Below are 144,179 nucleotides of genomic sequence, written 5' to 3'. Positions count from 1 at the left end.
GGGATCCAAAACATAATAAAAAATCTTAATAATAAAAAGGATATGGCTGCTTGCAGAAACATTTAAAAAGTATACAAACTGTGTTGCAATCAATTGCTCAAGAAGAATCTCTTCCTATCTTGTATATATTCTAGTGTCATTTAATATGAGTTGGTGTAGCAGTGATCCAGGAGATTGCTGGTTCAAATCTCATCTCAGCCATAAATTTAATAGGTAGCAAGCTACTCTGCTGTAGCTTCCCATCTGTATGGCTATTGAAGGGACTGCTGTGTGCCTTAAGCATTAAAAGTGCTATAGAAAGCCAGTGTGATGTGGTAATTATAAGTGTTAGACTAGTATCTAGGAGATCCAGACTCAAATCCCTACTTGTGGGATCTACGTTTTTGGATGATCTTGGACTAGTTACATACTCTCAGTCTAACCTACCGCACAAGGTTGTAGCGAGAACAAAATGAAGGAGAATGATGCAAGCCATTTTGGGTCTTCAGTTGGGATAAAGACAGGATGTAAATGAATTAAACAAATATTAAAATGCTAGGTATTATCACTAGTTCAATTAAACAATCATAAACATATTAGCTATCTATATTTACATTGTGATTGCTTTGATTCTCCTCAGGTGTATTCTCCTTACATGTATTTTAAATGCAACTAGCTTATCTTCATGTCTGATGTACTGTATAGATGTGGCATACATGACCACCCAAAAGGAATTATCTTGTACTATTAAATTATGTCAACCAAAATTTTGGTGGCTATTCTAACACACTACCTTTATATTTGTACTCTGGTTAAAAAAAAAGTGTATAAAAGCTCAGTCAAGATAGAGTAAGACTGACATGAAAGATCACTGAGAGCCTGGCAAGCTGCTGCCAGTCAGAACAGACAATCCTGATTTTGATAGACCTGACAGTATAGAATTGGGCTCCCCAATGTTTTTGAGCCTGTGGATGCCCTTAAACTTTTGAGATGGTGTGGTGCAAAATGGCTGCTATTGGAGGTGGGGCCAAAAATAATACCTCCTTACTTGCTTTACAAGAGAATCAGAAAAAGGGAATAAAAAGAAGGAAAGCCTAAATGGGGAAGTGAACCACACTTGACTAAGGAAAGTCCCAGATGCTCACCAGTTCTCCTGGTCCTTCAGTGGCTACAGCTGTTTTTGTGGTCATGGAAAACACTTCCATTTGAATGAGGGCAGCCAGTAGCAAGCTCTGCCTTACAACCGCCTCACCCACATTCTGAAAAGGTTGGAGAGCATCAGGAGTACTGTCAGGTGCCATGGGGTACCACATTGAGGAATCCTGGATAGAGTTTCCTCCCAACATTCAGAGAGGACAGGCAATAAAGGGGTGAATACAAACTGTACTCAATTGCCCTCAGCTTTCGAGCAAATTAGCTGCTCCATTTTCCTCTTGACTCTCCTCTCAATAGAAGGTCTTCATATTCTCTGTAAAGGGGAGCCTTTTGACACACACCTCTATTTATTTCTGATTTCAGAAATAGAATGATAGATAGATGAATCTAGTCTAATGTATGAGATGCAAGGAGGAATGAGGGTAACTTTCTATCCCTTTCCTTTTTTGTAGCCTATGTACATAAGAAATTGAATATGGCATAATCACTCTCTGTTCCTCATAATAAACCTGTGAGTTAAGTTAGACAGAAAGCAAAAACTGTCCAGAGAACATTAAGGTTCTTTCAAAGATTTTAAGGGATGCTTTCTCAGCACAAGTTCAGTACTGTAATACTGAGCATTAGTTCTTACATCAGCAAACCAAAGTCTATCGGCAATCTAGTTGACCACCGTGTGTGGTTGGAGAGCTATACTCAGCACAGAAGCTCTCAAGTTTCACAAACATATATATTTTAGATCACGCTACATAGCAACAATCAAGTGAAAGATATTAAAAATTTGCTGTAAGGATTGAAAAATATTATGACAGAACATTTAAGCCGATTTATCTGAGTAAGTAAAAATGAAACATAACCACACTCCGGATGATTCACAGCAAAACTGAAGTCGTAAAAGACTCTTCATTTAGCAGCTCTAATTCCTTTTTAGATACACTTTTGGGCCCTGACTTTTACGGTTTTTAGAAACCAGGTTTCTAGTGCTTATGCTTCTCTGAGAAGAGTTCCTAGACAATTGTAGACAGGAAGAAATCTTGTTATCCTTTGGGGGAAATGCCAAACCATGTTCCTTAAATGAAAAGAAACTGCAGCACAATCATTTGCATTAAACCTATCAGTTCATGTCTGAGTCTGGGAGTCTGTATATAAATTGTTTAAAAAAAATAACTTTTAAAGGTTGAAAGGGTTCCATGGAGATTTGCTTAGAAATGTGTGTGTGTGTGTGAGAGAGAGAAAGTGCATGTGTGTGTATACATAAAGAAGCAAGTCTCTGTAGCCACATTAAAAACTTTTTAAAGGTTTGTTTTTCACAGAACTTCATTAGTGAAATAGAAAAGTCTATTTTAGCCAACAGAGAATTGCTTACGTTGACAAATTGCAAGACATAATTCATATGAATATTAGGGCAATAGGCATTTGAAATGTGATTCAAGGTGACCAATTCAGATGGGAGCTAGATTCCAGCAGACTACGTTTTGCAAACTCAAGGAGTCTGGGACATTGCTTCCACTTAAGTCTATCCTGAAAGTTCTTCAGCTTTCATTTTTTAATAAAAAATAGTGGAGCAGAAATATTTTCATCCCATACACTTCATGCAAATAATTATTTTGTATTAAAGCATCATTGTTTCAAATAGTTTTAAACAATTTATCATCATTACCCACCTCCTTGTGAGGTCAAATCTGCACCAATTTTTTTCTTTTTGAAGGGACACTTATAAAAAGCCGCATAAACTGTTTTCATTTTTGCTCACTGCATAATACACTCATTCTCATTTATTTGTATATAGGGAGTTAATAAGGTAAACTAGTCAAAGTGCTGCCCCAGTTTAAGGACTTATGGGCCCTGTAGCAGCAGAACCAGTTTAAGGGTTTGCAGGGCCTTAGCAGAGCACAACCAGCATATATTTAGGGGCCATGAGGCATTTGAAGGAGAAAAATGGTGGAGGAAGTTTGCATATACAAATGTTCCCATATTTAAATTCTCTAAAAAAATTTAAATATATTTATTGGAAAAGGTCAAATATGCTTCTGTCATAAGCCTATCAACTCTGCTTCCTGCATCTGATGTCATTCATATATATATATATATATATATATATATATATATATATATATATATATATATATATATATATATATATACACACACACACACACACACACACACACACATGCAAATTGTAATACTGCCATTTCAAGTCCGTAACTGAGATAACATAGGCACACTTTTTCAGTGGGAATCTGTACACCGCCCGTGGCGCCACGGGCGCCACGGACTAAATAAAGCAGTAAGCCCTCCTGGGGCGGGATGTGTCCGGGATGAGGAAGGGTCCGGATTGGACCCTTCCTCATGACAGACAATCAGAGGGACCAATCGGCAGGCGCAAAGCGCCTGCCGATTGGTCCCTCTGATTCCCAGCAACTGCGAGCCGCGCGCAGCGCAGCTCGCAGTTGCTCCCAGCCTGATGCGGCGAGAGGCGCGAAGCGCCTCTCGCTGCGCCAGCCCGCCGCATGAGGAAGCCCCTGCCAGTTGCTCCCGGCCTGACACGGCAAGAGGCGCGAAGCGCCTCTCACCGCGTCAGGCCGCTGCCACAGAAATAAAGGAAACCCCTGCCAGTTAACAAAGGAAATAAAATAAAAATAAAATAAAATACAGGAAGCCCCTGCCAGTGGCTCCCGCCCTGACGCCGCGAGAGGCGCTTTGCGCCTCTCGCCGCGTCAGGCTGTCGCCCGAGGGAACCCCCAGCAGTCGCGCGGAGCGCGGCTGCTGGGGATTCCCTGCCCGGCGGCCTGACGCGGCGAGAGGCGCAAAGCGCCTCTCGCCGCATTAGGCCGCTCCCACAGAAATAAAGGAAGCCCCTGCCAGTTTACAAAGGAAATAAAATAAAATAAAGGAAGCCCCTGCCAGTGGCTCCCGCCCTGACACGTCAGGCTGTCGCCCGAGGGAACCCCCAGCAGTCGTGCGGAGCGCGGCTGCTGGGGGGTTCCCTGCCCGGCGGCCTGACGCGTCAGGCCGCTGCCACAGAAATAAAGGAAGCCCCTGCCAGTTAACAAAGGAAATAAAATCAAAATAAAATAAAATAAAGAAAGCCCCTGCAAGAAATAAACAACCCAGCTGACCAACCCAGCTGACCTGCACCGGAAACAGCGCCAACGCCATCGACGCCGGTGCCATGATTCGGGCCACCGGAAGAGCCTCCATTACTCGAGGAAGCGGCGCCGCCATCGCCGGCGCCGCCCGCCCAGCGAACGGCCGTGGCCGGCCCGCGATTGGCGGAGGGACCTTTGCCGCGACGCCGAGGACTCGCTCTGCCGCGGCATTAACTCGCCTCCCAGCGCCACGCCCCGCCGAGAAGGAGCCACGACGACGAGCAGCTTTCAAGAACCGTGAAGCTGCCGCTGACGAGCCGCCGCAACCGAGCGCGCCGAGGAGCCCAACCCACTGAGGAGCCGCCGAGGAGCCGCCGCCCGCCTCCTTTTTAAGGTCGCCTTCCGTCCCTCGCTCTGGCCCCCACCTCCTAGCGCCCATTGTATCCTTTATACAATTGGCTTATTTTACTAGTTATAGCATAATTTATGAAGCTAATACAAAAGAAATCTAAACAATGCAAACTATTCATTAAACATACTTAAAGGTAAAAGGTAAAGGTATCCCCTTTGCAAGCACCGGGTCATGTGTGACCATTGGGGTGACACCCTCTACCGTTTTCTTGGCAGACTCAATACGGGGTGGTTTGCCAGTGCCTTCCCCAGTCATTATCGTTTACCCCCCAGCAAGCTGGGTACTCATTTTACCGACCTCGGAAAGATGGAAGGCCTCATGGGCAGAGCTTTCAGACTGCATGTCTGCTGTAAACATACTTACATTTCTGTTTATGCATCTTCTTAACAATGTACATTTCCAGATGCGACATAGAAAGACACAAATCCACACAATCTTTTCATTTTATATAGCACAACAGCATAGCAATTGACATGTATCCTTTACCATCAAATAGTTTAGGAATATTCAGCTAACAAATTACGGGTTTTGGTCATTTAGCTTTTGGTATTGAAATGCCCAAATAACATGGTGTACATCTTGTCACATTTGCTGTAAAGAAAGGTTGAAGAGCTTTAGACTTTTCAATGTAGGAAGAAGGTGACGTGGGTCTTGACAGAAGTCTAGAAAATTATACAAGGAGTGGGGAAAAGTTTTTCCTCCCTTTTCAATAATACTAGCACTGTAACTATAAATGAAACTATTGTCCTCAATGCCCTGTTTGCTAGCCCTCCCGGGTGACTGGTTGCATGAATCAGAATATGTTGGACTGGATGGGCTGCTAGTCTGATCCTGCAAGGTACATCTTATATTTTTATATTTATACCAGCTTAATCTGCTACTGCTACCATAAACGTTGTATTCCCACCTGCCTGTCCTGCAGGCAGATAAGAGCCAGCTAAACTCATAACTACTAGCAAGTATCATGACTGGGAAGTCAGAAGCCACAGAATCCTTGAGATAATATATAGTGATTGAGTAAAACATCAGCTGAAACCACTACTACTATTTCTTCTATTTCTTCTATTGATTATTATTATTATTATTATTATTATTATTATTATTATTATTATTATTATTATTATTATTATTATTATTATTATTATTATTATTATTATTATTATTATATTTGTTTCCCGCCACTCCCTTACGGCTCGTGGTGGATTACAGTATCCTAAGTCCCCATTAAAAACCCATTAAAAGACAAAAACATTAAACATTAACATTACCAACATGGCGGAGATTGGCAACTCAACTTCCCCCCCTCCCACTACTGGTGGGTGGAGAGGAGGTCCTGATGATGTTCATTTCAGGTCTCAAATCCCAGGTCTCAAATACCGGGGGGGGGGGCATAGATCTATGTTATCAGCCTTGGCCTCAACCATAAACCTGACAGAAGAGCTCCGTTTTGCAGGCCCTGCAGAACGTTGAAAGATCCCACAGGGCCCGCAGCTCTCCTGGGAGCTCATTCCACCAGGTCGGGGCCAGGACCGAAAAGGCCCTCGCCCTGGTCGAGGCCAGGTGTGCTTCCCTAGGGCCGGGAACAACCAGCAGATTTTCACCTGCAGAGCGCAAAGCCCTGCGGGGGGGGGGCATAGGGCGATAGGCAGTCCCTCAGGTATGTGGGTCCCAACTCGTGTAAAGCCTTGAAGGTTAAAACCAAAACCTTGAACCGGATCTGGGCAGCAATTGGCAACCAATGCAGCTGCCTCAGCACTGGCTGGATGTGGGCCCTCCAAGGTGTGCCAGTGAGGACCCTAGCAGCTGCGTTTTGTACTAGCTGGAGCTTCCAGATCAAGGACAAGGGAAGGCCCGCATAGAGCGAGTTACAGAAATCTATTCTGGAGGTGACCGTTGCATGGATCACTGTAGCTAAGTGTTCAGGGGACAGGTAGGGCGCTAGTAGTCGGGCCTGGCAAAAGTGGAAAAAATTTTGACCTGCATCTCCAAAGTCAGGGAGGTATCAATGGTCACACCCAAGTTCCTGGCCTGGGACGTGATGGTAAGTTGCATCCCTGCCAGGGTGAGTAAGTGCGCTTCCTGGTCCTGCCCCCTACGTCCCAGCCACAGGACCTCCGTCTTGGAGGGGTTGAGTTTCAGGCGACTTTGCTTGAACCATTCCATCACCGCTTCCAAACATCTGGCAAATGGTTCCGGGGGGGAGTCCAGGTGGCCGTCCATGAGGAGATAGAGCTGGGTGTCATCAGCGTACTGTCATCAGCATACTCCGTACCAGCTGGGCCAGAGGGCGCATGAAGATGTTAAACAATGTGGGGGAGAGGACCGCACCCTGAGGGACCCCGCTTGATACGTGCAAGACTCCATCCAAGTGCCAAGCATAGTCATGAATGCCCCCCTCCAAGTAATGCATATACAAACAAACAATGGGAAAACATGGCCTCTCTCCTATTTCTCCTACTAACAACTAAAAACATCATCAGGCAATTGGTTCGCAGTGTGATACACTGGTCTGGTTGGTAGAAAACTTTTCCATGTTAATCCTTCTCCTCCTCCCAAATCCCTAATCTTTATATTTAACCAAAGAGTATAGAAGACTGCATACATGGGATCTGTTTTTAAACTGAGCTCTCAAAACAATAATTTAAAATAAGTGACAATTGCCTGACCCCTAACTGTACCTCAAGTCTGTGACTAAAGATATCTGCCTCAGATTACCTTACAATCGGGCCTTCTGATTTGTCTATCTCACTTAATTCATTGAACCTCTTCTCCCTGTTTCTCCCTTGGTGGTGTGGGCTGATTCTGCCTACCCACTGTGATATTCTGAGAACAGGCAGATAATGACAGATCAGCAAGAATGGATGAAAGACTGCTTCTCCCTCCCCCTTGAGCCAGAGTTTCTAGCTCCTGAAATTGTCATTAGATGATTTACCCCATCTATGAATGCCTGAGTAGAGTGCCCAGAAACAGTATTTAATTAGTGTTTCAATTATCTTTTAAATATTTGCACATCAAGTTCAATAAAGAGCAGACAGCTGAGTTTTGAGACAAGTAGCTATGGCATCAGCGATTTCCCAAGGGACGGCTTATTTGAAGGTTAACAATTCAAGCAAAAGCAGTTAATCAGCGTAAATACTTTTAGCTGGAGACATCCACACTGTGAACAAATGCTGGGTTCCTTTGATCTTAATGAACTAAGATGTATTTCACACATCACAGCAGCTGGCTGGTCCTACATTGCAGCATTTGCCAAAGAGTCATGTGACTGTATCAGCATGCTGCTTAAACAGTACATTTGCTAGATGGACGCATTTCAGCAACACTAGGCTAAGAGACTGCTGTCTCTGGTCTTAACACCATCAGGGATCATATCTGCAAAAGAACAAGCTATGTCAGCCATCCATTTAGGACTTGGTGCCATTGACTGCTTGGGTATCAGATCCCCTAAGCACAATGATATCTGAAGAAGTATACATATGCCCAGATGCCCAGAATCAAACTTTGTTGGTCTTAAGAAAAAGAAGAGTTGGTTCTTATATGCCACTTTTTTCTACCCAAAGGAGTATCTAAGCAGCTTAAAGTCACCTTCCCTTTCCTTTCCCCACAACAGACACCCTGTGACGTGGGTGAGGCCGAGAAAGCCTTGATATTCCTGCTTGGTCAGAACAGCTTTATCAGTGCTGTGGCGAACCCAAGGTCAACCAGCTGGCTGCATGTGGGGGAGTGCGGCTCACCAGATTAGAAGTCAGTGCTCCTAACCACTACACCAAGCTGGCTCTCTTAATGATGCCACTGAATTGAAACTTTTATTCTTCTACTTCAGACCAACACAACTACACGCCTGAATTTATCTCAATAAGAGTTACTGGTATGTGGATCTGAAAGAAACTGATAAATGGAGAGTCTGTACTACAAACATCTATTGGCTTTCTAACAGATAATACTTATGAATTTTTGAAAAAAATCTAGAGAACTAAACCATGCCAATATTCCTGTCTTTCCTGATATGTCCATGTGGAAACTTTACTCAGCACAGAAGACCTTCTAGTTATCCCAAACCCGAGTCTGTTCTTTAAATAAAAATGTTATAAACATACAAAACATTGCATGTAGTACATTCTAGCTATGTGAATGGTGAGATGAAACAAATGAAAAAAGCTACACACTACATCTCCATGAAATTCACTTATGGTCTTAACTGTGTCTCTTAGGCTGACTAGGCATTCAAGGAGGCTGTCCATTAGAATGGGCCACATTGTCTTCGATCCTGCTTTGTATATACATTCCCTGAGATTTCCACTGTAAATTGCCCTTGTAGTGGGAGCTAATTACACTTGGATGCGTCTATGATAAGGTCCCAAAGCACCTTTGCTTTTAGTTCGATCATAGAGCTTGAGAGCAGAGCAAGGGCTTTAGAATGTTCCCTGAAATTAAGGCAGGGCATTGACAATTCACTTATCAAGCACTGGCGTGTGAGTCATGAAAAGGATGCTGTATTTGAGCACTGCCATATAAAAGTCCTGACCAACTTTGTGAGCAGCAGTGATTTTCCCTCTCAAAAGAGAGCTCTCAAGGTTTGTGGAGAGCCTTGAGACCAGCTACCATCTCCTCATACCACTCCTCCAGCCAATAGGCAACACTCAGAGGAACCAAGGCAAGGGTGTTATGGCCTCTTCTTGAATCTCAGACATTGTTTAGCCATCTTCTATCTATGGCACAGTGAAATCCTGCTGCTGACTCTGCAGTTGCACTCTATTGCATAGAGGAGGAGCAGGCCTAGCAATGAAGCCTGCATCAGTCCTCCTAGGGTAGTTTGTGCTGCATAAGGGGAAAGACTGGTAAATCCACACAACTGCAGCTCACATAAAGCAGAATTGAGACCACACTCTGAAATGTCAGCTGCCTTCATTATAGTCTTCTAAATACTTGGAGACAGTAGCTATCCAGGTTGAAAGCTTCACCTGTGATGAAGTAATCAACAGAGGGCCAGGGGGAAGACATGTTCCGATTTAACTTTCTATCAGGACCGTCCACATACACTCCAGATATAGCTCCATCACTACATGAAATGTGAGCCTCTGGTAACCTAGCTATGCCTTCTGTCAGAACTGGGAGCTTAACAGGAAGATATAAATCCTCCTTCAGAGCAGCATTTCTCAAATTGTGGGTTGTGCCTTTGACAGGAGTCTCTGCAGAACCGGTGTGCCTGTGGCTCATCCTGTGGAGGCAGATAAAGAGATCAACCCCAAGGAAAAATACTATTTTAAAAACTTGTGCCCTTCTGGGATGTAGTAGGTGTTTGGGAAAAGCAAGCACAATGATCTCATAGGGTAAGGTAGTTTGAAGTAACTGCATGAACCACTCTGTTAAATATCACCTATTATGATAAATAAACATACATAATGCTAAAGACAGGCTGATGTTATGCATATGACTTTGAAGTTGCAGCCCCCGCTTCCAGATCTGACAGCATGGGCTGCTGGCTTTAAGATGGCTGCATGGATTAAGCTACCAAGGTGTGCTTGATTAGGCAGTGGGGGAGCAAATTGTCTAGGTGTTCAGGGCATACATTTAATTCAAGGCTATTTTGGTTCAGACATGTTCTTGTAATAGGGCATTAAAAAGAAAATAGTTGGCCTTGACATCAAACAATGAGCAGTCATCAGTTGTTATCTTGCAAATTGTTGCACTTGCTTCAATGTCTCAAAGAGCCACCTATATTCAAGTTTTGATAATATGTCAATGTGTCTGAAAATACTTTAGGAAATGGATGATCTGTCAACCTGTCATCAATGTGGTGAGTGAACCTGGCATTCAACAGAGGCTGAATCTCAGTCCTTTGGGAGATTCCCAAAGAAATTTTCCTACAATTTTTGGATAGTCACATGTCTGTCAGGCATGTCATGTATATAGGTAGAAGCGGTATTATTTGTATTGCTGAAATCACATTTCAGGTATTCATTTCCCTATTGATGTTTAGTATAAAACAAAGGCCTCAATTAGAGTTTCAGTTCTCTTAAACTCATATCAACATCTCATTGATAGGCCAAAAGATGGATAACTTCAAGATATATGTGATCAGCTGCTTTTATTCTTTCACAGAAAACAGAGCCAAAGTTTGATTATGCGTGCAGCATATTTCTTTATTGTGCAAGGGCTTATCTGCTGCTTTGAAGGTGTCACCAAAAGACAGATCTTCCTAAGCTCCTTGCACCCCAATTACCATTGCTTTGTTCCTGCTTCACCTCCTATTGAAATTCTAAGCATTCGCAGAGTCTTGCAGAGATTAACTGTAATGTAGACCAAGGCAAGCAATGCTACATAGTGATAAAGTGAAAATAGTCCTTTTCCATGAATAAATGCTACCTAAAGTAAGTTACATTAGAAACGCTGATTTGAGCCTGGGAGCTAGTTACTGGATGCCCATAAGGACATACCTCTTTCCTGTCTCCTTTCTCCTAAGATGCCCTATGGCTCTTAGCCTGGGGTTGTGGCTTAGGCCCAAGTGTTTCACACCATGGCTGGAAAGAAGCTCCACCTGTGAGGGAAGGAGGGAGGAAAGGAGAGAGAGGTATTATGCCTAGAACCCAGGAAGAACACTGACCTGGACTGCATTAATGGCTCTCCTGGGGATGGTGGAATGAAGAGTAGAAATCAAGCTGGTTTTTAACCCCTTTTGTCTACCCTAAGGAGTATGTGCATGAGGGATTTCTTAGTTGTTCTGGTGGCATCTTTTACATGGGGCAGGAGGTTTGCTAAATATACTATTTCAGAGCAGATGGGAGCTGATCGATATGGAGTTTTCAAGAATGGCTGTTGATACCTAAGAGCACTCACTGCTAATCTAACTTCTGTTCCATCCCAAAATATGGTGATGCAAAGGACCATATTTCCTCTGTCTCTTCGTTAATATTTCTTCAATATAATGCAATACCAGATTGGTAAGGAACAAAATTTGCACTTTGTCTGGGTTGTTCTTTGTGGTGAAAAAATGATTTGGCTTGTGTAAACAAAATTTGTCACGAGAAAAAATAATCTGGTGTGTTTGTCTGTAATTGGTTATATGCAATCCTTTACTAGCCCCGCGCTGGAAGGCAGGGAGAAGGTGACTATTATCCATGAGTCTTTTTCCCCTTTGCAGACTCCCAGTGCAAACCTATTGACTGCTGCTTGTGTTGGGTTCCACATAGAGACTAGGCATTCTGCTTGTTAACTGCTCCCTAGTTCCCTGGTAGGAACCCTATCTGAGCAGGTGAAAGTGATGGTTCTGGGGAAACTCATGCCAAAGGCATCTTGCTTGAGCTGACTCAGGATTTTGTAGCTCCTTTGGCCGCCATGAACTTCTGTCATATTGTAAAAAGCACAACACCCAGGCATGCAAAAGATTATACCTTGGACTAGAATCATAGAATAATAGAGTTGGAAGAGACCTCCTGGGTCATCTAGTCCAACCCTCCCCCCGCACAATGCAGGATACTCACAACCCAGCCTCTGTTTAAAAATTTTCAAAGGTAGAGAACCCACCACCTCCCGAGGAAGCCTGTTCCACTGAGAAACTGCTCTAACTGTCAGGAACTTCTTCTGGATGTTTAGATGGAATTTCTTTTGCATTAATTTCATCCCATTGGATCTGGTCCATCCTTCTGGGGTAAGAGAGAACAACTCTGCTCCATCCTCTATATCAGGGGTAGTCAACCTGTGGTCCTCTAGATGTCCATGGACTACAATTCCCATGAGCCCCTGCCAGCGTTTCCTAGCAGGGGCTCATGGGAATTGTAGTCCATGGACATCTGGAGGACTACAGGTTGACTACCCCTGCTCTATATGGTACCCTTTTAAATGCTTAAAGATGGCTATCAGATGCCCTCTCAGTCATCTCCTCTCCGGGCTAAACAGACCAAGCTCCCCCAACATTTCCTCATACATCTTGGTCTCCAAGCCCCTGACCATCTTTGTTGCCCCTCCTCTGGACACGCCTCAGTTTGTCTACATCCCTCTTCAACTGGGGTGCCCAAAACTGAACACAGTACTCCAAGTGAAGCCAGAGCAGAGCATAGTAAAGTGGTAAAGCAGAGCAGAGTAAAGTTTTTTTTTGCACTGAACATTTGGCGAAGGCCTGGTTGGGAGACTGAGTTTCAACCTGTGTCATGACCTGACCCATGTTTATTTAAGGCAAGCACTCTGATGGGAGCAGAAGTATTTTAAATGGTCCACCTTTGGAGTCTTAAGGAACGTCAATAGTATTGAGACTGCGGTAGGAGCTTGCATGGTGAACCTTGTGGAAGCTTTAGACAAGGTTGTTCATTGCTCACCACTCTCTTCTTGAGACAAAAACCCAGCTCCTTGGCTTACTACAGAGGTGAGACAGACAGACAGACAGACAGACAGGAGGCTCTGGAATGGCATGGAGGGAAAAGTTGAGTGAATCCAGCAGAACTCTATAAAGTGATGGTGACAACAGCAAAGAAAGTTTACTTCTCTTCTGCCATCGCAGCAATTAGTTGGCAACCAACTCAGTTGTTTAAATTATTTTCCTACTATCTGACTCCTAAACCTTTATGAAGGATTACAGCCCTGGACAGCTCCATCCAAATTTGGAGGGCGCAGAGATGGAGATGAAAAAATGTATGAACTGAATGGACATGTTTGCTGAATTACTAATGGCCCCAAAGAAGTGACATGACCACTAGAGCAGGCCCCCCAACTTTTTGAGGCTGCAGGTGTTTGGGGGATTCTGGCACAGGGTGATGGGCACAACCCAAAATGGATGCTCCAGGAGGTGGAGCCAACCATGAAATATCAGGGAGTGAGGTTCTGCATAACTGCAGTAATAGTTCTGTGACATTTCAGGCAGAAGTCCTGCTGAATGGGATGCCTTTTCAAATAAACACAGTGTTTAAAAATATTCCCTTGCATATATTTACATTTCCTTTCATCATGCAGTAAAGATCCTGTAGCAGCAGCTACAGCTGGGGTGATGATTTTTAAATCTGCATGGCTGATCAGCTCTCCAGTGTCCAGCCAGAACCCCTGCTAGGCAAAAGCCCCTCCTGCCCCCATTGATTTTGTAAAAATACTTTGGGGGCACCAGGAAAGGTGATGGCATAGACCCCGCTGCAAAACCTAAGCGAAACTTCTATACACGTGCCAAATTTCGAATACTGAATCGTACTCTCAATGCTTTTGACATGTCATTGAAATGTACCTCCTAGAGAAAGGTAATCTCCCTGCTGCCACATTCCAATGCGTCTATGTTCTCTGTTGCTGAAGCATTGCAAGATGACATTTGTAATGCAGGAGTATTTATTAACCTATTTCCAACAACATGCAAAAATGGTGGGTTTTATTTTAATGCATCAGATTAATGAAGCGGCACATTTGAATTTCTAACCCCAAATTAGCATAACCTATTGAGAAGGCAGGGAGCTGAACAGAAGAGAAAATATGCCAACATCATGTCAGGAATGGAACCATGATGGATTCAGAATTGATAGATTTCTGGTTGACTAAATCTGAGGCTGTTTTTAAAGCAACACAATTAACTTCAGTCTTTTCCTTGGCAGGAAAAAAAATGATGGAGTGGAGCAGCAGGAACAGGGCAAATAAGTTTTCAGCATGGTCACACCCTGAAAAACCTCAATTAGCTCAATCTCGATTAGCTCAATCTACTTCTTGATGGATCTCAGCAAAACACAAAGGATGATGCTTGTGCCTTCTCTAGCTCTTTTCTTGGTTAGTTCGACTCCGTGGCCTTTAGGTTTGCTTGTGCAAGTTGGTCAGTACATGAACTTTTCTAAGCAGCAACTCACTACCCTGTAACCCTTTCCCATTGCTCCCCCACCCAGCAAAGTGGGACAAATGCAATGTCTATGCATTCTATGGTAACTTGAAAGCTCATACCACTGTGCCTGGATGACTCTCCTACCAACTGTGCAGAAAAAGCACCAAAGAAGTTACCGCAGTGTAAATCATAGGATGATGGCACCATTTAGTCTGTCCCCCTTGCCACTGTTAGACCAGTTTTTGTTCAAGAGTATTCAATAAGTATCAATGTTTTTCTTTGCAACTTGAACTTTAATGATCAAATTGGTAGATCAAATTGGAGGCCCATTTTGAAGTTCTCTTTCCTAATCACCTCACTCTGCATATTCATCTGTATCATATTTATATTTTATAATCTTTATACAATTAACATTGTGTGTTCATGTTTCATATTTCAAATGGAAAAGGACAGAGGCATAAAGTGAGAGAATAAAACAAGAAGTCCAGTGATACTTTAAATACTATGTACATTTATGCCAGCAATAGAGGCAAAGGCCGTTGTACCCAAGAATACAACAGGTGCTAGGAAGCAAACCTGCATTGTGGCCTTCCTGGGGGCTGGCTACATGGCAAAAGCACCTGCCCTCCCTTGGACTCTTGAGGCCCCGCCTCCAAAACTCAAGAAACATTCCTGATCCAGTGGTCACCAACTTCTAGCTGCAGCCTGAAAATCTCCTGGAATTGGAGTATAGAGATCAGCCCCCAGGGAAAAATGGCTGTTTTGGAGCAGGGACTAAAACAACAATTTATCTCCAGGCTCCTGGAGAAGAAAGGGCTTGCTTGGGAGGAGGATGCGGGATGGGAGAGGTTGGGATCTGGGGATTTGCTGGAATTGAAGATCATTTCCAGCCAACAGAGGTCAGTCCTCCTGGAGAAAAGCCCTGGCTTTCGATCAGATGAAGGTGCAGGGATGCCAGGCTTCTGGTAGGAAACAAAGAGAAATACTGAGTGGCAATAATCAGTAAACCATATATTTTCCAAAAAGGTGATTCACTACCTGATTGGCGCTCTCTGGGGGTGTGCCACCAATAGAGACAGGGCAATTGTCCAATGAGGGCCAATCAACTCCAATTGCACTCTGCCAATAAGGGCCAGTCAGTTCAAATTGCATGCAGATGACTCACTCTCTACCTGATTGCCTCCCCTGGAAATATTTCCACAATAGAGGCAAAGCCCATTGTACTCTGGAATACAATGGGTGCTAGGATGCAAACCTGCACTGTGGCCTTACTGGAGGCTGGCTACATGGTAAAAGTTTCTGCCAATTCTTAGACTCTTGAGGCCCTCCCTCCGAATCCCCTGGGATCATTCCTGATCCAGGGGTCACCAACTTCTAGCTGTGTCCTGGAAATCTCCTAGAATTGGAATCCAGGGGAAAACAGCTGTTGTGGAGGGGGGAACTCTGTGGCAGAGAGGTTGCAAGTTGAGAGAGATTGGGACCTGGGGATTTGCTGGAATTGCTGGTTATTTCCAGGCAACAGAGATTAGGCCTGCTGGAGAAAAGCCCTGGCTTTGGATCCCATGGAGGTATAGGGATGCCAGAGAAACAAAGAGAAATGCTGGGTGGCAGTAAGTGCTAGTAACAATAAACATCAAATAATTCATAAACTTGTCAGTTTCTTCCTTTAATGAAAATATTTAACTGATAGCAAAATTTGCTTGAAGAACTGAATACCTTTCAGTCAGTAAGTTCTTCAATTCAGTTCAGCTGAATATAAGAGTAAATAAAAAAAACAGTTGTATGTTACAATCAAACTTGAAAACATAGGTTGGCAAAGAACCTATAAAGGGTTTCCCAATTACTTCTCTATGTCAATTTTTCTCAACTTTTTTTGCCCTTGCAAAACCCCTGAAATATTCAGGCTTTGAGAAACCTCATAAGTGAGATCTCTAGGTCCCAGCTGGAGGCTAGCATTCCTGCCACTGGTCAGGAGGGACCTGGAGAACCCCCAGAATGAAGTTCCTCTCAAGACTGCAGACATCAATTCCCCTGGAAGAAAGGGCTAGTTGGGATGGGGATGGGGGTTGTGTGGCACTCTTTTCTATACACACAGAGAGAGAGAGAGAGAGAGAGAGAGAGAGACTAAGGGCATTTCTGCACATGGGTAAAATAGCATCACACCAGCTGAATGGCGTAAGGCTAAATAAAATCGCACCTCCCGGCTCCGCCTCACATTTCCTTCTGTCTCGCTCTTCTCTGCCGCTATTTTGCACTTCTTCCCCTCTACAAGTGCTACTGGCAATGGCGAAAGAGAGTGATGTGATTTACATGGCACTCACTTCCGCCTGTCACTCAAGCTAGGCAGCCAGTCCCATTTCTCCATGCTTTGAAGGGCCCCTGCAATGCTGCTTATTTAAAAAAAAAAAGAATTCATTCGTTCTCCATTGAAATGCCTATGCATCTAATCATAGATGCATAGTGCTTCTTTATTGCCACTGTTTATGGAATGATGAGGCTTGCTTCTTTTAAAAATAAATCTTGTTCCTGATTGAGGGGAGGGAGCTTAGAGAGGCGTACTTTGTGCTACAACTTTGGGGATAATTTTTTTTACCTCCAGGCAGTTCACTTGAAGAAAAAAAAAACCCTCAGTTCTGCTGCTGCCTCTTCCGTCACATGCACACACATTCTGCAGCGTTCCCTTGCTGTGGGTGGCAAGGGAATCTGCCTGGGGGCTTTCCTCGCTGGCTGGCTGTCTCTTGCTGTGTGCTTGCAGCTCATCACCCTGCTTCTCGACGGAGGGAGGGAGGGAGGGGAGAGCGCCCAGCTCCCCCATGTGATCCAACGGAAAGGCTTCTTCAAAGGAGAGACGTTTGGGGAAAATTCTTACTGCCGTCACCTGCACACTTGTACAGTGTAAGAGGGGGGCAGGAGCAGGGGCAGGACAAGGCAGGCGCCTTGCACATTTGAGCCTCCATATCTCTCTTTGGCTGATGGCCAGCTGGCTGCTTTCCATTAGGTAGCACTACAAATGTTGGTGAATTCACTTTTTGGGATTCACCAACTAGCGCTTTAAAATGGAGGAAGTAGCTGGCCAGATGCTTCCCAGATGCTGGATGTTGGTGACGTCATGTGGAGGAGCCAAAATATAATGACTTCTTAAGCATTACACTATATTTAGAGAGTGTAATGGGGGGGGGGAGAGAGAGAGAGAGAACACAAGACAAAGGTATTCCTTTCTTCTGAAATAATACCTGAGTGTCCCATTTTGGATGGCTCAGAGAAGCCATTGGCCAGAAGGCCCAAATTTAAAGGAAAAGAATCCCATAACGTTCAATGAGCAAGAAAAAAAGAACACCATCCTCCTGTAACAGCGGGGAGGGGCAGCCTCTGTGAACCTTCTGGAGGTGTCTTTTGTGTTCTCTCTCTCTTTGTCTCTGTGTAGGTATGTGAGTATGTGTAGAGGGGAGTGCTATGCAGCCTCCCCCCCATCCCCATCCCAAGCAGCTCTTTCCTCCAGGGGAATTGATCTCGGCAGTCTGGAGAGGAGCTTTCATTCTGGCCGGGTCCCATTCTCCAGGTCCCTCCAGGTCACAGCTGGATTATAGTGACCCCAGAGGAAATTTCCCCTCTTCTCCTTTCTCTCTCTCCACCCTCCTGCAAATGGACTGCATGCTGATCCAGTGCTACTGTGCTGTCACTTGCCTTTGAGTGTTTAAATTAGCATTTTATCGCTAGTTTCATACCTCTAAATAAAAATAATAAAACTGCTGAAAACGAGGCTAACAGTTGGCCTTGTACAGAAAGGCAAAAAATGAGCACACAGAAACAATCCTTGGTTTTGGTGTTGAATTGAACAGAAATCTATCTAGGGGGTTGCCAATATAAAGCTCATTGCAGTAGCCAGGAGTTTCAGGTTTTGTGACTTTGATTCATACAGTATGTGGAGGGGGATAGAGCAGTCAAGATGTGCCATCGCCCTGAAATTGTAAAGTCACTAAAATGAGATGGCTCTAAAATGAAATGGCAGATTGGATGTTCAGTTTCTCCATCAAGAGGATTTAAGAAGGCCAATTTTTCTTTTAATTAACAGAAGCTTTAAATTAAGCAAATCAGGATGAGGCAATTCTTAAAATATATGTGGAATTAGATAACCTGATAATGTAAATTTGGCTTTAGGCTTTTCTTTTTTGTTTGACCAGCTTCAAGCATAGCACCACCAGTCTCTGAGCACTTGCTGAAAATTTCCTTCTGCTGCTAGGTCTTACCTGATAAAACACCAATGCGTTAAAAAAAACAAAACCCTACACTGACTAGTTTACAGTGTGTTTCTAAGTTCTAACTGGTAGATTCTAGAGCAGGCTCTCCCCTGTATTAGCCATATCTCTATATTTTTTAAAAAATTGCTTTGTAAGCAGAAGATCTTATGCTCAGTCCCAGCAGGAGGCTGATATCACCTTATAGCACTTTTTACAAGAAATAAATTAATATAGTTGGTATCTGTGGGATGGGAAGCTGTTTGTTCCCTTTTCACTCTGGTATCCAGATGGAGGTTGAAAGGCCCCTCGATGACATCCTATACTTGATGTTATTGAAAGCCAGCATATATAGGGAGACTGATATCACCTTATAGGAGGCTGATATCACCTTATAGCACTTTTTACAAGAAATAAATTAATATAGTTGGTATCTGTGGGATGGGAAGCTGTTCGTTCCCTTTTCACTCTGGTATCCAGATGGAGGTTGAAAGGCCCCTGGATGACATCCTATACTTGATGTTATTGAAAGCCAGCATATATAGGGAGACCCGGGTTCAAATCTTTTTCTACAACATTGGGTGCCTAAATGGCTCCATATCTTTGGCCCATCAATAACCTTAGAACTTGCTGCTGCTAGCCAGGAAATACATTACATTACCAAACTCAGTATGTTGTATGTGCAGAGTGCCAACAAATTGCAGCCAATTTATAGTGACCCCATAGGGTTTTTAAGGTATTGCCTTCATCTCCATAGCAACCCTGGAATTCTTTGGTGGTCATCTCAATACTAATGAGGGACGATTCAATTTAGCTTCTGAAATCTAAGAAGAATACCATAACCTGGGCTTTACAGGTAAGTTTTCTCCTATAGGCAAATGCAGAAAGAAGATACTTTCCCTTTGCATAAGAAAAGCATGAACCAATAAGATCCATACCTTCAGGGAACAAGTTAACATGTCTCAGCTTCATCATTTTCCTTCAAAAACTAATCTTGATTCCATTTATATTTTAAATGCTGTGCATTTGACATATATCAGCCACTAAGCTGGTCTGAAAGGATAGAATGCACTTCAAAGGGAAACATGAAAACAACTTTTCTAAAGGAAAGATATCAAAGCCTGCATTGGAGATACAAAGATTTCATTTTGTCTGATGCACAGGGTGAAAACCTCTGCTCTATTTTTTTAAGTTTTTTCTGTTGAAATCTTTTCTGCATTAGGAATATATTTGCAAGAATAGTTTTATCTAAAGACTAAAACTTTGAGTCCAAAAGTTGTATCCAAATCCAAAGAATCCCTCATGAAAGGAAGAAGTCTTGAGAGCAATGGCCCCTTTGGATCCAGCATGTCAGCCACAGGAACAGAGCTAGTGAACCGGGGGGAGGAAGGATATTTAATGCTGCAGCTTCAGTATACAATTTACTGCTGAAATGATGGTGAACAGCCAAGTCTGGATGCATCGTGATCTACTTGACAATGGATCTGGTCAGCTCCACAATCCGAGTAATTGCAAATCCTCTCCTGCTGTCCAGTGCTTAGCACTTTAGGGAGAGGAGGCTGGGCTCTGCTCCAGATTGTTGCTTCTGTGTTTCTTTGCTGGTGAAATGAATTGCAAGTGGATATGGGGATTGTAGAGTATTTAGGGCTCTGTGCCCTCCTACGGGAGCTGTATCAGCAGGGAGAGTGTGGCCTTGCATGTGTACATTTCTCTGACTACAAAGAGGCTAGACACAGTTTGAACTTTTGTTAGACATGCACCATGCCTTGCATAGTTATCTCTAAACAAAGAGAGGGAGACACATTTAACATGTTAACAACTCAATAGAAAAAGAAGGTAATTATTAGGCATTAAAGAGCCATAACATCTTTTCAGAACAAGTCAGCTAGTCTCCGTCCAGGCAAATTTAGCATTCTGCTAGCTTGTTGCTGTTGCTTTTAAGCTACAATGACTTTTGTTTAGATCTTGAAGGTCACAGCTTCAAAGCATTGAGCTACAATCACAGTAAGACACAGGCTTAAGCAACACAAATATTGAAAGGGCAAATATGGGGGTGCGGGGAGTTGGGGCTCTCCTGTGTCTTATTATATCCTTTGTAGCACTGCAGTCGAACTCTTTGAACAGGAGACACTAGAGAAATCCAGCATGCTTCTATAACACTTAATGAGCCGTGACACACTTAAGGTATCAATACTTATCATCTCCAGGCAACACTTGGGCTGGAATCCAAAGGGCTTCTTGCATATCTGAAGGCAAAGCTTTATGGGTCTGAAGGCTCCATCTGCACCCAAATGCCACTATCCATCTCATTGCAGAAGGTACCTTACTCTTCAGGAGCCATTGGTCAGGGAAGGAGGCTATTTTGGATTCAAATCTTTGGTTAACATAAGAACAGCTCTTCTGGATCAGACCAGTGGTACATCTAAGCCAGCATCCTGTCTTACAGATTGGCCCACCAGTTCTTCTAGAGGTCCAGCAATAAAGTGTAGAGCAGTGATTCTCAACCTTGGGGCCATTACCTAAATTGGGGTCACCTGGCCCCTTCCTCAGAGACACCAGGTTGGTGGCTGGTGTGGCAGTGGCAGGTGACTGCAGCGAGTGGAGTTGGGTGGTGGCGGCAGGCGGGCGGGCAGAGGCGAGCAGACAGCAGGCAGTGCAGCTGCAGCAGCTGCTTGCCGAGAGAGGGTCTCTGTGCAGCAGGGATCAGGGCATAAGTAGGCGGCAGCGGTGGAGCGATTCACAGAGGGATCTGTGGCAGCGCTGGGGGGCTGGGGCGGCACGGGGTTGCTGAGGCTGCTCTCAAAGCGCACCAGCAGGTTCTGTTTCTTGATGGTGAGCATACCCAAGAAAGAAGAGCTGCAGGGATTTCTGCTGGTGCCCACCCGCCTTCTGAGGGCCTGACAAGGGTGCTTTGCTTCCCCCCCCCCAGCCTCCACATCACCTTGAAAATTGTTGTGTGCACGTGTGCGCATGCCACCCCTTCTGTTGGCGGTTGAGATCCGCTGGTGTAGAGGCCAAGGCCTTCCTCTGATGTTACCAACTGGAACTGAGATTCAGAGGTTGACAGCCTGTGAATGTGAAAGTTTCCTTTAGTTACCATGACTAATAGCGACTAGTAGACCTCTCCTCCATGAATCTATCTAATCTCTTTTTAAAGCTGCCCATTCCCGTGGCCATCACTACATCCTCTGGCAGTGAATTCCATATTTTAATCATGTACTATATAAAGAAGCATTTTCTTTTGGCTGTCCTGAATTTACTCTCCATCACTTTTATCAGATGCCCTTGAGTTCTAGTATTTTGTGGGAGGGGAAAAAGTTATCTGTCAATTGTAAGCTGCTTTGAGACTCCTTCAGGTAGTGAAAAGCGGGGTATAAAAACCAACTCTTCTTCCTTTTGGCACCATTTTTTTGTCTATGCATTGCGACCCCTAATCTGTGCCTGTCTAGCTGGCCTGAACATGGATTCCACAGCATGTCTGAGAATTCTGCCTTTGAGATTCTGGCCTTTAACTTTCTGTCTAGTAACCTACATTTTTCCTTCAGTCCATATGATTACTGGTTCTAATATGCACCATGGCTGCTAACTCCTCTCCAGTGCTATCTAGCTATCTAGCTACTGATTGCTGTCTTTATTAAGTAATAACAATAGTATGGCTAGCCAGAGATCAATCCACAGATAATAGAAGTTGTCAGAAATTGGCAGATGGCACTTCTCTGTTGTCACTCGGGGATTATGAGAAATAGTCTCTCTCCCAAGTAAGAAATATTTGGTTGAGAAGACATGACATAACTAGTAGAATCCCAGATATAGATCAGAATTTGACTTTGTTGGGAATGATATCAGCTCTTGAATTTATTTCATCTTCAAATTCTCCCCCTCTCGTAAGTGTACTCTCACACAAAATTCACACATACCACGTACAGACCCACACACTCTTCAGAATCTTATCTATAGCTTAACATTTCGATAACACTTTCGTCGCTGAACCCACTAACAACACATGATCCAATCTGTATATAGTAATTGTGCAGTAACATCTTTAAACATTTTGAACAGGTGGAATATTCATAAATAGTATGATTATACAAACACAAGAAGTGTCAAATGAAGCCCCTCTTTATTTCTGCTCAGTCAATGCCTGTCTTAGTCACAATATTTAACTCCATAGCAAAGATTTAAATTTTCTGATGTTCCTTGAAGATTCATATAAAAGATACAAGGAATAAGTCATCCTTTATTTTGCAAAGGTGCATGAACAACTTCAGTCATCTTGCAGAACTTTACATCTTCTGCCAGAATCTCATAGGTACCTCTCCGATGGTTGTTCACACATTTCAGTGAATTCAGTTGATACAGCTTGATCTCTGAAGACCACATCAGGTAGGGGATTTCTCCTCTTTATGTATTCTTCAATATGCAAGATTTCTATGGAAACTGATAGGATTTGGCACAGAGGCTTACATGGGTTGAAATAAATCCTCTCAAATTCTGCGGCTAGTATTCCGTATTCTATGTGTATATAGGGCTCTCCAAACTCTTCAACACATTTACCTCACAGCTTTAAAGAAGGTCATTTAGAGGACTCAAAATCTTTCAATAGGATGAACAGTTTATAGAGTCACATATTCAAGGGCAGCTTTGCAGTTATAATATCATGTGTGACCATTATGCATATCTGAGCACGCTCAGGCATGACGTGTGGTTCCATTTTCATTGTTTCTGTAACTACAGCCAGTGATGTCGATCTGAGGCAGGTACCAGATGACCTACTGGGACTGATAGACAATTAATGTTTTTTATTCCACCCCATCCATATCACTGATCTGCCTTCACAAAATTGAGTATTTTTCAGACAAAGAAGCTTGTTTATTTAAGCAGTGACTACCAAGAGACCACTCTCCATAGTTTTAAAGGCCTGTCTGTATATCAGAACAGCTACTTGATTGTGACAAACTATCTATTGTCTGTATTTATACAAAGTTACCTCGTTCTTGTTGCCTATTCACCTTCTAAGTCATAAACCTGATACCTAACTGACCATTTCCCCTCAAAAGTGAAATAAAGCAATTTGTTCATGTTAAATTACCATCAACCTCTACTGTGCGATTATCAGACAAAGACAAAAGAAGGATTTTTTCAATCTTTCAGTTCCCTAGGCTGGATTTCTATATATATATTTCAACAACTGGATGGGACAGACAGAGGAACAAAGAAGAAAGAAAAGAACTGTTTCTTTTATATTCTGCTTTTCACTACCAGGGATCTCAAAGTGGCTTACAATCACGTTCCGTTTCCTCTCCCCACAACATACACCCTGTGAGGTAGGTGAGGCTGAGAGCCCTGATATTACTGCTCAGTCAGAACAGTTCTATCAGGGCTGTGATGTGCTCAAGGTCACCCAGCTGGCTACATGAGGAGGAGTGAGGAATCAAACATGGCTCAACAGATTAGAAGCTGCTGCTCTTAACCACTGCACCAAGCTGGGGGTGTTCAGTCACAAAAAAAATAAATAAAGGGAAGTGGAGCATCACCTTAGAGTGCTTGGGGAGCCTATAAAATACTATGTTAGGAAAGAAATCCATACAAATTATCATTATCTGTCATAAACCTTATGATATAAAGTAACAGGATGGGAGATATTGAAGATGTTTGATTTGCATCCTCACTAAAATTGTGTCATATTTTCCACATCAAGAAATGCTTCTACATAAAATAGCACGACTTTTAATCATGTAGCATATGATGTAAATCAGAGAGTTATTTGCATATCCTGTAGTCTCAATAACAAGTAGTTGCTCAATATTCTTCACATTTCTCGAAGGCATGCAAAAATGTTGTACCTGCTGCATATCATACCTGTTGCAATTACTGGACATTGTCACTTATAAGGAGTACAAACTTGTCACAGACTCATGATTTAACATGATTAAAAGTCTGTTATAAAGACTGTTAAAAAAAAACAGGCAAAAATGCAATCTTCCTATGGCAAACCACGAAATAGTGAAACCAAAGCATGCAACAATACATACATAAAATATTTTTCTGTGAGTTTTTACAAATGAACGTTTAATTATCTTTGCAATCATCATACTTGGGCATCAAAGTAATTTAGTATCAAATGTTTTTTATCTCTCTTTGCATTATCTCTTTCAAGGTTATTCTGCGATCCCAACCTTATTTCTGGACCACAAAATATTATTTATTTTACTCAATATTCAAAAAGTCTAGACTGTTAAATGATTTTATGATACCCTTTTCTAACCAAGATGGTGACGGAAACACTAATAAGGTGAAGATGTAATATACTATCAATTTCATTCTGATGGAAGAAATAAAGCCGTCTGATTATTGCTTGCAATTCATTTTGATTTCAGCCATCAGTATCAACAGGCATTTTCTACTTCTGCATAATAATAAGGTTTTAAAGTACTTTGGAAAGGCATGCAAGCTGAAAATCAGTGCATTCAAATCCACATTATGGATTTAGATACTGTGTTAATTACCTGGCATATATATAGTGGAACTATTCATGGTGCTGACAGGTAATCTGCAAGAAAACATGTTACAAAAAACTGAAAATCTGTATATATAGCAAAGAAGATACATATCTTCCAATCTAGCATTGATTTAATGTGCTACAAATGAACTAAATTCTTAGTACACCATACCACTAACTTCCTCAGTTTGTGTTCAGACACAGTTAGAGGTTACATAATTAGCAGCAATAGATTATTAGTGTGGGAATCAGAAGGCATGTTACACTGATCAAGCTACTGAAGGCTTTCTTCTAGTTTTAGGCAAAATAAATTGCATGGCACTAATTCAAGAGCAGCACATTCAACTACTGAGCAAGTAGGAGCTTAGAGGTCTCAGTCTTGAGGCTCAACTTGTGTCATATCTAATTCCATGATCAACATATATATATTTTTAACTTAAGGCAATTTGATGTTGAGGGCAAAGGGACTAGTTGGACTAACCTTCCAACACTGGACTGTAGGAAAACCTCATGGTCATAGTTGCCCTTTCTTCAAAAAGTCCTCTTGGGTTGGCAGCAAGAATTGACTGGTGATGCTTTCAGGGTGCTAAGGTTGCCTCAGGGTGCAACAGTTGCAACACTTTATGCAAAAAAATGTTATTGATTGGTTCACCTGCACTCAAACATAAATTATGCAGTCACAAAGACTACCATGAATGACATTTGTAAATTCACATTTTAAAGGGAGTCATGACTGAAGAACTCAAATTTGAATTCTTCAGATCTGCTGGCATTTATCAGGCCAGCTCTTAGACATCAAGTCTCACACTTCTTGGCATAATTTGAAGTTACTTATCTGCATCTTCTTCTCTCCTCTCACAGACAGCTTTACTCAGTCCTTTCTAGAAATATATGATGACCACTGACAGATGACTACTTCTGTAGAACTTTGGTTCTACCACATTGTGTCTTTTGCAGCTTCAGTGTGTCCTGCCTGAAAACCAGATTCTCCGGGGGTTTATGCATGCATATTGAAGCTGCAGAATATGTGCATTGCCCTCTTCAGACAAAATAGAGGCCATGTGTACTGAGATGATTACAAGCAGAATGCTCTTTTCATTTGTGCAACAGGAGCACCAGAGAAGTAACAAGAAGCAAGTTATAAATTTACAATATATTAGTGACAGTGAACTGGAAAAAGTTGGCAACAAATCTCTCAGATCAGTCATAATCCACTAATTAGTACCATTCTGAGATCAGAAGAAGAAGCCTTCAAGGCAATAATGCCTTTGTGCAATTCTGAACACTTTCCCCCCTCCTTATAGCTGGGGAGTTTGAACGGAAATGGTGCATCGAAGCTGCAGGCTTCAAAGACTAACTATGCATTAATTACAGTGAATGAAAACATCTTAAGAAATTATACCAATTTATTGACCACATTATGTAGGAAAAAGAGAGATGCAGATAAGACTTTTAATTTTGGGTCAGTGTTGGAGGGGAGATGATTCCCATAGCATCAAAATCCTGCATAGCAGTTTTGATGCGCTCAAGTTCTTTCTTTCTTTCTTTCTTTCTTTCTTTCTTTCTTTCTTTCTTTCTTTCTTTCTTTCTTTCTTTCTTTCTTTCTTTCTTTCTTTCTTTCTTTCTTTCTTTCTAAAGAAGAATATCTTAATAAGCACTGAAACAGAAACTTATATTCTACATGGGAAATCACCACCAAGGGCATCTTTGTAAAATGGGGATAACTGATTGTACAACATCAAGACTTACAACTGAATAATCTATTAGCATGACCAAAAGTAATAAAACAAAATGACTCTCATCATTTTAAATATATAAAGAGTACGTTGCAGGATTAGACTAGAGGTCTAGTCACCCTGTTTAATTTTGGGGTGGCAAATAAGCAGGGTATAGGGCTAAAGTCTTCCTATGAAGTTGTCTTCTGACAGTAGTATTCTGAGGTTTACTGCCTCTCAAGTTGCGAGTCTCAACATGGAGGTGAACATATGAAGCTTTCTCACACTAAATCAGTGAATCTGGATTTTCTGGACCAGAAGTGCTCAGTACTCTTCCCTTAAGGTAAAGGTAAAGGTATCCCCTGTGCAAGCACCGAGTCATGTCTGACCCTTGGGGTGACGCCCTCTAGCGTTTTCATGGCAGAATCAATACGGGGTGGTTTGCCAGTGCCTTCCCCAGTCATTACCGTTTACCCCCCAGCAAGCAAGCTGGGTACTCATTTTACCGACCTCGGAAGGATGGAAGGCTGAGTCAACCTTGAGCCGGCTGCTGGGATTGAACTCCCAGCCTCATGGGCAAAGCTTTCAGGCGGCTGCCTTACCACTCTGAGCCACAAGAGGCTCTTGTCCACAAGAGGCTCTTGTCCTCTTCCCTTACAAGGATCCAATTGGAAGCAAGGATGCCACTGCCTGAAAACCAGGGGAATCAAAGAAGTACAGAAGCATGTTCTGCATTCCCTCTCTGTAACTTGTCTGGATGAGAATGCTAGACCACTCCATTGGCAGAAACCAATCAGTAAGAATCATAGAATCATAGAGTTGGAAGGGGCCATACAGGCCATCTAGTCCAACCCCCTGCTCAACGCAGGATCAGCCCTAAGCATCCTAAAGCATCCAAGAAAAGTGTGTATCCAACCTTTGCTTGAAGACTGCCAGTGAAGCATGTCGTTTCCCTCAAAAACAAGCAGAATCAAGGAAAAACATGGCAGACACATGTGCATGCTGCTTCGGACTTGGTAAGCACCCAAATTCTAAAATAACATGGACATTTTTTGAGGGAGAATTTTGTTTCACTAAGAATTCTGAATTCCTAATATTGTTAGAAGAAAGTGTCGTAATGACCCAAATCACCTTAGGAATTTCCATTTTATACACTTCTAGAAATTATAGCCTCCAAAAGATTCCATTTACTCATAGAATCATAGAGTTGGAAGAGGTCATACAAGCCATCTAGTCCAGCCCCCTGCTCAATGCAATATCTGGCTAAAGCATCCAGGAATCTGTTCAGCTATTGCTTGAAGACTGTCAGTGAGGAGGAGCTCATCGTCTCCTTAGACAGTGGATTCAAATGCTGAACTACTCTGACTGAAATTTTTTTCATACCTAGCCAATATCGTTCTCCATGTAGTTTAAACCCATTACTGTGAAGCTTATCCTCAGCTGCCAACAGGAACCTTTCCCTGCCCTCCTGTAAGTGACAATCTATCAGATACTTAAAGACAGCAATCATGTCCCCTATCAACCTCCTCTTCTCCAGGCTGAACATCCCCAAGTCCCTCATCCTTTCCTTATAGGGCTTGGTCCCCAGGCTCTGGATCATTTCTGTCACTCTCCTCTGAATTCTCTCAATGTTGTCCACATCCTTTTTGAAGTGAGGCCTCCAGAACTGGCCAATGTGGTATACAGTGGGACTATGACATCTTGTGATTTTGATGTGATACCTCTGTGGATACACCCCAAGAATTCATTTGCCTTCTTTACTGCTGCATCACATTGTCTGCTCATATTTAGCGTACAGTCCACAAGTACTCCAAGACCATGTTCACATACACTAGTATCCAGAAGTGTATTTCCCATCTACTATGCATGCTTCTCATTTTTTTGACCCAGATGTAAAACTCTATATTTCTCCTTACTGAATTGCATCTTGTTCTGATTTGTCTACTTTTCCAGAGTGTTCCAATCTCATTGGACTCCATCTGTATCTTCTGAGGTGTTTGCTACTCCTCCCCATATGGTGTCATCCACAATATTAATGAGGAGTCCCTCTACCCCTTCATCCAGATCACTGATAAAAATCTTGAAAATTACTGGGCCTAGTACTGAGACCTGTGGCATTCTGCTGCTCACCTCTGTCCACTCTGATGAAATACCATTGACAACTACTTGGTTGATGTCATTTACTTGGATTTGATGTCATTTACTTGGATTTTAGTAAAGCTTTTGACAAGGTTCCCCATGATGTTCTGATGGATAAGTTGAAGGACTGCAATCTGGATTTTCAGATCGTTAGGTGGATAGGAAATTGGTTAGAGAACCGCACTCAAAGAGTTGTTGTCAATGGTGTTTCATCAGACTGGAGAGAGGTGAGTAGCGGGGTACCTCAGGGTTCGGTGCTCGGCCCGGTACTTTTTAACATATTTATTAATGATCTAGATGAGGGGGTGGAGGGACTACTCATCAAGTTTGCAGATGACACCAAATTGGGAGGACTGGCAAATACTCCGGAAGATAGAGACAGAGTTCAACGAGATCTGAACACAATGGAAAAATGGGCAAATGAGAACAAGATGCAATTTAATAAAGATAAGTGTAAAGTTCTGCATCTGGGTCAGAAAAATGAAAAGCATGCCTACTGGATGGAGGATACGCTTCTAGGTAGCACTGTGTGTGAACGAGACCTTGGGATACTTGTGGATTGTAAACTAAACATGAGCAGGCAGTGTGATGCAGCGGTAAAAAAGGCAAATGCCATTTTGGGCTGTATCAACAGAGGCATCACATCAAAATCACAAGATGTCATAGTCCCATTGTATACGGCACTGGTCAGACCACACCTGGAGTACTGTGTGCAGTTCTGGAGGCCTCACTTCAAGAAGGACATCGATAAAATTGAAAGGGTACAGAGGAGAGTGACGAAGATGATCTGGGGCCAAGGGACCAAGCCCTATGAAGATAGGTTGAGGGACTTGGGAATGTTCAGCCTGGAGAAAAGGAGGTTGAGAGGGGACATGATAGCCCTCTTTAAGTATTTGAAAGGTTGTCACTTGGAGGAGGGCAGGATGCTGTTTCTGCTGGCTGCAGAGGAAAGGACACGCAGTAATGGGTTTAAACTTCAAGTACAACGATATAGGCTAGATATCAGGAAAAAGTTTTTCACAGTCAGAGTAGTTCAGCAGTGGAATAGGCTGCCTAAGGAGGTGGTGAGCGCCCCCTCACTGGAAGTCTTCAAGCAAAGGTTGGATACACACTTTTCTTGGATGCTTTAGGATGCTTAGGGCTAATCCTGCGTTGAGCAGGGGGTTGGACTAGATGGCCTGTATGGCCCCTTCCAACTCTATGATTCTATGATTCTATGATTCTATAACTACTTTTTGGATGCGGTTTTCCAGCCAGTTCCCTATCCATCAATCCATCTGAAAATCCAGTCCACAGTCCTCCAGTTTACCTATCAGAACATCATGGGGAACCTTGTCAAAAACCTTACTGAAATTTAAGTAAACAACATCCATGAGTTTCCACAATCTAATAAGTCTGTTACTTGATCAAAGAAGGAAACCACATTGGTCTGGCAGGACCAACCTTTCAACTATTCCTTTCAACTTTTGACCTGTTCCTTTCACCTTTCTTAGTCAGCAGAGCTTTTAGAAAAAGAACTGCCACTAGGCAATACAGTCTGCTGAATTAAACAGCACAATAACAATAAAAGGTTACTTTGTCTTAAATAAGATACCTGATTTTAGATGGCATAATCACATAATTTCAAAGTTCAAAACCAGAGGCCTAAACATTCTTCTACGATTCAGCATACTCCATGTCTCTGTCCTATAAATCACCAAAACAGCTGCCTTGTTCCTTGATCTCTAGCACTTTGGCCCTCTAGCATCCAATCAGGACCCACATTCACAGGAACTCTCTCAAACAGGAGTAGTCAACCTGTGGTCCTCCAGATGTCCATGGACTACAATTCCCATGAGCCCCTGCCAGCGTTTGCCCTGCTCTAGAAATTGCATCATCACTCCTGCTCCTCTCCCCACCTTATGGACATCAGGTCTTCAGAAAAACCTGTCACATTCTTGGCTCCAGCCTTGAAAGAGATATGAGCCTGTGGACACAATGGATTAATTGTGGACACCTGCAAAATTGGAATAGGTCCACCATTTAGGAGGAAACAAGGTGCCTTGCCTCACAGCATGCATTTGTTCTTTGAAAAATGCTATGAAGGCACTTTTATTTGCCAGCTCTCCTCAGAATTAAATAGAGATGCTGTACTGAAGAAAAGAGGAGCAGGCAGTACAGCAATGGAGTGACAGCTAATAGCTAAGCCATAGTGATGATACACAGAAAGGCTAGTAGTACAACGTAATACTAAGACAATCTATAGCACAAGAAGTTAATTGCTTGACACTTTATACCCTGCAAAACAATTGCTAAATCAAGGCAGTTGGCAGGATGAATTTAGAAAAAGAAGAGTAAAACTGTTGAGATCCAGCCCAATCATTTACTTGGCATGTCTTTTCTCCTCACAAAAGCAAAGATGACAGGACAAATCCAGGGCACCAAGTTAAGTGGATTCTATTGTGATTGTCTAAAATTAATAACAAACAGAATGGCAATTGACTCCTGGATCTCAAGCGTTAGTTTACACATGAAAGTGAATTCCACAGACAGGTTGACCACAGAAGAAAGAGGAGATGAGATAATTTATTCAGCCCAGTCCTGAGGCTGGATAATGGGGTAACCATTTTGGTCCTTTAATGACATGATGCATTTTAGTTGACACATCCCTGTCTCTCTCAATCAAAGGCTCACCCTGCTTCTTCTGTGAACTAATTGCAGACCACTGTTCTTTCTTGCAGGTTACATAAGTTGCCCATTTCAATTCTTACTCTTCAAGAATGTCCTCGACAGGAGTTGCATAAGATTTAAAACAGCCTTCTATTGTCTGAACGTTATATGGATGCTTTCACAGGAATCAGCACAAGATCAAGCCCCTTTATTTTCTATTCATGTAATGAGAATGTTGTGAGAAACCATTTCTTTGGCACAGGGCATAAACACATTCCGTCCAGATTGGCTCCCTGCACTAAAACACAACTGCAGCTTTTACACACTCTTGTGAGCCAGTGCTTAAGACGAGGCAGAGAAACCAGAGGGGCAGGATGAAAGCAAAAAGCAAACAGCAGAGCTGAGATTTTATAAGCTGAGATTTGAACCCAGAGCTTTTTCATGCAAAGATGAAAACACAGTTGTTGTTTTTTTAATCATAACTTGTGGTTGCTAGATCCTCTTACTCAGGGCCACTAAAGGCACATGGAGGGCCACAAAGGCACTTCTTCACACTGCCTTGGTCAGAAAAGGTACATGTTTTCTCATATGTTGCTGATGTCCACATAGAATTCATCCAAGTGTGCCTCTCCTCTGCGGGACCTACACAGGTATCCTCCATCCAAATTGGGCCATTGAAGTATTCCTTCTGAGGCCTGCCACTCCTGATTCCTCCAGATCTAGTGGGAATGGGGAGCAATGGAAATAGACTCCAGTCCAAGGTATTTTAAACCTTTAGACCCACAAGTTACTTTAAAACTTTTAAAACAATATGGATGAACCTTAATGCATGGCTGTAATGCTGCTTTCTGACCATTTCCAGTTTCATTCAAGGCGAGGGCTTTTGTTAGCTAGAATGCAATACCTGAGGGCACATTAACTGTCATGCACTAATTTGGCCAGGAGCTCAGCAAATGAGACTCCAGTCTGCTCATCATCAGGTCTGCAATAGCTGGGACTATCTCAGTATCAGCTTCGCACTTGGAGCCTACGCAATTTGTCATCTTTCACAGTGTGTCATGAAATTATCTTTTATGTTAGACATTTTAGGCAGGCACAAAGGACGGTTTCAAATAATGACGTCATTCTCCTTCAACATCCTCTACCAACATTGAACTATGCAAAACAGTAAAATGGAAAAGAATCTCAAATGATGGATTTGGGTTTTGTGAAGCAAGATGACCCTGGACTAGATACCAGCATGCCCAGATGACTGTGGGGAAAATCTCTTCAGGCCCTACCCAGAATAACTAGGGGACTCTATCTTGACATCAGTAGGATAAGAGTAGGAAAGGGAGGGCAAGTAGCTACAGCATGGAGTTTACCTATCCTGCTGCTTTCTACTATGTCACAGTTAACATTGTTCAAATTTAGGACAAAATACATTCTCCCTCTTCCCCCTGGTTCAAAAGTTCTGTTCCAGATTTTCAGACTATAAGTTTTAATAATGGCTGCTCAAATGAGTAGTGTGTGCAACAGTACTAGGAACTGAAGAGGAATACTAGCTGAGGAATCTGGAAAATCATTCCCTCCTCCTCATTCATGCAGAGTTATGGCTGCTGGGCCTAAGGGCCCACAGTGACCACCTCTGGTTCTTCTGTAGGTGAGAATTGTTAAAGAATGGTCTCCCAGCTGAGAGGAAAGGGTCTGCTTCTCTCTGACAGGCAGCTGTGAGGAGGTGGAAGCCCCTAGCAACATTTCTCTACCCATCTCTTTGGGGATATGAGGTATGGTAGCGAAGCTGAATCAGCTATACCAGATTAGGCCATTTTTCTTGGCCAGAGAAAATTTGCCTGATGCCTGATTAAAGAAAAGTGCAAAAGCAGTTCTTGCCCCCATTCTGCACATGTTGGATAATGTGCGCATTAGAAGCAGATTTTCTTGGGCCCATTTCACACACAATGTTTAATGCACTTCCAATGTACTTTAGAAGTAGATGCAGGAAAAGTGCATTGTCCTACATGTGCAGAATGAGCCCTGTTTTACACGGGAAAATCCATTATTCAATGTGTCTGGAAAGGTGAGGAGGTATAGAGGCTTCCATGAACTTGCCTGAATTTGGCACATTTCGACAGAGACAAATTTCAGAGAGATTCTTGTGAACTTGAATCCTTGTGCATTTGCAATTTGCTTTACATCTTCCAGGTTCATTTTTTTTTACCTCAGTAATCTTGGGAGGTATGTGACTCAGTCCATTTTTACAGACAGGAATCTAAGGCTCCAAATTCAACTCTCAAATCAACTGAACCAAAGAAGTTGTCTTGAACACACAGTATCTTAAATTTCCCCAAGACAAGCAAAAGAGGTATGTCTCTAAAATGAACTGGAGCAGATGGGGCTGGCAAGACTGATAATCCCCCTTGGTGGAAATTAAACAACAGAGGCCAACAGCTGTCTAATAAGGATGCAGGGCAATAAACAGGATTAACTTGTGTCTTTTATTGCCTTAACATCTTTCCTTACTTCCTAGAAGAGTGGCATATATTTAAATTAAACTTGGTGGGAAATAGTTATTAACTTCTCTGGCTTTATGTACAGAAAGAGTCTTTCGTAAGGTACACTAATAAATTCAGTCTGATTTCTTGTACATTCTTCAACAAATCTTTGGTGTTCTTCTACAGTTTTTCTACAGCTTCCCTCTTCCTAAGCCATCATGCCTAAGAAGCAGGAACCTCTGACCCCAGTTCTTCAGAACAAATGCTAAAAGAGATCTTTTATTTTTTTTAAGTCTCAAAAGAAAGGGGGGGATGTGTTTTCTTGTTGCTGTGGTCTTCTAACTTTGATTCCAGCCAGTAATATCTGCATTAAAATTTTAAGGCTAGCTCAAAGTACTTAACAAATTCATTGTACAGTTATACCCTTGGCCCCATAACAATTACTTCATGGATTATATATTTCCCCTTAACAGAGAGACATGTATGTGAAGTGCAGGTTGGGTGATTATTTCATCTGCAGATTCAAGATGCCCACAACAAGGGGAGAGATATGTGTGCGTGTGTGTGTGGGGGGGGGCGGGGAGAGGTGAATACTAGGACTTTGAGTGTGGGCTACCATCCCTAGCTGTGACATCAAGAGAGTGTTCAACATGCAACAGCTAGAAGGAACTGCTTTTGTTCGGCTCGTTGGCTAAAGTTACACAGTAGTCACATATCAAGGCAAGACCATAAGAGTCCTATTTTAGTTATCTGTCACTTTTTTTCACCTAGGTCCCTGAGTGACTGAAATTGTATGAGGAAGATTCCTGTGTCTTCACAATCATTTGAAAAATGCTGGTGGTTATCTCCTTGAGGGTAAAATAAAGTTTGACGTAGTCCCAGATGGGGAAGGGGGACAGTTTGAGCCAATTACCCACAAGCTGAGGAATATCAACTCCATCAGACTCTGCTGAACCTTTGAGTTGGGCTATCAATGCTTATCATGGATTTATACTGTGCAAGTAATAAATAATTGAATGAATGAATGAATGAATGAATGAATGAATGAATGAATGAATGAATGAATGAATGAATGATGTTACTATCTCAGGGAAAGAAAGACTAATCAAGGCAGCTAAATTTCCTTTATGGAACTGAAGGGTACTTGAAGCCTAGAAAAATGGATAGGCATTGTCCAAGGACTGGGAAATTTCCAAGACCGTACATTGAATTCCTTAGGAATATCTCTGTCTCCTTTGATTCTGTACCTGTTATATTTATGGATGCAACCAAATCTTTCTAGGATGAGGAGATTCATGGCCCCTTTTACCTTGCTGAGTGTCACTCGATTCAGATTCACTGGTCTCCCATCAACTTCCTAGAACTTCCATGAGCAATGCAAAGATACAGATAGGTAAAGGTAAAGGTATCCCCTGTGCAAGCACCGAGTCATGTCTGACCCTTGGGGTGACGCCCTCTAGCGTTTTCATGGCAGACTCAATACGGGGTGGTTTGCCAGTGCCTTCCCCAGTCATGACCGTTTACCCCCCAGCAGCAAGCTGGGTACTCAAGCTGGGTACCCAACCTGCACTTCACATACATGTCTCTCTGTTAAGGGGAAATATATAATCCATGAAGTAATTGTTATGGGGCCAAGGGTATAAAGATACAGAACCACCACACAATTTCTTAGCTGACTAGAACACACTCATTTTTTGGGACTTGCAGCCACCTCCTCAGTAATCTCTGCACCCATGAAATCTCTGACAAAAGTTGCTGACATAGCTACTCTTTGCACTGAAGGTTTTACCAACCACTGAAATATGTCATGTAGAATTAGCTCAGATGTCTTCTGCCCAGTTCTTGATTGTATAGTGCCCACTCATATGCCTCTTGTTTTGTTGCCTAATCTGCTTGTGTTTAACTCTTTCCACAAATCATCGACATGGATTTGCCAAAATCAGAGTGACTAATCAGAATGTATTATTTTAGGGTTTTATAATCTGGATAACTTCTAGGCCAGTTTTTTTTGTGTCCTCCTTCTGCCTTATCTGCATATCTTTGATTTCATGGAACCCCTGTAAAATGTCAAACATTGCTGATCAGTTTGCAAACAGTATCGAACACCAACTTGTGCCTTAGAACAAGTTGGGGGGAAAGAGCTGTTGAAAATGAGTCACTCCCAAATAAGGGTTTCAAAACACTTGCTATGGAAACTCTTAATGTTATTTACACAAAGTCTAACCCTCTCCCAGTGCTTTCCATAATGTGATCTGGACGTGCAAGCCCTACATGAGTAAATACTCTGAATGGCTTTGCATAGAATTGCTTATAAGTGTGAAAACCAGATTAAACTTCAGTTCCAATCATTTCAGCTCTGCTTTGACATCCATATGACAAGGATGTGATCAGCAGTTCCCAAACGTTGTATTCAAGCACACTATGAGAAGACCGCTAGAAATCTGCAATAGACAAACACACCCATCCAAATAAAGACTCTTATTAGCCCCATCAACTCACTACTAAATACAGCTGCCTTTTACACATTGGCATGAGTCACTGGTCTGGTTTTGCTTCCCAGGATACAGCTGAAGGGTGCTAATTTGACCGTATCTGTACATGAGTACAGTTGAATAAACAAATCATTTCCAGTCAAGAGATACAGCAGAATTATTTGTTCTCAGGAGGAAGTGCCCACTGCATCTCTGCATGAACCATGCTCTAAACTTGACTCTTTTACATCAGGAGACACAACCAGATTAGTGAATAGAAACAGGGACCTCTTCTGAGGGCAGGCTTATATCTTCTTTTATGCACAACAAAGCAACATTGCCCCTCTTAACATGGGGAAGTGCCAGGAGATTTGGGAGGGAGAGGGACTACCGTGAAATCTACCTTCCCAAGCTCTTTGAGGGAACTGATCTATAAAGTCTGGAGATCAGTTGTAATTCTGGGAAAATTCAAGGCCACACCTGGAGGCTGGCAACCATACAGTGTCACACTTAAATCTGAGTCAAGACAAGGCCAAAGAGTTGAGGGCATGTATGAAAATTAGAGACCTCAGTATTCCCACAGAACAAAAACTGGAACCTTTATTGTTCTGTACATAGCATATCACAGGTAGTTTGAAACTGAGTAGGAATTATTTGCTCTGCTGCATGAATAATTCGAATTCACTTCACGAGGATAGGTTGAGAGTTGGGTATGTGTAGCTTGGAGAAGAGGAGGGCACAGGATGAGGTGATAGCTGTGTTTAATCACATAAAAGGTGGATATGTTGAAGAGAGGGCCAACTGGTTTACTGCAGCTTTACGGACAAGGACTAGGAGCAATGGGTTCAAATTACAGGAAAGGGGGTTCCACTGGATTAGCAAGGTGAGCATTTGTGTGACATAGCAAGCAGAAATTCACCAGCAGTGACAAGGGAAAAGTAGCCAGCATTTCAGATTTCCCTCTTCCTGGCTGATTGTTGGCAGTGGCCATTTCTGCACTATACAGCCTTCACATATTGGTGGCATATACAGCCCCCTCCACCTGATGTCACCAACATCCCAACGCTGTCCAGTACCCGGGCCTCTATAGCAATGGGGCAGTGTTGATTTCTATTAAAATGCAACTGTGTTGTGGCATTACCGCATAGCAATGCTGAAGTACCTTTTAAAAACAATTGGGGGAGGGGAGGGGAGAGAAAGTATCAGTCCATGAGAGAACTGCTGTGCTGTGATTGGTGGCTTACTGTGACTGACAAGCCAAGGAGCGGAGGGAGAAGTTCAGCTTGTTTTCCCTTGCAGCCTCATCAGGAGACAGAAGGGAAAGCGTGGGAGAGGTCTCCCCGTGAGGAGGGCTGCAAACGTGAGATTTATCATCCTGCGTTTGTAATCAGGAAGCGACTCGTGTTTTACCCCTCTGTGCAGAAATGGTCAATGAATTTGGTCTTTATGCAGTAATAAGAAATATACTCACCAAGCCATTTCCAGGGTCTTTTCCTTCCAGAAATCTCTCACACAATCTCTCAAGAGTCAGAGGTTTTATAAACAATAAAGGCTGTTTTCTTGATGAATAGGGGATAACATGGCATTTCAAATGAGGGACTAAAGACTGAGGTAAATAAATAATTAATTTAGCAATGAAGACTGCAAAGAAGTGCAGGTTCGTCAAGATTTATATGACTATGAACAAAGAGCAAGCATGCCATAGCAGACTGAGGGAAAGCGGTAAGAATAGTTCTACCACCATGGGATGTACTGTGAAGCAGGGGCAGTTAGTATTTAATAGTTGCTGTGTTCTACAATGTTAATGGACACCAAAATAACATGCCAGCAATTTAACATGCTGGGCTGCTTGTTAACATTTACAAGGAATTATACAATCATTATGAAGTGGACTATTATGAAGTGGACATTATGAAGTGGGTTCCTTGCTATGACCGCAAGTACATATCAAGTTACCAGGAATTCTTGAAGAAAATTGTTCTGGATAGGGATGATTGCACTGAAATGCTTTAGCCTTTGAAAAGCAGTTTCATCCATCTCCTGGAGGGGGGGGGGGAATGAGCTGCATTTTCTGTTCTCATTAGGGATGAGCATTTGGCTAAACCAAACACAAAAAAACACCTTATTGGTATTTTTGGGGTATTAGTTCAGCTGGATTGGGAGGGGGGATGGCTATTTTTCAGCTTTTCCAAATTTATAGGTTCTTTTTAAAGGAGAGCCGCCAGCAGCTATGCTTCAAATTTTATTGCCTTTACTTAAAAAACAAAGACAAAAACAAAACAACCCCCCCCTCAAAAAACCACCCCCTGCCCCCCAAGATTCAGGTATATCAGAAAATACCAATATACTCAAACCCCAAAAAATACTCATGGGCTTTTTGTTGTTGTTGCACATCCGTACTTGACACACAGGAAGCATAATATCTTTAAAAGAGCTCAAGTATAATAAATGTAAAAGTCAGACTTGCATTCCGAGTATATGCACCTGTAACAGCAATCATAGACTTCTAGAAACATTCAAAGTCGTTTTCAGCCCAAATTCCTCCACTTCTGGCTCAGTGCTCTTTAACCCAATCTAGAGTATTAGGCCATTTAAAGGCCATAAACTGAATCTACTTCAGCTTTTCAACAAGAAAGCTGAACACATGTACATAGAGCAGTGGTCCCCAACTCGCAGGCCGCGGCCCGAAGGCCTTGGTGCCGGGCCTCAGCTCCCTCTTCCCACCCCTCCCCCAAAGCGAGAAGCTTGCCAGGCTGCCGAAGCGGCTGATTGGCTCGCGGCCCGGCAAGCTTCTTGTTTCGGGAGGGGGGGAAGAGAAGCTTGCCGAGCCGCAAGCTAATCGGACGCTTTGGCGGCCGATTTGCTGGCGGCCCGGAGGGGCCGGGAGAGGGAGTCTTCGCATGCGCGTTTGCGCTGGGGCTGCCGCGCGTGCGCGGGGCCCCAGGCCGCCCTCTCCCGCCACTCCGGAGCAGCGGTCCGCGGCAACCGGAAGGTTGCGGACCACTGACATAGAGTACATAGGTCTATTTACCAAGAGTACTGCATGCACACTAGGGAGCATAGTTAGGGTTTGGGATAGTCACTCCCTAGTCTGAGGGACAGTGCAGGAGAAATCAATGCAAGCAGTTAATTACTAGAGGATTAATTACAGCCCATGAATAAGACAGAAGCAAAGAAAAGCAATTAAAGTTACCATGAAACTAAGATCAGATGCAGTTACTCCAGGGGGTAAAACAGTAAGTATGAGAGGGCCCTGTATTTATGTTTATCAGACAATAGACTCAGTTACTGACTACCAAGCAAGCAAGGTCTAAGGGATGCATGCAGCGCAAGTCATCAAGGCAACAAGGAAAACAGAGCTCTTCCCAGCAGGGTACCTCTGGCCATTCTGGTGGAATTAATTTAATCTTAATGCCTGAGTGTTTTAATTGCATACTCTCCTTGTGCAAACAGCTATTGCATGTAATTATAGCCAGGTTAATTATAGTACCAGTCAGTGGGAAGACATACAGAATCACCACATGTTGTGAAGGGAACATTTCACTTGTGCACAGAAAGGTGGGGGACATGTATATTCAACTAAAGAGTGATTGAGGATAAAACATTTTGGATACTTAAACCCCATGCTATCTGCTCATTAACTTGTGAAGAATTCAATGAAAAACAAGAGTATCAAAGGGAACAATCACGGAATCTGAAAACAGCAATCTAGCAATAACTAAGAACAAGGGCATAAAATTGCTGTTTTTGAAAAAAACTTGTGACTGTTGCTGTTCTTATAGCATTTGTTGTGATTTGCCACTTTGCGGGTATGTATATATAAATAAATAACCTAAAGGTTAAAACAAAAATTAAAATGGGCTAAAATTTGGCAGCAGATAACACGTGTCTAGTGGCATCAGGGAGAGAATGCAGCAGGCAGATATGCAGCATATCACATCAATAGTGGCAAGACACTGACACAGAACAGGAACAAATGTACCCTACACATACAGAATATCCAGATTAAACGTGTTAAATTTAGTACTGAGCAGACAGATATTGGGAGGCATTCCAAAGCCAGACTGCCCAAAGTGATGCCCCTGTTTCTTGCTGCTACCCATCTACTTCTAAAGGTAAAGGTATTCCCTGTGCAAGCACCGGGTCATGTCTGACCCTTGGGGTAACGCCCTCTAGAGTTTTCATGGCAGACTCAATACAGGGTGGTTTGCCAGTGACTTCTCTAGTCATTACCGTTTACCCCCCAGCAAGCTGGGTACTCATTTTACCGACCTCGGAAGGTTGGAAGGCTGAGTCAACCTTGAGCCGGCTGCTGGGATTGAACTCCCAGCCTCATGGGCAGAGCTTTCAGACTGCATGTCTGCTGCCTTACCACTCTGCGCCACAAGAGGCTCATTATCTACTTCGCCTGTGTAGAAATACATAGAACAAGAGATACACTGTTGGGAAAATGGATTTTGAAATATTCATCCTTCCCTGATAATGTAAGACTGAGATTGTTTCTTAGTTGTTTATGTCAAAATTGTGTTGTTGATGTAACAAGTTTTTTACTGTCTTTTTACATTCATGAAGCCACAGGCATATTGCTTATGGGTTACTAAACCTTTATAAAACTGAAACCGACACACAGACCTCCAAAGATGTCTTCACACAACAGTGTCCTTTAGGCACCGTGGTCCCAGGCCTAAATGTGGATGTCAGTGCATTTTGAGAGAAGCATCTCCTCTTCCATGTGTAGTAAACCTGGTTATTTACTACACACTGAAATGAATATCAAGAATCAATGTTTCAAAAGCAAGCAAGATATAGTTTGGACTAATTCTGGAGATCATCAAGTGGTCATCCCTTCAAATGACCTCGACAGAGTTTTCACCTGATTTGGTATACAAATTCAGTGCCAATATCAACAATGTCATCAACGTCAAACTTATAACTTTGTTTAAAAACATAAAATATATGCCACATGCCTCAAGTGGAATTCTGAAAGTCTTCCACCCAAAGTTGCATGACTAAAGGGATGGGAAGGAAACTGGACCATGCAGCCAATTTCAGATTCTGTATACTTTCGAAAGACTGTTAGCAATGCTATTCTGGATCTGTGAAATGAACAGTCAACGTTAACCTCAGTCCCCAATTAGTCCAGAGCCATCCAATTTAGCCATGATGATTTTTTAGTAACTGGGATGGAAAATTTTTAATAAACATTTTCCTGGCATCCCCAGTCAAAAGGATCAGGTGAAATGAAAGACCTCTGCCTGAGACCCTGGAAAGTTGCTACCAATCTGAGTGGGCCATACTGACTTTGATGGAACAAGGGTCTGCATCAGTATAAGGCAGCTTCATGTGTATTTGTGTTCCTCTGCAAAAGGAAGACAACCACCACCACCACCATCACTTTGGGCATTCTTTCAGGAGAAACTGTGTAAACAGAGTCAAGTCTGGCAGTCTTCAAGCAAAGGTTGGATGCACACTTTTCTTGGATGCTTTAGGAGGCTTTAGGCTGATCCTGCGTTGAGCAGGGGGTTGGACTAGATGGCCTCTATGGCACTTCCAACTCTATAATTCTATGATTAAAGAATTCTATGATTCTATGAAGTCCAGAAAGTGAGAGCATTTGCTGCATGGTGTAATATATCCAAATTTGATTGCTTATGTAGGCTAGGGGAACAGATTTGTTATATGAACCCTGATTCATTAGGATTCAGTAGGAACCCATAGCAAGAAAAGTATTTTTTTAAAGTTATATTCAAGCAGCTACAAAGGGGTATGATAACCAGGCACTGGGGGGGAAACAACACATGCATTTTAGAGGGAAAAATTCATGTGTCTGAAGGAGAATTATTTAACATCTTTGTGTGTCCTCTTCCCAGTTAATACGGAGCTTTGGGCTTCGGTGTCATCAATACACGGATGATACCCATCTGTCTCCTGATGTATGACTGGCCAAATGCCCCTCCAACCACATTGGTCCAATGTCTGGAGGCAATGAGGGAGCGGCTTCAAGCAAGCTGTGTCAAACTGACCCTTCAAAGATGGAGGTCCTCTGACTGGGTAGGAAGGGACCAGAGCAGAAAGAACACTTAGCCATGCTAGATGGGATGCAGCTCACAACTGCACACTCAGCCAAAAATCTGGAAGTGATTTTTAATGTCTCCTTAACAATAGAGGTTCAAATCACAAGTCACAGCAGGCATTTTTCCAACTTTGCCAAGCTAGGCTACTAGTGCCCTACCTGGCCCCAGAACACCTAGCCACAGTGATCCATGTCATGGTCATCTCCAGACTTGATTATTGTAACTCTTTCTATGCGGGCCTACCCTTGAACCTGCTATGGAAGCTAAAACTAGTGCAAAATGTGGCTGCCCAGGTTCTCATACAGACACTATTGAGAACACATGTAAGACTAGTACTGCAGCAGCTGTATAGGCTTCTGGTTGAATTCCAGATCGATTCAAGGTTTTGATCTTAACCTTTAAGAAAAAGAGTTGGTTTTTATATCACACTTTTTACTACGATGGACTCTCAAACTGGCTTACAATTGCTTTCTTGTTCTCTCCCCACAACAGACACCCTATGAGGTAGGTGAGGCTGATAGAGCTTCTGACAGGACTGCTCAGTCAGAACAGCACTATCAGAACTGTGACGGGCCCAAGGTAACCCAGCTGGCTGCATGTGAAGGAGCGGGGAATTAAACCTGGTTGGCCAGATTAGAAGATACTGCTCTTAACCACTATACCACAGTGGCTCTGGGCCCTGCATATCTGAGGGACTGCCTTTCTGAATACATTCCCCAGAGAGCTCTTTGATCAACCAGTGCCAATAAGCTAAGAATCCCTGGCATCTGGCCTCAACCAGAGCCAGTCCTTTTCAGTCCTGGCTCCTGCCTGCCTGGTGGAATGAGCTCCCAGGAGAGATCGGGGCCCCGTTGGAACTCTCCAATTTCCACAGGGCCTTGAAGATGAAGCTGCTGGGCCTATGGTTGAGCAGAATAATAAAACCACTTCCAAATTTCAGGCCACCATACTTCCCCCTCTGATTCCTCTTAACTCTGGTTGGCTACAAATTATTATAGGTTTCTGGCTGATACATCAGTGATTGTGGCTTTTAAAATTCTTAATTTCATTGGTCTTACTGAGTTTTAGCCTACATTATTAGGTCCTCGCCTAATAATTTGAAATATAACATGATTGGGAAAGTTTGTACGGGATTTCAGTGGCACCACTGAATGCTTTGTTCAGATTCAAGATCGGATGTAAAATATAAGCAGAAAACAAAGTGTAAAAAGATACATAAAATGAAAAAAATATCAAGTTAGTGTTGCTTTGCAGGTGAATATATCGCTTAATAAGAACACATACAACTGATTGGCAAAAATTTGGCCACAGCCTTTAATCAATAATTGAGCATGGCTAGCATGGGAGAGGGTCTGCCCACTGGTGGTCATCCGACCGCCAGTTAGCTCGCTCGCATCCTGCCCCTCACGGGTCCTCCTGGCTATACAGCCTATATAAACCCGGACATAAATGCAGGATGGGAAAATGGGAGGAGGCCTGTGGAGTAACCCTACTGGGCGTCCGCCTCTGTTGGGTCATCCGGCCCCCCGGAAATGTGAGCCTTCAATCAGGCCCACATGCACACGGTCCCTTATGGGGACCCCCAACACTAGGGGAGGCCAGCGCGCAAGCTTGGCCGCCCCGCAATTGACCCTCCCCTTGCTCAAATTCCGCAGACTGTGACAATTAATACATTAACGTAAATAACTTCAAACTCCAAAAACAGGGAGGGAGGGTGGGTTACGCGCTGCCGGGGCCGTCTGAGCGGGAAGAGGCTGAGCAGAGACCAACGGCTCCTTAAAAGGCGCCCGCTCAGCCCCCCGCTCCTCCGCAACTGCGCCTGCGCGCAGTCCCCCCGATGCATGCTGGGGCTTGTAGTTCCCGCCCCCGGCCTATTCTTCTGGCCGCTCTTCTTCCCCGCGGCAGCAATGGCCCCTTCGCTGATTCTCCGGGGCTTCTTGCTTTGCAGGTGAATATATCGCTTAATAAGAACACATACAACTGATTGGCAAAAATTTGGCCACAGCCTTTAATCAATAATTGAGCATGGCTAGCATGGGAGAGGGTCTGCCCACTGGTGGTCATCCGACCGCCAGTTAGCTCGCTCGCATCCTGCCCCTCACGGGTCCTCCTGGCTATACAGCCTATATAAACCCGGACATAAATGCAGGATGGGAAAATGGGAGGAGGCCTGTGGAGTAACCCTACTGGGCGTCCGCCTCTGTTGGGTCATCCGGCCCCCCGGAAATGTGAGCCTTCAATCAGGCCCACATGCACACGGTCCCTTATGGGGACCCCCAACACTAGGGGAGGCCAGCGCGCAAGCTTGGCCGCCCCGCAATTGACCCTCCCCTTGCTCAAATTCCGCCACTAAGCCTGAGAGGCACAATGCCTTAAGGGCTTCCGCCATAGCTCATCCCTGTAGCCAATCCAAAACACCATGACGAATTCCATGGAGCCAAATGTCCATGCCCCACTCGGACAGGTGCACCCCATCACACTTGTAAAGAGCAGCCTGCCGATGTGATATGTCATGGTGTTGCACAACGAAGCCAATCGAACTCTTAATGAATTGAACAATTGCTTTGTCTACACGTCGTCTTGCAAGATCAACCTTATCTGGGTGGACAGCTGCTCGCCAAGTGCGACGTTCCAACAAGGACGACCAACAAATTGTCATCCATGGACAACGCGACCGGACGTCTTCCAGATCCCGAAGGATCATCTGTTTCAGGATACGGCCAGATGTTTCAGGTAAGTCGTTTTCTCCAAGCTGTATCACAAGCAGGTCCGGCATCCCTTCACGCCGCATGGCCTTCCAAAACGTGTCCACGAAGGAACTCCATCGCATTCCTCCTCGGCCTTTCCACACGAATCGAGCCCAACTTCCGAGACCCAAGCAGTCATCCCAGCCTGATGCAGAGGCGTACTGCGCGGCCCAATATACGATGCTGTGCCCGATTATCCATATAACTGGCTTAGGAGGATGCAAATCTGTAAGATAAAATTCAGAGAAGGAGATCCCTCCTAATATACCGCTTATAAGCAGCCGACTTCCACCGCCCCATAGCTTTGATGTCGGCACCGGGAACCCCCACCATTTCAGCTTGGGTAGCAGCCCCAATACGGAATGAGTGAACTCCATATTGTTCCGCCGGGAGCCCTAATCTACCTAGGGCCAGACGCAAGATGGCAGTCAACTGGTAGCGGGAGAGACACGTGCCATCAACATGTAAAAACAAAGGTCCTTGCACAGGTGGGCGAACCGCTAGGTATTTCTTTACTGATACGACAGGGCATGGCCCCTCAGCCGTAGCAGGCAAATATATCGCAGCCCCTTTTCCCAATTGGTCTGTTTTTGAACGCCGCAGACAAATATAAAGGGCTTGATCCGTGACCGTAACATCTTGTAAAGTCAAAGCTCTGTTCCCCGGCTCTGCTTTGGACGCAGATACCACTTCACTGCACCGGAATGCTCCGAAAAATGTTACAGTGAAAGCCGCTGAAAAGAGCAATGACTCAAACTCGCTCTCACAAATAGACGGAAGTTCTTTCAATAAGTCTCTTAATACTTGAAGAGAAATTGGTCTTCTGAAATCCACCCTAGGGGGGGCCGAACGTTTCCACCCTGCAATGGCCCGGCGGGCAGCAAATGATGAAGCTGGGTCCCACCAGTTCTGGGCTTTACAGAAAAATGACAATGCTGCCAATTGAACTTGTAAAGATTTTGGAGCCGCTCCCAGCGACTGTAAGTGAACCAAATAACGAAGCACATATTCCTCCAGCGGTGGGAGGGGGTGGAAGCAACCCCAAGACACTGAAAATTGTATGTATCCCTGCACCGCCCTGGAATATGCTTGTCGAGTAGCAGGTGCCAATGATGCAGTCACCGCTTGCCGGAGGGTTCGCTGCCAAGTGTCCACAGTTCCTCCGGAAACGGATCCGGCGCCAGGTTCGCTGATGGAGCCAGAGCACGAAACCGATGTTCCTGGAACCGAGACAAAGCATCTGCTACCTCGTTGCTCACCCCCGGGACGTGCTTAGCCGCAAAGGTTATGTTATGCTTAAGGCAGGTACACACCAATGCTCGCACTAAGCGCATAACTCGATCCGAGCGGCTGGACTGTCTGTTAATGATGCGGACAACCGCTTGGTTGTCACACCAAAAAAGGACTCTACAATCCTTAAACAGATCACTCCATAACACAACCGCTACCACTATAGGGAACATTTCTAAAAATGTTAAGTCCCGTGCAATACCAGTGTCAATCCAATTTGTTGGCCATCGCCTGGCACACCACCTGTTGTTGTAATAAACCCCGAATCCCAGACTACCCGCAGCATCCGAATGTACTTGCAGGGAGTTCTCGGGGGAAATGGGCGTCTGCCATATTGACACACCATTGAACTGATCCAAGAATTCGACCCAGACCTTCAAATCGTCTTTTATAGCTTGGGTCAAACGAATGTGATGATGGGGTAAACTAATTCCAGACATGGACCTAGCCATACGTGCGCAGAAGGCCCTGCCAGGTGAAATCGCCTTGCAAGCAAAATTGAGATGACCCAATAAGGTCTGCATCTCTTTAAGTGTACATTTTTTCTTGCAAAGCGCCTCCCCCAGCAACTCCTTCAGTCTGCATAGCTTGTCTGGTGGAAGACGAGATAAGCCCGCCTCTGAATCCAAAAGAATACCCAGATACGTCAACCTTACGATTGGCCCCTCCGTTTTTTCCTCTGCTAAAGGAACACCCAGTTCCTTTGCTAGGTCCTTGAAAATCCGTAAGCGTTCTGCACATGCCGGGGAATCAGCAGGGCCCACCAGCAAAAAATCATCAAGGTAGTGCGTGATGTGGGGAGAACCTATTCTATCCTTAGTCACCCATTCAAGAAAGGTACTAAATGTTTCAAAGGCCGCGCATGATATGGAGCAACCCATAGGCATGGCCTTATCCACATACCAGCTACCCTCCACACAACAACCAAGAAGACAGAAATCATCAGGATGCACTGGTAGTAACCGAAATGCAGATTGAATATCACATTTCGCTAACAGTGCTCCTTTTCCACACGCCCTAACTATGGAAATTGCATGGTCCAAAGATGCATACCTAACCGTACACAAGCTTGGATCAATTGCATCGTTCACTGATGACCCTTTGGGGTATGAGAGGTGTTGAATCAGCCGGTATTGCCCTGGCGCCTTTTTCGGCACCACCCCTAAAGGAGACACCCTCAAGTCCGGCAGTGGTGGCTCAGTGAACGGACCCGCCATACGCCCAGCCGCACATTCCTTACCTATCTTAGCAGCAAGGACACCCGGCAATTGGACTGCAGACTTCAGATTCTTACAGGTCGTGGCCACCCTCTGACCAGTAAAAGGAATCCTAAAACCTTCAGAGAATCCTCTGGCCAGATAGTCCGCTGCTTCTCTATTCGGATATAGCGTCAGGAGTGCGAGTAACGCTGGAAGCCGAATGGGGGTTGCCGCCAAGGACCGTAACTCCGGAGGAACTTCAATTGGTGGTATCATCAGGCTTTGATCCCGACCCTCCCCCTTTTTTGGCAGAGGGCCGGCCCCCTCGAAAGGGGTTCTTGCTACCTGTAGACCTGTCACAATCTTTCTTTGTGTGTGACCCACCGCATGCCTCACAGCAATGATCAAAACGACACCTGCGGCGTTGACAATTGCCCCGATTGTATTCCCAACAAGTGCCCCTGAATTCACGTCTGCCCGCCGGCCTGCGTCTATCTGACTCAGCTCTGCGGACATACGGTCCCACCTTAACAATCCAGGCATCGTGATCTTTAAGATCCCACCGTGCCTGGATGTTGCCCGATGCTCGCTCCCTGGCTAGCAGGTCGTATGCTATGGCTGCATCATCACCTGATAGTGACTTTGCCTCCAAAACATGCGCTAAATGGCTAACCAGGTGCCAGCCCCTCTCTGGGTAGGCCCCAACAATCAGGCGCGTGAACTCTGTATAGCCCCTCATCCAATTGGTAAAGGATCTATCAATCTGTGCGGAACCCTTCTTTTTCTTTTTCGGGCCCGTTCTCGGGGAATCACCCTCTGGAGGTACCATGTCAAACACGTCAACATAATAACCGTCCAGAGCTCGCTCACGTATCTTCCTAGTTAAATGGGTGCCTGGGGGGTGTTCGCCTGTGGGATAACCCAATGGGGGTTTCGGTGATGGACCCGTTCCCAGCTTTTCGGCATAGTAGGTGTCAGAAGAATCACGCCTGCTCATCAACCAAATAGGGACACCCGGAACCAACGAACCCTGAAGCCAGTAAGAACCATCCCTCTGGCCCTCAGAAGTTTCATCTTCTGAAGTAGAAGACTCACCCGAAGTACTGGACGTATGTCGAGCCTTAGAGCGTTTCTTCCCCTTCTTCTTTTTGTTCTGATGCGCATCTGCATCATTTCGCTCTGAACCTGCAGCTTGCGCATCCCCAGGACCAGCCAAGGTACCCGCAGCCAAGGTGCCCGCAAGACTCACACCAGTCTGGCCCTGCTGAGAGGGAATGGTGCTTATAGCAACTGTGTTAACCTGATCCACCTGACTCTGCAGGGATGTAATGTTGCTTGCAGCAACTGAATTAACCATACCCTGCTGAGGAATAGCATTACTCTGGCTCTGCTGAAAAGCAGTAGTGCCTATAGTAACTACATTAGCCAGACCCTGCTGAGGGATAACATTACTCGTGGTTAACACAGTAGCCCGATCCTGGTGACCAGGAGTAGAGCCATTGCTGTTTGCACTAACCTGAGCCTGCTGCACCATGGCAGAGCTGCCTGTGTTACTAGCAGCCTGCGCTCGCTGTTGAGTCGCAGCTGGAACCCCAACTGAAGTGCACCTTGCTGGATTCTGACTTGGAGGAATGTGTTGTACCCCAAGAATTGGAGTGTGCCACTGATGGCCCGCTCCCAAACTCGCATATCCCCTTGACATAGCCATGCCCTGGGGTCGCCAGTTATCCCCTGGCATGGCCACTTGACCAAAAGAACCTGAATGTCCTTGGGGTAAAGGATAAGCATTCCCTGTAGTAGGCTGCATTTGCAACCCTGGGACATTGCCCCAAGACTGATAATCAGATAAACGATGAGAATTGTATCCAGCCTGTACCCCTTGTTGGTTAGCTGAATTCGCAGAAGCCATGGGTAACCAATATGAGCTACTGCCCTGACTATGTCCACCAGGTGTCAGGCCCACCGATTGAGGAGGCATCAGACCCACTGATTGATGGGGCAATGGGGCCCCAACTGCACTGGAAGCACACCCAGGTCCGGTGTTACCTCCTCCTTGGGCTACCAGCCCCCAATGTGACAGATCCCTCCTGGCCAGTTGGCCTGAAGGCATAACAGTCTGAGATGGAGACAAATTGGCTGGGGCCTGAGGGTCATGCCACCAAGCCAGCCCTATACCATCCTGACCCTGTGCCCTTACCGCTCCAGGTCCCTGAAGGAACCTGGGGTCGTATCCAGGCATAGGCCGCCTTACAGGTGTGCCCAAAGTTGGACCTGTGCTACCCACTCTTGAGGGCCCCGCCCCTGAAGCAGGTAAGCCACAACCCCCATCCCTAAACAGATGAGGATCCAACCCTTGTAAGAGGGGCAAACCATTCCCACCTCCAGATCCACCCAAGGGTGGATGCATCTCACTTCCCAGTACGGGCTGACCGACAGGCGGCTGAGGAGAAAACTCATTCCCCCCCATCTGCCTGTCTTCGCCCTGTGGGACTGCACTGGCAGCAGCCATTCCGGCTTGCCGCCGAGAAGCGCCACGCGTCCCGTAGGCCGCGCTGAGGCCTGGCGCCACCGAAGGGGCCGCCTCCGCTCCCCCCTCAAGCCTCTGGGCACGAGGCCCTGCCGCCCGTCTGGCTGGATTTCCCCCACTGCGGGATCGTGCCGCCGGCTGTTTTCCCTTCCCCCCGGGCTTTCCCCCCCGGGAATCCTTCGGGCCCATTCCCTCAAAGCACAAGGCCCCGTTAAGGTAAAAGAGGTTTTTTTTTTTTTTTTTTTTTTTTTTTTAGCCGCGGCTGAATCCCGCGCTCTTCCGGATCGTCAAGGGAGGAAGGGGCTCAAACGCTCCTCTTCCGTGGCCTTGAGATCGCCGCCGAACGTCCCCCAACGTCGCGAGGAGAGCAGGCCTCTCCAATCACCCCAGCTGCCTCGCGACGCGCTGCCGGGGCCGTCTGAGCGGGAAGAGGCTGAGCAGAGACCAACGGCTCCTTAAAAGGCGCCCGCTCAGCCCCCCGCTCCTCCGCAACTGCGCCTGCGCGCAGTCCCCCCGATGCATGCTGGGGCTTGTAGTTCCCGCCCCCGGCCTATTCTTCTGGCCGCTCTTCTTCCCCGCGGCAGCAATGGCCCCTTCGCTGATTCTCCGGGGCTTCTTGCTGTAGTGGCAACTGGAGTCTTGGGTGAAGTCACCCCAGAACATCACCTGGGAATAAGATCATTCTCCCCCTAAGAGGTGTTTTGCTTCATTCAAGGTGCCTTTGCTGCCACTTATTTAATACAAAAAGCAATTGTGTGCAACATGCATTTGATATACTGAAAATAAAAGCCCTGATTCCCCCTATGGAAAGGTTAGAGACTATACAATAATGCTTTTATACAGCTAAACTGGAAGGTAAAGGAGCTACTTCATCCATGAGTCACTAGAAAGAGAACATATATTTATTTTGAGTGAGAATGTCAAAATAATTAGGCACACTGAATTCACAAGGATCACAAATAGTCCTTTTTTGTGCTGGATTATCAAACTAAGATTTAAGGGTATATACTCTGTTTACTCTTCAGATTGCATTTCAGGATGTATATCAAAAGTATTATTCAGATGACATTTTGTTCCAGAAACACACTCCACACGATTCAAAATTGAGAGGGCACTACTGACTCACATTCAGCAGAGACATATCTAGGGTGTGGCAGCCAGGGCATGTGCTAAGGATGCCAACCTGATGGGGACGTGAGCCCTGCCTATCGCTCCTGGTGGTGGGATACCCTGGCAAATATGTGGGTGCTACTGTGGATCTGGGGCACAGCACTCCCCTTCGATGGCAAGCCACCCAAGCCAACGCAAACCTTCATGGACTCCCCCCCCCCCCAGATTGATGAAGGACTCACAATTCAAGGCAGCTGGTCCCCCCACTGTCACCAGAGCAGGCACCAACCCTCCTTCATGGCTATGTGCTTGGCACTTGAGATAAGCTGGGTACTGCTACTGGTCTGCTGGAAATAGATAGGCAGATGTAGGAGAGGAGTTAACCCAGGGAGCCACACAAGGAGAACCATGCAGGTCGGCCATGATGAGGGGCTTTGTCGGACCATGGGGAGTGCCCATAGGAAAGGCAGCAGAACATCATGTGAACATTTTACAGTGATTCTGATAAATCAGACCAAGCTACTTAATATGAGCAAATTTTCCCATATAGTAGAGGAACTCACCCTGGTTTGGCCATTTGCCCTAGTTACCTTAATGATGGATGCTTTTTAAAGTGTGGATGTGCTTCTATAAATGCTTCCAGGTAGACCTCCTTACCCTGTGTACATTTCTCCACATGCTGTGCATTTATAGCACACTCAGCTCCTTTTCCTTCTTAAAACTGCAATGCAAGTAAAAGGGTTACACCTGGTATTAACATATGAAGCCGTAGGATGCACACAGAAAAGCCACCGCCAGCAGTTGTAAGTATCCTGCAGCAAATAACCATTTTCTTCTTTCTATCCTCTAATTAGACGAACATCTATCATTTTTCCAAAAAGAGACTAAATTTCCTGCCCTAGCTGCAACTTTTATTTTAAGCTGATTTATTTATTTTATTCTAGTTTATAAAAATAACAGTGAAAGAGTATATTCATATCTACTGATAATCTTGCTTCTCCTTGGTCACTCCCAATCTTTATGTACAAGTCAGTGAGCCAACTCCATTAATAATCAAGCTTGAAGAAAGTCTTGATAGCCTTTCCTACAAAAGCTAATGAAGAAGGTACATGGCAACTGTAAGTTTTAGAGTTGGCCAAGCTTCAGGTGGGGCTTCGAGATCTACTTGAATTTTAACTGATCTACAGAAAAAAATCCTCTGTAGAGAATGGCTGCTTGAGAGAGTGGACTATATTGCATTATAGAATACTGAGGTCTCTCCCCTTCTCAAACTCCATCCCTCTTGAGGCATGCTCCCCCTCTAAATCTCCAGGACATTTCCAACCCAGAGCTGGTAACTGATAGAACTACAAAGTCAGCTTCTGATTGGTAACTCAACTTCCTTGTTGATCAAGCAATCAATTTAGGACAAATAAAAAGATCAGAGTACGGTTAGTAAGTTAATACCTCTCGAGCCATCACCATAAGGTTATTAAGCATCCCACAAAGAAAAGTATATATATACTGTGTGTTTGTGTTTTAACTTAATGTTACCAACCCTGGACACAGAAACCTTTGCAGAGAAAGGTATAGACAATTTGTACCCTAAACATTTGTCTAACCTGAATGCCTACACAGATGCAGTTACTAATAAATAATGCTTTAAATTTTTATTGATAGATTTTACTTGAAGTTAGCTAAAATGCAATATGAGATCCAGGCAAGCAAATAAATAAAACAATCAAAGCTGGGTATGCCATATGAGCATGGGAGTAGAATGGCCCAAGTCTATTCCAACTGGATCATACATTATTTTGAAGTGTAACTTGTCCCCCATTTGTGCTCCTTGCTCTATACAGTAATATAAGATATCTATGCCTTGGATTACTCACTGGGCCTTCTTGCCCTCACTTTGTAACCATTTCTCTCCGCCTTGCCATTCTGCTTGTACTCACAAATGGCTATGCTACAATAAATCTCTTAGCCTTCATGGTGCCATACAGATCTTTATTGTTTTAGCAGCCAGAGACTACCTGGCTATCTCTCTGGAATGTTTCAAACCCACAGCAGTGATCTGGGTTCATCAGTGATTTTCACTGAATCTGGTTTTTTTGGGGGGTGGGAGGGGAAGAAATAATCACTTCTGGAGTATACAAAATGATTATCAATTGAATTTGAAGTGCTTTACTTATTTATCTTAACATTAGATTCTGCAATATTTACTGCTAACATACATCTTAAAATTGCCCAAGAAACTAAACCCAGAAAAAGTTTTCATATACTGATGTGATCAACAGAACTCATACATATGGAAGACAAGTAATAGCAAGCTTGTCATACAGAAGGAAAGTAATGATAAACTAAATCCTTTCTTTATGGTTGGCTAGAAGACACAACGATTTATACAAAAGCAACTACATGCTTTTGGCATGTTCCGTTGCAAGTCCGCCTTCTCAGGAATCCATCTCAACAATTCTGAGATGCGTTCCCAGAATCTTTTTGGTCCATGACATTCTTAATATTTGAATTCTATGCCCAAAGGAGGAAGATACAGCATGGAAAGAGTTCTGTTTTCAAACCATCCAAATGAATAGGAAATATCTAGCTATTTGTGCTTATTTCTTCTAAGTATACATGTGTATAACTTCTTTTAATAAATACTCAATATTGATGGAATAAGAAATGGGCAGAGCTTTGGGGAAAGATTTTGCACCACCCAGTGAAGACTGTCAGTTTATATCATTCAACACTCACGGCAAGTACTCTGGCCAGATGTCACATCACCAACCAAGAACATGGTAAGAATATTGTTGGTACAAGTACCAACTAACAGTAGATACTACAAATGTATTTAAAAGAAAACATATCCATTCCTTCCCAATATTTGAAAACTGAAAATAAAGCTTGCATATGCTTACTTGCTCTTGACCTGGAGTATGGGAAATGGACCCCAAATAGCACTGTTTTGGTGGCTATCCCACTAAAAATGTTAAATATTTTCACTGCATCCCATGGTGACTGGCTTTTTTAAAATAAATGTTATGTGACCACACTCAGCTATTTCTGCTCTGGCTCAATCGTACTTTAAGGGCTTGTTAATGCATGCTAAAATCACCCGATCCATGCAATAAGGGGAGAATTCTTGCATATGTGAACAGGAAAGACCTTTTTGTATTGGAATGTATTTCAGTGGATTCACTTCATACATTCAGCTTTAAGGATACCAATCAGAAATCAAGTGACCTTTAAGTATGTTTATGTGCAAGTTTTAGCAGCAAAGAAAACTGCAGAACCAATGGACTACTTACTACATTTGAGCATTCCATGGACAAAACCCACAAACCTGCCTATGAAACCTACTCTTTTCAGTTCACAGACATCTTTCTTTCTAACAGAAATACAGAACTCAATGCAGAAGGGGTTGGGGAGGGGGGCTTTCAACATTTCTGCTTTCTTGACTCTTGATGCTAACAATTTTGCTCTGGATCAGCTTCATAATCACCCCATGTGAGCCACACGCTTCAGCAGCTTGGAGCCAGGGCTGCAGCAGGAGAGACAGATGGTTACCCAACGTGATCCCTGATTGGATTTGCCGCTGCTGCTGTCTGTTCAGGAAGCAGAAGTGGGCCAATATTGGGTATTCACATGTCACACTGTTCCAAACGCTTAACCTTTTCTTTGGTGAGTAGAATTTTGTTAATTCTTAGTATATGCTTTTACAAGGAAAACAGACTACAAACTTTCTAAAAAGGAAAAGGAAGGCTTCTGTTGATGGAACTTCCTCTGTTAGTTACCTTCTGTTTCCCTGTGTCTCTAGGTATATAAAGAGAAAGAGAGATCCTTGTAAATATCAGTTTTCTTTCACTCACGTATTGTATTTTATTATACACCTAGATTTAAAGCCCATTTGTGAGAACGGGCTTTGAAAGGCCCCTCCCTGCCATGGCCGTCCAGCAGGCACATAGAGGTGGCATTGCCCTTAGGTGCAGCCTTTCTGGGCCCGGTGGGAAGGCCTGCTTTTGGCTCTTGTATTCTGAAGGCTCTGCTCAGTGATTGGCTTGTTCAGTGACATTTGTCAGGTATTACTTATTTTTATTTATTTATGGATTTATATCTCACACCTTCAGTTGAAGGTCACAGGATGGGTTACAATGGTACTATAAAAAGGAACATGATAAAATAACCCAAAATACTTTAAAGCATTTAAAACATAACCCCTCCCTCCCCTCCCCTCTGGACAGCACACAGATACAGATAGTTATTAAGGGCAATTTAGACCAGGGAAATGGCCTAGTCAGACCTGCACACCCCTGACTCCAAAATGCTACTGAATGACATGATCTTAGCACATGCACAAAAGATAATAGATCTACTGCTTTCTTTTCTAGGTTGCCCTATAACTAGGATAGCCTTTCTCAACCCTGCAGATGTTGTTGGTTTTGTCTGGTCTCAACCAAATTGAGAAATCCCTGAAACATTCTTCAGGCTTTGAGAGACCCCAGAAGTGGCATGATTGTGCATAATAAGTTTGAGAAGCATAACTCTGTGCATGTCCACATGAGTCCCCTTCCCTTCCCACCTTTTCCAGGCCCATCATTGACCTTTTTTTTGGGGGGGGGTACAACATTATATATGCTCATATCAACCAATAAATGTTTAACATTCATAAAACTGTAAGGGGATTTCCCCCTTAAATCTAATGAAAATCTCTGCCCCCCCCCCCAGGTTTTCTGCTCGCAAAGAAGGCAGTTTTATTGAAGAATGAAGTCATTCTGATACCAGCTCATTCCCCAACAGGCTGGCATCCTGAAGAGTCACAGAGTTCATTCTTTGTTGGAAAATCCAAACCAAGGAGAACAGGCACCAGGAACTCAAAGGACTGCTTAAATAATGTTCTCAGACATAATTCACTACACCCCCGTTTACAGGACAGTTTGAATTCCTGGGAAGGGCATAAAGGAAAAACAATTCTTCTACAACAGAGATGCCACATTGTGACCATAGAATGGTGGCCTAAAGTTCAGAGGGGTTAAGTAATTGGCATGGGTGAAAGAAAGAACAGAAACATTATAAAATATAGAAAATTAATTTAAAACACAATCTTTCTCATACTCAGTAATCAAAACTATGTGAGGATTTGAGATCCCTGTTCAGCATTTTAATAATAAACTAATTTTTTCTAACAAGACTTGTGCAAATGTGTTAGATCGTAAGCTAAATAAATAGGAGGGGGAAGTAAGTAAATGCATAATTTTATCACACACGATCTGGTAACATTTCCTGACATAGCAAAGTAAACATATCTGACATTTTAGAAGTAGGTTAGTTATCAGAATTTTGCATTTTCGTGCAGCAATTCCATGTAGCCCAAAGACAAACCACAAAGCTAGAAACCCTCTGAAATTAAGGGTACCTCAAATAATCAATACATTTATGATGTATCCTAAATTTGCACAAGAACACTGGAAATGGTCAAATATCAAAAAATTAGACCAAAATTTGCGTCCCTTGGCATCATACCTGATGAACTGTGTATGCACATGAAAGCTTATACCTAGAATGGAACTTTGTTGGTCTTAAAGGAGTCACTGGACTCAAACTTAGTTCTTCTTGCTTCAGGCTAGCCACCTGAATCTATCAAAAACAGTGTTTACATCAGAAACAAATACAGAAGACTTAACTTGTCCATCAGTTAACTCATTTAATATGTTGCAGCTAGAATTATTCTTCACATTTATATACCGCCCTCCCCGAAGGCACAGATCCAAAAGAAAAACACCTTGATGGATTTGGGGGGGGGGGGGGGGTTGGGAAGGGGCAGGGACCCTGCAGATGTTATTGGTTATGCCTGGTCTCAACCAAATGCCTGGCGGAAGACCATTATGTAAGACTGATTCCTCATCTAGCCAGTGGACAAGATTTTAATCAGAATATTATCTAAATACTTTAAACACCATGACCTGGCAGAATCTCTTTCAGTTTAATACTAAAGGCAATACTCTGCCAATATTTTAAATAGTCGGGCTCACTAGTGTAATTGAACTTGTGTTTTGGCAGGCTTATTAGGAATGAAAAAATATGGTTGTTTGACTGTAACCAGGAGGTTGCTATGCCCATTTATTTATACCCCACTGTGGAATTAAAAACTACATACCTAGAGTTCACTAGAAATCTCACAATCAGGCCCTGACAAGATGCAAGCCTGCTTGGTTTCTGAAAGGCTTGTGAATCATGCACTTTCCACCCACAACCTAGAGCCAATCTGGACTGGAACCTGGAGTTTGCTTTATGTTTCTAAATAGCTCATGTCCTTTATGGAATTCCGTTTCCTCTGTGCTGCACATCTAGAATCCTGCACCCTAAGAACCAACAAAATGGGCAGATGAAAATGTGTGTAGAGTAGAATAGGCAAAGGAAAAAAAACACACCACAGCTTAGCTTCTGGACGCATGTATACATAGTACAAAGAGGTGTTCCTTAATTTTTGAAATAAGGCCTAAGGAAAACTTCTATAGCATCCCTTTGTATTTTGGAATTTTATGTTGCTTTAACAACTCTGAAGCAAGCATTCAACAGGTGTAGGTTCTCCCAGTAAATATAAAATAAATAAAATAGTTGAGAAAAAGCTAAACCTGCCAAATCTTGAACATTTATTCTAGAAGCTCAAAAGTTACAATTTGTGGAATACAGGACACTTTATTCATGCTGCATTACATGTTTGAAACTCAACATGTGATTATGTCAGAGGAATCACTGAACTGAAATGAACTGGAGGCCAACTCCTAGCGTGGGGGTTTGAGGGCCATCCTGTCATCTTGCTCCATCATACTGGAATATACCTGCATTCCTTGTGTTTATGGGGTGTGAAAGTGAACTCACATGGATGTATCAGTGAACTGAAAGGTAGGAACAATATCCACTTGTAATCTCGTGTTCTTTGCAATAAATGGTTTGTCAACTGGTTTTAATCTCTGGACAGAGACATCCCCTATGGCCACTGTATGCCTCCTTCAGCTGCATGATATTCTCTTAATCATGGAAGTTAATAAGTGGGTGGCAGCACACTATTTCTAATATTTGGATGGAAGAGAGTGAGTTTCCTGCTCCCTTATGCCTGTTGTACTTTCCTCAACTGCCCTTCCACAGCCAGATTTGAAAAAAACCCCTATATTCTAGGGCCAAGAGCACAAGTAACAATCTAATGCAGCATTCTCCCAGAATGAATAGCTTGTATTTATAAAAAAATAAATCTCTACTCCTGTCCCCTCCATGCCCTATTTGTCCCTAGAATCTACAGCAGTACAGAATATTCTTAGCCTCTTGTAAATCAGACCAAAACAGTCTAAATATTTATACAGTTCCATTTTAATGCTGTAATACAATAGTAACACATTGCAAAATTTAAGGTCACAGTGGGAGATCCATTCATTGCATTATGAATTTAGAGCCAGTGTGGTTAGAGCAGATGCCAAGAATCTGGGAAACTCCGGTGACTAACCCATGCTGCCATGGGTTAGTCACACATGCTCAGTAGAACTTCACAAGGTGGTAATGAGAAGATTATCCTTCTCCATTTTTTCCGTCGCCATGGTGGGTAGGGGATAGGTGTAGGATTTTTCTCTGCCATGTTGGGAATTTTTAAAGTCTTTAAGGGGGGTTTTAATGGGGTTTTTAAGACTATTGTTACCTGCCACAAGCCTGTTTAGGGACTGGCGGGAAATAAATCAAATCATCATCATCATCATGTTGTGGATTCTCATTGGGAAGTACAACAAATACATAAATATTGGACTTCATATAACCCCATCCCCTCACACGCCCAATACATATTTTTAAATAAATGCATACCATACTGTTATGGAATAACTCTTGTTATTTATCTTTGTAGCTCTTTTTGCTCCCTTTCTTACCAGCAAATTAGTCTTACTTGGAATGATATGCCACATTAGCATCCATTTTCCATGGGAAGCATCACAATCTATTTTGAAGCTCCTGGACCAGAATACTGCCATAAAGAATTCCTATTAATGGAACTTGATGGAAATAAAAACATCACTGCCCAAAATTGGGAAAGTTATTTCTGGTTGAATCACCAGGTTGTGTTGAAGTTCCATTTATAGGACTCTTGGTTATTCTTCTTGGAAACTGAATTACAATTTGTGGACTCTTAAATCCTTTCTGTGCAACATACAGCCGTTGATTTACACATTGGACTCACGCATAACATCTGAATTAACAGATGGTGAGAGTTGGGTGCCATTTCACAGTAACATGTATTTCAATTGCATGCCTATAAATGTTTCATGTTGCCTTAAAACAATGTGGATTCTAGATGCTACTCTTTTACATGGCTGAACTTCACAGGCTAACATGTATGTCTATTTGGAAGATTTACTTCATTGTTAAACCTGTAATTGCTTCATTCTCTATGTGTACAATGAACATTGGAAAGTTTGAAATTTAAATGTGCTTGCAACATAGTCCAGAAAGCGGGGAGTAAAGTACGCTGCTTCAATTGCTTATGTTATTTCATTTAGAATGTTGGATCTCAAATTATTCGCAACATTAAAACTAAAAGGAACTCATTTTGGCGTTTGCCTCTGCTTAGCCTTTTAGCTATGTAAATACAGTTATGTGTATGGAAGTGTTCCAAAATCTGATTAGTCATATAGCATCTATTGCAACCTAAGCAAAATGCAAAATCTTGTAGGAGGCTCAGGTGTTTGAAGCACTGTCTTCACAGGGCTATTACTGGTATTGATTCAGGTATCTGAAATGGGAAGTGCAGTGTCTGATGTTGGGACCTCAAAGTCCATTTCTGGCACACCCATTGTGAGTGGGTGGCAGTTCAAAGAGTTAGAATTGATCAGTATGGGTATAAGTATTACGAGTTTAATCTATTTTTATCTGCTGGATGTATTTCAGGTTTCAATTTCTCCAACTCAAGCAACAGGAATTGGTGACTGAGCAGGATAACATTTCTAGTCTAGACAGCCATTCCCACTCGGTAAGACCTTGACTGCTAGTAAAATATTAGCAGTCCTGACTCTTAAGTGATCTACACCAGTGGTCCCCAACGTTTTTATCACCGGGGGCCGGTCAACGCTTGACAATTTTACTGAGGCCCGGGGGGGGGGGTAGTCTTTTGCCGAGGGATGTCGCTGCTACCTGAGCACCTGCTCCACTTGCTTTCCTGCCCACGTCCGTCTTCCCTCTGGGGGGGTGCTGCCAGCAGGAGCCCCAGCCATGGCGGCTGCTGGAGAGCACCAAAGGTGAGCTGGTGGCAGAGTGGCAGGGCAGCCCCCGAGGCAGCAGCCAGGGAGGAGGACGAGGAGCAGCTGCGGTCCAGTACCAACTGATCCATGGACTAGTACCGGTCCCTGGACCAGGGACTGGGGACCCCTGATCTACACAATTTAACAATTTATACAAAGACAAAATCAGTGGTACTAGTTCTTCAGATTGACCAGAACATGTATTCACCAAAAATATTGCCCTTTACTGTGCCATTCAAAATAAACTAATATAATCTGCTTGCATATTGTGCTAAGCAAAATCCTTTCCAATTTGATTGGGAGGGAGCATGAGGGAAATCTATCTGAAGGGGGGGAGCTATTACTTAAATACAACATTTCATCAAAATTGTTAGATACTAAAATAAAAACACCAGGGAACTTCAGTTATGTACTTTCCAAAATTTCTCCAGATTTCATTATCTTGAGGAGTTATGCATATATTAATAACTTAAAAAAAATCAGTTGAATTGTATAGCTATAGCCTGTACATACTGATCATTTGGCCCTAACTTTAGTACCGTGACCTGAGGTTACATGAACTAGATTAGCCAAGCCTCTCTTTTCTCTCTTCAGCAAAGGCATTTAATTTACACATGGAAAATTCATCTATCATAGGCATTTGAGTTCAGGTATCCTGAAGAATAGATCATATAAATCTTTCATCTTTTACAAGTTATACAAAGAAACTCAAGAGCTACTGTTTCCCCCATGGACATAGCTGTTGAGGTCCTCCAACTTGCTCCGCTCTTGCAAACTGATGGGCATGGTTCCTTTATGGAATCAATGCTCCTCACGTTGGTCTTCCTCTTTCCTAGCATTATTTTTTCCAGCAAGTCTTGTCTTCTAATAATGTGACCAAAGTATGATAAATCTTGGTTTGTTCAGGACATTAGTGGTATCATGGGTCCAATATTCCACACTGTGTTCTCTTTTGAGTATGTGTGAATCTACAAATTCTGAAAAATCGACTCACCTAGTGAAGTTGTCCTTCATATTCCCTATATTCATTACAAATTGATCCTCTTTGCTTACATGTGCAACATAAAGCAAAAAGCTTTTCCTGTTTATATGCTATTCAATAATTAGCATAACTGCTTATTTGATCTGAATGAAACCATGTTCACTTGCTGAAACTGACTTGGTTTTCACAAATGTAAATACTGGTAGGGTTTTTAATCACTGTCATTATTCTTCCATTACTCTTCCACTTTTTGGATACTTTGCTTGAAACACGCATAAGGAGCATTGAACAGCTACCTAGACGATTCACTGCTCACTCCTATACCATTGTGAGCACATACACACACACAATTAGAAAGATTAATTTAGAATGTTTGATACACAAACTTACCAGTTATGATCCAGTTGTCACAACCTGTGGGGAGTTCACCCATCACTGTGTAACTCATGTGATGCTCTGAATGAAAGTGAAATTTATAACAAACCCACCTGCAGCTTGACTGATGATTAGGACATTCTCTACCTTATCCCCATTGTATTGACAGAATGGCCTAAAATATGAAGACCATTTCATTCAGTGATTGGGAAAGGAACAATATTTTTATTGACAAGCTAGAGTGATTATGAGCATTTTGCCAATGTCATACTACAACTATTACTATGACAGTATATTGGAAGAGCAACCACTGATGAAGATAAAACAGAAGGTGGGTCACTTAACCTAGGATCCCATTTTGGTTGACTCTTTATGTTTGACCATTTAGACTTTATGTTATAACCTTTTCACTTATAAACATAGAAAAGACTACTGTATCATTGTGCCTCGTGATTTCCTTTTTTCTTCTGAGTCCACATTGAGGAATCCACGGTTCTATACTTGAAGCCAGAGTGTATATACATTACCCTACAGGACTGGTGGTATATATAAAGATCAGAATGCACCTCCAAAATATGGATCTAGTATCTCTATGTCAGCTAATTACTGATGGCTGATGTCACTCCACTTGTAAAGAATAGACTAAAAGATCAGTACCTATGACAAATTGCATTCTCATGGAACTTACTTTTATCAACAAAATATGGTTACAATAGGCAATAAAGTGTAGTTATCTCTTTTAGTACTGAATTGCCAGCAATTCAATACATCAGAACCAATCTCACACAAGCAGTGGGCAATGTTTCAGTTACTACTGACTTAAAAACTGTTGCTATATGATCACAGACAGAACACACAAATATTCTTTTGACTTTATCTTAGCGAGACTGGACAAAAAATCAACACCTATTTCAGTTTTCCAAAGTGCATCATCTTCATCCCTTGAAGAAGAAAACAAAATCTTTTAGACCAACTTAAGTATTAAGCTTAGCTGTGTGTCTGACAGAAAAAGCAGAATGAAAAATAACTCTAGATACAGTTCTAACTTCTGGAAAGCCCCAGAAGGCTCTATTGTGAAAACATTTTAGCATACCAACAGATGTTTGTCATGGTATTAGTAGCTGCATGTGTGGTCCCCTTCAGTATTTCCTAAGGCATGACTGAAATCAAGGCACACTGAAGCACTATCTGGTCTTTGTCAGAATTGTATCTTGTCTTTTATCATATAGTACTAAGCAAGCTCTGACATTTCCCCAGATTGCTGTGAAATCTATGGTCAAACATTAGAATATGCCCCATGCAAATATTTCATGAAGGCAAGCAATGCAATCCCGTAGACTATGCAAATTATAAAACAAAAAACTAGTTCTGTGGAACAGCTTGAGCAAAAACCTGCAAGGAAGAGGATACATGTTTATAAACACCCACTGTGAACACTTCATAGGATGTTAAAGCGATTTTTCACTGTTGTCTTCTTTTGATGATGCAGTCTATATTTCTAATATTTAAATCAAAGGATACCTGTTAAATAGTGTCTTAACTTTACCTCTTTTTCAAAAATGCAAATTCATGCAAGTGTTGAAGAAAAAACATTAAAAGAAGAAAACTATATATGTTTTTTTCCAAAGCTAGGTGATCATCTTTATTTATACTATTTTTACAACATAATTACAAAATGATGCAACAGGACAACCAATGGCCTATCTCAAGCATTAACTAATCTTTACACTTTAGGAAAGAACACTTTCCAAAGGACGATAATCTCAGTTCATATATTAAACTAGGTGACAAAACTTGCTCATTTTGAATACCTAAAACAAGATTTAAGCATTCCAGCAGTACGTTGATGTTCTCAATATTGCAGTTTTCTTCTTATTTAAACATTTTCCTACATATGCTCCACTTTGCATTTGACTCCATAACTGGAATGTCGCACGCAGTATTGTTTACTGAAAGAAACTGCTTCTGGGGTATACATCTATGCATTCATGAAACGAGTCTTAAGAATTGTGTGCATCTTTCCAACAGGATAATGCATGGATAATAACTGAAGCAGAATCTTACCATTACCAAAGATCTGGTATCTAATCAAATTAAAAGTGAATTATGTAACAATAATCAAGTTTAAATGTAAATATATACATCTAAGATTCATTCATTCATTTATAAATCAGGGTATGCTGACAAATTATTTCCCAATGATAACAGCCTTACAGACTTTAGATGTTTTTCACATTGATTATCACAAGGTGAAACAGAGTTCTTGAATACAAATCTGTCACAAAAACTAGAAAGAATCTGGATCAGATTAAAGAAGCAAGTGAACAATGGCCACAAGTTTCATTTAGTGATGGGTATAGCGCATCAGACTCCACTTCCTTTTCCTAAACCTACCTGGGAAATAACACAGAAAGCTTGCTGTAGTGCCTATGTCATGCCTTAGGTGTTGCTGCAAGCATGCTTATCAATATCCAGGACACAAGCTAAGGGGACAAACTTCCCATCATTCCTGTCTTGAACTCTGTTATTTATCTATAAACCAGCACCTAAGGCTTAATGATCCTACCTACATTAGCCTGCTTTCCATTATGGACAGTGATTTTTGGGCATGGAAAGCATGACGAGACATACGGTATCCAATCCCTTTTCTAGATTCTGAGCTATCATTAGTTTTGTTTACATTACAATAATGCAGAATTAATCCTTTTGCCTCTACACACAGAATAACTGAAGGAAAATTATAGTCTTCCATACATATTTTCTTCAGTTTTGTAGGTGACAAAATTAAAATATAAAAATCTACATAATATTTTTTGGATTTTTAAGAACCAATATTACACACCCAAGCTACAAAAATATGAAAATTTAAAATTCCAGAATAACATTAGACATTTAACTACTGCACTTTAAAACTTAAATATTAAATTATTTTGATACTTTACTTTCTGCCCCAAAGTCTCCTTTTTGCCCTACACCGACCTATTTGTCCATATTGTAAGCAAACTGTGTAGGCAAATTTAAATCAAGGTGGGTTATACCTCACTACTGTTTTATACAGGTGGAGTTATTAATGCATCTACTTTCCTATGAAAGCTACATATTAGTACATAATTTCCATTTCAATGTTATTTGCAATTTATTCTTTTATTTACCTTGAGAAAAATATTTGATACTCTTGTCAAAAACCTATTTACATTTCCATAACCCCCACAGAACATTGTAACACAGTGTTGCTCGGTAAAGTAGAAAATCAAATGGAATGTAATCTTGCAGAATAATCCACATTTCTCCCACTAACACCTTTCCCCTTTTATTGACAACATGACAGAACTCCCCATTTATATTTGCAGATCTAAAAATGAAAAGGCATAGTGAGTAAAGGTAAGCTGCACTCCGGAAGACAAAAAAAAAAAAATGTTCAATGCCTTTTGCAAGGCATACAAAAAGGCTGAATGTGGGAGGTCTTTACAATGACAGAATTACACATAATTGGACCAAAAGGATTAATGAAAAATAAAATGTATGGGGAAAATTGAAGCAACTCTCAACCCCATTGGGGCTGCATATTAAACTGTTTCCCACCCTCCTCTACAGAACAGAGTAAAAACAAAAATATGTATTGCTGTTGTCCATTGTTTCTGGTACTGAAAGCTGGTTTTAAAACTCAAAGCAGTGCCCTTTTAAGTTATGCTGTTGTACTTGTGTACCAATGAGTATTCTACCACTTATCTTAAGGAAATGCTTATCAACAAGAGGACATATATTGCGAATTCATTCAATAGGCAGTATGTCAACATTTGTAAATGGAAGCAAAACAGTTACTGAACAGATCATGTAAGGTAAAACCAGCAGGATGCATTCTGATTTGCTCTCTCCATCAGCAACATGAATTGCTATGAAATGCATGTATTATCATCAAGTTGTGGGAACAGAGAACACAAATATCGCTTAGAACTGATGGGATCTGTGACATACTAAGTCACTTCTACCTCTCACTGGTGGCAAAATTAAGTTCCCAGGTTTAGGAGATCCTCATGAATAGAATAGGGCAGTGCAGATCTGCAGTGCACAGGGCAATCAGCAGAAACTGCTTTCCCTCCTCTGCAGTAGGCAAACCAATGATACTTGTAGAAGCAGACATTAGGGCAGATTCAATGATGTTATCCTAGAAGCAAAAGAATGACACAGGACCTCCATTTTCAGGAGTCACATATGCTCATTAAGCCCATATGTTTTAAGGGAAAAAGAATTCACAGGGGCTAGGGAAAGGGATTCTAAACATAGAAAGGGATTCTAAACATAGTACAAATTAATTCACTAGCAGGTATTAGGAAACCTGTGGGTTTAGAAGAGACACTTGTGGCCAACACACTTATAGTTGTAAAATATAACACACACACCCTTTGAGTCTAAACATTCCTGATTTTTGCCACTACCCCTGTCTTCTTCAACTTGTTTCAATAAGAAAAACTGTGAAGTTAAAAACAAACTGATCCTAAAACAAATGGAAATCAACATGGTATATAACTATGATTAAACTATAAGTTGTTACAAGTGATTCACACATAATGTTCCCGAGGATTGATGTAAACTCTTCCATTGTCTGGTTGTTGATGCTTTTGATTGCTCCAGTCTTTGCAATTCACTTGCTTGTAAGCTGGATACATTTGCTGATGGCTGTCTTGAGCCAAGATATTTTCATCACCATAAGTTAATTGTCTGCAGTTTACTAACTTCTATAGGGGAAAATGTGTTACACTTTAATAATCTCTTGTCATAAAACTCAAATTTCAATAAATACACTCAATCATATCCTTGTTGTTGTTAGGTGCGAAGTCGTGTCTGACCCATCATATCCTAAATAACTTTAATTACCCTTTCAGAAATATATTCATTTATTAAAGTATTTATACCTTGTCTTTAACTTGTGGCTCATGGTAGCTTATAATTCTATATTAAAACCATCCAAATACATTAAAAACCATTACCCCACTCACAAATGCTAGCAGGAATAGTTGCAATGTACAGAATGCCTTGCAGAACCCAGTACCACTGAGGAGAGTGTATGCTCAGCAGAAGTCATGTCAGAGCAAAGAATCACAACATAGCTAAGGAATGTGGAGGAGAGGTTTTCAAGTGCTAGCCCCCCCCCCCCAAAAAAAAAAAAGAAGAAAGAAAGAAAAGGGAAGGGAAGGGAAGGGGACACAAAGGAACAGACACATAAAGAAGGCAACCTTTTGAGATTGACAAGACACATTTGAAACTGACAAAAGTAACTTGGGAAGTCCATTAAAAAACCTAAGACAGTCTCCCTAGGAGACTGCAAATCCTGGCTCCCAATTTTACCTGAAATTCCCAAATACTTCTGGTATTTTTGGGATCATATTTGCAATGCAAGTACACCCAAAATAACAATAAGTTATTTTGGATATATTTTTGGCTTGGGTGTATCCAAATGCTCTCTCCTAACTGTTGTCAATTCAATAGCTCACAAATCAGACTTGGGTGTTATGAAGTCACAATATACCTTAAAACACCTGAGCTGGATAAGATTCAGCTGATGCAATATTTGGCAGAGATAAATCCCTTCTTTGCCACCATTTCACATGGTTGGAAATAGGTTCTATGGAATGTTCTGATCATGGAAAAGCCATGTGACAGAATACAAATCCATTCCTATGGACTTTCTGGTTAAACAAAACCAAAGATGGCATAAAAGCACATCAATTTTAAAAGGATGATGCTATAATTATGTGCTACCCTACTAGTTTTGTAAATGCAGTATTACTTGACCTCAATAACTTCACTTCAAGATATGCATTTATTGGACTACAAAAATAGTAAGTTTCTGAATGAAATGAAACTGTACAAGCAAATTTTTAAGGCAGTGGAAAATTTGGTGCATGGAAGCTATTGGTGGTGAAAGTTCTGAAAACCATCCAATGCATTTTCTACTTTACATGGCTTCACATTCCTATAATTCAGTTTTCACAGGGGAGGATCATGAGAGTTAAATCACACTTAAGAACATACTGCTTTTCTGTAATCGGCATTGTTCTACGCCAGTGCAAAGCATGGAACAGTTTACAGCTAAACTCAACCATTTTTTGCTCATCTCAATGACTGGAGTGTAATAGCAAATGCTTGGATGTTCCCTCCTACACAACTATTTTCTAGACCCCATATTAACTCCAGATCAACCCTCACCTTTTATTTTTATTAAGAAATCTGCATCTAGATAATAACTGTCAGATCAAACTAACATCTGGCAACTTAACTGAGAAAATCCCCATTAACATTGGGGTAAAACAGGGGTGCATTTTAGCTCCCCAATTGTTTAATCTATTTTTGAATGATCTCCTGGTTTTCTGTAGTCCATAAGCGGCCATCCACCCATTTTGGGGGAAAGACCAACCCCTTTACTCTTATCTGCTGATGGCACCGTCATCCTGTCCAGATCACATGTAGGTCTCCAATGGTACCTGCATTGCTTTATGGCCTATTGCCACAACAATCATCAATTGGAAATAAAATTCAAGATAACAAAGATCCTAGTTTTTGCTAAAACCCGCTATAAATGTTCATGGAGGACTGATGTGCACAATATTGAACAAGTGTCCCATTTCAAATACCTTGGTCTCAACTTCTCCTTTAACACCAAATGGGCACATCATAGGAAACAGATTGCCAAGATGATGAAAACATCCCTAGCTCTCCTTACCAAATTCTACCACCAAAAGGGGAATAAAAATATTCCAGCTGCATTAAAAATTTATTCTATGAAATTAATCCCGCAAATTTTGTATAGCATTCCAATCTAGATCCTTGACCTTAATGAATTGGAGTCTCTACATTCCATGTTCTTAAGATATTTACTCAAAGTACCCAAAAGTGTTGCTTTGAAAGCTTAGCCGTTGACTTTCAAATATTGGCTGAGAATTCATTTCTCAGCCTACTCTGGTAGCCTGCTATGTGAGCTATTGTGTGATCTGTTCATTTCTAGTTAGTACAATAGAATATTACTTTAGGCTCGATATTGTGTGGCTTATAGATCTAACTGAAAAAGATATTTTCAAAGCAATTTCGCATAGAGGATATCGAAATGCAAACTTTATCTTCTGTCCCATGTAATACCTGTCCCCCCCCCCCCCCAATTTTGGGGTATTTCATCCAACTATAAACTCCTAACAGTTTATCTCTATCAGTTGGATTCTTATTTGGCTAGGAGGGCCTTCGTTCTTGCAAGAGTCAACTCCTTCCTCTCAAACGTGTCCTAGGGAAGATTTTATCAGATTCCGCCTTCAAAAGACTCTGTCTACATGGTTGTAATGTCCCAAACACACTATGACATATTGTTTTGGATTGTTCAATCTTCTCTCCTCAACAAGCTTTAATCCAGTCACATTTGAGGAATTTAAATTCCAAAGTCAATTCTAAATCCCTCATCATCAAATTAATGCTTTCAGAAAAGGATGCCATTACCCTTGCTAGGGTAACTGATGCCCTGAAGCATGTTCCAAATAAATTAATATTTGAAAATGCGGGAACATAGTATTGTCTAATCCATTTTGTTTCCTTGGATTGTGTATGTGTATGCCAATAAAGGTTTTCTGAGTCTGAGCCTAGACCCCACAACAGGTTGTGAGCACCTGCTGTGAGAAATTAGGACTGGCTGCCTGACAGCATAGGTGACCACATAAAAAGCATTAGTTACAGGTAAGCAGTCTTCTTCGTGCAGGCACATCATGGGAAAAGCTTAGCATGCTGCCCTACCTAGAAGTGGGAGATGTCACAAGAAGAGGCCACTCACCACTGTGATGACAAAAGTCTAATCCATGCTGGCTCACACAGGGGACATACTGCTTCACAAAACTGCAGTGCTGCAAGCAAGTCTCCAATCTACAAAGCACCAGCAGGGCTAGAAATCTGTGGGGCTGTCAAGATAGCAATAGACTTAGTGGTGTGTGCTGCAATTGTCATGAGAAATAGCTGATAGGGTAGTGTAACACAGTTTAATGACTCCTGTGATTCAGTGGCAATAATACATTGACATATTGCACATATGGCACAAAAATAGTCTAAGGTCCATCCTAAATAGGAATATTGTGTTGGTAAAGAAAGCCAGGGCACTGCAGACATTAAATGTGTAGAGTTCTTCCCCCTGTTAGTTGACAGATAAAGGAAGTCTAGTGGCAAAACCAGAGCCTGTTTTGAGATGAAATCTGGAAATTTAGGATGTCTAGTTAAGTAATTTTTGTGGGAAAGGTGATGAGGCAGAACCCAACAGAGAGCAGTTTATTGACTTGTCCTGTCAACATCTATGCCTTCCATGAGTAAGCAAAAATCATGGAGTCAAATATCTGAAGGGACCTTTCACTAGTTGCAAAAGATGTTACAGAGCTCCATGAGATTATGAATTGAGAAACTGGAGAGCTGGGTGGGCAGAAGAAACCTTTTAAGAATTGTTTTACCAATGTTGTGTAAAATTCCACCAGCTCAGAGAATGCACCCCATACTTTGATTTCAAAGGAGTTCTCTTCTCAGTTAGGTTGATTTGGGACTAGAGGTTCCAGAACCAGAAGGATTAGTTTATTAATTATACTGGAGAGGACAACACACAAGGCTGTTCATGTATGGTCTGATATGATATCAGAGGTGAGTTGAGCAGTGTTGTTGTGTCTGTTAACATGCATAAGTTTCAACTTCATGTCCCACCTCATGAAAAAAAGAGAATGGCCATCTGTAGGAGGCAGCTTGCCTCCATACCTCAAGCACTTTTTAAAAGGTTATCCAATGGCCCAGCATTAAGTGGCACAGCAGAGAAGCACAACAGACAAGAAGGGAAGAAACTGGAGAAAACAGAAAATGTGAAAAATAGTAGAAATTAAGCTAGACTTTCTTCTGCAATGCTGCCAAAAGAGATCTAAATCGAAAGGGTTAGCTCCACTCCTTTAGGTATGTATGTTGTAGCACCAAGTGTACAGAGCCAATGCAATGAACTCTTGAGCTCAGCTTCAGAACTTGGGTTGGCAGAAGGTCACTTGAGAGTCCAAGCAAATAGAAGCAACTCTCCATCCCTCCCCTAGTGTTGAATCAGAATCACGCAGAGCTGGAAGAGACCACAAAGGGCCATCCAGTCCAGTCCCACACCAGCTGAAATTACTTTCTTATTGTTCCCTTTAAAACTTCTGCAACAGAACATTTCCTATTTCTTTTGTGCAAAGGAAGAGGTGCAAATGCATCCATGCTCAGAATGGGAAAACAGCATCAGCACTACTTCCTATCTGTACACCCCCCCCCCCAATGTTTATAAGCAGTCACTCTTGCTCTGGACAGGAAATGAGCGAGCTATCCACTTTCCCCCTTGCTTCAATGCTGAGTTTTGTCTTTTCCCGTAAAACCAGAAGCAACTGTGTATTTTTCTCTTGCAAGGACATTACAATTTGGTTAGAAGGGTGAGCTTGCTTTCGGAAAACAACGAGGTATAAGAGTTTTCCACCCCAGCAAGGCAGAGGTGCTCTGAATTCTCCACTGAGCTACCGCTCTGTGGCTGTTATCTCTTAAGGTTCCTTGGTGGAAAAAGTAGCTCACAGAAGCATAACATCTGCTCTTCCCAGCTCTAGAAGATTCTGCACGACCCTTTCCATAGCACACAATGAAGCATATTACTTACTTTATGCTGCATGTTTCCAGGATCCTTGTCTCTATATTGATTTTGCATTGAGAGGTGCTCTTTCTGTAGAGGAAAAAGAATGTTACTTCGGAACTATTTTATAAGCTACTGTAAATGAGTGTTGTATTTTTGTCAGAGTGGCTCTTAGAGTATGCAACAGTCAGATTCACCTGGCATTTTCTACAATAAATAAGCAAAATTCACTGATATCCATATTTAATGAATATAATTCAGGGAACTGCTGCCTGTCAGTTCCCCACTCATTTTACATTATTTTCAATTTTAAAAAAATATTTGCAGTGGAAAATACTTGTGGAAACCCACCACAATAAAACATGATCCAGTCCTCAAAGCTAAAAATGTTAACAGTATGGTTGACATTCAAAATCCATATTTACATTTTGACTTTCATATCTGATAATAACTCTGTCAGGCCTCTCTTACATTGAATGTTGCCTATAAAAATGTATACCTTTTCACTAATATGACTTTACACAAAAGCCAGTATGATCCAAAAGAATCACTTGATATACACATAGTTCCACTGGTAAAAGTTTGAATGCATTTATGTTCCACTTTCAGCAGCTAGCACAGTATGTTTTTGAAAACTGGATTACAATTTTCTAATGGCCATTTAAAATTGTGTATAAAAAAAGAAAATAAACAAAAGATACTTCAGTTAAATACTTTTATAAACTCCAAATGAATAATATGATATATGATATATTCTTTCCCTATTGAAACAGCATACAATATGTTCACCACTTAAGCTCCTGGTCTGAGACCTACATTTCCATTTAACACAAACGGTTAAAATACTTCTAGGGATAATGTTTATTAATTTGTTAGGTTTCTAGGCTGCCCCTCTCCAAAATGGTCTTGAAGTAGTTTACAGCAAATTCATAGATAAAAACTCCAAATACAATACAATCACAATAAAAATACATAAAACCCTAAAAATGTAACTGTTTAACTGTTTAAAAGACAAGCCAAGGCCCACAGCAGGTGGACTTTCAGTTTCTGGCCCAACTCATATGGAGAAAATTCTCTCGATCTGTGCTGTTTAGCAGTATTCTACCCCATTGAGTTTCAGTTTGTGCCTATTATCTATTCCCTGATGCAGTCCCAAGAGTAAATGCATGTTTTCAAAAACAAAAATGAGAGTTCAGGCTACATTACTGTAACTCACTGTATGTGGGCCTTCCTTTATCCTTGACCTGGAAATTACAACTGGACCAGAAAGCTGCTGCCTGGGTCTTTATTAGAACCCTGTGAAGAGCCCACATTTGACCTGTTTTCCAGCAGCTGCACTGGCTGAGTCCTAGGTGAGGCTTAAGGTGCTAGTCTTAAATTTTAAGGCCTTATGTGGTCTGGGACCTTCATACCTGAGGGACCGACACCCCATATATGTCCGAGGAGTACTTTGCTCAGCAAATTTAAACGCTGATGGTCCTTGGCCGCAGAGAAATGTACTTGGCCTCAATCAGAGCCAGGTGGGATGAACTGACAGCAGAGACATGGGCCCTTACAGAACCCTCAAAGTTCTCAAGGGCTTGCAAAAGGTGCTCTTCCACTAGATGTCTGGTTGAGGCCAAGGGCTGCACTTTTACCATCTGAATGCATTCCCCTGGCCAGGCTAGGCCCCCACCTAGGCCATACTCCCTCCCTCAGAGCCTGGTTGAAAACTGGAATTCCATCCCAGGCTCATTGGGGAGATTTAAATGATGGAGCTAGTGTTCAGTCTACAAGTTTTAATAGATCAATTTTTAGGATTTTGATGACATTTATTGTATGGAAATTTTATTTGTGAGATTGTTGTAGCCCACAATATCATTTGGAGAGGGGTGGCTTAGAAGTCAAGCAAACAAACAAAGGATTTAATTTCACAAAACTGTTATAATACTTGTAACTGCAATTTGGAATGCAATGGATCTGCAATGGCTAATGTAGTTTGTTTATAAAATTGTTCAAAGTAATTTCTTTTTATGTGCTACTAACCAGACACCATTGAATCATTGTCAGGTCTCTACCTTCTAAGTCAGTGGTCCCCAATCCCCGGTCCGGGGACCAGGACCGGTCCGTAGATAAGTCTGTACCGGGCCGCAGCTCCTCCTCATCCTCTTCCCCAGCTGCTGCCCTGGGGGCTGCCCTGACACTCTGCTACCAGCTCACCTTTGGTGCTCTCCAGCGGCCGCCACTGCTGGGGTTTCCCCTCAGTGTGGCACTGCGCAGCTGCTGCTGGCAGCACCCCCCAGAGGGCAGCGGGAAGTCAAGGGTGCCGGTGGGAAAACAATCAGAGCAGGGGCACAGGCGGCGACGCCCCTTGGCAAAAGACTACCCCCCCGAGACTCGAAAAATTGTCAAGCGTTGACTGGTCCCCGGTGATAAAAAGGTTGGGGACCACTGTTCTAAGTGTTAAGCATATTTTGTCTGAGTCTATTCTGCTTCTTTTGGTATTTTACAACAATGCAAACAAAAGTCATTTGTTTTATAATCACTAAATAAACACTATCACTTCTGTGATTCTGCATGATTACTTCTGAATGGCATACGCAGAACCTGCTTAGACTGCACATTTGCTATTAGATCATGTCCAGAAATTTTAAACAGACATTGCTAGATGAATCAAAGTATTTTCAATTAAGCAGATTTTTCCCATTTGAATGGTACTACTCTGATCAACTTGTTGGTCTATCTTGCATTTATTTTAGATAGACATTATGCTAGATAATTTCTCATTTAATAGGCTAAAAATGGCTATTTAGAACAAGCAAAAAGTTATCCATATCCTACTACTAATGCAACAATTTCTTGAAAAAGTATTTATAGGGATCTTCTTCCAAAGCCTTGGAGACCTAAACATGTCACAGAAAGCATGCAATAGTACTTAGAAAGTGGCCCATGGCTGATAACACCTGATGAAGAGCAGCAGTCATCCTCAGCTATGTAGGCCCATTAGCTGAACAATGTGAAGGCTAATAAAACAGGTTCCCTTAGGCTGCTGTAGTTAGCTCAGTAGTGACACTTCCAGGGATAACCATAGATCATGGCTTGCGGGGTTCTGCAAGGTCCGGTCTGATCCCCATGCTATTTAATTTAATATATCTATATAAAGTCACAGGGAGAGGTCATAAGGAGGTGTGTAATATGCTGTCACCAATAAGCAGAGGTTTCCCAGCTCTACTTTCTTCCCCACCTAATTCTGAGGAAATGATGTTCTAAATGGGCGCCTGACCAGCTGAAATTTAACCTTGACAAGGCAGAGCTGCTCAGGATTATTGGAAAGGCAAACAGGGGCCTGGAATCTTCTCTGTGTTGGATGGTGTTACACTCTTCTTGAAAAGTCAGGTTTGCAACTTGAGAATATTTCTCAACAGTGGTTTCCTCAGAAAAGATGAGACTGCTGTGGCTTGGAATGCTTTCGCCCTGCCTATGTTGTCAGATCAGCTATGTCCATTCCTGGATCAGTCTCATGTAGACACAGTAATCCATGCTTTACATTCTAGAGTGGATTACTGCAATGCAGTCTTACTTGGGACTACCCCTGAAAATATCTGGAGACTGCAGTTATGGCAGAACACTGCAGCTAGACTACTGGTTGGGGCCAAGTACTGGGAGCACATGACCCTGATACTGCAGCAGTTACACTAAATTCCAATACTTCTCCCTGTGGTACATGGGATTCTACAAAACACGAGATTCTGATGCTTTTGTACCACACTGGAGCATGAAATACAACCCCTCTCCCCTTAGCTGGACCAAATAGTTGGTTTATATCTTGAGATCTTAAACTAGATCATAACTGGGATCTTATAATATTCTTTGTTTCCTGGTATAAACAGGACAAATGTGTATCTTGTCAATTGTGAAGGCAAACAAAATTCAGCTTTCAAAATTTTGAATTCCTTCAGCAGTACAACCTCAGTCCCTCCTCCAGTTCTTCAAGTACATTAAAGGGACACATCATAAGTTCCATATGTATGCACCCTTCCAGGCCTGACAGGAGGTAAAGAATGTAAAACATGATCTAGGGAAAAGAGAAATCCTAGTAACCCCCACAGGGAGTTACCCAACATTAGTTTAGTTGCTTGGAGCTAAGACTGCACAAACATCAAATTATGATCAAGTATATGAAGTATGAATTTATTTAATGAGGAAAAGCTTGTTCCTTAACATGGAATCAAGTTAATTTATTAATCCATGTCTGTGCCTAAACACTCACAGTGCCTTGGAACAGAACATAGATGGATAGGCAACATCTTTTCAACACAGCAATTCACAAACTACTGCTAAATAGTTGTCCTTTCTCTCCGTGGAGCAGTGGTTCTCAACCTTCCTAATGCCATGACCCTTTAATACAGTTCCTCATGTTGTGGTGACCACCAACCATAAAGTATGCAAGTGTTCTTTTACAGAAATTAAACTGAAACCAACCAATGGTGTGAAGATCCATTGTTCATGATTGTATATAAATTGGCTTTTTTCTGGGGTTTCTCAGTTCAGTTCTGCCCCTTGTCCCACCATGCCGATCTCGCTCTTTTCCACTGCTCCAGACAGACGAACGCTCTATCTCAATCTACCCTGCAAGGCTGTTGTGTGGATGGCACCCCCCCCCCCAGCGAAGCTGCTTATCTTGCCACGACCCCTGTGAAAGGGTTGTTCAACTCCCAAAGGGGTCCCGACCTCCAGGTTGAGAACCACTGCCGTAGCGTTTCTGCCTCCAAGCCCAAAACTGGTGTGATAAAAAAACATCACCTTTCAAAACACAACCTAACCCACCCTGAAAGTAATACAATAAGCAACCTGACAAACAATCCGTGATTCATGATTTAAAAAGCAACAAAGGAGGAATAGTTGTCATCATGGAGAAATCAGACTACATTCAGAAAGATGATCTCTCACAAACCACTTTCTACAAATGACTACCCTCAGGCTCTATTCAGGAATACCCAAACTAAACAAGCTTATGAAGAAATTACACACACACTCCCCACAGGGAGTTACCCAACATTAGTTTAGTTGCTTGGAGCTAAGACTGCACAAACATCAAATTATGATCAAGTATATGAAGTATGAATTTATTTAATGAGGAAAAGCTTGTTCCTTAACATGGAATCAAGTTAATTTATTAATCCATGTCTGTGCCTAAACACTCACAGTGCCTTGGAACAGAACATAGATGGATAGGCAACATCTTTTCAACACAGCAATTCACAAACTACTGCTAAATAGTTGTCCTTTCTCTCCGTGGAGCAGTGGTTCTCAACCTTCCTAATGCCATGACCCTTTAATACAGTTCCTCATGTTGTGGTGACCACCAACCATAAAGTATGCAAGTGTTCTTTTACAGAAATTAAACTGAAACCAACCAATGTTGTGAAGATCCATTGTTCATGATTGTATATAAATTGGCTTTTTTCTGGGGTTTCTCAGTTCAGTTCTGCCCCTTGTCCCACCATCACTTCAAAAATAATGGATAGGACTTGCAATAATGCATATGAATTAAAGGCAGAAAGGTACTGACTGAATAACAGGAATATACTTTTTATAGTAAAAGTTCAGCCGTGGAATCAGCTGCCATTCTGTACATGTCGGATAATGTATTTTAGAAGCAGATTTTCCTGTTCTGTACAAAAGCACATTAAAAGTGAATTATCCAATATGTGCAGAATGGGCCCAGGTGCCAGGGAGGTGGTGCACTCTTCTTCAGCGGCAATCTTCAAGCAGTATCAGGACAAGCATTTGTCAGGGATGCTGTAGGCTGATCCTGCACTAAGCAGTGGGTTGGGCTAGACAAACTTCCAACTCTATTATTCTATGACCAGGGTCTGCAAGAAACCAAGATGCCTCTATATTCACTCTGACAACGCAGTAACTGGACCGAATGACACCAGCCATACCATCTCAGATTCATTCAGTTTTTCATCCTCCCATCTGAGATATGCCTTTAAATGTCAGTGAACAGGTTAGTCCCCACACAAAAGAATAAGTGGACATATATCTGACATTAAAAATCACAAAAACCAGTGGGGAAAAATCTTAACTTTCAAGGTAATTCCATTTTCACCTAAATGAAACAAAAGCGTCAGGAGAAGATTACGATATGAGTTTGTTAAACTTGAGTTCATTCAGATGTAGAATGGACCCTTGGCCGCAGGACTGAATAGAGACATAGGATTCTTATCCTACTACAAATGCTAATTTTCTACCCTTACACATTTTTCCTCTGGTCTAACCAAGCTGATTATGATGTGTAATATACCTTTACATTCTGAGTTCCTTCTCTGTAACTATCCTCCCTCATTCTGATTGAGATATAAGGACCCAGTATCTCCACTGTGAATTTTACCTTACAAAGGAAGCTTTGACTCTCAAAATATAAAGAATAGTTGTGGATGGGAAAGAAAAGAGTGATACAGATAGCTACAGTAAGGATGCCTAACATTGTCTTAGGCATTGGACAACATTAGCATGTTGTAAGATGCTAAAATAAAAAAGCTCAATATTTGCTTTCAGAACTCAGTGGAGTAGTTCATACCTGTCATGGGTCTTTTGCTTACTCAGCAGAAGAGGAGCCCGCCTAAAGGACCTTTCTGTTAGCCTAAACCACCTAACAAGAACATACTGTACAGTCATTTTGGTGGTGGCTCCTAGCTTCTGCAATCAGTTCTGCCCTTAAGATTTACCTTCGATTGCTTCTAGCAGTATTCTAGAAGCTGTATAACTAGAAGTATCCAATCCAATCCAATATCTCAATTATACTGTAGAATTTGACATATTTTTATTCTTTCTTACCCGCTCACAATTTTTGACAAGGAAAAAAAGAAAATATTGTATTGTGTACTTGAGTACTTGTACAGAATGTTCTATTAAAAAAACTATGTGATATTTTGTAGGCATGTATATTTTAGAAGAACAAACTTTGATCAATAACTTACTGGAAGAATTATTTCTTTCTGTGATGAGGGGCGAGCTCTTTCTTCGTACAAAGATGAAGGCTTGTGTGTTGGAGGAAGATCAATTCTGCATCAAAAAAGTTAAATTTAAGCATTGCCACTTGGTGAGATGAAATTAAGTTCACATTATTTAAATTGCAAAACTAAATTTTACACTCTACTTGCTTATCTTTAGGATGCTTTGGGCTGATCCTGCGTTGAGCAGGGGGTTGGACTAGATGGCTGTATGGCCCCTTCCAACTCTATGATTCTATGATTCTATCTTCTCTGTTTCAGGAGCTAGGTGCTATTAAAAGGAAGTGAGTGACATCAAAGGGGTTCGCTATAGACGGCCACATAGCTGTCAGACTTGCTAGTACAGCTGATGTCTTCTCAAAAGCCTCTTTCACCAAATCTTGTGTTAGGCAATGTTTTTTAGACTGTATTCAAACATGATTTCTGGCTACATGACATTTATTATTGTGCTGATTATAACATCCACATTGTTTGTGAGAATTGCTTTTCTTACATCTGAAGGGCAAAATGAATTAAAAAGAAAACCTACTGTTTTTTTCTGAATCTAACCAGAACCAGCAGAGCATCAGAAAGAACTATTCCAACAATTTAAGTTCAACAGCACTTATTATTTATTTATTATATTTGTATACTGCCCTCCCCGAAGGCTCAGCGCAGTTCACATTAAACAGAACAGAAATAATACAGATAACTTAGATTAACAATAATGAATGAAGTGAAACAACAAGCAAAATTAAACATTAAAGTAACTCATACTGATAGCCCAAGTGGGTTGGGTGGAACTGCAGTGGGTGCCATAGGAGGGGGCTCAGAAGGAGGGCCCTTGGGAAGTGATGGTACAAGTCGACCTCAACCAAATGCCTGGTGGAGGAGCTCCCTTTTGCAGGCCCTCTACAAGTGTGGTGAACAGAAACATATGCAAACAACAAAACTACTGTCAACATTTTAAAACAGAAGTATGAAAGCTGAAAACTTTCTAGGACAAGGAAGAAGCGTTTACTTCTAGACCCATTATGCACGGGGGTTTTAGCGCACATTCGGGGTGGAATGGCGGCGACTAAAATCACGGATAACGCACGGAGCCGGCTGCAACCGGCTGCAGCTTCGGTGCATGCCGCCGAAAAAGCCGCGTCAGTGAAACGCGGAAGAAAGCGCAGCTTCCGGGTGAGCGGGGCGCAACCAGAAGCGGCGCCCGGATCGGCGCGTGCATAATCGGTTACTCTGGGTTTTGCCGCCATCGCGCCCCGCCCCGTACATAACCGGTATGCGTTGCGTCTTCCCCCTCCGCGTTTTCCATGTGACCCGAAATCGCCGTTTCGGCGGCCGTGCATAATGGGCCCTAGTGTTGCAAATAGGCACTCCTTAAGGAGACAGGGAGAACTACGTCAATTTGTACAAAGGAGAGTGGTATATATTTTTATCTTATGGGTATATCCTATCACCATACATAGTGAAGGGCAGAACATTCCATGAATGCAAGAAGCTCTTGCACTGGCAGAATATACCTTGCACTGACTATGCAGTGGCAAACAACCCAATGCAGCTTGATATTACTAATTCAAGGATAGTGTAAGTGCATATTGGTACAATGTAAACTCAAGATATACTGTATGATTTAATCTGGTTTAAAGAAATGTAACTTACACTTTGTCCAGGTAAGAGGGTCTTTTCTTCCTGGGAGTCAGTAGAACTGTCACAAAAATTGTAATGATAAAGAGAGCAAGTACTGCTCCTATAACAGCCCCAGCTACAGCTACAGATGATGACTGCTTAAATGGAACATCTGAAATATAATTGATCACATGCATTATGCTTTTCAAGAAGTATGTCACATTAATCAAAATTCTTCTCAAAATCTGGAAACAGAAAAATGGCTGACTGCCTCAGAATAGATTAGCCTTTGCAGTTGTGAAAAAATAATGTTGGAATTAATAAAATACACATAATTCAGTATCACTTACACTTTTACCTTAAGCGCCATAAGCATCAACAGAAAAAAGAAGAAAAACAAGACAAGCCCAAGTCTCTATTACTTTCTGTGGGAATTACTCACAACTGTAGCATTGGGGTCTGTGTAAATATCTCTTTTTGTTGTTGCTGTTGCAGAGAAGCCTACTAGCATCCATATCTGTTATGAACTAATCTTTATCTGGTTCAAACTGATCTATGGCTACCTTTCTAGCCTGCTGCTCCATGGTGGTCAAGCATTTCTTATCCATATAAAAACTTAAGTGTGAATGCCTACTTTATCACTATAACAGAATACAATTTTTCAATCTGCAGAATTCCAAGTATCAACACTGAGCATTCCAGAGAAGACCTGCAAGCATATTTTATTTGTGTAAATATTACTGATTCACCTCTTCCCACCCCACAAAAAGGGGCCCAAATACTTCCCATATAATGTGTGAAACTAAGTGGATCTGCCTTGAAGGTGCCTGAGCAGGGAATCCCATGGAAAGCATATATAAACTCTCTGAACTCCACAGAGGTAAAGTGGGTTAGAAGTATAACAAATTAATAAAGAGGAGAACCAGGAAGTTTTTTACTGCATAATATTAGTCTCATATAATTAATCCCAATATAGCAGGAGTTGAAATGCGCTCTGTAACTAATGATTTCTTGAAAGCTTCAGTTCTGTGTAGGAAAACCATGAAATATCATTAAATACAAGAATGCACGCTTTACCTGATTTTCTACATGTACACTTAACAAAAAAGACATTATACTAATGACATTACTCTACATGGAACTCTTTCAGCATATAACCACCTACTATCATCCCAAATGGGAACAACTTCAACAGTTTCAGAAAGATCTTCAGAAACTAGTCTTGAACAGGTGTTTGTATTCTTCTGCTTCATTTTGTCACTTAGCTTTTCAACTGCCAGTGGTCCTTCAAAACTATACATCTGAAAAGGTTTGATTTTCAAAAGGGTTTTACTGGTAATTTCACTTTTAAGAAAAAGTTTTGACAGGTAAAAATATCATTTGATCTCTGGCTTCCTGAACCATTCGGAAAATCCCTTTAATAGTTTTCAAAGCAAAGTACTGTTTTACGCTACAAAACAATGTGGTAAGCATGGATCAGGAGGTTTCCCTGCACTGTACATTCACATTCAATTTGACTGAATTTGGAGAATTTCACATTCATTCAGTTAACATTTTTGTTATTCTCTAACTGGTTACTGATGAGCTACAGCTGAGATTTGCACTGATTAAATCACAGAGCAAAAGAGGAATCTTGATTTGCAAGTACATCTGAACTTCTTTTTACTCTGATTTAATCAATGTGATTCTAGGATGGAACAATCAGTAAGCTATAAGGAAAGAAAAAGTGCAAGCATATAATGGCTAATGTTCAGCAGTGTGAAATAACTGTGAAAAGCAAAAATAGAAAAGACAGTGATCCATGATGCACTGGAGCCACTATGGAATATCATTGAATTTGAAACCCCAAACAGTAACTTGGAAGATTTTAAACACATCTTTACAGCTAAAACCTACTCTTGTTTAAATACTCCACCATTAATCTGGGAAACCATATAGTTAGCTACAGTACCTTTAAATGCTCTAGAAAATATTGGAAGTATTATGAACTATACTATTATATACTAAATTCAATCCTGTGGATTGGGTCCATCAATGATCATACTTTCCTTCAGTGTAAGTAACCTTCTCCGGACGCTGGAAGAAAAGCTGTGCTTCTTCCATCAAGAAATGACTTCTTATGCTGGTAGAGAGCACAATGATTAGCAGAATGGATCTGTGGTATCCAACCCCTTAGATTTTATTAATTTTTCACATACAGCTAGATTGTATTCATTGGGGGAATAATTCATAGGAACAGTTACTGGACAGCAACATAAGCTGAAATCTTGGTGACTTTCTTTATAGACTTTCTTTTGTGGTTTGAAGTCTAAATTGTTTGGCCTCTTCAAATAGCAAAATAAACTAAACTTTGTATAACTGAAAAACAAAACAACTTGAATAGCTGTTTCTGCCTTTTGGATGCAGATAATATAAGCAGAACACAAGTCTTTCAAGCTTTCCAGCAATCCATTTGTGAAATTATCTTCCAATGCATTTAAACTATGATGCAGCGAAATACCAATCTGATGTTTTCCAACTATTTTCTGCTAACTAGTTTGCTAGCCTATATTAGCACATCACTTTATGTGTTTTTTTCAATCATTTGTGTATATGACCTGCATTCAAGAAATTAATTTAACAAAAGATTTATTTCACACAACAGCTAGTTCATACTTACAATCAGTTCTCTATTTACACCAAACATACATTAGGTAAGAAACACTGCAACACTTAACATTGTAACCCTATAATGAACCTCTTCATATTTAGATGTGAAACTCTTGAGAAAATATTACAAACTTAAGATAAAGAACACAGAGCATTATATACTCGCTTCTAGATTTGAGTGTTACAAGAAAGTGTTTGGGGGGCTTACACAAAGTATGCCAATATTGTTTACAATGGAGATGTTCCTAAGACCACAAGCTATCTTTAAAAAAAAGGTAACACACACAAACGCACGCACGCACGCACACACAAGAGTTAGGATCTGCTGGTAGCTTACGGCCTGGTCATAAGTTGACTGAAGTAAGTTTACATCAGTTAGCAATGGACCAATCCATATAGTAATTATAGTAACTCGTTTGAGTTCACAGGCAAGCATGGTTTGATAATTTCATTTCCTAATGTATTGAAGAGAGACTTTGGTCAAGTAAAGTAATATTACCACTTGAATTATCAATGTGATAGAGATGTGTAGAAAACCAGTTTCATATGTTTATAAATACTAAATTGCAGTCACATGTTTGAAGACATAGCAACCAAGTCACAGTGTACTGTCAAACTGCACCTTAATACAGATACTGTACTCACTGAAAAGCTCAAAAATACTGTAGATTGTGTAATGATTTCATATTACTCACAGATATATACTTGGAAATAGTTTCTACAAAGCATTACCCTAACGTGTACATCATCAATTAGACTGCCAAATTAATGAAGATTCCAAATTTAGATAATTTAATGAAAATGAACTATAATCCATTTTGTGCATGTTTGACAAGTCCTGCTCAAATCAATGGAGCGTACTTCTAAGCCTGAAACTAATGTCCACTGAGCTCCTCTAATAATGCTACAGTCTCTGCAACAAACTGCTTTAAAAAAATTGAAGTATTGTTAAACAGCAAAATTGCCCCATCTCCTATGCTGGATTTCAGATAAAGCAAGCCCCTTTCTTACAAAATTGTTGCTTCTGTCTGCCAAACAACTCACTACAGTTGCGGTAAGTTGTTCTCTATTACGTTTCTTTTCAAGCAGCATTGGTTCAAAACAGCGTCTCTACACATTTCATAGGAGATTTAGCTAACATTGCTTCACTTTAAGCTGACACCTGTGTGTCTTGTCATACCTTTTCATGCTTTCATCTCAACATAGGCAGGTTTTCAGAATTATATACGCTTAAAAAAATGGAACATGGTGAACGTAAGGTTGACTTTGCATTTTAAAAAGTATGCTTCCTAATAATGTTTTTATACAGCCCGCACACTCCTTGTAACTCCACAAAATTCTGTGAGAAGCTGATTTGTTTCTTTTTAAAATGCATCTTCACTCAAATATAGAAGTTGCATCTGTGTTTAAACTGAATGTATTTATAGCTTTGTGCTTAATTAACATTCTGAAGAGGGCTTAGGGAAACCTAACATTTCCTGAACATTACTTTTTATGGTGAGCATTTCTACTGAAGCAACATTTAATCAACCTTTTGGAAAAGATTCTTTTGAAATGCAGCTAAAGTGTTTGGAATCTAATATTCCAGTGTTTGGAATTAAAATGCAGTGTAAAAATATAGATAGTGATATGTTGCAAGACTGTTCATTGAAAAGTCTATTTGCAACAGGTTCAGTGCAACAAGAAATCTGTACAAGATACCACCCACTACAGTATCTAATTATGGCAAGTCTCAAAAATGTAGAGGTATTCAATTCTGTGCAGAAAGCCTAAAAATAAAGCTTTGAAAAAACTGTGCCATCAGAATATTTCATATTGTAAAAATTATCTTATGTAAACAAAATGTGCCTTAGATCAGCTCTATATTTGAATAAGTTTCATGTTGCTTTTTACTCAAATTTATAGCTCCAAAAGATGCACCAAGATAATTCTTGATCACACATTTGTAGTCACAAGGAAAGACAGTTGCTTCATTTCAAACTCTTTATAACAATTTCATGGGCTTGTTTTTTTTCCGCTTAGCACTTTGAACTTTAACGTGCTATAGGCCAAATAAAACACTATGTTAAAATTCTGATCTTGTGAAAGACAGTAGTACAGCATTGAAAAAAAATCATCAAGCAGCTTCGATACATTTAAAGGAGGTTTTACATTTCATTTGTCGAGTTAGAATATAAAAAACTTGAAAATCAACTTTCAAAAGCTTATTCTTCAAGAAAAAAGTATAAACAATCTGAAAATGATCAGCTAATGAAGGGGCTTTATGTACTGTCAAAATTTGAAAGTGGTCATTACACATACCACTCCTTTCGAGATATTACAGAACCATCTACATGTGAAACCAAGTCATCTTCATTTTCATCGTAACATTCATCACCCAAGTATTTCATTCCTAGTGTTCCACCTTCATAGTAATCCATTGGTCTTTCATACCTGTCCTGGTACCTGTTAATAGTGTCTACATTGTTCCAATCAGTTTTTTCAGGTTCTCCCAAGTAGTCTTTAGTTATGAGACTGTTCACTGGATGTTTTGTTTCCTTTTTCACACTGTCAGGGTAAGAATCCACATCATCTACCTGGAGAGTATCTATTTGAGATTCCTTTTGCATATCAGATGGTGGAATGTAGTTCTTTGCAAAGTAGTCGCCACGAAACGTCCTCCTTCTCCTATACCAGACAGCGCCAACCAAAACACTCACAAGTATCAGGAAAAGAGCCCCGCCCACTGCACTACCGATGATGGTGCCCCAATTGTCTTCCTGCATTTCTGGCCATGATGATGGTGGAAAAAACATTAGTTTTGGTTGTGTTGTTAAACCTGTGATGCCATCAGTTGAAGAAAGCCATGGAATCGTGGGTGGTGATGTGGTAGTAGTAGGAGGATCTAATGGAAGACCAAAGAGATACACAAGACACAGAAAAGGCAAAGAATGTCAATGCAAACTAAACCAGTTAAGAGCTGATAAGAAAGCACAGTTGATGGAAAGTTAAATGTAAACATAGTTTTTCATTCTTCATCGATTTCCATGATTATTCACTAATTTGGGTAGAAATACAAACTTAAAACAGTCATACAGCTTCCAGACAGCTTCCAAGTATAAAAACTGATTACTTTCTGCAATTGTTTTACAGCAAGCATATGGGATTAATTCCATCAGCTGAAAAGTCAGAGTTAAAAACTGAGTGAAAGAAATGCAAACAGAACTGAATTTGATAAAGCAGACTTTACTCTAATATTAATACCATGGTTAAAGAATGAAAAACTATGGAGTGCATGCTAAAGTTAGCTAGATATGATTTTTACTTTTGCCCCAAATATGTGGCATTAATTTCATAGCTATTAAAAGATGTAATCAACAATTAGTATGTTATACACTTCAATGTGCTTGAAATTCTTACTAATCTGGAAGGTACCGAGAAACAACCCAAATAAGGGGTGAAAAACAGAAAAACTTGTAGAACAAATGAAAACAAAGTAGTTTGTAATTTCAAAACCACCTGATTTCTGAAGATAGGCGTAACATATAAATGTTTTCAATAGTTGACACTCTAAGGTTATACTTTATTTTTCTGTTATGGAAGGCGTATAAACTTACAAATTGAGTAGAATACCCAATCTTTATTATATTGACTTTAAAAGCCAAGGGTAAATTTACATCTGAGCATAGCAAAGCTTCAAGTCATTTATAGTTTGCCAATGGCCAAAGTCCAGAGAACCGTGCAATTAGATTAATGTGCTGGATGAGTTTCTGGACTAGTTTCTCAACAGCAGTTCTCCATAAGGACAATTTCATAAACAATTTATAATGCAGGAGGAGAATCTGCTAGTCAAAAGACAAATAAGGTCAAAAAATTACTGAGTATGCCCAATATGCTTATTTATATTTAATATTATGTTTGATGTAGATCTTTGATTGGCTTATTTGTCAGACTTAGGCTGGGCATACTCAAAGTACTGGAGCAATCAATACAGTTAGAAAGCTGCAGCCCTCCCCAACACTACAGTGTTAGGAGAAACTCAACAATTTAGAATTTAAAATCAAAGGTATTTATTTTTAAATAGCTCGATATTATCATGTGGTCATCCAAAATATAATCAGCTAGATGAAACTGTTAACAAAATATTAGTCTGACTACTTCTTCCAAGACAGCATTAACTGTGTAGGCAAGACAAGCTAGAAAAGTTCATCAGCCCAATTATTTTTTTTACAGAAGCATAACTTAAGCCACATCAGTCATTGATATATTATTAATAATAACATCTTAACTCTATACTCCAGTAGTTTAATTAACACAAATTATATTTTAGTTTTGTTTTATGATCTTTGATGGTCTGTCTTGCTTACAGAGTTAAAACAGTTTATTGGACAGTATTACTGTTAGATCTATGTGCTATCTGTCACTACATGAACAGTTTATTTACATACATTAGGTGATTTGTTAGCACAGGTTCTTTGTGAACATATTAAAGTGTACTAAATGAATAAAGAGGAAACAGAGGAACTTTTAAATAGAGGTACTGTACAGGAGAGATCATGAATCTTAGGCAATGATGGCTTAAAAGAAGTTAATGAAGGCCACCGATCCCTTCAACATCTTGTAGTGGAAAACTTGTTATTTAGTAGTTATATTTTTGCAAAGTGCATCATTATGATACAAGCAATTGGAGAACATCTTGAAAATTATGCTTTGCAACCAGATTGCAGGTCATGTCCAGGAATGAAATCAGGAAATGGGTTTCTCCACCTCCTTCCTAAGCAAGTGGCACAGGCTTAGCAAACGACATCTCGTGGGTACAACTTGGAACCTGGAGGACGTGATGCTCACAAATCTCAGCAACTGGCTGAATTACTTGGGAGCAGGTGTTTAATGTTTTCAGGCTCTTAGGCTGAGGCAGACAAAATTCAACTGACCATTATGCTAGTTGGCTAAATTTAATGCCACCTTCCTTTTGCATCACATAAAAATCAGATGGCAGATAAAAGACAGGGAGCCTGAAGTTTAGATAACGCCAATGGCAGAACTGAGAGTGGAAGAAAAAAGGGATGTGAATTATTTTGGAATTTTCTTCTCTCTACCTTTTGTCATGGTGTTTCACCTGCTAAGTTTCCAAGTGGCAGGTATTCAACGCAATCTGTACGCAATCTTACGTGTTTACTTAAACCTGTGAAAGAGTGCAGTGATTTCTGTCACCACAGACCCCATTTTTCTCTAAACTATTCCTGACAGTCTGCTGACCCCAAGAAACAATATGGGGGGCTTAAGTATACTGCAGCAGAAGGGGAGATAGAAACAAAATTCACAGATGGAGAAATACAACCCACTAAATACAGAACCAATTGTGGATAAAATCATCTACAAATGTTTAAACTACACTATCTTTAAGGATGCCACTATTATAAACTATAATTATAAACTATAATATCCTAAACTTTCCTATTATCTACTCAGTCACATTATTCCCTTATTTCTTTCTTTCAACAGTCCTTGTAATTCAAACCTTTCTTTCTTAACATGCACTTTCTAGATCATCTTGTTATGTGTACATTAAGTTCTGTATACCAGTATTGTACAGATTTCTGTTCAAATAGACCTGATATTTAATTAAGCAGAATTCTAGATAATAAAGAGCTCAAATATATAGCATCATAGATACATAGATACAAAGAAAACAACATTAAGTTATCAGCAAGATGCAAATATATGAAACATGTCTTCTATTCACACCATGATATCCATTTTATGCCATTTCTCAAATAGAATTTAATTTTGCCTTAATAGTCAATTGAAGTGACAGCTGATTACATATTTAAAAAGCTATAAATATGTCCTATAAGTCTTTTATTTGCAAGGAAATTTACTGAAAAGTGCAGACAAATTAACCTGAGTTGCTTCTCACAGCACATTACCAAAAATGTATTATTCTTAAATAAAATGCTGAGCTAAAAATTTAAGAAAACAGGACTTGACAAACCCCAGGTACTAGGGTGCCATGACACCTAGTATTTTAAGTAATGATCCTCTGAAAAACTACTTATCATTTCACTCTGAATATGTTCTGTCATAAGAGCCTCTTGTGGCTCAGGGTGGTAAGGAAGCCGACATGCTCTGAAGCTCTAACCATGAGGCTGGGAGTTCAATCCCAGCAGCTGGCTCAAGGTTGACTCAGCCTTCCATCCTTCTGAGGCCAGTAAAATGAGTACCCAGCTTGCTGGGGGGTAAAACGGTAATGACTGGGGAAGGGAATGGCAAACCACACCGTATTGAGCCTGCCAAGAAAACGCTAGAGGGCATCACCCCAAGGGTCAGACATGACTTGGTGCTTGCACAGGGGATATCTTTACCTTTACCTTATGTTCTGTCATATGACATAAATATGCACATGCATGAAATTCAGGTCATTGCTTGTTTGCATATTAACTTTACACCTTTCTGTGGTTGGCTGAAAAATGCCAACTCCTAATTTTGGCTGGCTCCTAAAGCCAAACACATTTTGTGAAGACGTGTTAAAGCAGTCTTTTAATTTAAAGAGTGAGGAAGCACAACCCATCATGTTTTAAATCTCAATGTCAGTCTTCATACCCAAATTACATGTAAATGAAATCACCAGTAAGGAACTGAATTAAAAAATCTATCCTGAACCATTAAGAACAGACAAAGCCTAAAATGATAATTACTATTCTAAATTATACTTGCTGACCCATATCTCAAGCTCAACAACTACTTACAGTACTTGAGATCACGACATACACCTTCATCTCCTTATACTACTTTTGTGTACATACGTATGAAACTAGATTAAAGATTATAAGTATGACAACATGTGTTAAGTATGTTTGTCTAGCACATTTGTATTCAATCTGTAATCTAAAATACTACACCCAGTATATAATGAGTAACAAAGGATACAGTTAAACACTATTAGCAATTTTCTCACTCTCTCTACAAGACCTGCTCACAAAGAGCACAGGCAGCCTTTGCTACAGCCCCTAAATCCCATTCTTGCCGCAATGCTTAGGAATAGTGCTCATTCTGTGCATTTACACAGGTCCTAATTTCTAGAAGCAGGCTTCTCTTCATCTTTGGTTCAACAAAGCCCAAGGGAGAATTCAGAAGGGAAGAAAGTGAAATAGTTGCCAAAGTTTGAATCCATCTCTTAAAAAATGAACTATCAGGTCATAAAACAGATCACTTGCCCTCCATATCATTTTCTTCAACTATCTTTTATCTGGGAGGCCACACTTAATGCTGAGGGCTGGCTGAAAAACTGACAGAGGTGGCTACATAACAATAAAGAGATGTATACTGCACATATATGGAAAGTGATTAGTTCTTATTGTAAGTAGCATCCATATAATTTCAACTTCACATAAATTATCCTGTTGCAATTTTGTTACATAGCATAGTATTACTACCATGTTTTATCTGTTTCCCTATTACAATATGAAAAAAAATACTTCTGATACTTATAAAGACACGAAACTCTCCTAATCAGTCAGGGCCTGTTTACCCATGTAGCACATGTAGGCCCTGTGCTTCCAGAGTGCCCATGTGGTGCCTTTCTTTCCCCCATGGACCAGGGACATGGCCTCCCTCCTCCTCCTTTTCCCTCTTTAAGGACACTTGGAGTGCCCTCAGTCTGGCTGCTCCTGCCACAGTTGTACTCTACTGGGCCTTACAAATCTTTAAACTAGCTCTGGTGCTACAGAATCCGCAAATCCTTAAACCATTCCTGTACCCAATCAATGTTAAGTCAATAATCCAACTTTTGCTTTTAACTATAGTTGTTCTAAAGAAAATACTCTGAAGTCTTAACAGAGGCAGACATTATTCCCACTTTTTTATATTGTACAAGTACTTCCAAGTTTTTAAGATTGTTCTTAAATCAAAATGCACCCATTCACTACAATCACAAACATAACAGCCACTTGTATTATGAAAAGATGTCTGCAAAAATATATAGGGTTGCAACAAGAACGAAGTGAACTCACTGGGTGTGTAAACAACCTGGAAGGAGATCTTTCAAGCCACTACAATTAACAGGAAACAACAACTAATCTGCTATATTGAAAATTATATTTTTAACAGAATCTCTCTAAAAATCTATGCTTCAATCCAACAGAAAAAATAACTCACCTAGTATGTAGATGGTCTTTTGAGCACTTTTTTGGCCTAGAGAATTGGCCACTTTACAAACATATGTTCCAGTATAATTGTAAATCAATGGGCTAAGAAAATGCAGAGTATTATTTAAAGGCTGTAAGCCTTCAGGCCATTGTCCATCCAACCTGAATTACAAAAATATTAGAATATTTTGTGAATTAAGCCAATACAAAGTATTTCATTTGAAAGAACAACTGTCTTTATATAAAATGTTCCCATAAATCTGATCTATAAAAATAAAAAAAGTTATAATGTACACCAAAACTGAATCTTCTACTTTGTCACAATATAAACTTATTAAGTGTGATTTTAAAATGTTGACTGTGTTAATAGGACCTTGTGATTGTTGACTTCAGGTCGACAACTTATTTACAATTCTTCACCTAAGCTGCTTTGTCTACGGCAAGAATCTAATACACATCACAGTCATTTTTGACCAGTGTTTTTGTGATTACTAGAATTGTCTCCTTTGAGACTTAGCCACAAAACAGTGGATGACTAGGTTTTAAAAAGTTCATGGTCTGTATCTTTTTTGGGGAGGGGGGCAAGTTTCTCTTTAAAAATTAAAAAAAAATCCTACACTTATAGGAACTAGCAGTCATCTCCACTTTATCAAATGAAGTGTTAATGGACAATGTTCAGCATTTTCCCTATTCTTCTTTGCATTTTCAGTTCCTTGGGACCCTCAAAAGATTAATGCTGGAGTACAAAACCAATATGAATGAAAAACTGCACAGTCAGTAATAGGGATGTTGCACATTTCTCAACAAGCCTGTTTTAGCAAATCTTGTTTGATGCAATCAGACTGTGAAACTATCAAGGATATGTTCAGATTGCATCAAGTAACTTGAACAGCTTCCTGAAGCCAACTCACAGTTCATTAGCCCCCCTCACTGGAACAACTCCACAATGAAGTTGCAAAAGGAAGTTCTTCCCTCCTTCCCAAGCGGGATAGGGATAATAGCAATGCTGTTATCTCTGCATTACAAAAGGGAAAGAAAACACTAATTTTTCTTTCCTCCCTTCCAAGCTGGGCAGGGAAAGATGCATTTTTTAAAAAAGGAACATGGAGAACCATCTCCTTTTTTCTACAAGCTAAGAAGATAACTTGGGGTAGGAAGAAAAGAAGGGTAACCATCTGAACTTATATCACTGCCCCTCTAGTCTGGGGCAGAGCAGTTTCCATGATGGGAGTTTAGAAGAACTCAACTTCCAGCAGATCAGCTAGAAGTTGACTTGTGATTCTCTACCCTACCCCCATACATTTTTGGAAGTCAGGACTGGGCACAGAGCAAAATGTTGCCATCAGGAGATCAGAACCCTCATCAGCTGGGTCAGTTTCTGATAGCTGCAAGAAGCCAGTTCCTACAAAACACATGAATGTGCTATAAACAGCTTGTCAATGAATTGGCAGCCTGATCACTACTAGCCAATAAGAAGTGAATGAGTGGGCAGATATTCTAGCATCTTTAGTTAAGGAGGTGCATAAACACTGCTCTTCTTCCCATCCGAATCAGCACCTTCTCAAGAGTAGGGGGCAATTTTACCCTTGCCCACCGCAGCTATTAATTCAAATGCATCATGACATTTCAAAAGTAATCTTTTATGGCAGTGGAAGACCCATAAAGTAGAAGGGGAAGAGAAGAATGTAGCTTCTATTTCCCCACACTGAATAACAACCAGACTATTTTCCATAATGAATTTTTTTCCTGTTACCCAAAACAAATAATGTCTGCGTCCAATAACACCAGCAATAGGTGATGGGGGTCACAGAAATATCCCAGTAAACAATAATGTTTACCCAATTAGGTATTAAATGTGCTCAAAATTGCTATACAGTTTTGGTATTTGGAACCTACCTTGAAACACAGAATGAAGTGGAGATAGCAATATTTTAAAAAATCAACAATCATTTTGGAATAGTTAAATTAGTCAAGCTCTCTTGATAACCAGTTAACAGACATAACATTGCCAAAAGTTAAGTTTACACATTTACTCTTCTCACAGCTGATTCAGACTAGTCACTAAAGACTGTCCTCCATTAAAACTTGTTAGGCTAAGAGGTGGGGAGAGAGTAATGATTCAAGGTGGCCTAGAAAAATTAGGGGGGGATTTCTTCCCTGAGCCCCCCCCCCCAATTTTTCAACAGAAAACGTAGAAATTTGCGGGTGTAATAAAAGAAACCACCTATGATTTTTTTCCTTTTAAAATTGAAATGCTTTTAAAGGTAAGGTGGGCCTCCTGTAGACATACATTATTCTTAAATCCGGGATTCATTTTTGCACATAAAAAGATATTTACTCTTCAAAAAGGGAGCATGCAGAGCTTTCATTGTTTCTCAACAGTTGATCTTTTCACTTCTCCCTCAAATCACCCTAACACATTTATCCATAGTCTGGGTAAAAAGTTGCTTATTGCCCTTTCTTGCAGGAGAGAAACAAAAAAAAATCAGAAGGGGATGTGGCAGTATCTACAATGATGCTTTTGAGGAAAATTGAAAATATCATAGAGCATTTAGTTCTTTTTAACCGGAGAGCAAAAATTAAAGCATATATGCTAATATAATGTATGGTGCATGAGTTTGCAATTTTCTCAGTTTGCAATTCTGCTTGTATTTATACATTTTAAATTTAAATTAACATCCTCTATTTATACATTTTAAATTCTATACATATAGTATTTATATATGGCCAATCAAGTTATAAATATGTTTTTCATGTTGTTAAAGCAGTAAAGTTAATTTAGGTTTGACAGGACAATAAGTACTGCATACATTTCAATCCCCCCCTCTTTTCATTTTTTGATAAGGAGAAAAAAGGGGAAGGAAATCCCTGCCTGCCATATGCACGCATGCAAGATATGAGGTGGAAAGAAATTAGAAGTAGAGACAAGAAAGGCAGGAAGGCAGAGCTCAATGACCAATTCCTTCCCCAACATTAATTGAAATTCGAAATTTCTATTATTTCAAATCACTAGTCAGTGAGCTGCATTTTAAACCCATTTGTTAAACCCAGCTCAACTGTTAAAATAGTTCTAATATAATAATTTCATTTAAAATTTTTAGAAAGCATAATTTTCTTCAAATAAATTTGCAGAAAATTAGTTTCCAAAGACAACCAATAACTTGGAAACTGAACTTTAACATTGTTGTAAACAAAATGTCAATATAATAGTCCCGGTATCTGGTAATCTGTCGTACATGAGCTTGACTCTTACAGCTTCTTTCTAATGATAAAAGGTACTTCAGCTGCAGGAAAGTAGACATTGTAACTCCCCTCCAAAAAAAACCCTCCAACTTTGTGACCTAGGCTGTTCCATAAGGGCCCATTGATATCAAAAGAGGGAGGGGTTAGTAGGAAATCCCATTCTAAGCTCTGCTGGCAGATCCTGGATATAAGCTACCAAAACCAGTCACTGAAGTTTCATCAAAGTATTATGGCTAATCATGTAACATCCAAGTAGCTAACTTTTTAAAAGAGCATTACAAACTATACCCTGAACTAATGAATTAGTAACTTCAGGCTAAATCAATTTACAGCATAGTGTGTAAAGATTATTCCTTAACATTGTACAAAGAATTAATATTGAAGTTTAAGGAAGTTTCAAACAGCTTTATGAACATTAATTGCAAAAGAAAATATTTTACATTATCGTATTTATTTGGACAAGAACTTACCGACTCCATGTGAACTCCATTGGTAGTGGATTTGCATCAGCATTACACCTGAGTAAAACATTCCCTCGGCCAATATACCAATTGCCATCAAAGCCAGTTACTGTAACTTCAGGGGAATCTACAAACATAATTGTAATCACAAAATTACTTAAGCATGCCAGATCTTTGACTGAGAAAATACTGGATTCTGACAATTAAAAACAGGTTCCCTTTTAAACGTTTTCAAATCTTCGTTAGGAATACCTAATTTTCCTGCATTTAAGTCTTCTTCTTGTCAATCTCTATACAAATTTCTAGAGAATTTACTCCTGATTATGGCTCAGGGTAGAACAGATGTAAATTATCTTGGGACACTAACGAAAAGACTCAGTTGAGAAAGTGGTGGCTACCAAAAAACCCCACAAACTCCTTTTTTGAACTTTCATGTTGTCCCCATGGAGGGAGTTTGCAGCAGCCCTTTTGGGGAGCCTGGTCCTATGCCAGCTCAACAGAAAAATAGAGGGTCAGATATACCATGGTTCTCAGCCTCTTCTTCACCCAAACAATCCTAAAGGCTTTCAGGTTTTTTTTACATGTACCAGTCAGTAAAACATTTCCTTCAGGTCCTTGGCACCCCTGGATGATTTTTTAAAATTTGTGAGCCCTAGTAGCTCATCAGCTCCAGCCAACCACCTAGCTACCTTTCAGGTCCTTGAGACCAAGGTGGGAGCTCCACTTGTCCAGAAAAGACCAACAGCCCAGCCACACAACTGACATACATTCAGCTGCATTTGGTGCAGGGTACTTCCAGCCTCTCAAATAAGCTTGCCAACCTCAAATTCTGTTCTACAAAGTTGTACATTGAAGAAAATATAACCACTGTTGAGCCACCTTGCAGCTACTTCCTTGTTAAGTGATTTCACCAGGGTGTGTCCTTGGGCGATGGCAGGGGCTTCCTCACCCCATCACCACATCAGAATCACATATGGTATGCAAATGAATCTTAGAGTTTGGTTGAACTTCCTAGTCAATTTTAATGGAGTCTTGCAAGTCTGACTACTGTAGGCCCATTACTCTGCCTATACTAAAGAGACTCATGCACTAGCTCCCCATACTATATATATACTATACTAAAGCGACTCATGCACTAGCTTATTTTTGGGTTTATATACTGCCACTAGCCAAGAGGTCTCATGACGGTTCACAGTAAGCGGCCTTTACATTGGCTTTCTTCAGGGCTTTCTGCCAGGCAGCCTTTGGCTCTTTATATTTCATTGCTGGCTCTGAACTTCATATTTTTTTCTGTGCTGATCCAAAATGGATCAGTAGGGAAAATAGGCCCAGATCCTCCTTTGGTCTGCCACTATTGTGTACCCTTCAGTACAGCCTGTAATCCCTGAGACTTTCTAGTACATCCCTAAGATTTTCTAGTACATGCTGATGGGCCATGTCTATTTCAGTTTACCAGTATCATGTAGGCATGCATTGCTATGCAAACCTGGATGAGTTTGGTGTACATTCTTTTTTAAATTTGGAATGACCACACTTTCTTCTGATATGGGTCCTCTTTTGGACAGGATCCGAGCTATTGGCCACTGGCACTCTTCTATATATAAACCATAAATATGGGCCATACTGTGATTTACAAACCCTTATGTGTTTTTATTTTAGTCCTGGCAGATTCAAGAAAGCAATTTGATTGTAGATCACAGCATCTTCTTCTGGACTGGTTTGTACACAACTTCTTCAGGCTGGCATAGCAATTTGGGCCTCAGTAAGTGACTACACATCACCTGGATGAGACACAGAGGGATGCACCAGCCTGCCCTTCTTGACATCATTTTGGATCAAGTCATCCAATGGGGCCCATTGGATGCTGTCATCATACAACTTGGCAAGAATGATCTTCCCACAAAGAGGTGGTACTATTTTGTCATCATTCCAGATTCCTTCATACGAACACAAGAGAAGCCATGCTGGATCAGGCTAATGGCCCATCCAGACTAACACACTGTGTTACACAGTGGCCAAAGCACAGGTGCTATCAGGAGGTCCCACCAGTGGAGCCAGAAGTCCAGAAGCTACAGTTGCTCCCATTACTGTTGCTCCCTAGGTACCAAGAATACAGTGCATCACTGCCCCAGACACTGTGCTCCATCTATGCCTTATGGTTAATATTCACTAATGGACCTCTAACGCATATGCTTATCATCACTTCCTAAAGCTGTCTATATTTGCAGCCACATCACTTCTTGCAGCAGTGAATTCCATGTGTTCATTACTATTTGGATGAAGAAGTACTTCCTTTTATCTGCTCTAAGCTTTCTTCTAATTAATTTCATAGTGTGTCCACAAGTTCTTGTAGTGTGAGATAGGGAGAAAAGTACTTTTTAACCTTTGTGATCCTATGTATAACTTTGCAAACCTCTATTACATCACCCTTCAATTGTCATTTAAGAAACGTAAAACATAAATTTCTTCAAGATGAAGAACCCTAGCTTTTAACCTTCCTTCATATGAAAAGTGCTCCATCTTCTTAATCATTTTAGTTGCCCCTTTCTGCATCTTACCCAATGCTCTAAGATCTTTGTTCAGGTGCAGTGAACAGAACCATATACAATATTCCAAATAAGGCTGCCCCATAAATCTATACAGTGTTCTGATTTGGTCTGTTGGAATGCTGCAAATGGTATGGGGTGATCTTGCCTGAAAAAGCAGACTTGATCATTCAGGATGTATGCAAGGCAGAAACCCAGATTGTAGAAAACTTTTTGGGGGCGAGGGGAAACCATCACAACCCTGAACATTTCATTCAGACATTCCGAGGGTGCACCTCTCGGAATGGGGCACAGACATTTGGCTACATGCTATTTGTTAAGGTCTGCTGAATTGACGACAAGCATAGGAACATTGATGGGAGCAGAGTCACCTTGCTCTTTGGGCTTTCTTTGGAACTTGGAAGGATTCCCCGGGGGGGGGGCACATGCTATTTTGGGCACTCCTTTATAAGGTCTTGGAACTGATAAAAGGAATTGCCATGTCTTGGCGATGATACACTAAATTCTGTGGAGTTTCCATTTCCTATACTTCAATGGCAGCAAATGTCAATTTAACAACAGAAATACTCCAAAACAGGCCTGGTCACAATCAGTACAACAATATGGCTTACACCCAGCAAAGCATTCTTAGAATTTCACTGCCAATCTTGGTTTTAACACATATTTTCAAAGATGGTAAAAGGCAGACATATTGAGATAGAAACACTAAGTACATCATTTTACCATGGCAACTCTCTAGTTGACCAATCAGTCTCTCATACACCCTTCTCTGCCCTAACCACTGGTGAGGCCAGAATAAGATTATTATAAGGATAAAATGGAAACAAGAATGACGTTGAAAGCCACTTGAGGTCCCTACTGGGGAGAACAGTGGGGCATATAATATCTAAATAAATTTAACCTAATCTACTTCAAATGTTGATGTAAGAACAAAATGGAATACTATCTATTCACGCTATCTAGAGCTCCTTAGAGAAATGATTGTATGAAAATGCAAAAAAAAAAAAGAGAGAGAGAGAGAGAGAACCCTGTTTCATAAATTGTACAGCCTCCTCATAAGGCAATTATTATAGCCAAGTCTTTAATTTAACAATGGATCTAATAATTTTTTTGGGCCAGCACAAACCTATTACAATTGTATACATTTGCATTGTTATCCTAAAATACATACTACAATACAAACGGGTTGATCTGTATCATCACATTGACATTCCAAAGCAGAGAAAACCAGTAACACTATATAAACTGTTATTTCAGCTAACTGAGCTCACACCTATGCCTTCAAAGAACTTTCAGAGTCATCTGAAATTTCCTAAAAACGAATAGATTTGTAGTAGGAAGACTGATTCTATTTTGCAGATTAAGAAGTTAGTATATAATTTATATCCACTACTTACATTGAATGTCTAGTACATAAGAATGCCTTATCTCCTTTTCCAAAGCTGGATGTCGCACAACACAAGTTATACGTCTTCCTCTAGCAAACCTGGTGGGGACAAGCTTGTACAGACTCTCAATTGTGACTGTTTCATTTGGATATGAAGTTGAGATGGATTCCATTTCACCAAGACCTCCCTCCCAGGTAACATTGGCAGCTGGTTTTCCAGTGGCTGCTGTGCAAATGGCTGCAATTGTTTGATTGGCACCGTCTATTAAAGTGTTTGGTCCCTTTGTTAGGCTCACAATCGGTTCAACTATAGAAAAATACAGATAAATGTTATTAATACTCACATTACTTTTTAAAAGTTTCAGAACAACTCCCAGCAGCAGTGACTCCACAAAAATATGACACTTACTTGTCTTTAACTACTGCCAACCACAAACCCTTGGGTGATTTATATATAGCTAAGCAGAGATAACTGAAGCATGCCACCTCTGAATGTTCAATTTTTAGCGTACTCAATTGAACTATGAATTTGTCTAACCCTCCTACCAAGAACAGTAGCTGTAATTAATGTCACACATTACCTGCCTACTTTTTTAAACATTTTGAATTGCAAAAATATGAACAATGACTAGCAAAATAGTTATAGGTTACCTCAATCATCTCTTAGTGGAAATTGTTCATGATTTCTGTGATCTTTAATAACTAATTGAATGTAATTAACTGAGGAACAAGACTGTCTTATTACTTAACTGCAAACCTGGAGATACCTTGAATTCAACTGAATATAATATAATTCAAAAGATAACAGGGTTTGCTTAAACTGTCACAAGTTCAACTGGTTCAGAAGTAACAAAACTTAGAATCATGGAATCATAGAGTTGGAAGGGGCCATACAGGCCATCTAGTCCAACCCCCTGCTCAACGCAGGATCAGCCCAAAGCATCCTAAAGCATCCTGAAAAGTGTGTATCCAACCTTTGCTTGAAGACTGCCAGTGAGGGGGAGCTCAACACCTCCTTAGGTAGCCTTTTCCACTGCTGAACTACTCTGACTGTGAAAATTTTATTCCTGATATCTAGCCTATATCGTTGTACTTGTAGTTTAAACCCATTACTGTGTGTCCTTTCCTCTGCAGCCAATGGGAACAGCATCCTGCCCTCCTCCAAATGACAACCTTTCAAATACTTAAAGAGGGCTGTCCCCTCTTAACTTAAATTTATATTGACACCCATCCTTGTATGATGCTATTGTCCAGGCTTAAATGTTGTCAAATAAAAATATTTGAGAGTTTATATTTTATATATATAATATGAAAACTTAATGCAAGGTTTGACATCCTTTAACCTGAAACTTTAATAATTAGTGTTTCTACCTGACAAATGCTAAAAATAATGTATAGGTAGGTTCTCATGAAGCATCAAAAACCCATTAAGATATCATCCCATTTCATACATACAAACTACAAAACATATAGAAGAAGAGTTAGTTCTTATATGCCACTTTTATCTACCCTAAAGAGGCTCAAAGCAGCTTACAGTCACTTTCCCTTTCCTCTCCCCACAACAGACACCCTGTGAGGCGGGTGAGGCTGAGAGAGCCCTGATATCACTGCCCGGTCAGAGCAGCTTTATCAGTGCCGTGGCAAGCCCAAGGCCAGCCAGCTGGCTGCATGTGGGAGAGTGCAGAATCAAACCTGGCATGCCAGATTAGAAGTCCGCACTCCTAACCACTACCCCAAACTGGTATATATTAAGCTATTATATTTCAAGATTCAAATATACTAGTCAACTATCACAGGCTTGCCATCTGGATACTGAAAACTTGCTTGGGTGATCTTTCAGTCATTCCAACACCAATTATTTCCTAGATTGTAAATCTGACCAAACATCTTATGACAAATAATGACACAAAATCAGATAACTGCATCTGGCATACATTCAGTAAATATATTCTGTGTTATTCTAATCACAACAGTCAAAATGGAATAATGTTCTATGAAGTAAATGCGGAGTCATGTGGAGTGTGCCTTGATGTCTAGTGGGCAGTCCTTTCTGACAGTTATGTAACATTTCCTGATAGTAGCCACAATCCACCTGGAAATAGACTGAAAAGGTGCTTTCCTTCCCTTAATAAGTCCCATGACACACAAAAACTAGGAATTTCCCTTTCTAAATTTCACTGTCTTCTGCAAATAAAATAAAAATACTCTTCTAACATCTAACGATGGCAGTTTTCATTCTGACTCAAAACTTGTCCTGGGGGAAAATACCAGCAATATGATCTCTTGGGACTTGTGGAATTTTGAATCTTTTAATCGTGTAATTGGTGATAATGACTTGTCATTCACCTCAACATGGATTTATATGGCAGCCAAATGAACCTTTAATGAGGAAAAACTTAAACCTACCTTCTTTGGCGATAGAAGGTATTCAAAACTATTTGCAAGGAAGTGGTTGCAGGTCTCTGGCACTTATACAAACACCAGGCAGTAAACCTCCACCACTTACATTTGTATGACTTTCTCATACTAAATTATCTAGACATCAGTAATACCTCATTCACTTCACTAGAAAAATCAGATCCGTGTCCCATATGAACATGCTGTTAATCAGTCTTTCTGTGGGTCGTGGTGAAATGTCAGGAGATCTGACTCTAGGAGAAAATTCTGCCACCTGCCCTGGGACATCTACAGAAGGGTTGAGAACCAACTCTGTTGTCTGGAGTGGGGCTATCAATATCCTCTGTCATCTGCCTACTGGCCTTTTCCAACACTCTGACCAATCACTAGGAGTGGAGGGAACACATAAAAAAGTTTCCCTTCCCAACAAATCTGAAAAGCATCCCCATGTGAGCCTTCTCCTTGGCCAATGTGAGAGCAATACCTCTAGGTTCTGGTGTTGCTTTGAGTAGCAAAAGTATACCTCAAGTGTTCCCACACTGCAAAAATGTCATACAGATATTTCTTGGAAATCACCCACTTGTGAATAACCACCATGTGTCTGCTGAGCACATCTGTCTGAGTGCTGACTTCCCCAAGGATATGCATAGCCTGAATAGTCGAACCTATCCTTATCAATGTCTCTCAAAATTTGATTGCCTCCTGCAACCCCTTGTTTGTTGACATAAAAATGGTGACCGTGTTGTCTGTCCAAAGGAGAATGTTGCAGCCTCTGACCATATCTGCAAAACAGGTAAGGGCATAATTTACAGCTTTTAGCTCTAGAAGATTTATGTAGCACTGTCTCTCAGTGTCTGACCAAATCCCCTGGACTGATTGGCTCTAGCAATGGGCTCCCACCCATGCAAAGAACCATCCATAGTGATGGTAATCCTGCTTCTGCATCCCAAACTGCATCCCTTGGGACAGGTACTCCCTATTACCCCACCATTCCAGTGACCGTAACACTGTTCTGGGAATGGAAAATTTATGCCATTCCAAGTGAAACTGGGCTCTATATACAGAGAAGAACCACAACTGGAGTGGCCTCATTTGTAATTGAGCAAAGGGTAAAACTGATGTAGTCAGTGCCATTAACCCAAGGAATCTGAGAATCTGCTGTACTGATTGAAACCTGTTCTTAAATAACTGTATTGTTAATGCTCTGATCTTTTCAACCCTCTCTATGGGAAGCAGCACTTTAGCTTGCAGAGTGTCGAGACCCCCCCCCCTCCACACACACACATACAAAATGAACTCTCTGAGAAGGCTATAATTTGGATTTTTCCCAGTGAACCAGCAGGCTCAATTGGGAACAAATTGTGAGAGTCCAAGTGGTTTAGTCTTTAAGAGATTCTTCAGACTCAGCCACTAGCAACCAGTCATCTAAGAAAGGAAACACATTACACCCCAAGACTCTCAAGTGAGTTACCACTGGGGTAATCGACTTAGTAAACACCATAGGTGCTGTTGACAACCCAAATGGGAGATAGTATATTGATACACTGTGTTACCACATTTGAACCGTAAAAATGTTCTATGCACAGGATGAATAGAAGCATGAAAATAAGCATCCTTTAGATCAACCACACTATACCAAGAATTGGGTCTTAATAACTTCAAAATAGTAAATACATTAAGCATGAGGAAATGGGTAACCCTCAAATAAACATTTAACTTTCTTAAATATAAAACAGGTCTAATACCACCATCATTTTTATCGACGGTAAACATACAGTCAAAAAGACCTGCAGTCAGTTGACATGTATCAACTGCCTCAATCACTCTCTTTTCGTCTAAAGCTATCAAGGTTTTAGCAAGCTATGGGGAGGGATTCTGCTCTCCTGCATAAATTGGGGAACAGAGAAGCTTCTCCTCAAATTCCAGCCTGTAGCCATTCTGAACAATTTCCAGAATCCACTGATCAGCGGTAACCTCCTGCCAAGAACTGACATAAATAGCCAAACAGTCTCCAAACTTTGGTGTTACAGGCAACTCTTCCAGCCAGAAACCTCCATTCTGATGTTGGGGGAAGGTCGTTCTGAGAAGCAGAATCCGAGGAACCAGCTTGTGATCGACTGAAACTCTTCCTTCTAGAATAACCTTGTTGAGACTAAGGTTTAGATTGGGGATACTGGTTAGAGTAAGGATTGCTGAACTTATTCTCCTGCTGATATGGGTGTCACTGGTATCTTTGAAAGGGATATGCTTAAGCAGACAAGAAGTTTGTTGAGTCGTGACTTTGTAGTCTGCTTATTCTTTATAGGGCGTAAAGTCTCATCTGTTTTGGAGGAGAGCAACACTGATCCCTCAAACAGGAGGTCTTCAGGCAGTGTTGGATCTGTGTATAGCAATCTCCTCTTTGTCAAACTAAGTTTTGCATATAGGTGTTGGAAAACAGGAGGGGGCTAACTACAAGCAGGGCTACATACCAACAGAGGACCAAGAGTGTCAATCTCATTGAAAATACAATGAAGCATTTAATTTGGGAGAGGAGCTCATATTATGAGGTCCCAAATTCAATATCAAATGGCATCACTACTTTTAATTTTGATTTGTGAGTCGTATGCTTTGAAATCTTAGTGAAACAATCTAAGATTTAGGATGCTTTGGGCTGATCCTGCGTTGAGCAGGGGGTTGGACTAGATGGCCTGTATGGCCCCTTCCAACTCTATGATTCTATGAAGATAAAATTGCATCATTGCATGCCAGAACAAGAAAACTAAGAAATAATCGTATACATTGAATCTAAAGAGTGAAGTTATGGTGGCACACAGTATGTGTGAAGTAAGTTGTACCATGAGGTCTAGAATACACCTGGACATGAAATAGTGCTTCTATGGTAAAACTCATTGTAAACTACAACATTTAGTTTGAGCTACAGACATTTTACATGCAAAACAGATATTTAAATAAGCATACCCAATACAGCTACAGTTGTTGATGACTGGGAGTTTCCTAGAGGGAATGTAGCTGCTTTGCATACATATTCTCCAGAATCAGAGAAAGTAACATTTGTTAAGGTGATTGATGCATCTGTAAGCGAATTATTTTTAAGTGATACTCTTCCTTGATATTCTCCTTGAACGGAAAATCCATATTCAGGATTATGAACAGCAATAGTCTGTGCACTCTTTCCTTGAATCTTCTCCCATGTAATCTGTGTTAATGTTTCATTTATATCAAGTATGCATTTCAGTGTAACATCCTTTCCCCATACTGCTTTCACATATGGATCAACTATTGGTCCAGCTAAGGCACCTTTAAAACAGAAAAGAGGGGGAAAAAGGAAAAATATATATTAGTAAGGCATGTCACACAGGTATTATTGCTATACTGTTTTGTCATCTTATCCTTCAGTTCACGTATAGCTTGTTTTATAACTGTATGCATTTCCTTACGAATGACTAGTTCACTTAGGATAATGGATTGGTAGATCCACTCATGCTTTGCTAATGATTTAATAATAACAGAAGAAATGCAGACATTTTGAGTAAATAATCCATAAATAGCAGCACTCTATAAATTCAGGACATTTTAGTACCACATGTAGCAAAGTTAGAGTCCAATGGGACCTTTAAGACCGACTAAGGTTTATTCAAGTTGTAAGCTTCCACGTGCACAACACACTTCATCAGACAATGAAACGGAAATTACCGGACCACAGATATAAGGAGAAAGTCTGCCATGGATTAATACACAGCATGATGAAGATGTTTCTCAGATACACATATCTTACATGTGTGTAAACCTGTTATCAACTGCATGTTTCCTCTGATCTTATCAATGAAAGAAGAATAGACAAGTTTACACTGTTACAACATTGTGCTATCAATAGCCAAAACACTGTGTGCTACGCTGGATTCCAGACAAATTTAGCAATCAAGAATTTAGTCCACATATTGTTTACAAAAAAGTCTGTTAGTACTAAATGAAGCTGGACTGTATATTCCAAGTATGAAGTTTAAAAGTAGTTTAAATATGTACAAGTGGACTAAGCTATTCAGTTTTCAGAACTAATTGTAAACATAAAGTCAACCTATACTGCTAGTAAAATCTCCAGGGTCCCAATCTTCCCAGTAATATTTTTCTACTTGAAAGGTCCTGGAGCCAGCTTCTTTTGGAACATGGAAGCCCTCCCAGCCAGATCTGTCTGCAGTGGGAAGAAACCTGCATGCAAATCCTAGACCAGATTCTCTTGCAATATAGTTTACAATGCACTGCAGAAAAAATCAAAGCCAGCTCCAAGGTCAGGCTGCCTTAAAAAAAATCAATATTTGTTTCTCGGGTCTATTGAACCCATAAAAATTCAGGACTTAAAAAAAAAATCCTGGATCTGAATACATACTGGCATTGGGATCTGATATTTTTCAGAAATGCCAAAAATAAATAAATAAATAAATAATTGAGTTCAATAGACCCAAACTGAAAAATACTGTTTTTTTGCACATCCCTATTTGAGCTTTACAAGTGGCTTACCACTGTAGAAAAAATACCTTATACTGGGAACTTGTTAGATAGCAATTTATAAGGATGCATTTTATGTTGTTAAAGCAGTAATTTAAATTAGGTTTGATAAGACAGTATTATGTCTATTTCAATTTCCTCTCCAAATGTCCATATTCCCCAAAGTTATTTTCTCTATAGAAAAGGAAAAAAAAAGCTTCTCTCCCCATCCCCACCCACACAACTTAATACCTTCTGAAAATGTTATACCGGTAGCAACCGGTAGCAAATTCTTGTTATTTGGAACAGGTTTTAGTTGGAGGATACTACAGAAGTATGTAGCATTATAAATTCTAATAGTACCAGCAATGTATCATGACTTGGGGATGCTTTTATGGGCACCACCACCACTCTGCTTTCACATACCAGTGGAAAGTGCTTTTAATAGTACACAGAGGGGCAAAATTTTCTTCTAAGAACCACTTGAGGCTTAACAGGTGCTGGTCTGGAGAGTTCCCATCCACAAGAAGGAACTACCCTGTGTTTGGAGACTGGGGGCATGGGAGAAGGAGGGGTCAGCTTGAAACTGGAATTCAAAACCCCTGTGCATAAGCAGAACAATCACCCTGTCTCATGCTCATGTGGATCATAGCACTTTCATGTTGCTGATCTATTTTCTCAACCCCTTAATCACTCATAATTTAAATGTGCAAAAGCCTAGCTACAGGTACTTGTCCACGTCAATACAAGCTTCTCACTATGAAAAAGACACTTTTTAGACTGGGTGCTCAGTTAAGAGGTTACCCGCCCTTGTGAACACTTATTATTTATATGAAAGTTAAAAGAAATCCCTTTGGTGTGCATACACTTCCTAAGCAGATAATATGTGGTAAAGGCAGACTCTGCACTCTCCCAGATAGTCAGTGCCACACCGAAGGGAGGGGGAGGAGGAGGAAATAAACAGGCTGGACCAAAACTGGAGTGATAAGCATTATTCTTCCTGTTCAATGAATGAGAAAACAGGTTGTCTCTTTCTAGCCTTTTAACCAGAAGAGTTCAGCCAACCAATAGTTTTTTAAAAAATGAATAGAAATAAGCAGAATATTTTCAGCAAGAAAGTAGCTAAAGTCCACATAGTGTAAATCAGATGACAACCAGGCAAAAAAGGTTTGGTGATAATGGCAAAAAGTCAAAACAGTTGAAAGGAACAGACTCACTCCCCCCCCCTTCAATGATACTGTTGAGTATGCAACTGATGTCTTATCAGAGCCAAGATAATTTCTTGGTTGTAATAAGCTAAGAGTCCAAAATCCACCTGGCTGGATGGGAAAGGCTAAACTATAAAATCCTGCTGCCTACTGTTGCTGCTTAGAACCTTACTAGTAAGATTCCTGGCTGTTCCAGGAAAAGGAATCCTAACCACAGGTTAAAAAGGTAAAGGTATCCCCTGTGCAAGCACCGAGTCATGTCTGACCCTTGGGGTGGCGCCCTCCAGCGCTTTCATGGCAAACTCAATATGGGGTGGTTTGCCAGTGCCTTCCCCAGTCATTACTGTTCATCCCCAGCAAGCTGGGTACTCATTTTACTGACCTCAGAAGGATGGAAGGCGGAGTCAACCTTGAGCCGGCTGCTGGGATTGAACCCCCAGCCTCATGGGCAGAGCTTTCAGACTGCATGTCTGCTACCTTACCACTGTGTCACAAGAGGCTTATTTCAAATATGCTCTCCAGCCAATGGAGATCATGTTGTGTCAAAGTTGGACTCCTTGGCCTTAAGGTCTTGTTACTGAACGCTAGGTCCGAAAATAAAAAAACTAATGACATTCAAGCTTTAATCTTGATCGCACTGATATGGCATGTACTACAGAGACCCAAGCTGAATAAGACTGGCAGTGTAAATCTGACCCAGATCAGCCCTCCAGATATCTTTGTAGAGTAGCAGGCTGGATCAGGTGGATTGGGACATGGGGTTGAGGTGGCCCATTGTGATTCAATCCATCTATCAAAGTGCCTCATCCAACAGTCTGCCAGTTTTGAGTGTATTCTCCTGAAGATCGGTGACTGGGACAAAGTAGAGATTCTGATGGTGTACCATCCATCCTGCTACCTAGTTGTCTCTTCTTCTGAGCTAGATAATCTGGTCTCAGGAGTACTGCTGAACACCCCAAGACTGGTAGACCTGGATAACTTTAATATCCATGTCAAGGACAAGCATTTAGGAATAGCTGAGGAATTTCACAGTCTCAATGACAACAAGAACTGCACACATTTAGCAGGGCACACAATGGATTTGGTCTGCTGGGGAGGATGATCTGGAGGTAGGGGAATTAAAGCTTACTCCTTTGTCATGAGGAGATTGCCTGATTAGAGCTCAGATTTACTCTGATTCTATTATTTCCCTAATTAAAAATTTAATCTACCAAATTGCCACTGTTCCCTTGGAAAGCAAGATGGTTACTTAGTTGGACTTCATATCTGAAGCCAACAACCTTGCATGTTGCGCACCTGAAATGCAGTGACTGGCTCTAAAGCACTACAGTGCCCCCAAGGTGCTTTCATTATTGGGCTGTAGAAATGCCTCTTCTCCCTCCCTCCTGCTGCCCTGGAAATCAGAGCATAAGGCAGTGAAGAGCCTTACAGCAGGGGTAGTCAACCTGTGGTTCATGGACTACAATTCCCAAGAGCTCCTGCCAGCATACCCTGCCCTTGTTGTCCCCCCCCCCCCTGTTGACTACTCCTGCCCTAGAGGACAACTGAAAGTTAATGTTGTAGCCCTTTGAATTCCTCCATCACCAGCTATTCCGTATAGCAAATATACCTGCAAAAAAGGCCAGGAAAAAAATCAGCTTTATTTGGGATCAGTTAGATTGGTAACAAGCCAGATTCTCAGATATGTATTCAGCTTTAAAATACCCCCAAATACCAGTAAGGTATTTGCTAAGTATTTTTTTCAGTTTGGAAACAGTCAACTGCACAAACTTATTCCAGACACAGCTGCTGATACCACTCAAGGGAGCACCCCAACTGCACAAGTAGGGTTAGGCATGTAACAAGTATTAAGTTTAATATGTTAAAGTGCTCGTTTTATTTTTCTATATTTAGAACATTCGATACTTGAGTTAATTATTACAAATGTTGGTAAAATAATTGAATTATATTTAGTGTACTGAGTAATTGTCACTTAATCACATGTAATTTTTCCATACTTCTGAATGATGTTGTGATGGGCCCAAACAGATAGGAGCCCAAAGGAAGCTATATAGTACCTAGAAATCCTTTATGGGAGGGGGCAACCCTGAAGGAGAAGGTGGGAGCAGCCTTGGAAGATTCTAAGAGAGAGAATCCCAAGGGTAGTGAAATTTGGGAAGTCAGAGAGAGAGACATGGTATTAGAGAAAGAGATGAAGTGGAGATTGGGTGGAAGAGAGATAATATCAGAGAACCTCTGTGCCAAACAAGGTCATGTTTCTTGTAAATACAGGGGAACCGCACTCACAGGCAATACAGGCTACTCATGGGCTTAAGGAGAGCCCAAGTCTCTGACAAAAGAGACAGTTAAATCAGAAAGCTCATATAAATCAGAAAGCACACATTTAGCAGGGCACACACAGGATTTGGTCTGCTGGGGAGACAAGCAGCACAACACAAGCATACAGTGTGATTTATGTCTTATAAAAAGTAACAGCTGATAACAGTTTAATAAACCCTTTCTTAACATGTTAAAGTTGAGAGTCAAAAAAGTTCTGTTTTCCCCAGAGATAATATCATCCAGTGACTGGTGTGAAAATCTCACACAAACATACTTAGAAATATGTCTATCCTAAATAGGGGAAACATTGCAGATGTCCATTGACAGGTTTTATCCTGGAATATTAAGGTCAGCCTAAAGTTCAAAGGTTTAAGCCAACCGGGAAGGGTGGGCTATAAAAATAAAGTTGTTATTAATTCAGACATCACAATTTCTCACTTCATCTTGGTTACCCCCTTCATAGGTCAGGACTGACCAAGCAAGACTATTGCTTCAGACTTTCTGCAGAGGAAATTCCAAAACCATGGAACAAGACAGCTTACTTAATAACATGGTTTTATTCAATTTGTCAACATACATAATAGAAATTCCTCCATGGAAAGCCACTATTTATTTATTTATTTATTTAGATTTATATACCGCCCTCCCCGAAGGCTCAGGGCGGTTTACATTAAAACTAGTCAACGGTACATGAAATAGTCTTCGTTAAAACATACAGTAATTAATAACAGTGGTTGTAACCATATAACAGAATAATGTAACAGTATAACTATATAATAAAATAATATAACGATGGAACAGTGCAATACCACAACAGGTCCAGAGTGCTCTGGTGGAGTTCTGGGAGGAAGGGGGGAGAGGGGGGGGGGGAGGGGGGCCCTTCATCCACTGTTGGTTGTGCCTGGCTGTGCTATTATACTTTTCTCCTTCTAAAGCAAGTGCCTTCAGACAATGCCCTTCCTTTCCAGTGTCTTTCCAGAAAGGAGAAAGACAGGCCAATGGTAAATGCAAGATATACAGTTTTCCAAAACGAAAAGTTGTGTGAATACAGACTGCCAAAAATTATATATTTATATACACCAAAAAATATATATTTCATGATTCCATAATTCTATAAGGTATTACAAGTATTTTCCAGGCCACCAGCTCCTGTATCAACAAGCTTTTAAAGACTAGTTTCCAACTAAAGCAGCAATCAGATGTACAGCAGTATCTGAAGAAGCCACACCGGGAGCATGCCTGTAATTCAAGTTAAGGAACCATACCTGGCAGGCATTAACCATGCATTTCAGAAACCTAAAAACAGCACCATTAAGCAACAAGCCACTGTAATCAGATACTTGATATATGATACAGGTTTCAAAACAGAATTAACAATGGCAGTATACCACAGATCTTAAAGGGAGGGGGGGGGGACAACAAGCATTTCCACAGGGCTGATTACAGAAGGTCAGCAGCAGTTCAAGAATACAGTGTGGTAGTTGTCATCATTTAATAATGCAATATCACATCATATAGTCTTGTAGATAAATGTGTATAGTGGAAAAGGCAGGTTGACTATGGTCAACAGGGCAGATTCAAAGCAAGTTGTAGTGACAGGAATGTGGCTAAGATATTGATATGTAAGAAAGTCTACAAAATTTTTAAAATGATTGGTGAATCCATAGGTTTGTGTTTCTGATGATACAAGACAGGAACGTAGTGATTTTATTTCAAACCTTTACAATAATAATTCCAGAAACAGAATGGATATTCACTAGATCTGGTGATATACCCAGTGGGCCTGTTGCATGAAAAGGAGTCTAGACAACATCTTTAAATAGGTATGATAATAACTACCATCAATGACCTACCAGAATTAGCTCAAGCTATGGCCGTTATAAGAGTATGAAGGTACATTTTCTTTACTATGATGCTATGCTTAGCCACATTATGCACCACTATGTAAACAGCTCCCCTCATCCAAATTCACAAGGAAGGTTTGCACAGGTTTGCTCTACAGGGAGTGCAGCAGTCTAGTCAGCCTCAGTATTTCAGCCCCACACATGAATACAGAAATATAAAAATGTAGAGATATAAAAATTCTGGTAATTTTGAAACTTTGGGGGAAGAAACAACTTTTTGAAAAAATGAAAATACTTTTTTCCCATAGCTAAATTTATTTATCACTGTACCAACATTAAATACATCATTTATAACTTAATTATCATATGGTACTATTAGGGATATTTGTGAAATTTAGAAGTATAAATGCTTAGTTTTCCACAAGCGAAACTGTAAAATATACTTAATATATTTTGCTGCATCTTATATGGTAATAAAAACACAAATGTTATAGTAAATAAAAGCTTGAGTTTGAGAGTGCCAGCAAGTACAGATCTTTGTACAGATCTAAAAAGGACAAGAAGGAATGGTGCAGCAAGCACTGCTTCACACTAGCAAAAATAGAGAATACAGGTTTTCACCTGATAAATTTTTATTCTAGGAACCACCCCAAAATGAGTCTGCTGACTAAAAATGTTCAACCTTCAAAAATTTTATTTTAAAGATTCTATTTTATAATTACTGCAACTATGAAATATACAACTAAGCCCTTCAGTTTCCTGTAATTTTATCCAATTTACAAGCACTACTGTAGTATAAATACAAATAGGCAGGGATTCCACAAAAACTTCCTGGGGTATCTCATTTCTCCCACCCCCACAATTTCTTCTTTGTTGAGCACTTATAGAATATGTCCTGTTTGGGCATTGGGCAAGTTGGGTGTTGAAGACGTTTGCCTAGTTTATTTCCAAAGGAATGCTTCATGCACTAGCAGTCTGGACAGTTGTTATATAGTCCTCATTTACCATTTCATTGTTCAAGCATGGGGCTTGACTGTCAGAAGACAAATTACTTCACTGCTGCCCTTTAAGGGTTTTCTGACAAGTTACTCAAGTGATCCCAAGGCATTCAGCAACTACCAAGAATACACTAGATGGACAGATGATGATACACTAGTCTTCATTTATTTATTTACGCAGTACCTGTGATGCCATTCCAGGGAGGCTGCATTGAGCACCTTACAAAGTAAACTATAATTAAAACATCACAACATAAAAAGCTATTAAGAATTAATAAACTATTAAAACCCCATCAGAGCATTAAAATATCATGAAACATTCAGCAATTTTAAAAGAACCTAATGAATTGTTTTCAGACTAGAAACAGACTAGGAACAACTGTGAATCTGGATTTTAGGCATTCTAATAGGAGAGCCTAGTGCCTACTAAAAAGAAGCAGCGTTGGTTCTCATATGCCGCTTTTCTCTACCCGAAAGAGGCTCAAAGCGGCTTACAGTCGCCTTCCCTTTCCTGTGAGGTGGGTGAGGCTGAGAGAGCCCTGATATCACTGCTCAGTCAAAACAGCTTTATTAGTGCTTTGGCGAGCCCAAGGTCACCCAGCTGGCTGCATGTGGGAGAGTGCAGAATCGAACCCGGCATGCCAGATTAGAAGTCCGTACTCCTAACTACTACACCAAACTGGCTCTCAATGAGGTAAATGCCCACCTGTACTACAAGGAAATTCAGAAGCAGCATCAAATCAGGTAGCTGTCTGACTGGTTTCCCTATCTAGAGTTTCAAAGGACTGAGATTTTAGAATCAGGATTTAAAAAAACCCTCCAGATTTTGAAACAACTGCCCTGAAGACGATAAGGTGCCAGGGGAATTCAGTGCTGATGATATTTCCAAGACACTCAAGGATATCAAGAGTGGAAAGGCACCAGACTTCCACTGCATCTATAATGAGTTCCTGATCAATAGGGGCACAATCATGAAGTGGGTGGCTCGCAAAGTTTCTCACTGGCATTATGAAAACAGGAAGACTCCCAGGGGAATTCAAGAAAGCAAAGATAGTTGCTAACTCAGAAACCTAGAAAACCAAAATGTCAGGCAGAAAGTTAGAGACCTATTTTCCTTCTGAGCCCCTATTATTTATTTATTTGTTTATTTATTTATTTATTTACTAGTAAATAAACTTGCTGTCCCCTAAATACAGCGGGCGCTATCGAGGCTGGGGAGTTGTGCAGCACAGCTCTCTGGGGCCAGGCCCCGGACCCAAGGCCAGGCCCCTGTGAGGCGGCGTAAGTGGGCGACGGGGGCCTGCGGTTCGCGGCCTACCTGGACCTTCTGACATGGATCCGTGTTGTGGCGGCTGCCAGTGGTGGCGGGCGGCCTGGAGGGCAGGAGGCAGCTGGTGAGGCGAGTCTGGAGCATGCGGTGGGGGTGGGGGGGCGGCGGCGCAGTGGCCAGGGCCGGTGGCTCCGGGTCGAACTCGGGGGTGCGAGGTTGAAGCGCGCTCCAGGTCGCTGCTTGTGGAGGGCTTGGGCGGGGCCATGGCTGCCAGACAACGTGCTGCCTTGCACTGGCAGCCGCGCGTGTCTGCGGGCGAGGTGTGTTGCGGGCGGGCGGGGTGCGGCAACGGCAGTGTTTCTGGCGGCGGGGACTTTTATGGCGGCGGCGGTGGGTGTCAGCGCGGGCCACTCTCGGGTAGGGGGGTTGGCGGGGAGGCGTGACGATGTTGGTGGCGGCTGCAGCGGCTCCGCCACCACAGCCGCAGCCGCTGTGCCCTCCTGTTCGTGCGGGCAGGCGGCGACCTGCTCTGTGGAGGGGAAGCGAGGGAATGGTGGTGGGCGGCCACGTGCAAGCGAACTGGGAGGGGGGCGGATCGCCTCCCGATTTGTCAGTCCGGCGGCAAGGGACCAATTGTGAGCCGCCGGACTGACAATCGGAGGGCCCAATCGGTAGGCGCTCCGATTGTCAGTCCGGGGGAAGGGGCCTATCGGCATCCTTCCTCATCCTGGACAGGGCCCGCTGACAGAGCCCTTATTGCTTTATTTTATCCGCTCCGCGAGGAGCGGTTAAAGATATTTCTATACCGCCCATTTCTTTGCAGCTCTAGGCAGTTTAAGAGGCTCATCCATGACAGAATTAATGAACATGTCCCTATAGAGCAAACAGGATTTAGATGCCATTGAAGTTGTGCAGACAAGGTTCTCAGAATAGCAACTTTCATTGAGGTAGTGAGATGCCCTCCCAGGCTGCACCTACTCAGCCAGGTTGTTGTGCTGAGACAGGGGTGCGGAAGCCAGAAACCAGACTCCAGTCCAGGAGGTTGGGAGCCAGTTCATACAAGTAGATGGAGTGAAGTCAAAACAAGCTGCGATCAAGAGACAGAGAAGCAGTCAAAGACAAGCTGTTGTCAGTAGCCAGGCACATAGTCAGAAGCCAAGCCATAGGTCTGGAGCCAGGGATAGTCAGAAGCTGAAAGTCAAGGGTCTGGAGACAGGGACATAATTCAGAAGATGAAACCCAAGGGTCTGGAGTCAGGAGCACCATCAGAAGTCAAGCCAAGATCTGGTTACTGGGAGTCAGTCAGGCAGAGCAAACCGGAATGAGGAGTCATCTGGAAAGACAGGTAGGTAAACACACACACTGTACCCACAAAGGACCTTGCCTGAAATAAGGCCAGGCTGGGCAAGGCAGCCCTCAGCCCGAGTGCTTGCAGCTGGTCCTAATCCCTGTCAGAGAAAGGCAGTGCAGCTGGGTCCCTTCTACCCTGACAGTGAGCTGACAGGCATGCCAATCTTCTGACAGATGTCAGGGTAGATCACCTCCTCTGATGCTGCCATTCAGGGCTTGCTGGAGACTTTGCCTGGGGTCACCATTACTGTTCCTCCAGTGAGTCTTCGGGTACCAGGCTGCTCATCCTCTGGGAGAAAAGGCAGCTCCCAGTCCGTGATAGCCAGGTCTTCCAGTGCCTCTGGGAGACCCTCAACCTCTGGAGCAACCCCTGGTGCTGGAACAGAGGGTGCAGGCATGACAGACAGGATATCAGAAGGGTCTTACAACATCAGCAGTTTTCATCAGTGTGATTGCTGTTTATGACACAGTCTGGATGGGTGGTCTGCTGTTCAAGTTTTCCCCTGTAGAACATTATTTTGACTTCTAAATAAAATTCTGAGTGACAGGACTTTCCAAGTTACTGCCTTATTTATTCCTATTTCTACTTCTATTCCATCCTTCCCTGACAGCTCAGGGCAGATTACATCAAAGTTCAATTACAACATTAAATACAAATAATTAAACATATAACGTAGTTGAACATTTAGATCAAACATAATTTAAAGGTTTAAAATAATTAAAAAGCTGCCACCCATTAAAAAAATTAAGCTTGCTGAGGGGGTTACTCAGATCTTGGGAGCTAACTGGTTAGATGGATTTTAGGCAGGGAGGTAAGCGTTTTCAGGATATTATTTCCAGGTCTCAACCATTGACCTGGCAGAACAGCTCTGTCTTGAAAAGGCCCTAGCCCTTGTTGAGGCCAATTTTACCTCCTGATCATATTTCGACCACTGGATCTCAATGATCTTTGGGAAATGTAGTAGAAGAGGCAGGCCTGTAGATATAAGGGTTCCAGACCATTTAGGGCTTTGAAGGTAAATACCAGAACCTTGTACCTGTCCCAGTCTCCAATCTAGACCAGTGTAGCTGGGAGAACACAGGTTCAGTGTTATGGGTCAGTCAATTAACAAGCAGAAGAAACTAAATAATGGTCTATCCCATATTCAGTCTTTGCTCCAGTCCATTTCAATCTATACATCTCTGACGTTGCCAAGACAATATCCAATGACATGACAACTTCAGTAAGGCACAGATCGATTGAAAAGACTAAAGAAATACTGACTAGGATCTAAAAATTTTGGCCCACTACTTCTGCAAGTGCTGGCTCATTCCAAAAAATAGAATGCTCCTGTATCCATCTCAATAACAATCTTGTCAACTGTCTACCTTAATGGCACCTGACTTACACATAACCATAAACCTTAGTACCTTGGCATTAACCTGGACAGGACTTTGAGCTATAAACGGCACCTTAACAAGTAAGCTGTGAAAAAACACATGAAACAACATTCCTTCTGCATCTCTGAAGGCAAATGCTCTTCTCTGTGAATATAAAAAGATCAGTGAAAACAAAGAGCTGATTATCCACAAAAACACTGACAAGGGTTCCATCACACACCTGACAATAAAACCTGTACAAATCCTACAATCGCAAAATTTTGATCTAGGGAATGAATGATTGCAAACATGAAATCAGTTCCACTCAGCTTACAATCACTTTCCCTTCCTCTCCCCACAACGGAGACCCTGAGAGGTAGGTGAGGCTGAGAGCTCTGACAGGATTGCTCTGTGAGAACAACACTATCAGGAATGTGATTAGCCAAAGATCACCCAGCTGGCTGCATGTGGAGGAGCAGAGAATCAAATCCAGCTCACCAATTTAAAAGCTGTCACTCCTAACCTCTACACTAAGATGGCAACCTCCCTATCCTATCCTATCCTATCCTATCCTATCCTATCCTATCCTATCCTATCCTATCCTATCCTATCCATTCCTCCTACTTTGCAGCCCCTTCAGCTTCTCTCCTTACTTCCTTCACTCCCACCTACCTTTCTTAGTTTCCCTCATTTGTGACTTTCCCTTCCAGTATTGACCAGAGTTTCAATCAGGAGTCCCACTCTATCAGAGCATCCCAGGACTATAATTACAACTTGGATCCGAATAACATTCTGGCTGGATTCAGCAGAGTTGGATTGGGGTAGATTATTTCCCGCTATCTTGCTTGTGAGATATTATGTCTATTGTACTGTTGTTTTAATGGGTTATTATGGCATATTGTTTTATGGTTTTTAATTGTCAGCCGCCTCGAGGTGACAAAAGTCATGAGAGGTGGAATACAAATCCAAACATAAATAAAATAAATCTTGCCTCACTTCCCTAGCAGCTCTCACAGCTTCTTCCCTCTCCCTAATTCCTTTAGCAAATTTCTAAAACAATTTCTTCAAGTATATAGGAAACCAACCAGGATGGTAGCTGGACCACTAGACGACAAAGGAACAAGAGGGCTGCCTAGGAATGATGGGAAAATGTAAAAAAAAAAAAAAAAAACAATGAATTATTTGTATCTGTTTTCACTGTGGAAAATTATTCCAGTTTAAATCTGTTACTACAATATTCTTCAGACTAGAAAAAAATCCAAACTTTAGTCAAAATATAAGGTGGATATAAGGTGGAAATAAACAGCTTAATAAATGAATTGATAAATTAATACACTTGCTTACTGGCCTGGTAGTATTCATACAACCAACCCTAATTAAAATTAGCCTGCATCAGACGACAAAATAGTAGAGATGAACACTGCCAATTTTTCAAAAATGACACAAGCAAAAATAAAGACCTAAATAATTACAGAATGTCTTTATTTTCTAAGCAAACATTTGTTATTTGTTTATTTAGAATATATTTGGTTGCTTCCTCTTCAGAGGCCTGATCAAAGTGGCTTATAATTAAAAAAAAAAAAGCTATGAGCATAAACAGAATAAAAACTATCCAGAAAGACTGGCTAAAAGGTGTGTTTTGGCCTGGCAGCTAAAAGAAAGTAGACATCACATGAGTCTCAAGGAGACTGGTGTTCCAAAGATGAGCTGCTGCCACCATAGAAAATGCCATCTCAATGTCAGTCACCTCACTTCTAAAAAACAGTTAACAGATTTTTATTATATAACAACGTTCATGATATATTTTTTTGGTAAAGTAGATTCTTTTAACCACCTTATAGTCCCTATTGCAACACTGTATTTTAATATCAGGCCACTGAGGAAGACCCCAAGAGGGTTTGAAATGTGTTTGGTCCTTTGTATTAGGTCTTTTTCTCCATGCATCAATACATATTGGAGCTGTGCAATAGCATAAGATTAATAGTGATGTTTTTAAAATATTAAATGTGCACATGAATAATATTTGTATTTTTACATTTAGTATATTCTGCTGCTCAACCTCTGAGGCAGGGATTACCAACCAGGGATCTGCAGACCCCCAGTGGTCCATAAGACTTCCGGCCTTCCCCGTCCTGCCTTAACGGACTCAGCCACAAGCTAGTGAACTGACTGCTTTGATTGCTCCTCCTCACAAGCATGAGTTCTATTGTGGTTTTCTGTGCCTGGGAGGGGGTGGAGCCTGCATGCCTTCTCCTGCCTTAATGTTAAAGGGATGTGTCCAGTAAATGACAACTCCAACAATTAGACACTTTCTCAGTCCTTTGCTAAAAAGTCATTGTAGTGTCCATTATATCTTAAACATATTTTTCCTAACAAGGACTCAACAATATTTATAGATATAATAGGTATAGCCCGGCATGATACTCTTAGCCATGAGAGGTAAGGAGTGTGACTAGACATGGAAGATAACACACTTCAAAGCAGCTTGTCTACATCACCATCCTTCACCAACTGAAAGTCAGCCATACAACTAAAACTAGACTGCAACAACATCCTAAGGCTGAATCAATCCAATTGTGAGGTCTAAGTGCTGGTGTATTGCAAAGGAATGACAGCAGGATTGTATGTTCTCTGAGTCAACATTCTCTTGTTTGAGATAAAAGCCCTGCTGGACAGCTTTGTGTAGAAGAAATGGTGAGCTTGTGTTGCTGCCATTACTGCCACAGAATAGGTATGATCTGCCCATCCAAAGCTCCTCAGTAAACCAAGGAGCATTTTTACTGAGCCATTCTATACTCATGGAGGGAGAGACGGTGCACAAAGGCAACTACATCCAAAATATGAGACATCTCCATATTCTACTGATCAACCAGGGCTGTAGCAGGAGCATGAACTTTGCTGGTAAGAAAATTGCCGAAATCTGAAATCCCTCTCTCATAAGAAATTAGTGTGATGAAGGACATTAAATTCTTAATTGTTCATGTATACTAGTGTCCACTAGCTATGGTCACTCTATTTCTAGTTTCCACTGAGTATAAAATCATCAATCCACTGATTTACTATCAAGTTTTATTACCTCAACCAGGAGATAAGGAAAGCAGGTAAGCTGTACCTTGACTGGAAACCCAGAATGCTACTTACTACATAGATATAGATATATCCAGGACTCATATCATATAAATGTATTTTCCAACATCATGACCCTGGAATTTCATGCATACATCTGGGCAAGCTACATGGCAGGAATACAATACCATCTCCCTCCTCTCCCTCAGATAATTTCATGAGGTCAGTAGAATGGTATAGTTCTCATGATGGAAGGTGGATGCTGCCTGCCTTCAAATGTTGCTGTAGGATGAAGTAGTCAAGAAAACTCTCAAAAGTCTCTCTTAACTTCCTGGGGAGAATCTGTTTCAACAAAATCCCAAGTCTCCCAAGTTCAGTGTGCATGGCATTGGCAGCAATTACAGCTCAAAACTATAGTCTCCCTTTCTAGCAGATTAACTGCTACAGAATAATGAGAAGATACCACTAACATAGCACTGGATGAACATCACCAAAGTTTATTTGATGCAAGCATATGCAATATTCTTCTTTAAAAACTTGGAGTAGGTGTAGATACAGCGTTACCATCTGCTTCATGCTTCTTCAAGCTTGATGCAAGGTAGAGAACAGGTTCGTCATCTATACTAAACCAGTGGCACAAGAGTAGCAAGTACGGTCAGTCCCATTAGACATCAACTATTGAGAGGTGAAAATAAAATCTTCAAACATCTTTCTAGAGAAAAAGGGAAGCAAATCATCAAATTTTAATTCTACATCACTTTGGAGCAATTCTGTAGAATGCTCAGAGCGTTTCAGGTCTGTGGTACAAAGAACATGGTGCTTTTCTACAGGCCACATTCAGATATCAGAACAAACTTGTCTGTAATGACATGAAAAAGTATGTCATGATTACACAATACTCTCTCACGCCTCACTTTTGCAACACTGAAATCCAGAGCTTCATTTAGCCCCATCTTAGAATTCCTGTTTGTGAAAAGGAAGCAACCTCCAAATCTGTCAAGTCACCTGGATTAGAGCTCTGCCACAGACAACTGGACTTCAACTCAAGGCTTTTCAAACATGGAAGCCTCAGAATGCACAAGCACAGCAAGCAACCCAAGTTAGTGCCTGTCAGACTGAACAGCTGAAAATATTTGGGAGCCTACCTAAATGAGACACTGGGAAAACCATGACTAAATCGTCTCAACAGCTTTTAAAGGGAAACAGCAGCTGTACGGGTTTTAACTCAGATTGGGGCCATGAGGGAGAATCGGTATAACTTCCTATTCTGTACAACTTTGGAAACAGAAACTTTGCAAAAACGACAACTTACATTTGATATACCTTGTTCAAACTGACTTTTTGGTTGTTGTTAAATCAAGCCTCTTGTTTGATCATCTTGAATATTTGTTTGCACACAGTACTATATCCATGCAGTAGTAGCATTTGGCATGGCAGTCGGGTAACTGACCATGCATGCTTGATCACTATGCCATGGGTTACCACTGAATGCCTTAAAAAAAAATAAAGCAAAATTAAACTCCATCTCAGCCAGTAAACTCCCCCCCCCTCACACATACTTTGGTTCTTAGCCCAAAGGTACATGCCTACAGGGTTAAGAAAAAGCTGGTCAACAATCTTTGAAGCTGCTACATTCTCCGTTGAGTTCCTCAAACCTAACAGAGGAAAAAATGTTCACTTAGTGGATAGCAAATAAAATTGGCCAATGTTTTTAGTGACCAAAAAAGCCTTGTCAATTTCAATTAATGTATAGTTCAAACATTTGGATGAACTCAGATTCCAGTTTAAGATTTTGAAATGAAATTATCTAAACCAGGGTAGTGTACAGAGAAGAGTGTGTGTGTGTGTGGGGGGGCAACTATCCAAATGAAAAGTCCCTGGCTGTGAAGAAATCCTTCGCAATGGAAAAACAGTATTTATTTATTTTATTTATATACCACCTCTCAGTAATAATGTCTCCGGGCAGTGCTCCCACCCTGAGTACGTATCTCCCCCTTCCCACTGAGTAGAAAATGTTTTGGGGAGACAACAGACAGGAAAAGCATTATGTGAATAAGAATGAAGAAATTATTCCTCACAAAGAGAGTTTTATTGTAAACAATAAGCCAGGTAAATTTAAGGTTTTTTATGTACCTGTAGCAAGTTGCAAACAGTAGACAAGAGATAGGAAGAAGCAGTAAGCAAACAATACAAGAGCATACATGAGTCCTCAACTTTTCTGTGCTATCAAGAACACAGGCAAACTACTCAGTGTGTGTGTGTGTGCGTGCGCACATGCGTGGGGGGGATTATTTTTTAAAAAACTGACCACACTGGCTCTAATTTGTAGACAGTTTACAAACTTAACTGTCAGGAAACGGAGCACCTCTGACAGAAACCTATACCTAACAACTGACAGGGATAAAAATGCAGACAGTCACTCTCTGCATCTCATTTCTAGCTTCCAGAGTTAACAACAGACTGGCACAGGAGTTTGGAGAGATGAAGTCATGCCAAGATGAAATTATTAAATCCCTTGTCCCCCAATGTTTTGATGAAGAAGCTACATAAATGCATGATATGTTTAGCAGCATGATATGTTTAGCATACATGCTTACTTGGGAATGTTTACTTTTGAACGAGCCAGTATCCAATCCAGCTGTATATGACTGAAGCAGCAGTAATAAATACTGCTCTGACATGCAGTTGATCATGCCAAAGGTGAAATTTCCAGGGACCAGTCCATACCAAATCACTTCCTCAGCCCTTCCGTAAAAAGAACTGCAGTATTTCTATTGACTTTTCAGGTTTCCAACAACTCCCCTTGTTGCAATAATTCCCTTTTTAACACCACCCAAGCGACTAACAGAACGGGCTTAAATAAGTCTACTCAGAAGTAAGCTCCACTCTACTCAATGGAACTGACTCCAAGGATTGCCCAGGCAAGTCAGATCTCGGATCCTAAGCTGGGTCGACCCTGGCTAATATTTGGATGGGAGACCTCCAAAGAACACTAGGATCAAGACAAGGAAACAAGTCACCCCCAAAGGTCTCTTGCTTGGTTATCAGACATTCCTTGCATCTCCTGGCTATACTACACAAGTGCCACATGGTATAATGACAAATAAATAAATACCCCCAGAACAATATTATCAAGACTGAAAACTTAATTCTCAAGGACACAGAGAGAAGGGGGAGGGGAGATACACAACCCATACCAAGGAGACCCAATGAACACCTAGAAGGCTGCCAGGCAAACATCCTTGCAATGGCCTCAGCACCTGCTGCTCCGCATCAGAGCGACAACCAACCAGCCCCAGCGAGGCCCACCAGTTGTTTTTGGAGTCAAGGGTTCCCCCACCTCCGGCAGCGAAGAAAGCGCTTGAGCCGGGGAGGGCGTAGGTCGAAAAGGGCGGCGGCCAGCGGCATAATGACATCCGCCTGTCCTCCCCACAAATCACAGCTGCCCCGTCATCCGCCGAGACAGAGCGGAGACAGCCACGCAGCCTCCGGCCCGCCCGCCCAGCAAGCGCCCGGAATGCCGCGCGTAACGGTCTCGTCGACAAGTGGAATCCCGGCAGCTCCAACTCCCGGCAACAGCGCCCACAACAAAACACGGCCCGGCGGCGAGACACGCACCTCGCCTCCGCCCCCGCCCCCCGCCCCAGACAAAACCCACCAGCAGAGAGAGAGCGCGCGAGCGGGGTACCTGGAAACTCGCGGCCGCCCCCCGCCAAGTTGCCTGCGCAAGAAGCGCCCCCCCCCGCTGCACCACCCCAATAAAGACAACAGCGGCGCTAATCAGGGCAGCTCCTTTCAGAGCCTCCAAGCGAGACGGCGGGGCTTCGCCAAGAGAGGCGAGGGGCCAGGCACGGCCGGGTCGAGTTTTCGGAGCCCTCAAGGACACACGAACGCACGCGCGCGCGCGCGCACCCCCCCCCCCCCGGCACAGACACTCCCCCCTTCTGCCGGGGGCTCAGCCCCACAACGCGCCGCCTCCGTCTCTTCCCTTCCTTCTCAAGCTCTTCGACCCCAAAAGCTTCCTCCCCCCGAAGACACAAGCTCGGTCTGGCCTGGCCCGGCGGCAGCCGCCGCCCCCTCCCCACCAACGGCCATCCCACCCGCTCTTCCCCCAAGAGCGAGTCCCACCGAAGTCCCCGAGAGAGGAGGCTCGCGGTCGTCTCCCGCGTCCTTCACCCCCCCCAACCCCCTCCCCCCGGGTGTCACAAACCCCGTCGCCTCGTCAATGGGGGGGGGGGGTAAAAAGTAGCGCTCCCCCTCTGCGCTGAAGCCTTCCCCGTCGGCCCCTCGTGGAGGGCCAGAGAGGCGCTCCCACCCCGCCCCCTTTCCGAAGGCGAACTTCCCTCCTGGAGCCGCCGCAAAACTTTCCCCGAAGTCCCGCCCGCCTTTCCTCCCCCCCTCCCTCGCTCCCTCCCACCCACCCACCGCGGCGGCCCCTCCGACAGACCCCGGGAAAGTGGCGCGCCCCGCACCACTGCCGCCGCCGCCGCCGCCCCAGAAAGTTTCCCGGCGACTCACCGCAGCAGACGCGAGAGAGGAGCAAGCCCAGCGACAGCAGCCCGGGCAAGGCGGGCAACGCCGGGCGGCGGCGGCAGCAGCAACGGCGCCGGCGGCGCCACGCGAAAGAGAAGGGAAAGAGGCGGCCGGGGGGAGCGGGTGGCGGAGGAGCGGCGGCCCCAAGCACCCCGGCCATGCTGCAGGCTCCGCTCCCTGCCAGCGGCCGCCGCCGTCGCCGCTACGACTCCCGAGCGCTCCCGCCGCCGCCGCCTTCTCGCCCCAGCGCCGGGTCCGTGTGTCACTGAGCAGGGAGGCGCCGCGCCCGCCGCCCCTCCCTCGCTCCAAAGGAACGGGACGCACCATCCCGCCCAGCAAAGGAGGGGGGGCAAGGACGGACACTCCCCCCAGCCAGCCCGCCCGCCCGCGGAGCCACCATTCGCACCGTCTGCCTCCCGGACAGCCCTCCCTGACGAACTGGCTGGGGCTGTCTGGGGCTATGTGACACTTCCCGGGACGCCAGGCGACAGAGGGAGGTCCCACTATCCTTTCACTTCTCCCCCCCCATCCGAGAGTTATTGGTACGCCCCGCTCCTCCCCCTCCCCTTCCCCACTTGCAGTAGCCCAAAGGGGGGGAGGAATCAGTGCTCCTTACTCTGTTTCTTGCACTTTCCATTTGCTCTTTCTTTCTTTCTTTCTTTCTTTCTTTCTTTCTTTCTTTCTTTCTTTCTTTCTTTCTTTCTTTCTTTCTTTCTTTCAGTTCTGACTGCTTTGCCTTGGTGTCGCCTCTCTCCTCCGCCTTCCCACCTCCTTAACTTGCTTGCTTTCGCGTTCTCGCTGGCCGAATCGGGAGGTGCTTATTAGTCCCCAGCTCGCCCTTCGTCAAACGGGAGGTGTTGCCGACCCCCGCCCCGTCTCTCCTGCCACGCTGGGACCTTCGCGAGCCCTCGCCTTCTCTCCCTGGAAAGCCCGCCGAGGGCGACTGCAGAGCCCGCCAGGAAAAGGCGCCGGGAGGGTGTTCCGTCGTGCAGCCACCAGCAAGGACCTTCCTCGGCGCCGCGTCGGGGCGAGGCCTTCAAAGGATCGCCCGGGATCGGGAAGGAGGGCCGGCCACGCAGCAGGTGACCCTTCCAGCCCATCATCTTTCTCGCTCTGTGTCGAGATTGATACAAGCTAACAAAGGGGGAGGGGGCACAACAGCCAGCCTGCCAGCGTTTTCGGTCCTGGCCGAAAAGAAGCAGCGCTCTGAAGGAAGAGGAAAGGATGCAGTCGACCTGACAGGAGTTAGATGAGGCACCCGAGTACAGGACCGTGAAGCCTTGTTTCCTGGCCAGCCTAATCCCCGGGGAAAGATCCTGACTTGTCTACTGCGCGTTCTCTGCCCTCTCGAGGGAAAAATTTGGAGGAGGGGGGGGGGGGCAGACAGCGCGAGCTTCCCTGTGTGCGCATTTCAACCTTCAAAACTCCGGGGTCAAGTTGCACATTTCCTGCGGCTGCGGCTGGTGAGCATCTTGTTCTCTATCAGCAGGACTGCAACGCAACTCAGGACACGCGCTCCATTAAAGACGTGGGAGGATGGCATCAGGGGTCCATCACTATTGCATTGTGGAAGCAGCGCGGCATCAATGAAAAGCTGTCTCTCGTGTTTCTAATCCTCTTAGCCAATCAGATCTCTTTAACAAATAAGGGGCTTGGAGATGAAGGAAGGATGTTGACGAACTAGTCCTATGTGTGTTGCAAAGAAGCCAGCACATCTTAATTGGCTGAACCGGACTCTATCCCCTGTGGTCCCTCTGACACCAGTGGCAAGAAGTAATGAAGGATTCCAGACCCTGTTGAGAACACTTCCAAGTGTCAATGCCACTCTTAGACACAGATTCAAAGGCATTTGAGGATGCGTTGCAAACATAATGTGTAACGATATGCGAGTATCGTGGCGGTACTGTTGACCACATGGCCTTATTGTGTAAGGAGTAAGTGTCCAGTTATCTAAATAGGCTTAGCTTAATTGTCAAGAATGAACTGTATGTTGAGTTTTGAGTTGTATTTTAAATGCCATCAGAGATTTAGATAATGATTAGAATTGCTTCAGTACAGTGTATACCTATTGCACTAGATCTGCTGAGACGTGGACGTTTTAGCATATGTTTGAAATACTTAGATCTGCAGAGAGAGAGAGAGAGAGAGATGCAAAATAAGTATGTTTTGATAATCGTGTCTCTAGGTTGGACCATTTGTCTGTGCAACATTGTCACTTTCATACTTTGGTGATCAGGTGTCTGTACATCTTGGCAAGCTCATTTTTCAAAGATGCAACTAGAAGACAAAAGATATTAACCTCATTTATTGCCAAACTTTAAACATGCTTACTCAGAACTTGAGTCCAGCTGATTTCAGTTCTGTTTCCTATTAAGTGTGATTGGATTTTCTGGATTGGAAAGTGGTATTAGACAAATTCGTGGGGACATGGGTCTGTCAAAGCTGGTTAGGCATGGTAGCTAGATGAAACCTAGGAGCATCAGCCAGACAGAAGAGATCTACAGGTCTCTGTAAAACATCTCTCCAATATGACAGGGGATACTAATGTGGATCCAACCTGTTAGATTTGCATCTGAAAGTCTAGTTACAGGAGAGGTGTTGCTTTCATGTTCAGTGTGTACACTCCCCAGAGGGACTTCAGAGCAGGCTTAATAGAGAGCCCATGTGCCTTGTCTGCCGAAGGTTCCGGGTTCAATCCTTGACTTGGAGCCAGTGTTCTCTCTAAACTGTGCACATGACTGGCCACTCATTAACACAGGAAGCCTGCCTCAGGAGCAATCTTGTTATGCCTATTGCCCATTTTAAGATTACAGCAGTTATATTCTGCTCAGGAGGTAAACTTCTCTAGACAGTAGTAGGGGGGAAAGAGAGAACTTTGCTTGGAGACAGTGTGATATAGTGGTTAGAGCAGGCTCTCTCAACCAGGATCTCATGAAACACTGGGGTTTCCTGATGGCTCTGGAAGGGTTTCCCAAATATGTGGGAATTAATTTTAATATATATATTTTTAAATGTTTAACATTTATGGGATGACATGATTTGCCTCCACCCCTCCCAAAATAGCCAGTGATGTGCCTGTAAAGAGGAGGCGTCCTAGGTGAGTGTCTACACAGCTATGATTCCCAATCATCTTCTGGATGATTGCACCATTTCTGGGGTTTCACAAAGTCTGAGGAATGTTTTTGAAGTTTCTCAATGGTAAAAAAGTTGAGAAAGGATGTGTTAGAGCGTCCAACTAGGATCTGGGAGATCCAGATTCAGATCCCCACTCTGCCATGAAAGCTTGCTGGATGATTTTGGGCCAGACACAATCTTGGTCTAACCTATCTCACTGGATTGTTGCAAGGATAAAATGGAGCAGAATGATATAAGCCACTCCGAATTTCCACTGAAGAGAAAGGTGGAGTATAATTAAATAAACTGATTTCTCTAGTTGACAGATTTCAAGTAGCAGGGAAAGATCAAGTGTATCTTCTTGAGATCTACTGCCGGTCAGAGTAGACAACACTGAACAAGAGAGATCAGTCATCTGACACATAAGGAGGCTGTCTCTCCTATACGTTTATCATGCTGAACACTGTTATGAACTGAAGGCTAAGTCAGATACACACTTGGTCTGTTATAGCAAGCTACCTCTTATATTCTTAAAGAAGAAACTGTGAAACTCTAGCTGATTCTGTCCAAATTCTGACTCAAGGCTGAGCAAAAAAGCCATAGCTAGACAAGGAAAAAATGTCATTTCATAGTAGCCGCTTGATATCAAACTGCGTCAGTCTATCCTGCATGTGTGGAACACGATGTGCTTGAAGGGCTAAAGTGAGGAGTGTTGCAATCTTGAAGAGTAGTCTGGTGTGAAAACCTTGGGAAAGTCCCCATAATTTCAATCTGTAGCACAAACTACAGATCAAATAGTGAGCTGACAACTAATTACTTCTTTTGTCTTAGCTGCATCCTCTTGTGACCCAAATCCTATTGACAGACAAGTATGGATTCTCAATCAGGTTCAAAGCTGAAGTTACTTAACTGCCCATAGGTTCCTGGGAGCAGTGTTGGTAAAAAAAATTTTTTAATCCATGTAATCATTTTTAAGGATAACCAAAATGATATAAAACAGTGTTCTTGAAAGCCTGTACACTTTTTGCCATTTTGATTGCTCTTAATAGAAAGGCAGCTTTTTAATTGATTTCATTTTTATATTTATTTATTATTTTGATGATTTCTATGACCTCCCAGCAAGATGGCTTGGGGCAGTTAACAGAGTGCTAATTTTTTTGATTTAACTGGATTTATTCTTTTCAATGAACTGATCCACGCAATCATGATAATTACAAAGCATCCAAAGTATTTTATGACTATAGAGAAAAGTAAAGGTCAGTGCTTTTCCCATCCTTACAAACTGGCCCATGCACGTTTACTCATGACAAAGTTCCATTATGATCAATGGACCACACAAGTGTGCATTGGGCTACAGTGTAGGGCCCGAACCCTTTGCATATTTGAGAAGGCTCTCAGGAGTTCCGAAAAAGACAATATTACTATACCACTTTTTATAGCATTCTCAATAACTAACAGAGTATACATTAAAATAACTAATGATTTAAATTAGCAAAAACAGTGTGGAAGTTATAAAATGCAAAATCTATCACAGCAATTTAAATCTTTAAAACCAGCATGAGGTGACCAAACATGATTGGGATCCTGCTGTTTGTGGAGCTACTGATTAATATCTGGTATCAGGTTGGCCTCCTTTTATGTTACTTATCCAAAAGATAGCACAACACTGTCCTGCCTCTTCCCAGACATCTTCACAAATACATATAAGTTATCGATGCTGCCTAAAAATAATGTGAAGAGAATGAGCCACAAAGTGCTTGAGCTGCTTTATTTGCCATATCAGTAGCATGTCACTACAGACTTCCAATGCCGAAATCAGTGAATCTGGAAGACCTGAGATCCAACTGATAGCCTGCATGATCCTACTAAGAGAAACTGCAATCCACTTACTATAGCGTGAATCTCAGTGAGGTCACTGGGATTTATGTCTGGGAGCATGTGCTTATGATTGCACTATGAATAATTGCAGTATCTTGTGTGCAGTATCCAGGTTCAGCAAAAGCAAATGAGTGTGGCATAGTGGTTAGAATGTTCAACTGAGGCTGGGCAGAAGGGTTCAGCTCCTCATCCCATCCTGAGGCTCACCTAGGTGGTCTTGATTTACTCACAATCTCTCAGTCGTGCCTGTCTCATTGGATTGTTACGAAGATAAGATGGGAAGGGGAGGACCTCTTTGATGACCTATTATTTTTGGACCTGATCTCTGCAGTCATAATAATTACAAAGCATTCCAAGTGTTTTATGCTTCCAGAGAAAAGCAAAGATCAAAGACAGACCAGCCATCCTGAGCTCCTTAATTTTATTTACTTCACCTATACCTCCTCTTTCTTCCCAATGGTGCTTACATCATTCTTCTGTGTTCCATTTTATCTTCGCAATGTTACTTTACAATAGATTCGGTTTAGAAGGTGTCACCAACCCAAGGTCCATGGCAAGCTTCCATGGCAAAGTGTGGATTCAACCTGGGATCTCCTAGACCTTAGTCTGACACTTTACCTGCCATGCCACACTGGCTCCTGAGCTCCCTGTAGGTGGAATGAGATTTAAAAAATATATATCATGGACAACTCACTCAGAAACTGTAATTAAGTTTCCGTCAACAGGTGTTCTATGGAGCCTGTGGAATTGTTCCACTATAACTACATTTCCAGATATAACAATGACAAGTACTCTGCACAAGGAATTAATTTTAAGAATGCACATAATACTCAGAATCCATTGTTTGGGACATGGTTCTCTGTAAGGGATCACTTTCAAGAAACTGGTGTCACCTTGCTAGTTGCACAAGAACTCCTATGTGAAGGAGCTACAGTTAATCCTTTCATGTTTAGTTGAGAAAGGGTTACTGGGTGTTGGGTTTTAGTATATTTACTTTTATTGTAAAACACCATGAGCCGACTGAGAGTGGCAGTCGAGAAATATAACAAATAAATAACTAAATAATATCTTTGCTTATTTTTTTTCTTTTGCAGTTTAGATCTGCAGCATTGTTTTGTTGCAGCCAAGCATTGCATTCTTCATTACTTAACTTTCTTATTGAATATCTTATTGATTATTGATATTGAAGGAAGCTGCTTGCCATGCTGGGTAGGATGGACTGATATTGCCCTTCTGCCGTGTTATTGAGCATATAATAGATATCTACTCAGAAGGAAGAAGTGAGATCTCTTTCTTGTTTCTAGAATATTGAACCCTGCTACGATGTGAGAGACTGACTCCACTCTTTCAGTGCCCTGTGCTCCAGAGAAGGTGGTAGTAGAAGTCAGCACATAATGAGAGGTCCCTAGCACCTCTTAGAAGGGATGAGGTCAGTGGCAACCTCTCCTTGAGAGACCAGAACATTTGCTCAATGCTGTCCCTCATTTTTAAAGGTAAAGGTATCCCCTGTGCAAGCACCGAGTCATGTCTGACCCTTGAGGTGACGCCCTCCATCGTTTTCATGGCAGACTCAATATAGGGTGGCCTTGCCAATGCCTTCCCCAGTCATTACCGTTTACCCCCCAGCACGCTGGGTACTCATTTTACCGACCTCGGAAGGATGGAAGGCTGAGTCAACCTTGAGCCGTCTGCTGGGATCGAACTCCCAGCCTCGTGGGCAGAGCTTCAAACTGCATGACTGCTGCCTTACCACTCTGCACCACAAGAGGCTCTCCCTCATTTTTAGGACTAGGTTATATTGTAGTGGAGAGCCAATACAGCCAAAATTACTTTTAAGTGATTTTCAATTGTCTAACATCTGGCAGTGAGCAACTGCTCCTGAGGTGTGGTTGGGTATCCTTCCATTGTGCCAATACTGGAAATGCTGAACATCATCTAGTAAGACTGTAGCATTTCCTAAGCCAACAGTTCGTTTGGTACGCTGCAGTACTCTTGTAGAGGAGAAAGTTGCCCTTATTCTCAGTCCCATCTGTGATTATTTCAATAACCTCCAGAGTTGTGTTCAGACAGGGTTCTGCCTTTGCCAATGCTTTGGGGATCACAGGCATAATTGTGTATTTCATGAAAACATTTTCTGCTTGTTCATTTCCATTTAAGAAGTCAACCCCACATCTTCTGGGATCAACACAGCAGTAGTTGTTGTGTAATAGTGTGTATAATTTTAATTCTGTATATCCACGTCCACCCCCTAAGCATCTGGTGTTTATTTTCTTTCCCTGTGAATTCAAGTTAGAGCATCAGTCTTAACTGATTTTCTCACTTTTGATGGCTGTAGAGTGATGGTTAAATATTGCTTCAAAATGATTTTGGTACTCACTTCGGTTTTGTAATATAAGTGACTTATTAAAAAGAAAAAAGAACTTATCGCTTCCTTTTGCCTCTGGCGGGCTCCATGTGTACATAGCATTAAGACCGTGAAAGAAGTATAACAGACTGTAACACAATAATTCATACTCTGTACGTGGAAGAAAGGTCATATCTAGTTGGAGGAGAAAAAACAAGAATGAAGAAGAATGCTGTGTACTAAGAACGCTAAAATATATAGTTCTGTTTTGCCTGTTTATGTGGATAATACGATGCTAGATGCTGTGGACTTTTCTTTTGTCACTGTCATAATTAAAAAGGTCAAAGACACAAACATCATAAGCAAGATTTTTAATGGCATTTAATGTGCTGCTTCAAATCTCTTCCCAGATATTTGTTTGTTTCTGTTGGAACAGAAATAATAAGGAGGAAGCTAGGAAAGCTGAATGAACTACTTAAAGCAGACTGAAGAGCCCTTGAACGAGTAGACCTGCCTGCTCAAATTGCCAGTTAAATGGAGCATGTCCAAAGGCGGTGCTAAAAAGTTATTTCAGTACTTGTCAGGCGGGTGGGATATGTTGTTGTTGTTATGTGCGAAGTCGTGTCCGACCCATCGCGACCCCATGGACAATGATCCTCCAGGCCTTCCTGTCCTCTACCATTCCCCGGAGTCCATTTAAGTTTGCACCTACTGCTTCAGTGACTCCATCCAGCCACCTCATTCTCTGTCGTCCCCTTCTTCTTTTGCCCTCGATCGCTCCCAGCATTAGGCTCTTCTCCAGGGAGTCCTTCCTTCTCATGAGGTGGCCAAAATATTTGAGTTTCATCTTCAGGATCTGGCCTTCTAAAGAGCAGTCAGGGCTGATCTCCTCTAGGACTGACCGGTTTGTTCGCCTTGCAGTCCAAGGGACTCGCAAGAGTCTTCTCTGCACCACAAGAGGCGGGATATACATTGCCTAAATAAATATTTATTTAGGGATATACATTGGGATATACATTGCCTAAATAAATATGGCCCCCAAACCAGAAATCTGCCCTGTCATGTTCGTTTATTTTTATTATTTATGTTTGGATTTATGTGACCACCCTGCCCAGATGCCAGCTCGGGACAGTTTACAACAATATGAACATCACATCCAAAATGTTATGAATTAACCCAGTTAAACAGTTAAAACCATAAAGTGTGTTTGATTCTGTTAAAACACTGGAATGGGCTTACTTGTAGATACTATTCCTTTTCCAGGGGGAAAGCTCTTGTGGGAGTTGATTATCCTTTACAACCAGAAAAGGACTCTTCAGTTGCATCTCCTGTTCCTTGTTAGCCCATTGGGTTCAGCAATTGTTGTCCAGTCAGAAAATCCTGGGTCAACTCTTGGCAGTGAATTCTAGCTTCACTTCACTTATACACACTTACAGTGAGGTGGGCTATTGTACCTGCAGAATTTCTCTTCCACTGCTGACCATTAAGGTGAGTTTGGGGTTCCACTCATTCTCTGAACTCCTATTTGATTAGGCTTGAATGTCCTCATACATCTGTAATCTGTAAGTATAGTATAATTCAAGTAAACCGCAACAACTTCAGTGGCTCTTTCTTTCTTTCTTTCTTTCTTTCTTTCTTTCTTTCTTTCTTTCTTTCTTTCTTTCTTTCTTTCTTTCTTTCTTTCTTTCTGAAAATTACTGTAATCCCATGTTTGTTTTGGGTGTTTTCTTTTAGTTCAGTCAGGACTGTGTCCATACTATACTAAAGACAAACAATGATTACATGGAGTGATGTGACTTATAATAAGTCACATAATAATAATCATAATCTCATAATAAAATTAGAGTCCAGTAGCACCTTTAAGACCAACAAAGATTTATTCAAGGTGTGAGCTTCCAGGTGCTACTGGACTCTGATTTTATTGTGCTACTTCAGACTAACACAGCTACTCATTTGAATCTTACTTCTCATAAGTCTGTTTAGTTTTAGGAAAGTTGAATTTATCTTTTTTTTACTCTTTTCATGTATCTTATTGACCCATTATGCACGGGGGGAATAATGCACATTTGGGGTAGAATGGTCGGCGACTAAAATCACCGATAACGCACGGTGCCGCTGCAACCGGCCGCAGCTTTGGTGCATGCTGCCGAAAAAGCCACGTTAGCGAAACGCAGAAGAAAGCGCAGCTTCTGGGTGACCGGGGCGCAACCAGAAGCGGCGCCGGGATCACCGCATGCATAATCGGTTACTCTGGATTTTGCCGCCGTCACGCCCCGTCCCGTGCATAACCGGTGTGCTTCGCGTCTTCCCCCTCCGTGTTTTCCACGTGACCCGAAATCACCATTTTGGTGGCCGTGCATAATGGGCCATTGTGAGACCTTTACGGAAAACTCAGTTCCACTGTAGTTTACCTTCAGTTCAATAACAAAATAGGACAAAAGATGTTGTTGGTAAATGCAGTAAACCCAATATTTGGGGTTTCAATAATTAGGTCCAAGGTTGTCTTTTATATAGGTTGATAACAAATTGGATGGGGTGGGTGGGGGCAGGGTGAGATCTTAAATGCTGTCTTACTTCAGAACCTTGGGAAATTACATACCTAGCAGTTGTAGAAGCTACAGTAGCCAAACAAAATACCCAGGAAAGTGTGAGCAAGCAGGCACACACTGCTATTGTCTGCAGCTAAATGGTCTCCTGGGATGAACAGAAGATGTGAAGTAGGTAGAAAGCTTTATATGGATGCACAGCATGACTCGTTTATATATGAAAAGGCCACAGGCAATAATTTCATTTAATGATATGCAGCTATTTATACAAATGTATTGAATATGCAGGTATCTTTTTTCATGTGTATGCATATCTACCAGAAGTTATTTCGTTTGGAGTTTGGAAAAAGGTATAACTATAACCTAAGAGCAGTTCTTAAACCAGCATAACCTAGCTGAGGTTATTCCTCACCAAGTTTTTACAGATCTGCAATACTGTGGTGACCCAGGCAGATGAAAGGTTTGCAGAGGATGCTTTATTCACTAATTATGAAGTGGACTGTGCTGTGATTAACACACCACAGGAGCTCAGATGGTTCATTTCTGCTGCTCTGGAATAAGAAGCTTAAGGCTGTCAACCATGATGTTTAAATGTGCTACTCTTTTGGATGGGTCTCATGTTGTTTAATCACCAAATTAAGAGTAGATGACAAAGAGTGCCCATGAACCGTTTCTCCCCTTCCTTTGCTTGGACCTCCTCTTCTTTGCCTAAGTTTCTCAAAACATACTTTGCTCTCATATTAATCAGGATTGCCTCCAAATTATGGTTTGCAAACGATGATGGTTTTAAAGCATAGTTCAGAGGTTAATTCTTGATTAGAGTTATTCATAATGTGCCCAGTTTGCATATCATGGCAAAGTATGGTTCAAGCAACCGGGGGAGGGGTGGGCGAGGAATCAATGTAGGGGAAGGAATGGAGTGTAAGGATACATGTAACAGTCCTCCCAATCATCATCATCATCATCATCCTGTGACAGGCCAGTGGAGGCAGTGCGGCACCTGAAGCAGGCCATTGCAAATGTGAAGAGCCCATGCCAGGCATTGGTCATTAAACTACTAACCTAAAGAAATAAATGCTAAACTTGATTTCAACCATGCTCCTACAAGGTGATTGCTAGACTCTGTGATGATATTAGTTTGTTCCCTTTTTGTATGATAAACATGCCTATTTTGAAATGAGTTTCTTATATTTAGTAGAACAGGCCGGCATAATTTTCCAAGTTCACATTGTTTGCTGCTCTTTCTCGCTCTAGATACATCCACAGCCCATCCAAGTTCATGAAAAAGGATGGGAGAATATTTGCTCACTGCAACTGCATTGCTTCTCTTTCTGGATGTAAAAGCTGGTAGTGGATTTGGCACCATTTGTAAAGCCTGTTATAGCTTCCTAGCCATACCACATGACTTGCTGAGTAAGATTCCCTGTTCATTGTTCAGAGTTTGAAATCCCTGTGTGATGTTGCCACTGAACTAAGTGAAGAGGAGGAGAGTTGGGGGAAGAAGCAGGAGGGAAGTTGAGGATAGAGGTACAGAGAGGGTGTTCCCAAACAGATGGTCTCCTAATTAGTTGGGGAAATGTGCTTTAAGTAGACAGAGTGAGGAGGAGGGGAAATTAGAATTCTTTATAGTAGCGATCCCCAACCTGTGGGCCGCGGACCACATGTGGTCCTTCGACTAATTGGAGGTGGGCTCCGAAGGACGCCTTCTCCCCCCCCCCCCGGCCCTTTACTTCATCCCCCCCCCAACACACTTCATTGTTGTGGCGTGTCTGTATCTTATTTTGAAGGGATGTTTAAATATTACCATAGCGATCAGAGAGTGCTAGGGCAGTGGTTGAGAGTAGAGGAGTAAACTACCCCCCCCCACCGGGCCTCAGTAAAAGGCGTTGAGTGGTCCCCGGTGATAAAAAGGTTGGGAACCACTGCTTTATAGGGCAAAACATATCCTTGGGCAGGTTGATGTATTTGCCAGAAAAACAATAGCTTAATGGAATTTCCTGAGGTGGGTAATAGTGTGGGAGAGGGCTGATGACCCTACAAGTACCTAGCAGAAATGGGTAAGGTAAATAGAATTAAGTGTTGATTAATTGCCACTTTATTAGGGTGAATGGGTGCAGGGAAAGTGAAGTAGGCTGCTGATCTGATGAGATCAGTCCAAAGACAAATCAATAGAGACCTATTTTCTCACGGTTATGTATCTCTTCAGAGCTCTGACTCACCTTCTGGAATACCAGCCCAGACTTGTTTTCTGCCTGGCATCTATTTTATCTCATTTTGGGCCAGTCACTGATGAATTCTGAGGTGCTGTATGGAGAGGTGTTTCTGTCTCTCTGTGAGAGGAGGGGCCTGACTACTAACTGGGATAATGCACTGAATGACATTTTTTTCCTAAAGGAGGAGAGATAGTTAGCAACCCTAAATAAGGGGAGAAGTTGTAATAGAGAAGGGTACATAGAAAGCTATGGTACAGAGACAAAGAAAGCTGAAAGGAGAAAGGAGGCTCACTGAAAAACCGGACTACTGAGACACCTGTGAGCAATGGAACCTGCATCAGCAGAAGTAATCTCCATGATAGATTCTACTATGCAGATGCACATTGGTATGTATCTAACTACACAGATCTAGAAATAGCATTCTTCAGACACGATTTCCCTTAATTCAACCCCCCTTTTGTCCTTTATGCTGTTCTTGAGTATCTGCTGATTCCCCAGGAACAAAACATGAGCGCTGCAGTGGGAAGGAGAAGGGGGAAAGCTTTGCTTTGTGAAATCCATGGATGGATGGCTACATGTAATTGGATTTGCAGTGATTTTCCACAAAGGAACATTTACATATTAAGTAATTAGAATATTTACACCCCACCAACCCACCTTGGCTCAGAGATACTTGCCTTGTATCGGGTCATACTATGGGTCCACCAGGCACAACACTACCTACTCTGGCAGGCTGGAGAAAGATGGGCTTAATATATAAATACATAACTGGGGATGCTAATACCAATAGATTCATTTCAGAGCAATTTAAGTTGCTAATTGAAGGGTTTACACCTAGGTAATCAAGCAAGATTTATGGAACACCTTAAAAAGAGCAGGAAGAGCCATGGGACAGTGACTACATTTGTCAGATTCCGTTTCTTCTAGTACTGTACCTATAAATTACTTATATGCACCCATATACAGATGTAGACAACTCGTTGGAAGTATATTGTATGAAGGAGGACCAATTATTCAATGGGAAAACACCTAGGGCCATTTCGCACGGCTTCAAAGTAGCACAATGGTTGCTATTTGGAAACGCTACTAATTTGCCATAACCCATGACGTCGTAGACAATCTGCAACAATCCTGAAACCAATCAGCAAAAAGCGCTTCGTTGTGGCGCTTTCAGGGGAATCCAGAAAAGTGGATTCACCCTCCGGGTAGCGATACACTCCTGCAACCAATCTGCAACAGTAGCGCTAAAGACCTGTGCGTTACCATTGTTGCTGGTTCTTCAAAGTCCCTCCCCCTGGCTCTCTCCTCCAAACTTCCGGCGAAGCGATCGCCATTTTTTTTTCTCCGAGCGAGCGGGGATAAACGCACCGGCGAGCCTCTTTCTGTTTAGAGGCTTCCCTGGCTTCAGTCCTTCACCTTTAGTCACTAAGCACAAACCACTGAAAAGCCCGTTTGCTGAAATAAAGTCCCTTTATTTTTTACAAATAAATTCAGCCGAAAATCGGGCCCGTGAGAGGGGGGGGGGATTTTTTTTTTATCACTCGAGGCAGCGTGCAAACGATCATACAATCAAGCGACAGCTCACATTAGGCAGCTGGATGGGTCTCTCCGTAGCAACGAATCTACCTAGATTCATTGCTATGGGTCGTTTTTTTTAAAAAAAACCTTTCTTAAAGGGAAAGGGGCTGTTTGGGAGAATGCTAACGGCTGCCCATTGGCTGCTTGACGGCCAGGGCGGGACGAGCTTGGCAATAGCGCTTCCTTTCTAGCGATTTCTGCCGAGACCGGAAGCCTGTGGGAAATGCTAAAAAACGCAACTGATTCCACTACAAAGGCAGGTATGCATAACGACGAATTCCACTATTTTAAATGGCGATTTTTCATTCTGCAAACAATTTGCAACAAAGATCCCTGTGCGAAAAGGCCCCTATTTTATATGCAGATGGCAACCATCAGCATCTCCAGTGAAAGAAAGGTTTGAGAGCGACTAACAATGCTACCCTAAGTGGTGTGGTAAGTTCTTGAGTCTGAGGATGTCTTACCTGCCAGGTTGCTTTAACTGGACGAGGGAATAGAGCAAGAGGAGGCAGTTTCTCCACCCAGTTCTTACACTCTTGCCAATTACCTATTTCCACCTGCTGGGGAATGTGTCTGGCTCTTCCTCCCTGGCTGCTCCTGGGCATGTCTTTTGAATGTTTCAACGAAGAAGGGCTAACCCTGTACTCAGCCAATGATCCCTCCACAACCCAGTCCTTGGTTTGGTGGGCTCACTGCCACTTCCCCAGAACTTCTTTAAGGAGCTGCTTGCTCACCCAACCTCCTCTAAGCAGGTCAGTGCTGCCTGCTTTCCCTGCCCTTTGTTACAGCTCCCCTGGGTTTCAGTGTTAGGGTTATCTATGGCAGGAACTTGGGCAGGCTGGCTTCTGCTGGTGAACATGCTGCAGAGAACCAGCTGAGCTCCTTCAAGTTGGCTGACTCCTGAGCAGGCTCCTTCAAAGCTGTCCCCTGCTGTGATTAGGCAGACAACTTCCCCAATCTCATGGCTTGCTAGTGCAGCACACCTTGCATGGGGCTTGCAGTCACCTGAATCAAGTATGGAGGTAGAGGCATCAGTCCTGGACAGCATTACATCCTTCTAAATTCATAGGCTTAGAAGAGTGTAACTCTGCTTGGGATGCTGCTGCGAGTTTCTCTGTCTGAGATCCTGGAGAATCAATGCTAATCAAAGTAGTTAGCATTGTGATGTTCCCTTTTGCTTGCAAATGAGGGAATGAGACACTTGGGCTTCCTGCTCTTGGATTCATACCACAGAGTCTGGTGTGTTCAAAACAACACCTATTTATAACATTAATAGCAAAACGAAAAAGGGATGGGAGCAACTGGTTTCAGGACACAGGAGCCCATGCAGTCTACAATTCTAATTAACAAAGGAACTGTTTGGCCACTGTGTGAGACAGGATGCTGGACTAGATGGACTATTGGTTTGATCCAGCAGGGCTCTTCTTATGTTAACTAAGGAGCAGGGACTCCATCCTGTGAGTTTAAATGAACACACAAATATCAAAGGGTGGAGGGGAAGACTGTGCCACTGCAATGTAGCCAATAAATATACCACAAGCATTGAACTATAGAAGCCAGTGGTCTGATTCAGCTTAAGGAAGTTTGATCAGCTCCCACTAGAAATGTTCAGGCCTCAGTGCCTTTGACAACTGCTTTGTGGTAGACTTGTCAAAAGGTCTGAACTAATTTGTTAGAAGTAAATATTTTGTTAGTTTTTGCCTGCTAAGCTGACCATATTCTCAAGACTCATCATCAATTTATAAAAGTGAATAATTCTTCAGACTGAACCTGTAACCATGATGTGGTCATCTTAGAAAAATTCCACTGTAGGTTGATCAAGTAAAAACTTTAAAAGTGGAACAGGAATGATAATTTTGAAAAAAAATGGGAGAAATGTAGTCGTAGAGAAGAAATCATTGCCTGCATTTTAGATTGAATCTAAAGCACTCACTATAAAAAAATGAAGAAGCATGAAACAAATACCATAATGACCATATTATTAATGTTTATATGCAATGCAAAGCCTCCTCATTTCAGCAGATTTTAACAAAAATCATGAGGATGTTTAAGCTATAAGTAGCCAGTACTTTTGCACTGCTCTCCTGGTTGCCCCAATGGCTGGCAACAACCTGGGTAAAGATACCCTCCCCCTTTGATAAAAGCTTAATATGTGGGAATGGGCAGTAGCAGCTTTTCATGTAATTGATGGAAATAGCACGACCTATTAGCACGACCTATTAAACAGTATCCCATTAAACCCCCGATAAAAGTATAGGGCATTATTTTCTCCAGGCTGTTGGTTGACAGTCCTAGGTATAGCACAGTGCTGTCTTCTCACATAAAATACAGAATGAAATACATGTTTCTGCCCCTGCCACTCAGCTCTTATAAGGAATGAATTGTTGTTCTCTCTACTTTTTGCTACAGCAAAATAGAGCGACACATACATGAAGAAGGGATTCTGATTCACAGCATGGTAGTGAAACAGATCTCTTCAATCTTTTCCATCTGCAGCCCCAATCAATGACATGGTCTTACTCTTAATTTTTTACCGTGTATTTCTTTTTTTCTCCCTTCACCTCTTTCATTTGCTCTCCCCCTTTCTTACCTTGTCTATTAGAAAAGAAGAAAGAAAATGGTAATAAAAAGATAGCATTGTAGCCCAAACCAAAATCCTGATCCACCAAATGGTCAGTGACTGAAGTTGTTCCTTGTGTTGCCAAGTCATATTCCCCCACATATCTGGGGATTTTCAGTCAGTATAGACCTTGTCCTTGTCTATGGACAGCCCAGTTGTACAGCTTCATCCAGGGTCCAGCCTGGACTACTATTAGCTATAGTAAGTGCGGACCCCCAAGAAACCGTTAGTTTTAATGTAAACAGTGAAGGATAGAAGAAGCCTGAGTTTACAACTTTCTGGCAAGAAAGATACTTTTGGAGACACTGATGATGCTTTAGGGACTGCCATGGTCTGTTTGGGTGCTTGCTTCCTGCCCATCCTCAGCCCTGTACATTTGTAATTAAACATGCTATAAAAACACCCTGTCATCATAAGTCTTTGCTCTCACGCCACCCCTGGAATTCCTGCTGCTCAAAGGAGTATCAGAGTGTAAAATGTTCTTTTTCTTTGTGCTTACTGGGGCAGGCATCTGATACCCCAAGCCTCTTATTGTAAGTAGTGTCAATCATTGTCTAGGAATGTCCTGATTTACATGGCAAGTCTGAAAAAATAACATCTTTGTGCATTACATTTAACAGGAAAGATGGTTTGCTAAAGATGTATCTGGAGTGTCTGTTAATTATTTTTAGTGTGATTTTTAATACATGTTTATCAGTCAGAAAAAGTGTGATAAAAATTCTTAAAATACAGTTGATAAAATGCAGACGGCATTCAAATGCCACAATCAACATGTTTTTCATGTTGTGAAATCTTTGGGGTAGGGTATTCTCTCCCTCCCTCTCATACCAGCATGTTCACAACATCCTGATTCTGGAGTTCTTAGCAACAAACATAATTTGTTATGGCATCCAAATTTGGACACTAACAAATGAGAAACGTTCCTTGCCAACGGAAAATCATAAAAATCAGGCTAAATCATTTCTTAACCAGTTTGTTAAAGTTTCCAAATGTGGAAGTTAAACCAAAGATTTGCCAAATCAGCAATTATTTAATATTGGTGTAGACAGAACAGGCAAGCCTGGGTATTTCAAGTTTATTTGTACTCTGTGCAAACTGGGGTTTGTTCATGTTATCTGAATGCAGCCAGGACCTCTAAAACTTTCCTTCAGGTTATTTCAGACAACTCTGATAGTGATACTTGGCAGGAAATTGGCTTTCTTGAGTTTCCAATCCAGGCACAGTTAATTTCCAGGGTTAGATTTAGATTTAGATATTTATAGGTCAGCATTCTATTCTATTCGCAAGATATTGAAATGTCTTTTCTGGCACTGTGTTAGGATTTGTGTTTTTTACTTTTTTGTAAGCTATTCTCTCTCTCTCTCTCTCTCTCTCTCTCTCTCTCTCTCATATAATAGGTTTACACCCATAGGAGATCTAATAATGCACTTTCAAAAACTGGTTCAGAAACATGTAGTAAGGTGGCAGTTCTGAACTCATTAACTGATACAGCATATACATTTGGTGTGAACCTGATTGTGCTTGGTGAGATATTACAGTAGACTGGGCTACCAGCTTTTTCTGTTTGTTTTTTTCTGATTTATGTACGCATTTTCTGAAGTGACTTTTTCTGTTGTGGCCGTTAAATGTTTTGTTAATTATGGGGGAAAGTGAAGCCTTTTGGATAAACTGACCCCTGTTAGCCATAGCTATATTTATGTTCCCTGTCTTTTGAAATTAAAATGAATGTATTTGAATAATAAATTACATTAAACTTGAATTCAACATGTGTTATATGTATACAGTAAACAATACCTTAAGCATGGGTATGGGTACTCAGTACTAAGTTAACAAGTGACATCTACAGATTATTGCAATAATAAACAGTTGGCTGAAAGTATCCCTTAGGTTAAAACTATAAGGTTTGGTTTCTTCTTATATTATCAGATATATAAGACTATCTAAACATCACCTGTCATTGAGGAAAATGTTACTAATACATCAGGAACAAAGCAAGAGACTTCCTAGGCAGGAAGAGGGAGGAGAGCATGATCAAAATGCTGATTCCCAGTGGTGAATTGGTATTCTGATCACATCTCCCCCCCCCCCTACAAGGGACTGGGCCACAACAGCATAGGTCCCCCACACTGCATGTAGCCCATAGGCCATATGTTGTGTACCCAGGCATCTCAGCTGCACTGCATTGACCCCATAAACGTTGTGAACCAAGCAGCCGGCCACAGGAACATTAATTGGTTGAACAGTTCAAGTACAAATTCAGACATCATGATTATTTCTGGAACAAAATTGAACTGGTTTTCACTCTGTTTTCTGTTTACTTATTTTCTCTTGCCTTCTGAGTGCAGACCTGCTTGACCCCCCAGTAGAGGCAGGGACTCCTGTTACCAGACCCTCCCAATCAGGTAGCCCATGGAAGAAGGGAAACTTACCAGTAGAAAGAAAGGCCCAGTACATTTTGTTGGCATTGCACAGGAAGTGACATCATCACACCAGCAACTTCCAGGTAACATCCCGATATTTGAGCAAAAAAAACTATAGTAGAACTCACTTTTCCTGCAGAATTTTGCCCAAATACCACAGCATCACCTGGAAGTCATCAGCATGATGGCATCACTTCCTGCACAACACCAGTGAAGTGGCCTGGGCCTTTCTTTTTCTCCTGGCAAGTTCCTCTCATCTGCTGCCAATTGCGAGAGGGGACTTGGCAACGCTAAAGGAGGATGCCGGGGCCTCCAAATAATTTAAATTGAAATAGGGATCCATAGGTTGCTAATATTTGAGAATTACTGGGCATTGTTGTAACATCCTGTGCTGTATGTATGTCCAATACTGAGACTAAAAGGGGGAATTTGGGTGTAGAATTATTGCCTCAGACATGCCAAAAATGTCATGTCCATATAAACAACTTCATTGTGACTACAACATACTTCCATTTGGGAATCATTCTTTTGCTATTTGTTTTGAGTTCAGCAAGCTTCATTTGAATTTGCAGAAACTGCCACATATGCCCCCCCCCCCCCCAAACTCTTCATGGATGTTTAAGCACTGAGTTGTACTGTGGAAAGATGAAGTAAATCTTACTTGAATAAGGGCCATTTCGCACGGCTTCAAAGTAGCAGAATGGTTGCTATTTGGAAACGCTACTAATTTGCCATAACCCACGACGTCGTAGACAATCTGCAACAATCCTGAAACCAATCAGCAAAAAGCGCTTCGTTGTGGCGCTTTCAGGGGAATCCAGAAAAGTGGATTCACCCTCCGGATAGCGATACACTCCTGCAACCAATCTGCAACAGTAGCGCTAAAGACCTGTGCGTTACCATTGTTGCTGGTTCTTCAAAGTCCCTCCCCGTGGCTCTCTCCTCCAAACTTCCGGCGAAGCGATCGCCATTTTTTTTTCTCCGAGCGAGCGGGGATAAACGCACCGGCGAGCCTCTTTCTGTTTAGAGGCTTCCCTGGCTTCAGTCCTTCACCTTTAGTCACTAAGCACAAACCACTGAAAAGCCCGTTTGCTGAAATAAAGTCCCTTTATTTTTTACAAATAAATTCAGCCGAAAATCGGGCCCGTGAGAGGGGGGGGGGATTTTTTTTTTATCACTCGAGGCAGCGTGCAAACGATCATACAATCAAACGACAGCTCACATTAGGCAGCTGGATGGGTCTCTCCGTAGCAACGAATCTACCTAGATTCGTTGCTATGGGTCGTTTTTTTTTTTTTAAACCTTTCTTAAAGGGAAAGGGGCTGTTTGGGAACATGCTAACGGCTGCCCATTGGCTGCTTGACGGCCAGGGGCGGGACAAGCTTGGCAATAGCGCTTCCTTTCTAGCGATTTCTGCCGAGACCGGAAGCCTGTGGGAAACGCTAAAAAACGCAACTGATTCCACTACAAAGGCAGGTATGCATAACGACGAATTCCACTATTTTAAATGGCGATTTTTCATTCCGCAAACAATTTGCAACAAAGATCCCTGTGCGAAAAGGCCCTAAATCTTCTCCCAACCCAAGGTAAGGAAGTTTCTATTGCTGTTGCTTTTCCAAAGACAAAGGAAAGGAACTTGGAGATCTGCTTTTGCTTGATTTCCCTAGAATATGCTGTCAGTTTGGGGCAGGTAGAAGGAGTCACAAACAAATGAATGTGCCCAGTCTCTTTTCTCTTTCTGTCCTCATGAATTCATAGGAGAATTCAAAGCCAAAAATACACAACAGGAATCTTTGTCAACTGTGCATAAACTA

At 41.9% G+C, this 144,179-nt stretch overlaps 1 protein-coding gene across 4 annotated transcripts; it reads right to left on the bottom strand.

The window, feature by feature from the left end:
- Positions 1–63,771: 63,771 nt before the first annotated feature.
- Positions 63,772–123,972, bottom strand: NECTIN3 (nectin cell adhesion molecule 3). Of its 4 annotated transcripts, none has more exons than XM_077342162.1 (9): positions 123,638–123,969; positions 104,182–104,520; positions 98,834–99,130; positions 94,900–95,017; positions 91,197–91,348; positions 80,445–80,583; positions 78,768–78,852; positions 71,830–71,892; positions 63,772–66,892 (listed from the first exon to the last, which is right to left on the bottom strand). In XM_077342162.1, the coding sequence occupies exons 1-9, from the start codon at positions 123,810–123,812 to the stop codon at positions 66,716–66,718; spliced, it is 1,545 nt and encodes a 514-aa protein (XP_077198277.1). In that variant the 5' UTR covers positions 123,813–123,969; the 3' UTR covers positions 63,772–66,715. The 4 variants fall into 4 exon arrangements, with proteins under 4 accessions (XP_077198277.1, XP_077198278.1, XP_077198275.1 ...); XM_077342163.1 differs by lacking the exon at positions 63,772–66,892 and adding an exon at positions 67,345–70,090 and having other exon boundaries at positions 123,638–123,972; XM_077342160.1 differs by lacking the exons at positions 63,772–66,892; positions 71,830–71,892; positions 78,768–78,852; positions 80,445–80,583 and adding an exon at positions 83,023–85,944 and having other exon boundaries at positions 123,638–123,959.
- Between the last annotated feature and the right edge of the window lie 20,207 nt (positions 123,973–144,179).

The sequence above is a fragment of the Paroedura picta genome, chromosome 6 (assembly GCF_049243985.1).
Source record: "Paroedura picta isolate Pp20150507F chromosome 6, Ppicta_v3.0, whole genome shotgun sequence".
Lineage (NCBI taxonomy): Eukaryota > Metazoa > Chordata > Lepidosauria > Squamata > Gekkonidae > Paroedura > Paroedura picta.
Note: the sequence above shows the minus strand (reverse complement) of the source record. Positions and strands in the feature narration are given on the sequence as shown.

What these genes read in the sequence shown, in the direction of transcription:
- NECTIN3 (XM_077342160.1), bottom strand. Translation starts at nt 123,812, where the DNA reads ATGGCCGGGGTGCTTGGGGCCGCCGCTCCTCCGCCACCCGCTCCCCCC. An exon ending in CCTCTCTCGCGTCTGCTGCG is followed by an intron (nt 104,521 to 123,637) that starts GTGAGTCGCCGG and finishes TCTGTTTTAAAG; the next exon opens with GTGCCTTAGCTGGACCAATA. An exon ending in AAAGACCATCTACATACTAG is followed by an intron (nt 85,945 to 91,196) that starts GTGAGTTATTTT and finishes GTCTTCCATTAG; the next exon opens with ATCCTCCTACTACTACCACA.